At 39.9% G+C, this 144,179-nt stretch overlaps 5 protein-coding genes across 8 annotated transcripts in view; 3 read left to right on the plus strand and 2 right to left on the minus strand.

Annotated features, from left to right (window-relative positions):
* Positions 1–39,344: 39,344 nt before the first annotated feature.
* fbln1 (fibulin 1) lies at positions 39,345–69,197 on the minus strand. Of its 2 annotated transcripts, XM_083917411.1 has the most exons (17): positions 68,992–69,197; positions 65,411–65,519; positions 63,568–63,697; positions 60,913–61,072; positions 60,225–60,287; positions 60,041–60,127; positions 59,743–59,880; positions 59,495–59,632; positions 58,153–58,296; positions 57,929–58,054; positions 57,628–57,753; positions 56,963–57,082; positions 56,526–56,657; positions 56,296–56,419; positions 51,271–51,416; positions 49,857–49,997; positions 39,345–39,960 (listed from the first exon to the last, which is right to left on the minus strand). In XM_083917411.1, exons 1-17 carry the CDS (start codon positions 69,044–69,046, stop codon positions 39,821–39,823), a joined length of 2,079 nt encoding a protein of 692 aa, XP_083773537.1. In that variant the 5' UTR covers positions 69,047–69,197; the 3' UTR covers positions 39,345–39,820. The 2 variants fall into 2 exon arrangements, with proteins under 2 accessions (XP_083773537.1, XP_083773538.1); XM_083917412.1 differs by lacking the exons at positions 39,345–39,960; positions 49,857–49,997; positions 51,271–51,416 and adding an exon at positions 53,615–55,672.
* A 5,243-nt stretch (positions 69,198–74,440) lies between these two features.
* Positions 74,441–87,094, minus strand: LOC310949266 (transcription intermediary factor 1-alpha-like). Its single transcript, XM_083916641.1, has 18 exons — positions 86,740–87,094; positions 86,401–86,519; positions 85,059–85,206; positions 84,430–84,562; positions 84,062–84,178; positions 82,583–82,697; positions 82,225–82,371; positions 81,931–82,045; positions 79,767–80,143; positions 78,633–78,761; positions 78,436–78,541; positions 78,288–78,345; positions 77,999–78,131; positions 77,157–77,497; positions 76,746–76,881; positions 75,797–75,871; positions 75,189–75,338; positions 74,441–75,094 (listed from the first exon to the last, which is right to left on the minus strand). Exons 1-18 carry the CDS (start codon positions 87,008–87,010, stop codon positions 74,861–74,863), a joined length of 2,904 nt encoding a protein of 967 aa, XP_083772767.1. The 5' UTR covers positions 87,011–87,094; the 3' UTR covers positions 74,441–74,860.
* Positions 87,095–88,427: 1,333 nt separating this feature from the next.
* Positions 88,428–92,427, plus strand: LOC310948758 (aldo-keto reductase family 1 member D1-like; the record flags this gene model as incomplete). Its single annotated transcript, XM_083915987.1, has 9 exons — positions 88,428–88,520; positions 88,697–88,864; positions 88,947–89,063; positions 90,034–90,111; positions 90,621–90,743; positions 91,123–91,232; positions 91,652–91,817; positions 92,110–92,192; positions 92,385–92,427. The coding sequence occupies 9 exons, from the start codon at positions 88,428–88,430 to the stop codon at positions 92,425–92,427; spliced, it is 981 nt and encodes a 326-aa protein (XP_083772113.1).
* Positions 92,428–100,311: 7,884 nt separating this feature from the next.
* Positions 100,312–111,045, plus strand: slc6a13 (solute carrier family 6 member 13; the record flags this gene model as incomplete). The annotated part of the gene is made up of 14 exons (XM_083916024.1): positions 100,312–100,510; positions 101,010–101,144; positions 102,233–102,373; positions 104,096–104,177; positions 104,503–104,635; positions 104,937–105,071; positions 107,541–107,644; positions 107,844–107,968; positions 108,201–108,313; positions 108,535–108,672; positions 109,072–109,174; positions 109,822–109,922; positions 110,291–110,461; positions 110,881–111,045. The coding sequence occupies exons 1-14, from the start codon at positions 100,315–100,317 to the stop codon at positions 111,043–111,045; spliced, it is 1,842 nt and encodes a 613-aa protein (XP_083772150.1). The 5' UTR covers positions 100,312–100,314.
* A 3,227-nt stretch (positions 111,046–114,272) lies between these two features.
* Positions 114,273–144,179, plus strand: part of mon2 (MON2 homolog, regulator of endosome-to-Golgi trafficking) — a 38,895-nt gene continuing 8,988 nt past the window's right edge. For 2 of the 3 annotated variants that reach the window (XM_083917265.1, XM_083917267.1), the window contains exons 1-26: positions 114,273–114,740; positions 121,942–122,005; positions 123,066–123,193; positions 126,113–126,244; positions 126,601–126,730; positions 127,091–127,188; positions 127,874–127,999; positions 128,243–128,437; positions 128,849–128,973; positions 129,491–129,630; positions 129,888–130,041; positions 131,366–131,556; positions 132,783–132,864; positions 133,556–133,737; positions 134,507–134,619; positions 135,578–135,682; positions 136,087–136,167; positions 136,263–136,336; positions 136,692–136,782; positions 136,911–137,012; positions 139,081–139,191; positions 141,143–141,318; positions 141,510–141,672; positions 142,208–142,501; positions 142,703–142,901; positions 143,594–144,179. The exon at positions 143,594–144,179 is cut by the window's right edge and continues 46 nt beyond it. In XM_083917265.1, coding sequence (XP_083773391.1) covers positions 114,633–114,740; positions 121,942–122,005; positions 123,066–123,193; positions 126,113–126,244; positions 126,601–126,730; positions 127,091–127,188; positions 127,874–127,999; positions 128,243–128,437; positions 128,849–128,973; positions 129,491–129,630; positions 129,888–130,041; positions 131,366–131,556; positions 132,783–132,864; positions 133,556–133,737; positions 134,507–134,619; positions 135,578–135,682; positions 136,087–136,167; positions 136,263–136,336; positions 136,692–136,782; positions 136,911–137,012; positions 139,081–139,191; positions 141,143–141,318; positions 141,510–141,672; positions 142,208–142,501; positions 142,703–142,901; positions 143,594–144,179 — 3,950 coding nt within the window. In that variant the 5' untranslated portion in view covers positions 114,273–114,632. The remainder of the gene's footprint in view (positions 114,741–121,941; positions 122,006–123,065; positions 123,194–126,112; positions 126,245–126,600; positions 126,731–127,090; positions 127,189–127,873; positions 128,000–128,242; positions 128,438–128,848; positions 128,974–129,490; positions 129,631–129,887; positions 130,042–131,365; positions 131,557–132,782; positions 132,865–133,555; positions 133,738–134,506; positions 134,620–135,577; positions 135,683–136,086; positions 136,168–136,262; positions 136,337–136,691; positions 136,783–136,910; positions 137,013–139,080; positions 139,192–141,142; positions 141,319–141,509; positions 141,673–142,207; positions 142,502–142,702; positions 142,902–143,593) is intronic. The other variant, XM_083917266.1, reaches the window with a different exon arrangement.

A 144,179-nucleotide genomic window follows, 5' to 3' on the forward strand; every position in this document is an offset into this window, starting at 1 on the left:
AATACCTCCATCTTGTCAGCTTAGCTTCAGACATGCAGACCATTTAAGTGGAAGAGTGAGCCAGTATTAAGGAAGGATTATAGAATCTCAGAGGTTAAACATTGCCTGACCCAGTCCTTTTTCCACCAGGAGGTGGACCGATGGGATGTTTTCTTTTTGTGGTGAACAGTATTAATTCCAGAAACCTTTAGATATAAGTATTGATGAATAAATTCCTAATAATGTAGTCAGTCACATTTCATTTATTAAACTTTGTTAATTATACAGTGAATGATGTGGCCAATGCAGATAATATCACTGAAACAATGTTGACTTAAACAATTTAACCTTAGAGCATTAAATTGCACTGTTCTCTAAGTGTTGATTACTGCATTTTTCTTTTGTCAACAAGTGGCTATTTTTTGGCTTAACCAGAAATTGTCTGCAGTTTTACTTAGTGACTTACTCCTACAAATGAAGAGAAAGGTGAAGCTGAAGAAAGATGAAGAGGCACAACATTTAAAACCGCTTTGCTTTCTGTCATACTTTAGTCAATTAGATTATTTTAAATACTGAGAGACAAAGTATGCTCTTGTAGAAAATAAAAATAAAAACGTCAGTGCACATTTAAACTTAATGTAAATAGCATTGTTGGTGTTTGAAAATGATTTTAAAAAAGAATCTCCAGCAAGATTTAAAACACATTTCAAAATAACCAAGTTACTCCCAATAATAACTGTACTATATATCACCCTTAATTCCAACTTTTCTCTTAAACCACAGACCCCCTTCATCTGTCTCTGCGTCAATCAGTCAGACAGCCAGTCAGACAGGCAGGCAGGCAGGCCTGTGCACTGTCTCCCAGCATGCATGGAGCCAAGAACTGGGCCGAGCAGGGGTGAGTCATGCTGCAGAAGCATGCTACTGGATGTAAAACAGAACAGTTGTTTCCTACTGAGTCAAACCCGCAGCTCTAATTAAGTCATTATGCGGTAATTAGCCTGCGTTTTAGCGGATAGGTAGCATAGCAAGAGTGCAGCAGTAGTAGTCTGCTGGAGATACATTGGCTGGTGATTGTTATTTGATCAGGTTATTGATCCAATTCGTGCCGACTTTGACAGGCAGCACACAACTGGCTAATGCTTGTTTTTTCTTAGACTGCCAGGTTAGGTTACAGTTATTCCAGGTCGTTTTTGATTTTTTTGGTACCGCTGTTACCGTTCATTCAAAATTGAAATTACCATACAAACATAGGAAAAAGTTAAATATTCAACCCTCAATCATTTGTTTGAAATTGTTTGAAATGTTTTAAATTAGATAAGCGCATCAGGCTGTGCCCTGTATTCCAGCAATGGCGGGCCTATCAGTAAAATGTTTTTCTTTTAGCCAAAACAAAATAGATGCTGTGTCTCGAATCACGCAGTGTACTGACATTTTTGCACTGTGTGCCCTATGTACAATCAGTACACTCAATTCCCCCAGTAAGTGCTGTCTCAAATCACATACTGCCGCCCCACACTTACTGGAAATGACAATCGTATTTCTTTTTCTGTTTATTTTCCAAAAACTTTTCCAACAATTCCTCTGACTCAGCAAAAAATCCTTGTGATCCTCTTTTCTGCTACATAGACAAAATGGGGGCGATTTAGGGCATTGAATGTGGATCGAAGAACACAAACATGGTTTGGCACTTTTTTGTGTGTTCGACCGGATTGATGCAGTACACTGCATTTTAGCAACTTTTGGCGTGAACGCACTTCCACCCTCAAACTGGCTTTTTTGAGGGTGGATGTGCGTTCACGCGATTTGGAACACAGCAAGAGAAAACTAGTGAGCTGGGCTCAACAAATTTCATGACACCAGACCATATGAGAAGTTATGTGTGCAAAGATTTTGGATGTGACACCATACAAAGGCAACATGCAGCTGCCTCACAGTATTGTAAACTAGTAGTCTTACTGATGTTGAGTGCATCATGTGCAGATATAGGACGTATTCGGGAAACCTTTCCTAGTACCAAGTAAAAGTACTAGTAAAAATACTGAGGCTTAGCTTAAAAGGTTTGTCATGGTTTGCAAGCAAGTGACAAATCTGAAGATGTTTCAGTGTTATGAATGCTTTACACTGAAATGCGTTATTTGATTTTTCAGGTGTCGTTGAAAATAAAATCACCCAGAAATGATCAACAGAAGGTGATGTCTTTGTACTGTATATGATTACTTCCCTGTTTATGCATTAACAGTTTCTACTGACATTGAGTATGTGTGTAGAATCCAATCCCTGTAATTTCAGCATTGTTTTTACCTAATGATCTTCCCTCTCTGCTTTGGGAAATCCCTAATTGCACCATCAGCAGATAAATCCAACACTCAGACGCCTCCATTTGTGATTATTAAGGCTGGCATGCATCAAAGCCTTGGCTGGAAGGAGATGTTCTAAGCTGTCATGAGTTGTCATAAGCTGCTGTGAGGTGCTATGATGTGGTGTTATGATGAGCCATGACCTCAAGGGTCATTTGTCACCAACCTTAATGCAGTAGCTCTGAGTGAGTGTTGATGGTAAAGGGCTTTAGGGCCTGGAACTGAACCAGGGATGGGCCAGCCAAGGAAGCAGCTGCACGCAGCACATGAGGAGCTGATGGCAGGTAGAGCAGGTGCTTTCGAAGGCTTTTATCAAGCCTTAATGACACAGATTATGATTGGCTGGTAAATATAACTTTATGCTCATTAATAATTTCTGAGAAATTTTAATCCTGATGTGGAAACGGGTGCCAAGGGGAAAGGTGACGAAAGCAAGACAAAGAAAGAGCCAGGAAAACTGATGAGTAATTCAACGTGTGCCTGTGATCTTGTGAGATCAAAGGTGAGACTTTTAAAAAGGGGGTTTTATTGTCCTCATGCTACTTAGGAACAGCTTGATATTATTTTGTATAAGTTTGTAATTATCAGTCTGTGTAGTTTTAAAACTTGATGCCTCATTTCCCTTCTATTAGATGATGGAAGAGAATCAAAGTGTTGTTATGTTATTTCTGCGGTGATCAGTTTCCATCTATGAAAAAAAATGAACAAAAAGCATTATCAGAGGTTTTTCAAAAGCCTCAAAATAAACTGTATTATACTTGATCAGTGCATATTTTGATTTTGCAGCCACATTCTAAAAGAATTTCTCTTTTATGTCATACTTTGAATCTAAACTAGAGTGTGTGTAGTGAGGTGTAAAGTGCATATCATATGCACAGGGACTGACCATAAACCTTTATAGAAGAGTACAAAAATATGTGCAACAATGCCATCCCGGCCTCCACACAATCACAGTAATACTCACACACATCACAGAACAACCACAGATTATAGGCCACTTCTTCAGTAATTACTACTGGCCAGCCTTAAGGCATAATCTTGCAATTTCCTGTATGACGTGCACGGCATACAACTCCATATAGGCACCCAGCTCCACATGGATCCCCACATTCTTTCAAAACTTGGAACACATACTTGTGATTCTCCAGATAAGAGATTAGCCATTACCTTAAGTGTGTGTGTGTTTGTTTGTTTCAAAAACAAACACTGTTTATGTGGGTTAATTTCCTCTTGGCCATGACCACCAAGCATCTGCCTTTCTTGTCGGCAGATGTCATACACTTTGATGCATCACCATGGAGCGCCAGTTGAGCCACATGACCTCAGAGTGAGAGATGCACCTACCACCAGGTCTGTTTATCTCTAACACAAACGTGTTACATAGAAGCCTAGACACCAAGATATTTGATTTTTATTGAAAAGTAAAAATTGCAGGTGAGGCAGAGGCAGAAATATCCTTACTTTTGGAACCTAGTATGGTCAAGTGCCCAAAGTGCTGGATTCTTCAAGGTAAACCCTGCTGACATCAATACACATAATTTCTCCATTTCCTCCAGAACCATTATGGATCTGTTTTCACAGGCTGAGTAGTACTCCTCGTGATGTATTTAGGGGAAATTTGGGCCAGCTTACCTGATGCTGAGATAAAGCCTGACATGATATTTTCTTTATCTATTTTGCTTTTTGTTTTTTCCCTATCTCAGATTGATGAGCGGTGTAGTCAGACCATACTCCAGCGCTGACATAGTGCTGTGGAGAAGTTAAATATTAAAACGTCATGCTTACGGATAAAGTTCTGTTAACATTACTTTGTAAATATAAAGATAAAACGGTGAAGAAATGTGTCCCCCAATGCACCCAAACATCATTGTACTTCTATGATTTGTTGTTACATCAAGGGGAATTTATAACACTAAGCCTTTCATTTATACCAGCTACTAACATACACAGTACCACCAGTTTTTGACACCTATAAGGCACTTCACTCTGGAGATAGGTGGTAGGGCTGGGCCAGGCCAATTGAATGCAGGAGAGACACTGTCTAGCTTTGGTGTCAATTAATTTAGGTTAACATATTAACATGGGCAGAAACTAAACCAAAACACTTTAGGGTTGAGGGTTAATTTTCATTGTCTATCACCATCTCAACAAAGCAGTTCCTTGCTATTCTGCAACTTTTTTGCATTTTCATTTCCTCCTTCCTCCTCTCCCTTTTCCCTTCACGAGCCCATAAGACCCGCCTTTTTGACATTTGGCAACCAATCAATAAAACGCAACTACCTGTGGCCGTGACATCTGCAGACGAATTAGTGGCACAGTGCCATTTTTGAAAGTGCAATGAGCAAAAAAAAGCTTTGTCATCTCCACCAAGCACCTGTTTCCAGTACAGAGCCAGTGGTGCGCAGAGAGAAGCTTTGCCAGTTGACTGCTACTGGATGCCAACAGCGGTATGCTCAAGACAAGGTGGAGCAGTACAGAAGGGGAAGAATTTGGTGGATGTAAGAGAAAAGTGGATGAAAGGGATGAACAGTGTCTTTTAACAGAGGGAGCTCCTATTTGGCTGAAGTACACACATGCAATTTTAGTGTCCTTCTTTATGAACTTGAGTGGTTAAGCCTATGGAGTTACATGCACACGCACACAACAAACTTCCATCAAAATCAGCAGAACACCAGCCTACCGTTTCATGTACAAATGAAAGTGCTGCATTTAGTTGTTATGAGCTGGCTACAATGCCATGGTCTGTAACACAAATCATTTGACTTGTTCCACCAATAGCACATTGTCATCCAGAATGAACATATCTGCAAATCACCCAAAGCTGAGGTACCGGCAGTTGCTGAGCCTAAGACAACTGTGCAGTGATTCCAAACTAAAGATTACAAAAAGAAGAGAAGTCTGTACTGGCATGGGGTAAAAGAAGAAGAGATCAGGCAAAAAAGGATGTAAAGGTGGTCAGATGTGGAATGTCATACATGTTCTTCCATGGTGGTGCCGGATGCTGTCACTCCACAGTTGCTGACATTCTGCAGACCCATCCTCCTCTGATTTCTACCCTGCAGTGAAGACGTAATGGAGTGTGTTCTCCTCAATCCTTATCAGCGCACTGAGGTCCTAGGAGAGGTTGAGGTGTGACCTTTGCCTATTCAAAGAAAACAGTGTGCGCTGTATGGGCTATTTAAAAATAGCCCATACAGCGGGTCATGCACTTGCCTGCTTAATGATTTACTTATTTTAACAGTACAATACCAAATAGGCCATGATATGTGGTTCTATTTTATGGACTCTGAAAGGAATGCGAAGCAGTTGTATTATTCTATAAATGAGTTTTAATAGAGGAATTCTCATTTAAAGATGTGTTTGGCTTTTTTATAGGGTGTTTCATAAAACTTGAGACAAAGAAGAGGACAGACTTAATTGATGAATTAATCAGTAAGAACCAAACATCAAACACTTTATTACCATGCACACATATTACTCTTTATTGCATGTTCTTTGTTGTATCAGGGACTTTTAATATGGTGGAATGAATAGTCATAACATTGCCATGTCATCGGGCTATTTTACCCCTAACAAGATCTGCAACAGTGAAATTTGAAACTGAGCATCTATTACTATTATCCTGTCACTGTCATTTATGTCACAGTCGTTCAGTGAGAGAATTTTAAAGCCAGTAATAAAGTGAGGATGGAAAGTCTGTTGCTGGCACACAATAAGAGCTAGACCCACCACTGACACCTAGTGTTAAAGCAAGCAACTTAGAGATCACGGCACAGGCTGCTCACATCAAGTTTATGGTATATTACAGCAACACAAGACAGTGCCTGTCAGTGATACTTCAAAAAACATAGAGATTCATGTAGGTATGAAAAACACAAACAGAGAGGTAGCAGTTCACTGTATATTTGTGTTTCCCACGCTGAATTGTCAAAACAAACAGCAGGGAGGCTCGAACCAAAATAAGAATTAGGGAAGAGGTGAGTGATGCTGATACAATTGAACGTGGCATTGTTCCCAAAACCACACAAAGACAAATACGCATGACATTATATGGCTTACACACATACACAAATATGCACACACACATACTGTACACACACAGTGAGTCTCTTAAAGCCATAGAGCAAAGAGTGATAATTGTGCGTGTAAATTCCAGGAGCCCTCTCTGCAGCTCTGCTGGCTGGTGTTGAGAGCTGTGTCCTACTGGGCCTGCTGGTAATGGTAACCCACATAAAGCCAGCTGTCACTGCTCCGAGCCCCCCATCATACAGTTTCACTGCAACACTATAGTGTTGGCACAATCCTGTATACTGAAATGTGAAGTTCACATTTGGGTTGGTGTGTGGGCTTGAGCTGAAAAAAATACAGTACAGATGAGCACTTATAGAAATGGGAACTAACTAGTGCAAAAGCACATGTAGATGCAAGTTTTCAGTTTTGACTTACATTTTTATGCAAGTGTAAATCAAAGTAAATAAATAAAATAACAATGGAATGAAATGTGCAAGGAGAAGAAACAAGACCCTAAAGAGGTATATTCGTTACCTTCTTCTTTTCCTCCCAACTCAAGGTCCACCTAATACTTCTTTTGCTTTTTGCTTTCAAAAATATAGTTTCAGATAAGTACATTTATTTGCAAACAAAAAGAAAAAAGCAAAGAAAAAAACAATAACATCTTCAAATTTAAATTTAGAGGTTACTCTTTTCACAGATCGCCTGTCTCATTGTACTGTCAGAATATGGTGACAATTTCAGCAATTGAATGAATCACAAATAACATTCTTTACAGGAAGTTGCCAACTTTAGGCTTTAAGGAGTCAGGATGGATCTATAAACAAGATTGTTCTGTCTTTTAACATAAAACTAATCAATATATATAATTAAGGCAACATTATGTACTGATCACAAATCAGCAGCCAAGAACAACTTCACCAGTTATCAATAGCGAGTCTAAGACAATTCTCAGTCCAACAGGGCATGAGACCAAGACAAGTGCAAGACTTCAAAAAAGTGGACTCAAAACCGAAACCTAGTCTGGTCTCAAGTACCACAGCCCTGTGCTTACCTACTTGAGAGGTAACATGCCCTTGGAAAGGCTACCACTGTCCTGAGTGGTACATCTTCCATCTTTGGAGATGCTTACAACTCACTTGTGGACTAACTTGTTTTTTGTTATTCAAAGCAAAACTGTTGCATCACTACATAAAGCACTGCAAAGAGCCAATAAAAGTGGCAGGTGTTGGACGCACGTTCATGCTTTTCAAATGTTTTTATAAGTCTGCCCATGGTGCAATAACAAATTTTGTTTACGGTGCAGATAAGGCGTAAGGGGTTCCCTCAGTTTATGTTTTATACAGTATCTACAGGATATCTTTATTTAATTATTTATTTGTTTATTTAGGGCAGGTCAGTTAGATAAATCATCATCACACATTCTCTTGGTTTACAATTCACATGACCAAAAGAGAAAGCGGGAGAAGCAAAAGCTTATCTAGCTTATCTAGAAGCTATATCCTCCCGAGTTGTGGCTACATCCGCTCGCATCCTGGCCACATACTCACGGATTTCGGAGATGAGTGCATCCCGACCACAGCACGCCGAGCTGTGGCGTTGTCTGCCCTCACACTGAACTGATCAACGACGATCTTTCTCAGTTTCCGGTGTTGCATGAACATTCCCCATCCACAGGCGAGCATTCCAATTATCATGAACGTGAATATGTACACATCCTCAACATCCTCAAGTTTATCAAGTAACCATTGAAACACTTCTGTGAAATCAGTCAAGATTGATTACTGATTACATTTAGAAGGAAAAATATTGTCCCATATAACTGCAGCCGTTGCCTCTTCTACTCAGGGACCATGCTGCCCTCTCATGCCCGACCATGGCTAAGTTTATGCAGTTAAACCCTTCATAAAAACATGAAAAAGGATGAGTTACACTTACTAACGGGTGGTAGGCAGGCAATGAACATCCGTTCATGCATTCATTTATGTCAATATACATCCACAATAATGAGGTGCCATAAAAGGACCAAGTTGACCTCCTACTTCCTTTAGTGATCCTCCCATGAAGTCCTCCATGAGGTCAGTATGACCACCATAACCAAAGAAAGAGGTTTCCCCTCCATTTTCTCCCATGGGAATTATAGCAGCATGTTATCCTTCTTGCTGAATGTTTGTTCTGGTAGGCATGGTGGTGGTGTGATATCTAAGGTGCAATGAGCCAAGACACATTCCTCCCTTCACCTTACGGATAAATGTTAAGCATGTAGGTCATTTGACTGCTGCTGAACCACACCAAGGCCACACCTCTGGGATGCTGTGCATTTCACTTATCTGTTGCCCTGAATACATGAAGAAAATGGTGCGTGACAAACATCAGGCTGAATTCACATCTGCATCTTAAAGCAGGGTGTCTGGGATGCTGAAAGGAAGAGCACAATTTATTGAACACAGCTCATGTCTGGCTGGGCAGATGGCAATCACATAATGCAACTATTTTAGCATCGGAGTGGCAAGCAGGAATCAGCTGGTTTAGTCTGGGAGGTGACTAAGAGGCACAGAGAAGAGGGATTTGAGAGCTCTGTGGCAACCGGTCCGGTCTAACCTGGTCGGTACCAAGCTGTCAGCACAGAGGCAGATGACAAACACATCAGAGGGCAAGGAAGGAGAGGAGGGCGGTGCTGGTGGTAGTGGTGTGGGGAGGGGGCTCTGATTCCTGTTACATCATCTGTGGCTGACAGTGAGGCAGACTTATCTGTCTGTGGCATTTGTCTCGACTAGCAGTGAGTCACACTTTCTGTTTACCCCAACATGAACCCATCCTAGAAGCTCCTCATTCACCATCCAACAGCCTCCATTCACAAGCCGCATGAGGGCCAGTAGCAGGGTGGCTTCCACCCCGCGGGTTCGCATGCGATGCCAGGAATGTGCTGTGCCCACACCTTGCTAAACCATGACACCTTTCCTGTGGTGTAGGAGCTAGTTCCTTTCAAAAAAGCTCTCAGCTGGAACCAGGAGAGTAAATATAGCCCTTCTACTGTAGCCACTCTTTCTCCGGAGCAGACTTAGGTCAAACAGTGTGAAAATACTGTTCTACTGTTTGTTTTTGCCTGCTGAGGCGCCAGATTTGTAGGATTTGCCACACAGGACAATTGTGAATCCAAGGCTGTTTACACAAGCAGAGGACAGTGATGGGAAGGAAGTTTATTACAGTTTTAAATGACAACTTAACAGACTGACAGATCTGAATCAACCTGATGTGGCAAACCCCAGCCACCTGGTTCTCTATGACTGTTAAAATAAACAAAAGTCTAATATCAGGTCTGCTTAGAGAAAATTTACACAAAGTGTTCTCATGTTGGCAGTGAGGGCTGTAATAGAAGCTTCCGCACATTTACTAATGTATTATTACTAGTGCAGGTTGGTGGAGACGTATCACCTGAGATATTTACTGCCAAGGTCCCCCAGTGGTTTTTGGGTAGGATAATGTTCTCAAGTAAAGACAAACCACTTGCCACCATGAAAGTCAATTTGACAGTATATCCGGGGGCTGATGCTGGTAACTACAAATTTAGAGATTAATTTATACTACTGAAAATAAAGCATTGTTATCATTGCTACACATAATAGAAACATTAAGAAACAATTTGACAAAATCTTAACATAAGGTCTAGCTACATATTTACAGTACTAACATGAGGGTGGTGTCGATCATCTCATCTAACTGTTGGCAAAAGAGTAAATGTGTATTTCATGATTAATAATAAAGTTATTGCCAAGGGACAAAAATAGAATTGAATTCATAGAATTGAATACTGAAATAAAGGTAAAATTTAAATATGTATGGACAACATAAATGGGGCCTTTTAAAATGGAAAATTACAGTGCCCAGGCCACACACCTCAGTCCATTGCATCATTATCAGTCTCCCCTCCTTCCTCGCACCGCCTGCTGCGGCTCATGTGACCCCCCCGTGAGCAAGTTCAACATTAACCAATGATGACAACATCCTCAACTGGTCAGGAAGCCCCATCAGTGGGACACAAACTCAGATTAGTGGCTCATCCCCTGTGAAAAGAGCCCCTGGCACTTTGCCCCGACTTCCAAATCTAAACCAGCAGCGCTCTCATGAGAATGACTGTGCTTGGACCACCGCTACTTTTGCCCCCCTCCTCTACCTCTGCCAGACAACTGCCTCATCCACATTCATTCAAAAAATGTTATTTCAATGAATATATCATGAAAAATAATGAGAACAGTATACAATATGATTTATCAGAGCTGGTGTTTGGAAAATTTCCAAGAATACACAACTCTAGTCTTGGTTCACTGGAAGCTCATATTTTGTAACTAAAATATTTGCAACTGTATCCTCTCACCTATCTACAGCTATCTTCTCCTGCATCTAGCTATCTCAGCCAGGAGAGGAGGAGCAGAAGCCTACGTATATCTGTTTCCAAGTCTAAACAAAGGAAACCAAAGTGCACCTAACGAGACAATGATAGAGCCAATCAAGAAAGCCAGGCTTTGCATTTATTATAAGAAGCCTAACAAAGGCCCTGGACTCATGCCGTGGGGATGAGGCCACACTTCCAGTAGAGCAAGACTAATCATGAATGCAAATAGGCACAATGAAAGCAATGAGAGTGTGAGAGGTGCTGCAATGTCCTTTGGTAAACTTCTGGGAAACAGCACTTGGCACGTCTCAGGGGTTCTACTTATCACTCAAAAGAGAGACTGAAACACACTAGCTGCTGAAACAATGATGTATTCCCACCAAGTAGACAGAGAGGGAGAGGGTAAATCTAACCTAGAGAACGAGAGATTATCAGATAAAGTTTGCAAAAAGGCAGTGTAATCATCTCTGCTAATTTGTTCGCTGCAGTTTGGGGCAACCAGATACACTCATTAGCTAAAGAATAACCTTACAAGCAGAGGGTGCTGTAAAGTTGTATACATCTGAAGGAGAGATGTCACTGGTCTTTGACAAAATGTTTTGAAGGGATGAGCGGGCTGTGAGGAAGAAATCTTTATGTGCTATGTGACAGATTTATTGGGATTGATCATGTTTGAGTTGTGTGGTGAAACCTCCAGAGGGGTATCACTAACCCGAGTCTGGCAGTGCAGTTGATATTGCTTCATCTCATGCAATGTTCTGCATTCTGAGTCTGGCATTCATCATTATTACTGGGGATTGTTGTATATGCATATGCAATAGGATATATTGATAATAAAAGCTTTTGTTGCACAAGTCTTACACAGACACAACAAATTCCACAAAGACACAATAAGTAGTATACAGATGCCACTAAGTGAACCGCTCAAATATACAGCTTATCCAGACACAAGGCAGAGTTCACATACACAAACTGACCAAAAATGTATAATTTACATCCATACATAAAACATATTTGCATCAAGTAGAGTATGTTATTATCTTTGATTATGTGATTTAGAAATTTGTTTACGTTGGAAAAGACCAGATACATCTTTAAGTGGCTGTACCGTCCATAGTTGAAACAATAGTTGGAGATTGAGAGAAGTACGCTATGACTCCTGGCACCAGGCTAAACCATTCAGACCGGAGACTATCTGGAACGCGGAAGAGTGTGCCAGTTCACACCGAAACATAAGCAAATACTCAATGAATGAGCCAGCTTCCAGGAAAAGCCAGAGCCCAGTGGAGATAGCTGCTAATCTGAGCATGAAGCAGAAACCCAAACCGAGAGCGACCACAGGGCAGGCCACCCGAGCAAGACGGCCAAATGCATCAGACACCTTTGGGTGATACAAAACCGCGGGACGAGCAAGAAGCCTGGGAGCAACGGCAAAAGCAGAGCAGCTGTAACCCGCCGTTGAAATAACTGACCACACAGAGAACGTCAGTGAAGAACAACCAGACTACCGCTGACTTTAAGGAGTGGTGGAACTCTATACATTACACTTTAAACATGCAATAGAGAATGTAGCTACAATTGATTCACCCCCTGCCATTGTTGAGCATTTTACTGGTTGACATTCAGGCGGCTTTTCTGTATCAAAAGAATTTGCAGTGGTAAAATAGTCATGGAAACAGACTTATTAAAGGTCTTTTTGCCAAATAAGACAGAGCATTCAGAAAGGAAACCACATCGTATTGTGTAAGAATCTTTGGTGCTACAGTTCATCATTAACATTTTGTCACTGGGTAAAATATGAATTGTTGGGGTTAGTTATTGAATGCCAATCGGGGCCCGTAAATGTCACTGAAAATGTGAAGTTCTTTTGACTGCCTTAGGACAATAGCCTTGAACTGCCACCTTATTGAACAGGGAGATACTAACATTATTACAAAAAACCCCAGCCATGTCTCTGTTGTCGCTGTGGGCCTGTCACCATAGACGGATTACAGCATGGGCAAAGTGGGCGTATGCCTAGGGCCCCAGAGCCAATAGAGGCCCTGGGCATTCAGAGGTTTATTTATTTATTTATTTTTCGGTACAATTAAAAAAAAAATTGGGGGAAAAATCTTCTTTTGAAAATGTACTATGATAATAAAATCATTTGAAAGTTTAAGAAATTATAAGATTAAATCAGTAATGTGTGATGACTCAATGAAGTACATACGTCAAACATACAGTGCAATTTTAAAATGGAGAAGCGGGAACTCAGTGGATCAGCTAAAAGAAATCAAAGTAAAGAAAAAGAAGCCAGAGATGCTATATAATACAGCTATATAATATTTGACTTACAAGTAAATTCACAAAGAGGCACAGCTGGAGACCTCTAACAAAGTTAAAGACAAGAGAGACAATGAAAGCAGCAAACCGCATGAAACATGTAACAATGAAACCGAAGTGAAGTGATGTGCGGTCAGGTTGACCGCTTATGGCCGAAATATGTAAAACATCTCATATTTTCTTTTCCTTTTGTGTAATTTATATAAAAACGATTCTCAATTAAAATAGAGACACTTTTAGAAAAATGGTTAGAAGCCTTTATTGTTTGCATTTTGTTATTTACATCACAGACTGATCATTTAATTGTGATAATATTCAAAGTTATTATTATTATTATTATTGTTTCATAAACACACAGCAAGTATAATGGTACTGTGCTCTTTTCTTCGTGCTTTAGCAATATTGTTGTTGTGGCAACAACACAACAGCAGAGGGTCAGCAGCTGGATTTTGCATGCATGTTCAGTAATATTAGTGGGTGTCTGTGGTTTATTACTTTTGCTGAAATTATTACATTTGCTGGCGTCACAGCGCCTTTGCCTGCATGCGCACTGTTTGCATGTGTTGGCAGGGGGCCTTGGTGAGTTTGTGTCCAGGGCCTGTAGTCACGATAATCCGTCTATGCCTGTCACTTTGTGCCAGGCAGCACTTAATTTTTTGCTCTGACCTTTAATCTTGGAGACATGGGAAGAAAAAGAAGAAAGAAGAATCCCAGAAGCAATCATGATGATCTTCTCTACCCACATTGTTCCACACCTGCCAAAGACACTTTCTGGCCTACCACTGCATCACTTGCTCTTTCTATTGCCACTGATCTTACAAGCAGATTTCCCCTCTCAAAATATGTTCTCATGTTCTGAGTCAATTCTGCACCACCTGCTATCCCACTCTGAAAAGTGATTCTCTCACCTCTGATAGAATAGATGTGGTGAACTACTCCTTGCTCCAGAGTTGTCTCAACTGTGTACAAAAACTGCAGCTCATTTTCCCTTTCTTGATCAAAATATTGGAGATATTCAAGTTTAAAGAGTCCATTGTCTGCACTTCAGAGTTTGTGTAAAGAAATAGTGTTTACTATTCATCAGTGCATTAGTCATAGATATTTCACAGAAGGGAAAGTATTTTAATCATGGAAATGTCATAAACCACTGAGCACTATAAAACGGTCATCCTCTCTGAACAAAAACAGATATAGCCCTATTATATGAGGAACACAAGCAAAAGCTGACTTGACTTGAATAAAGAACATTTTTATGTATGAACAATATACACTTAGCAAGGGGTCTTTTACAGATTCTTTTTCCTTTTTTGCATCCCAAGGTTATCTGCGCATACTTTAAACGTTTATGTGTCTACAATGTGGAACATTAAACAATTTTTATAACATAAAAATATACATCCCAGGAGAAATTGTCTTGCATCCTTGCAGGAAATACAGACCAATTACAAGGCGTATGTGGTACAGCTCATGTGAAAATGATATTTTAAACTTGTTGAACTGCCCCCAAAGTATCTCTTATTATTATATTGTAATGTTGCTTACAAATTTCATGAAAAGAAATGGCTTAAACAGACTTCTTTCTATAATCTCCTTTGGAAACCAAATGATTATGGATATTTAGAGGTCCCTCAATGAACTACTCCCAAAGGAAAGTCGGACAATGGTCAGGGATTCCGTTCACAGAGAAACGGACAATTAAAGAGAAAGCCAAAAGATCCTGTCACACTACAGTAATTCATATTGACAGGAAAACAATAACAGTGTGGTTGTTTCACAAACAAGTGGAAAACACGGACGTGGGCTTTCCCCATATTTTTGTTTGTGGAAAAGCCTGTTTGTCGTCAATATGTCACATTCTTCACCATCAGCAGCACAACACACCACATGGCCTTGACCTAATGTTGTGGGTTTCCTCATAGGAGTAGCCAAGCCTATTTCACAAACACACATTTCACACTAGCATGTGTTGAACTAATACGTTACTGTGAGCAATTTTCGTGGAATGTTAACACAGTTGTTGGAAAATGGCATCTATTAAGTATTAGGATTAATTCCTAAAGATGAGTCTTTGAAGCAAACACACTCTCATGCACATACACACAGAAATGCATCCAAAGATACTGCCACCCACCCACAAGGAAGTAAGCACCACATAAGAAAATAATATGGTAAACAGGAAACATGGGCGTAAGAATGCCAAATGCATTCTGCAGTCAGCTCCAGTCTGTCCTCAACACAGCAGCATCTATTTCTGGTAAGGACTGTGAAAACAGCCAGCAGGCTATCGCTGTTGAGGGAAAAAATGAATCTACTCCTTGTTTTGGAGTGAAATAATATTGTATCATATAGTCAAATAAATGACACGTCCAATCAGTGACAGTAGATATGTAAATGTGATGTTTGTGAGCTCAGTTAAAGCCATAAAGGAGGCCAGTTTTCCACTTTATTGTCTGCAGCTGTCTAGTTGAGTCACTGACACTGTAAATTGGCGAGTGGGCAGCGTTTTTTGCGGGCCTGGCACTCCGCCAGCATTTGGTTCCTGTCATTATCTGTGCTTTGTGTCTCAGTGATGGCCACATGCACGTAATGAATAGGCAACTCTTTTCCATTAAAATAATACCCTCATCAAGTGGGCTCCTGTCAGCAAAGTTGCATTGGTGCCCGACCAAGCTCCCTGCTTCAAGACAGCTCATGGAGCGAGGGCCAAAGGCTGGAATTTTATTTGTTTCGCGGGAATCAACTATTTAGCTATTCAAACAGACTGACGCAGAACGGCTTTCCATGAAAGATGATGAGCAGATAGAAAAGGGGGATTTAGGAAATCCTGGCGTAAATTAATCCGGGACAAACCACAGCTTTGGAAAGTATTGCCTTGTTGCAATGGACTACAAAGGGTGAACTACAAAGAGGAGTGGACTTGAAAGAAGAGGTTAGACGGAGAATGAGGAGGGGGTAGGCGGCAACTTGTGAAGTTTGCCAAAGGAAAGATGCATCCTTTTGAGTCTCAGGGAGATTAGACATTTCTTCAATTGACAAAACACCTTATTAACCTCCGCCTGACCCTTAAGGATTGACCTTTGACTTGTGACCCCGTCGCTGCTGCGCCTTACTCCTGTTGGGAGTCATCAGCATGAGTCTTTTCATGGTTGCAGTTGTGCTAAAATGCCAAAAGAAAGGGAGAATGTGAGGATTGTCTGTGTGTATGTGGGACAGAAGATGGAGGGATGCAACGGAGAGAAAAGTTTAATTAGAGACGCGGCACCTTTGGTAATCCACTCTCACCCTATTCATAAGAAGAGGGTGAGAGGGATGTGCAGGGAGAGATGAGAAGTTTTTAACAAGAGGTCAGAGAAACTTTGGCTTAGAACATGGGCCTTTATCAAATCCACTGACAAATCCATAGATAAGTCCATTCCATTGTTTTCAGGAAGTCCGCTCCCACCGATCCCAAATGCAGCAGGCGGATTTAGGAACATTGCAAGAGCACCAAGCCACTGAGCTGGATGGAGTTTGCGTGTGCGTGTGCGTGTGCGTGTGCGTGTGCGTGTGCGTGTGCGTGCGTGTGCGTGCGTGTATGTGTGTGTGTGTGTGTATGTGTGTGTGTGTGTGTGTGTGTGTGTGTGTGTGTGTGTGTGTGTGTGCGTGTGCGTGTGTTTACGACAAACCGTGTGTGCAAGAGTGCATACACATGTGTATGTGTGTCATTGTGTGCATGGGGGGATGGCAGTGAGGAAGGGGTTGTCACGAAGCTCTGACCAAAAAATTCCATTGATCGCTCATGACTTTCTGGCCACCAAAAGCAATGCAGATGGATGGTGGGCTGCTTTCCCACTGTGACCTCTCCATAGATAATATATATTTTGGAAACTGTCATCCCTCATGGTTTTATTTAACCTTTTTTTGATATTTACATGGCCTGCTGAGTTGTTCTCTATACAGAGTCAGTTTGCTCCTGAAAATGTGAAATTCTCCCCCTTGAATAAACACTAAGCTTTCTTCCCTACAGAGTCACTTTACCACAACCAGAGTCACTGGTATTTGATAAAGAGCTATGGTAAAACACTTGTGGACAGCAACATAAGTCAACAGAAGACTATGAATCAAATATTAAATTCCTACATTTTGACAAAAGCCTATTATTTTTTTCCCCCCATCCTCTTCCTCTCCTTTACCTGTTACTTGTCACAATGTGTCTCCAGCACTATGCTTCCTGTGCTATTCAGCCTAGGGAAATGGGGCATTGGAGTGATGACAAGGAGAAAGAATCACTTGCAAGCACTGAATCTGTCTTAGCACACACTCCTGCACCTATTTAAAGTAGGCCTCTTTCAACTCCGAAACTAGGATGGAGGAGAGAAAACACATTAGCAAAATAGGCAGAAAGCCGAGACACAAAAGGCAAATGATTTATTATAGCTTTCAGCAGAAATACCTGCAGAGGAGTGCAGACCCTCAGGTGCTTTTCTGGCAGAGTGCAGAGGAGGATAAGAGAGTCAGTGCTGAGAGATGCACTGGAATGAGGAGCCAGGGTGTCGTTGCCAGTAGGTGGGTAGAGAAGACGTTGGTATCTCTCCTTGCAGGTGGGGATATCAGGGAGAGCTTCAGCAACTGAATGGTAGGAAAGCATTTCTGTATTTCATGTATTGCTCTTGTCTGTTTCCAATGATAAATATTTTAAACAAAAACACAAAAAAAAACTAAAAACTGACATGTTGTAAAATGTACTTGGAAATTTATTTTAATGTTATATATTTATACAATATTTATTGCATTAGTTTAATTTTGAGTGTAGCCATGGCCTTTACCGCTGTTAAAATATTTGATTAACCTTTATCCAGCAGTTAGAAATAAAGTCAGTGACAACTAAGATATAGTAAACAAGATTGATGGACCCACAGCTGAGTATCTGCTGTGTTCATTTTAATACCAAAGAATGTGAATATTCAATGTAAATATGTGGGTTGTAAAACTCAGTAAAGGTAGGGTGTGCACATCTCTGCAAAAATACTCAGGTGCAATACAAATGTAACCCCAGTCCCATGTAGCTAGAAAATATTTACTGACAAATAATTGGGGTGTTGTAGTATAGGGGGACGGGGCCTGAGTTTGTCTGGTGATGGCGCAACCTGTGATAACTTTGATAGTGATATAAACATAGACGGATTATCATGACTACAGGCCCTGGACACAAACTCACCAAGGCCCCCTGCCAACACATGCAAACAGTGCGCATGCACGCAAAGGCGCTGTGACGCCAGCAAATGTAATAATGTCAGCAAAAGTAATAAACCACAGACACCCACTAATAATACTGGCCATGCATGCAAAATCCAGCTGCTGACCATCCGCTCCGTTGTTGTTGCCACAACAACAATATTGCTAAAGCACAAAGAAAAGAGCACAGTACCATTATACTTGCTGTGTGTTTGTTTTATGAAACAATAATAATAATAATAACTTTGAATATTATCACAATTAAATGATCAGTCTGTGATGTAAATAACAAAATGCAAACAATAAAGGCTTCTAACCATTTTTCTAAAAGTGTCTCTATTTTAATTGAGAATCGTTTTTATATAAATTACACAAAAGGAAAAGAAAATATGAGATGTTTTACATATTTCGGCCATAAGCGGTCAACCTGACCGCACATCACTTCGGTTTCATTGTTACATGTTTCATGCGGTTTGCTGCTTTGATTGTCTCTCTTGTCTCTAACTTTGTTAGAGTCTTCGGCTGTGCCTCTTTGTGAATTTACTTGTAAGTCAATTATTATATAGCTGTATTATATCGCCTGGTTGGCACTATGGGCAAAAAAAATCAGGAGTTCCCCCCCGTGAAACAGCGAGCGGAACAGTTCGGTGCTGAAATAATGCGACTCTGTGTAGCAGGGAAAGCCGAGGAAGACTGTCTGCATCCTGAGAACCTTGCGCACTGGTGTGGGCACCTTTAGTGGGGCGAAGGCAACACCAGAAACTGTGATGTGCTATAACAACACCAAGTACGACGAGGACAACCCGCACAAGATGCGAAAGGGGTAGGCTACTCTGTCGAAGGCGGTACAGAAGACGGCCGGCCAGTGGGGGTCTTTTATAACATCCTTCTCGACCTGGCTGGGATAAATGCCCGCATCTTATTAAAGGAGCACCAGCAGCAGGAGAAGCCCGGGGAAAGCCGCCGCGGCAGTCGGCACTAAATGGGCAGCAGCGGAAGCAACCACCACAGCAGCAGCAGCAGACACGGACACGGAGGCAGTGCCGTTCTAAAGAGCTGCAAACGAAACCGAACCTCAGACACTTGAAATGCCTCAAGCCCGTGCATCATTGAGTCATCACATATTACCTATTTAATCTTATAATTTCTAAAACTTTCAGATGATTTTATTATCATAGTACATTTTCAAAACAACATTCATTCCAATATTTTCTTTTTTGAATTGTACCGAAAAAAAAGAAAAAAAAACCTCTGAATGCCCAGGGCGCTTATTGGCTCTGGGGCCCTGGGCACACGCCCACTTTGCCCATGCGGTAATCCGTCTATGGATATAAAATAAGTTGGCAGTGCCTCCAATAACGTTTAAGAAGTGAACACAACATTTGGTACTTCCCCTTTAAAATAAAAGTTCAATTTAAGCTATTTTATATTTATCCAAAAAATATTCCCTTACAACACAGGATTTGGTTGAAACAACAAAAAATATTTATTACAAAGTTACGAATTGGATTTGCAAGTTAGTTAACTAGTTCATTGTTGACCTTTAAGTTTACATTAACAGTAATTAAAACTGATTACACAGATGAACCCTGATGAAGCCATTGCGAGAATGTAAAATCAAAATGACCAGGGAAACTCAAATGTCCACAGCCCACACTCACACACTCACGCAGGGACTTCCTGGTTGATCCAATACGGAAGAGCCAAACACTGCAGTTTTCTGAGTGGCTACTAGGGTAGTTTGCACAACAGAGCAATTTCTCAATGACCCCCATGTTAAATAGGCTTTTACAGCATAATTAAACCTATTTAAGGCCTGGTACAAAAAAACATTCTAGTCTGTATGTTTAGGTCATATTTCCATGACAACAAAACAATTTTTTTTGTACCAGGCTAGTTTTTATTTTATTGGAGGTTAAAGGTTATGAATAATTAAGGGTGTGGCCTCTTGAATGACAGCTAGCCGCTAGCCCTCACTTCTCCTTGGAGGTATATATTAGCCAGGGGACGTATCAATGCCCTTTTTGGTAAGAGGCAATGAGTCGAGTCTCATCTCTAGTCTGTCACATAAGACTACCATTGCATCAAGTAGAGAGAACGGACCAACAGGTATGCTACGTCCATTTTTTATACAGTCTATGGTCAAAGCTTGTGAGCGTGGAGGCGGGAAACGAATGGCCACTTTACTTAATTTTCACTAGCATAAAAAAAAGGCACTTGCAAAGTGTTAATGGTGTACTCACCAGTCCAGCAACAGTCAGGGATGAAGAAGGGAAAAAGGGAAAAATGCAAGGCGCCGTTTCAGCAGCGAGGTGGAGCGCATGGTGGTGAACCACGCTCAAGTACAGCAGATACAGTCTCCCTCGGACGGTCCAGGGCTCTGCCGGTCGTCACTCTCTCCCTCTTCTGGCAAATGCCCAGTCCTGAATCACAGAATTCCTATCAGTAACTACGCTACAGGCGTATTCATGGCGAAAAACCGACAGTATGTCTTAAACAAATTAGCAAATGCTAACTGCAAAGCTGAATTAACCATGTGAAAGTCTATGAACAGGCTAAGCTAAATGCTAGCAGCCATTAGCAATTCAGCTCGTTTTTGACACATTACAACTACACAACATCACAGAGTACATCAAAACACATGAATTTACCTCTGGCAGCTTCTCAGAGTTCTCACACATTGACCACAGGACAACTCTCCGTCAGTCTTAGAAGTTAGGAGTGTTTTACTTTACAATTTAAAGCTATCCAGCTCAGACTCCGATGAAGCAGACTCTGCTGTCGCTAACCTTGCTGCGGCACGTCGGTGACACAGCACCTCCTACCTGAACAAGGTGAGAACAGGATTGGCTCCACAGACATACAAAGATGAGAGAATAAAAAAGGATGCTTCACTTCCCCACGAACAAACGTGGTCTCCTGGCATTTGTGCTGACAATCATCTCTGAATGATTTTTAAAATAACACCACTTTTTCCTCTGACTTTTAACTGCAAATAAAGGGACTGTTTTTTAACATTTTAACACTTCATGAACTGCTATTTATTAACAACATAAACATATTTCAATGAAATTGAGGACCATAGGGCTACAAAGAATTACTGTTACCTGCAGCGTCATGTAATGATGCTTTACTTCCCTTTGGGGACACAAAGTGACATAGATATTTAATAAAAAATTTGGGTTATAAATATGACATTTAGCTCTAATTGTTAATTCTTCTTTTTTCTCTTCTCAATGTGTTGTTTTTTTTTTTTCTCATCTTTGGATTACAAGTCTGAAATAAATGAATAATACAATACAATACATTTAGCTCAGGAATGATATATCAGAAATATGCATTCTGTTCTCATATGAGAATCGGACATTCCTGTCTCCAAATTCTGATTCACCTTGGCCTGGTCTGTCTTTTGTGATCCAAAACAATGTCTGTGGATCAGTTACTGAGTAATTCTTTTCTCTTTTTAAAAGCCACCACTCTTAATTGAACGTATGAACAAGTGATGCTGGCTTAACAGAACACATTCCTTACAATGTGACAGCGCCAATACTGTTGAGCTGCTTGAAATGGGAAATCACTGTGGACACAAACTGCGTTGATCAACAACTCTTAAGTCATTATAGGGTTAGAAATAAACATTTCAACGTATTTTACTACATTCCAAACAACTCTTTTTTTTTTTTTTTACAGTTCTTGAGGCGGACAACTCAGAGGCCACATTCAAACAGTACTTTTCTGATTTCTTGCAAATTGCATTATGTTCCTAAGAATTTCAGCAGCCAGAAATATGCATGCCTTTTCGAAATAGTTCCGTAGACATGTTTTAAGATCTTACTCTTATATTACATGTTTTATTTGATTTGATCAATGTCTTGATTCTATCAGAAAAGGGAAAAAACACATGCAAGAGATAAAGATCAAATCAAGGAATTGATAAAAATCAAATAAAACATACAAGATTAAATCAAGAAATTACTATGTGAGATAAAACATTAAGAATGAATAAATATATTGAAACATACAGAACTATTTTGAAAAGGCCTGCGTCTTTGTGGCTGTAACATATTTGCATGCAAAAGCTCAAAACTAACTGAACTAAAACTTGGCTCTACTTGCCCACTGATTGGTTGGTGCTTCTGGGTTACACTCAAATACTCAGGTGCTGAGGCTTCTTATGCTTCTCAAGCTAATGATGATGCAGTGAGTCCTGTTGTCAAAGTGTTTTTTGCATTTCTACTTCTGATAAAAGTAAACTAGCTAGCTGAGAGAGAACACGTTCAGAGTCTTTAAATCTCTTTCAAAACTACGTATGCATATCAATTGTTTTCTCCCAGAGCTTCTGCCTTCTCATTCTAAAATGCCTAGACAACGTCCATTTTGTTGCCTTAACCTTAGCTAGTTTAACCTAACCTAACCTGTTTGAATTAACAACATTACCTATGTGTTTTCTGTATTTAAAACAGCGACTGTAGTGGAAAATCACAGTTTGTCGTGCAGTGCTACCCAGGCCCTGTTTAGACGAAGACAATCTAGAAAGAAACGCAAAAGTGGCGTTGCATTCTAACTTTTTATTGCGCGTTTAGATGAGCATCTTTCACCACCCAGAGCTTGTGTATGCGTAGAAACTTCCTTCTACTTCACTCCCTAATAGTGGGGAAGCAGGGTGCCATACAGTGTGACAGGAATCTGCAGCATGGTCTGCAGCCTCCCACCCAGGCAACTTGAATGTCTGACTGATGGAAATAGTCCGACATGTTTGTTGTTTACCTGTACAATGCAAATGTATGTTATGTAAACACGTACACAATGTGAGCCAGCTTGAGCAGATCAGACCACACTTTTGCGTTTTTACCCCTTTACATGAAAACACAACAGTGGAGCGTTTCACTTTTTTGCGTTTTAAGCCCCAAAAATGCAGTCGTCGTCTAAACAAAAGGCACATCTGATAAAATATTTTGTCGTTTTTTAACCCGCTAGTGTTGTCATGTAAACAGGGCCCTGGTCCAATGACAAGTGACACAAAGGCGTCCTGACAAAGCGTCCGTATGTGATGAGTTGGGACGGGAAATGGGTTGTAATTCCACAACTATCACTCACTCAATGCAACCCTGTTTGTTTGTGTAAAGTCAAGGAACACTGGCGCCACTATTCTGTTTGAATCAATTGGCAATTCCATCTTTGCACATTGCTCTGTGGGACAGCTCTTGGATTCTGAGTAAACTGTAAAACAACATCAAACAGTTTTTATAAACCTCTTGCATTCAGACATGTGTCACGGCTGTAAGCTAACTACACAAGGCAGTCCAATGATGGCTGTGTAGACAGATTAACTTTTTTGGAGCCAGCAGAAAACTAGAGGAAACATTCAGGAGATTCGCCTGTTAAAGCTAACATGAGTCAAAGATTAGCTGAGTCGCAAGTTGTAGTTGACATTAGCTCGCTAATATGCCTATCTAGAGACAAGCGCCAGTGTGATAATTATTGACCTATCATAATTCCACTCATTGCAACTTGTTTGTTTGTGTCAAGTCAAGGAACACTAAGGAACACTGGCGCCACTATTCTGTTTCAATCAACTGACAATTCCATGTTTCCACATTGCTCTGTGGGACGGCTCTTGGATTCTGAGTAAAGCATATAAGAACTTTGAAAAGGGTTTTTCGAGATGTCACAGCTGTAAGCCAACTAGGCCTACACCAGGCAGTCCAGTGATGGGCATGAAAACAGCTTAACTTTTTTTGGAGCCAGCCAAAATCTAGAGGAAACATTTCAAATTATATTACACATTGTTCAATGTGGCCTATAAATCTACCCAATGGTGAGTAAGATTTTCCGAGTTCTTCAGTGCCATACATCTGCAGTTCCCTAGTGGCCAGAGATCCTTGCTGGTACTAGATTGCTTCTGCTTGTTTGTGGACATGGGTGAAGACCATATATTGTATAAAATATCACCCATAGCTTTCTGAAAAAGCCAAAATGGAGCTCAGTGTGGGGGGCTCCAGCCATCACTGCCTATGCATAACGTAAGCCTTAATAAAATTATTTCTAATTAAAAAAAAAAATCTCTTGTTCTGTTTCGGTTCAGGTAACTATCTGGCTGGTTTTTGCATTGTGATATAACTCTGATCATGTTGCTGTCACAGTATCAACCACGTCATGAAATGCATTTTTGCTTCTTTTTAAGTGTTAAAATGAATCTAAAATCTGTATATTTGGTGGAAGTAAGACAAGCGTAGTATTAGTTTTTTAATCTTCAGGACTGTCACTTTTTATACTTGATGTTTCACAAAGAAAGCCCTGTGAAACTGGTAAACAAAAGCCCCAGTGCACTGTGGAATCACCATGACTTATTCAACAAACCTGGGTTTTTGTTTGGCTTTTGCCATACTGTCACACATGCCAAGTTACTCATGTGTGACGTCTGGAATTGTGTCTGTGTATTTTCTCAATGTAAACCCTAAACAGGGAAGGTTCAAACACTCCTAGGATGAAAATAAACATGACTTTATTTGCCTGCAATGTGCTGTTCTCTCGTGTAGTAAACAAGCCTCGGGATCTCCCCTCCTATTGTGTAATGCTCATTCATAGGATCCCATCCACTCTAAGTATTCCTTTTTCACACACGTCCTGCTTTAGTTCTAAAAACGTCATTGGCAACTTGAAGGGAAAGCAAATATTGAACTAAAACTTCAAAATAATTTTCCACCTAGGACCACACACACATACACACACGCTCACCAACACATGCATGCATGCGTGCTAAGTGCAAGACTCGCCTCTCTCTCTCTCTCTCTCTCTCTCTCTCTCTCTCTCTCTCTCTCTCTCTCTCTCTCACACACACACACACACACACACACACTCACACCTACACAGTTCTGCTTCCCTTCAAAGCCACATCCTGAATCTCCTTGCTCAGGGGAGAAGATTTACACTGTGGTTGTCCTTCAGGTACACCATAAGAGTTCTCCATTAAAGCCTCTATGCGAACAAACCCCAGATTTTTTTAATTCTTACAGTAAAAATGGATACAGCGGAGAGAAAGGAAAGATGGAAGATGTGCTTTTATGAAATCTTACTAGTAGCTTCACAGAAATTTCAAACGTGCATCTACAGTGCAATGACTAATTTATTTTAGTCAAGAAATAAACATACTGTAATAAACACATGGGAAAAGAAAGGGAACAAAAATGACTCACATCATCAGATTAGCCTATATAGTGTTTTTACACACTTTGTATTCTTTGGCTGGGTCCACTGGGGTCTTAGGTGGAGGTTATAGGGTTGCTTGTAGAGGGCAGCCAAGGCCAGGGCACTGGAGGGGGGGTAAATCCAAGCTCCGAACATGATCCAGGTTAACTAAACTCTTTTGGCCTCTATCATTATGGTTTGAGTCAGCTGTGTAAGCAAAATTTATGAGGTGAAAATGATGGTCCATAACCTTAGTTGGTACCAATGTTTAATGAATTGCTTGTAATGTGTACAGTTTGCAGACAATCTCTAAACCCTATCATCCGCCCGTAGTACTCAGTTTGATTGTGGTTATATCATTTTAAACTTGACGTTTGCAAAAATCTGAACAGCAGCTTTACTGCATCCAGACGAGACGCAAACACACAACAAACTGCAAGTCAAAGCATTCAACTATCACTCAATTTTGCCAGCAGCAACATACACTCAAAGTGATAGGGGGATAGAAAAGGAGAGTAGACAACTGTTGATGCTTTGACCTGAGGTTTGTAGTACATAAGTAAATGCCTGCATGTAGGGTAAGGCTTGACCTACACCAAACATCAAACACCATCCTCTGTGTTATTACACAATATAGAGTAGGTATGGGTCTTTTAAATAGGATGTGCACGTTACATTACCTCGTAAATACAAATTATTGGAGAATGCCTTCATGGAAAAAAATAACACTGGATTTGGGGGGCAGCTCTTTGAACGCAGCACTGTCCATATTTGCAATTCCAAGCTGGTCATTATATTCAATTCATGCCAATGCTGATACAGTTTTACCAATCATTCTGTGACAGCCTATGCAGATGATTGGCTGGCAGTAAACACCACCCACCCATCAAAAAGGCCACCAATCTACGATAAACGATGCTTCAGCTTCCTGTGGCCAGCATAGTGTCAGCTAACACATCATCAGCATTCCTGAAGTCTTGCCCAGTGCAAAGGTCTATTTACAGTGCCATAATAAGACAATTGTTCAAATGGGTTGTACAAAATCTGAAATGAAACATGAGAAGAATGGAATCCAGTCTGATATGCTTGGTTTCAGAGAGGAAGGAATTGCCTGTCTCGCCTTGTTTACCATACTCAGGCAAAATAAATCAGAATTCTGACAAATGTACATTTCTTTCCAATCTACGAGCATATAATGTTTTTGTGTGGTTTCTTGTCATAGGGCACTCTGTCAGATGCAATTATGTACAGCAGACCTTCTTCTCAGAAATAAACAATTCACAATAGAGGTAGCAATACACTCAGGGTTAAATTGTTGCCCTCCGGGCTGCATTGAATGTTGTTTACTTTTCATTAAAACGAATGTCTATACAGCATGTTACAAAAATATGTCTGAGATTTGGCAATTTCACTGACCTTGGATATAACACATGGCCTGACCAATGAGATGCCAACATGTCAGTGTTTCATGCTCAATATCAAAAGCCATGAGTAGATGATTGCATACAGTAAGAACACACACACAAAAAATCCTTTGCAGTGCTTTTCAGTTTTGATGAAAAAACTCCCCATGGCGGTGTTTTGCAGTTCAGTCATGGACTCTTTACTGTAGATTCTTTAATACAGGTCTTAATAAAACAAGACAAGATTAGACTCGCCAGTGCTCTCAAAACATAAACATTTACTATGAAAGCAGCAGACAACAAGGCTTCCAGATGTCATCTTTCTACAAAGCAGAGTTCCAAGGTACTCGATCCAACAGCACATGGCTGGACAAGGCAGAGACAAAAAAGTGTTTTAGTCTGTGGCATTTCTGTCAAGCAGGAGATAAAATCAGTACATTGTCTGATGGAGAGGTATGCATGGCTTTCCTGGAACAGAAAAATGGATATTCCAATGAAAATGTTGGCTAAAATAAAAACCTGCTGCCCATATACCTCTGCTGCTCAAGAACAAAAGGGAAAAGAGGTAACCATGAAAACAGGTATTTGTTACAAGTTGGTAAACCTAAAATGAGCCCTGCAAATCTACATAATCTCCAAATCTCCAAATCTGCACCTTCATGTTTCTACAGAAGCCCAGAAGAGACTAACCAGCAACACACTCGCTCTAGAGTGGGCCTTTTGTATTTTTATGTTACCTGAAGGCCACCTTTCTATACACGCTTGAATAGGTAGGGTAGATTGTAGGGGTATTCAGTTGGTAGCCATCCACAACCTTGTCGCTATTTGCCACTAAATTCTACACACTGCGCCGTTATAGACAGACTTGAGAGAGAATTTTAAAATGTGCTGCCATTCGAGGTCTGATTCCTGTCATGACATATAACATAACACATTTACACTCACATGATTATAAAATCAATAACTTAAACCTGTTCCACTACTAGCTGTTGATGGCAACATTAAAACACCTCCACTCTGCCATGTGGTATACTGTGAGGCATTCAGAGTTAGCAGTGGTTTAAATCTAAGTTCCATGTATTTTCTTGCAAATTCTTCCATAGTATTACCCTGAAATACTTGTGTGCAAATGTCATTCTACTTCCCTATACTGCCTGCCATTACTCAACATCTTTCCATGAGGTTGAATGATTATGGATAGTTTTACAATAGGTAATGCTAAGCCAACCAACATGTCACGTCATTTACAAAACACGATTATGTGCCAAGCAAAAACCATGTTATTGTCTATTTGTGGTCAAAGCGTCGGCTTCCCACGAAACAAGGCTCCAGGGGCCAAATGTTGCTGGATTTGTGGCCAAGGCCACACTGTAGTTTGGCCATTGCATGTGTCATAGATCTGCCCCTTCCCCTGATGGTGGAACAGCGTGTCCAGAGCCGGACTGAAAGGAAAAGCTTCCTGAGGTCAGGGGAGTATAATGCACTAGCTGGCTTTCAAATAAAACTGGTTTGTTTTTCTTTAAAGGAACTTGAGGTTTTGGGGTTTCAGTCCATCACCCCCACACCACCTCCACTCCTCTCTATTTGTTACAATGGAAGCCTTATGATTTGAACACAAGGTGGTGATTGGCAGAGAACTCGTTTCATCGTGACTGGAGCTCTGGTTTGGCCCACCTAAATGTCAGCTGTGTATAGTGCCGTTGTTGGAAAGGCTTTTGACATTAAGAATATCACACAGAATAAACAACACATTGTACATTAGACTGTTAGCAATATCATTTGCAAAGACAACATATTTACGAACAGCCCGTGCAAACATTTATTTGCAGGGTCACGGGTGTGTGGGGTGGGAAGGGGGACATTTTATATTACACAAAAATGGTTCATTTTTGAGACAAAAACACACCTCTCAACATCAATTGAGACAAAATGAGACAGACACGTAAATGGCAGTGTCCATAAACAGTATTGGGAAAAAAAGAAAGAAATTTGAGTCATCTCATTTTATAAGGTCATCCATTAGTAGACGTCTGTTTTATTTTTCTAAGCTATATTAAAGTCAGTGGCTCGCAAAGGAAGAAGTTACAGGGAAGAAGCTGTAAGTTGTTCTCAATTCCCATCAAGAGATTGCGCAAGAGTAAATGCACTCTGTTAACCTGGAGATAGCACACATCCAAAATAGTTAAAGCTCTTTGGGTGTAATAATCAACAATGGTCAGTAATGGCCGGTGGTTTGGAGAGATCTGCTCCTTGTTACACAGCTTTTCCTGTCCACACACATACTGTATAATAAAGACTTCCTTAACAGATTGGAAACCACTCCACTCTCACCAGCACTCTTGACTTCCTATTTCTCCCTCTACCTCCTTTCTCATTCTTGCTTTCTCTCATTTTTGCTTTCTCTCAGCCTTTCTTATTCTCTTTCTCTATCTCGGTCTTTTATTCTACATACTGACCTTCCCAGGCTGGCCTGGGTCTTTATATTTCAGGCTTTGAGGCTACATCTGAAACAAAAGCAAAATTATGGGTCTGGTTTGGCTGGAGGAGAGCGCTGTGACCCCGGCATGTGGTTTTCTTAGGCCAGACCAGAAAGAGGTGAGGTGGGGAGAAGAATTTGTGTGAATCTAGCTGTGTATTTGAAGAAACCCCTAACCACAGCTAATTTGAATGTGTCATTAGCAGGAGGGGGGTGATCTAAACTTGGGCTGGCCAGTGATGGAGTAAAAAATCCACATACTACTAAAGACAACTTGTTTTTCCTTTTTTGTTGAAAGACTTTTTTTTTTGGGGGGGGGGGGGGGGGGCATATATGGGGCCACAGCCTTAGAGTAAGCACACTAGTTATCACCTCGTAAATCTTCTGACCTCCTCATCACTTGTCCATGTCGTAAAGCTGTTGTATCTTGAATCCTCTATGACTTCTGTCATTTATTGTTCTGTGTCATCACCATGCAGTGCGAAAGAATGGGTTGATATTATTCAAATCTTGAATGGTATTAATGTCATACAGACACATATCGTGTCCTTATTCAATCGAAGAATACACATTTTAAAAAGAGGATAATTGCAGGTGTGGCAAACACCTTGGTCATACAAGTCTATACACCAAAGTGCGTGGCATAGTGAGGTGTAGAAATGAAACAGATATAAATGGGGAATGGTATATTTTGAGATCTTATACAGATGGATCACCCTAAAGTAAAACAATCAGTGAAGAAAGCTCACAGTTTCTTCCTGTGTCTCTTAGAGTTTCCTACAGTGGGCCTGCATCGTACTGTGTGGTCTTGAACCCTATTTAGACCTAGTGGGTGACCACTGTACAATTAAGTATGCCATGTTTCACAGCAGCAGCAGAAAGTGGAATTCCTGTCAATGGAGCAGACCTTCTCATGTTTACTGCTCACATATTCTTCTTACCATCCATGGCACTGCACCCAACCTGGCTTATGGTTGATTGTATCATGCAGTATGAATAACACAATTATAAAACCCCATAAGACACTCTGTGTTTATGTAACTGCATACCCTCTAAGGGAAGGACTTGCTACATGTAAGGATGAAAGTTGATGCCCCAGATGGCAATTTCAGAGCTAACAGAGATGTATGTTTCTTGGCTTAAATATGTTTGACACAGCTAATTTAGGGATGAGACAGTTTCATATCAGAGGAATAAATAGGTCAGCATCTCAGATGTTCCTGATATAATAGTCTAGTCAATTGTATGCATGTAATATACATAAATGTCACACACTATCTGACACATTATTTACATTGAAATCAACAAAAATGTCAACATTCAGTATCATTATTCTTCCTTAGCTGTTAGTTATGCCAAGAAACAGCTTAATAATGTCAGAATACCTGTTGAAATGTACATAAGGTAGCTCAAAAGTATTACATGTATGTTTTGCTCCAAAAAAACACAGTGATATATCGGACCATCCAGGGAGAATTTCACCAGGCCTTCACCATAGCAGAGTCCTGAAGTATTGTGGGTTTTTTCCACAATACTTCATACTTTTTTTAATTCACTGGTAGATGACAGCTAAGGTAATCAAAATCATGTCTTTAAGGGATGGGTATGGGGGAAAAAAACAATGGAGAGATCTCACACTATGGTTTTAATCCTCTGAGCCAAACGGTGCCATGGCTCATTCATATTGGTGACAGAGTTGAAGCACTGAAGTGTATTGGAAGGTCTTATACCTTGACTGTCTTGAGAAAACCCAGAAAAAAGCCAGAGCTCTGGAATCACATGTTAAAATCATTACAGTTTAAGACCCATTACCACTGCAACCATGCCCTAACGACAAATCTATACTGTTGCCCACTAAGTGAGGTTGCTGGGAGGCGACAGACCTTTGCATGATCTACTATTGTTTCATCAATGTAGCCTAATTGCACATTCTTGAGATTAGACTGCAGAAGCCTCCATGGCTGGGGCCAACCAAATGAGATGACTTCTCAGAATCCACATTGTGTTCAAACTGTGCTTTCTTGCTCTCCTCTTAAATTACCATATACCACACACAGTTAATTTCAAAACACAGCCGGAATCCATAAATTGTAGAAACCATTGACTGATTGGCAATGACCTCTTTTTCAAATAAAGAGCTCTGTTAAATCTACCTACTTTTGCTCAAGTGGTCATTTGAAAGTGGGAACCTTGGCAGTCTGATGAGGTCACAATATATTTTGCAGCTGATTCCTTTCTTGAAACACATGCTCTTTAGTCCTTGACCCAATATCGTCAAGAAATCTAAATCTCAAATTTATTCCCATGAGTTTAAAACTTATTCTCAGCCTTTCCTCATAACAAATGGATGGCTTCCTGGCAGGTCCATCTGTTGGACAGTAATGACCCAATGGGTGACTGGTGGTCACAGTCGGTACAACCCCTCTTCCCACACTTGGTGTCTAGGCAAGTGGGCACTGGCCAGAACGTGCTCTGGGTAAAGGGCTGTGTGTGGTCCGTGGAGCTCCCACGACAGTCCAGTCTTGTCCAAAAGAAAGTCAATGCCAAATCCACAATGTACGTAAAAACTTAATAACATTCCCACAAATTCAGGAAATCATATTTTGAAGATTATGCAAAATGACATCTACTCTTCTTGAATATATACTGTATTCTGATAGTATTTTCATTGGATTGTACATGTGTCAGTGTCTCCATCAAGTTATAATTTTATTTGTGGACATTTTTTGTGCTACCACAATACAATCATAAACTATTTTAACAATTAGGAAAACAAATGTATCTTAATCCCTAATAGATTCACATTCTAATTTAACTCGAAAAATATTTACTTTCACATTATGATGATTATTAACTCAGTAATTATGATGATAACACAGAACAACGGAGAAGGCTATTATGATGACATTTTCTGGGCTGAATTACTTGTCCCCCTCATGTCTCAGACGAAATGGCAAAGGCTTCTTCTTCATCTTGTGCGTTCCCCAGTAAACAGCGGGTCTGCTCTTAATTGTGGCAGGGAGAACATCGGTAAGACTCATTCTATTTTTCATTTCATCCCACAGACACACCAGAAAACAGCTAGTAGTTTCTGCAAGCTACATTTTCCACGGGAGACAGCCACAAGCTCAAAAAGCAAAGCACAATGTCATCAGCCAGGAATCCAAGAAATACCAGAAGGTCTGAGTTTTATTACAAAAATCATCTGTGAGCACAAACAAATGTGAAGCACAAACATCCCTTTTAATTGAGAAGGCAGATGGTCGCATCACGGGGCGGGACAGCAGTGAGAAACGGCTTCGGAAAACAAAGCATCCGCAGCGACCACGACCCTCCATTTCTGCCGCTCCAACTAGGAGACAGGGTCTGGGGTTGGAACCCACAAGAATGAAACAGAAATCACCATTGTTGCCTCAACGAGACACACAGACAGACCAATTCACAGGAACAAGTTGTATTGGGTTTCCGGGGGAATGTTGTTTATCCACTTCATCATCATTATTGTATGTCTCTTCTGCTGGTTCTTCGATAGCTTTAGAAATGAAGCCACTTCCATCCTGACCTGATATCCCAAATGCATGGAGATACTGGGGGCTGAAGCACAACATTTGCACTGAAAACAGCAAAGACTCTGGACATTTCTTGGTAGACACCATCATTTGAGGAATCCCACTGGCTGATATATGTCAAATAACGTATAAAAATATTTTCTTTTGACTGGGATAATAGTGAAGGATTCTGAGGAAGTAAAGCTCCCCTAAAGATGCCTTTCCTCTCAGACCGATCATAGTAACAAGATCCTCTGTTTAATAGTTTGCTGTAGCAGGGGACTGACTGAGTGGTTTCCATTCCGCTGGGCTGTAACCGATTGTCCCAGTGACCACAACAAAGGGTAAAAAAAAACGGAATGAGGGTGAGGGGATAGAGAATAACTTGGGGCTCATTGGGGCTTGGAGAACCCTGAGATCAATGACTCAATGGCTTCCAGAGTCTCTTCCGGCTTAACTACATTTTAACCATAACCTTATCTGTAGCATCTGCTTTATCCTACCACACAACAAGTCAAGGCCGTGTGATACATAGTTTGTATAACATCATCATACACATAGGATATGGTGTCTAACAACCAGTCTGGTTTCTCTGAACTTTACACTAATAGGTCGGAATTAAGAAGGCTTGATCTATTTAATTCATCCCGACATGAGAGGAAACAGAAAAAGACATCATCACAGCGGTCTACCAACAGTGTAGGCCATATGTCCATTAAGTAGGCATTGCGTTCTGTTTCGTGAAGTAGAGATGTGTGTGTGTGTGTGTGTGTGTGTGTGTGTGTGTGTGTGTGTGTGTGTGTGTGTGTGTGTGTGTGTGTGTGTGTGTGTGTGTGCGCGCGCGTGCGTGTGTGTGTGTGTTCACAAGGGTGACTACTATGTCAACAGACGTATGGTGTACAGTGTCGTTTTGATGAAGTGGCGTTATATGTTCACAGTCCTGCTCTACAGGCATCCATACTGTAGCGGGTAACCATTAACCAAACCTATTTTGTGTGTACGTATGACCTAGTACCAATGCAAGAAACATTTTGATGGATTTCCCCAAGCCTCTGAAGTTGTAAAGGCAGAAAACACCCTGTTGAAAAACAAAATGTGACATATTAATTATCATTGGCAATTGTAAGGTACATGCAGTCACAAAAAGCTCCATGCTGGTGTGCCAGATTCAAAGACCTTCCGCTCATTTATATCACAGATGACCTTTGTCTCATTGCAGTTCCTTGCACGGAACCAAATGGAACGTTGCGCAGGCAGAGATACAATGATGTTATAGGCAAAGCAGGCAAACACATTGTGATTGTCACCAAATTAAAAATGTGCCTTTTGACGTGTTAAGTCCTTTTCCCTATGATGATGCCTCTGAACAATTGGATAATTAATTCTCTGAATCTCTTTTCTTGAAATGTGTGTGTACGCAGACCGAGTGGTTTAGGAACAATGACATACAGATGTTCTCTGGAAGATCGAGCTTTGCCATTACAAACCCATAAATAGTATTTCTATAAAAAAGAAAACGATTTTTTTTTTCTCATCAAGCTCAGGCAAAAACAATTACAGCTTTTACATTGTCCCATAGTGGCTGATTTATTCTTCACTTCCCTTGTCAGACTACGATTGGTACAGACTGAGTATGTTAGCAGTCCCCTTTATGTCTTATTCAAAGCTGTTTCATACATTTGTGTTGTGATTGTAGCAACTCCAAGGCCAGACCTTTTCTTGGATTTTGTAATTAAGGTGTTACCCAATGTATCTCTCGGCTAATAGGGACTCAGCAGTTGACACCTCAGATCAAAACATGCAGTATGTAATGTTTCCCCTTGTGTAAAATTTGCCAAAATCCACTTACAACTCTGTGTGTTTACAGAGCAAATTGTCCTTTCTTCTGATGTGTTCCCTGTCTGGTCAGTGCTCCGAGACACAAAGACATCTGAGAAGGTGCTAGGTGTCCACCGAGGGGTGACAGTTGGATGTGTGTACTCAGCCACAGACAAAACAACCCTTTGGCAGACACAGCAAACTCCCAGCTCGTTTTCACTTACAATGAATGCTCAAACATTTGAGGTCTCAAGGCCGCTTATGTCAGTAAAACCTTTCGTCTGCTGTGAAATCATGGTCATTGTCAGAGTATATAGCTAAAGTCCTCAAGGGTCAAGCCTCACCTCAGTTTTTCAAAGTGCAGACAGCTATGACGTTGGTATGATATGCGACTAAAATTCCCATAAAATCCATTGTACTGGAACTGACATGACAAACATGAAAATGGAAAATCCAATGCATTTACCTCTATGGCTTTAACTTAAAAAAAACAGTTCAGACAAGCTCTTGTATTTTTGTTTTTAGAGAAGCCACTTTTTGAAGTGTTATTGTTATCCCATTACTGGATATTTAAATCTTACAGCTAGTGTCTCATGGAATCCATTTCCTCAATAAACAAAGTGCTTTTTATCCTTCTTAAGAATACCTTTGTTTTAAATGTCACATTAAAGTTGACCAAATATGAAACAAATAAATGTTAAAATCACCCATTTCATTGCAGAAAAGGTCAGTGACTATTTTAGGTGGTCATCACACCACTTTTATATGTGGTTGGGATTGTTTGCCCTCCTTCCCTATGATATGTATCCACTTTAGCTCCATGGACGTCACAGTGTGTTCTGAGTTGCTTGTAACAACAGAGAGACTGCACGCTGAATTTTCATGAGTACAGCCTTGGTGGATATTCCCAAATGTGATTGATCCACTGTGTACTCTGGCAACAGGTTGAGTTCAGTAGTGGTTGTAAATGGTTACGTTTAAAATCTATAAGTTATGGAGGGGCACACTTGTGTGTTTTGTGTTTTCTTTGGGTCAAGGTGGAGCCCCTGTATAATTGGTGGTCTGTCTATCAACCTAAACCTCAAAAGATTTAATTGATTTAAGGGGAGGCAATAATAGGAGTCCCATATCACAAAGACTGTATAGAATTTGTCATGAAATATAGAGTTGTGGAGCCAATCATTTATGATCCTATTTTGGATAAAGGTCCCAGTAGACTTTTTTGTAACATTCACATCAGATCCCCACATTGTTTTTTGTGCAATTCAACACTTTGTCAGGCTTAAATCAGAATATTATAGGCTTTTAATGTTGTACTATTTAGGTCCCGTTGGAATATGTTTATAACTGATGGACATAAATTTCAGTAAATTCAGATTTTATTGCAAAGTCTGTACTGGATAGAAGGCTAGATTCATGAGGGGATTTTTCACTGAACAGTAAAAAAAACATTGGTTGGGTGTTTCTGCCATTGTAATGTAAGGTGGTGACAGTCGTCCAGGGAAATACTTGAAAACTCTCTGGCTGTGCAGTGTTGTGTTGTGTTGTATGTGTCTGCCATCTGTTGGACTTCCATGAAACACCACTTTGCAAATTTCTTTAGAAGCACAGTTAGTGAGCACTTTTTTGACACAGGTGAAAAAAGTGCTTATTAGTGGAGATAGCTAATGGTTTATCCAGATTTATAGCAAGACAAATGGGCCACGTTTGCAATAGACAGGCATCTAGAAAAAAAACTCACATTTAAAAGATGTAAAGTAACCCATTATCTTTGTGAATCTGATATGTACTGCAAAGATGAAAATCTCAGGCAGACAGGAGCAAAACCACAGCACAAGTTGGTAGTGCCCATCTAAATGACACATTTTTGTGTTTATGGTAATGAGGAACAGTGGTTTGTAAAATATAGGAAAAAAGTAAATACCCCCAAATTTATTAAAAGAACTCACTTATATCCTATAACATGTGTTGCGGTGGGAGCCGGGGTAGGACGCCAGGAAAAAGAGGGAGTGGGTGAGTGCAGGAGTCGGCCGAGCACGTGCCTCCTGAGGTCCTCTGGTCTCTGTCTGGGATCAATCCGCCTCACCAACCCCTGGGCTAGACTCCCATCAGCCCCATACCCTGTCTACTCTGGGCCAGACACCACCATGACCACTTGTATTGAGAGGCCTGACCGCCATTGTGCCACAGCAGAGTACACAAACAAACAGACACACACAGGTCTGCTCCGCTGCCATTACGTCGACTCATCAAGCCCACTCGGTTTAGTCATACCATAAGCTTCCAGTGCAAGCAGCTCCCTCTTGGCTTTGGATGGAGAATCTGGCAGAAGATATTTGCTCATTTGTCCCCACACATGTATGTGGTTTGGTAACGCTGCTAGGGACTGCTGCCCCAGCCTTTCTTACTGTCCAGATCCCAAGCCAGCCAGGCCTTTCGTGGGTAATGTCCACCCACACAGTCTGGATATATGGCTTTCTGTTGCTCATATTCAGCTGTTTATGTCCTTATAATCTGTTTTCTGTTGATTTTGGTATGCAGCATGGAAGAGCCAAATACGTAAGCATTGTTTTGTCTTGCAAACTACTCAGAACCAATTTGAATTCTTCAACTAGGATTGCAATTGACAGTCTCTCATATGACACTGATAAAATAGACTACATTATTATAGTATAGATAATGTACTGGTATAGATCTTCTTTTCCATTGCACAAAAAGTGATCGGGAATTCAACTAGTTTTTTCTCCCTTCTTTCTTCTGATTAGCAATTAAAAGATACATGCATGTGTACCTACTCTCCAAACCGAACCGTTTTGAATTTAATTTTTAATCTAAGGTTGGGTTACTCAGTCTTACATTAGCATAAAGTATCATATCAACATCAGCTGAAAGTGTGGTTTATGATTCAGTAGTAAACACACACACACACACACACACACACACACACACACACACAACATTTCTTCACTCTTTTCATGTCGACCACAAGGCTGACCTGCTGGCCTCTATTTCCTCTGAAGAGGATATCCCCCTTCAGTAGAGCCTTAAAATCCATCACGGCAGATGACTTCAGATCCTGATGTATGTGCCTCCTCCACTATTGTCTTTGAAGCGTTGGGGGTCTTTGGCTGGGCCCTGCCACAGTGATGATTATAGTCTCATAGTTAGGCCGTTACTGACGTGCTCAGCTCACCCTTCTGATGCCCCCACCCCCATGTTTGATGGAGAGAGGAGTTCTGGTTCACTGATAAAAATGTAATTAGGAATGTGGTTGCTGGTACTAATGCCCACGGTCTGTAACTACTGCTGCCACCTTGTTCCCCTTCCCAGTTACTCTACAAAAGAGGATTTTCTGAAGTCTTACATCCCCCCTGCTCTCCAGCTCCCAGAATGACAAAAAGACCACAAGTGAAACCCACAGTCAACATGTTTACACACATGCACACAGAGTATCTTGAGTAGAAGCTTATGTACATCCTACAGTAACATTAGGGCATTCTGAGGACAAGCTATCAATAAATGTCTAAATGTCTTGCCTCTCGACAGATATCATTGGGTGCAAAGTAAACTGAATGTTCTAAATGTCACCATGGAAGCAGACGTTCCACAGACCACCATGAACAAAAGTAAACTGGGTAAGATAGTTCTTTTTACATGTCTCTGTTTGTTAGCTAATATTGACATTGTCTGAATTATCAAAATCAAATTTCCTGTCATTGGTTTATGACTTCAGGGTATTCATGATGTTTCCATGACCAAGTGAAATGATATGGAATTACTGATGTGATGGAAACACATTTCACACATTTTAAAAGGATTTCTTCTCATTAGCATATTGGCAAAATAATATTTTAACATATAAATTATCCCCTATATAGCAGACACACAGTAAGCAGTAAATTGCGATCAACACCTATACACTTATACTTGCAGTGTAAATGAGTGATAATATACCTCTGTATGTACATAGACAGATCCAGACTTATTTTGTAAAATAGAGTCATATGCCTACTTTGAGATGGAAAAATTGAACCATTGCGTCACATAAGGGAGAGGGACCAAGCACAGACAAGTACAACAATTATGATGACAGATTCCATTCAGCCAGATGAGGTTTAAAATACTCAATAAGTACTTATACACATTTAATGAACTGCAGCTTTCTAATTTTGGGCTTGCCAAAGGACCATCAACAGGCCACGACAAAGAGAAATAATGGCACAACGAACAAGAACTTAAATTATGGTGTGAGAAGAATTTGTGGAAAACTGGACTGCCATCTTGTTGAGCAAGTACTGTAGCTCTAGCTAACATTAACTACTTCTCTATGGCGAGCTGCTGCCACTAGTGGAAGTAGTCATGAGAACTGATGGTGCCGAACCGATGCATGGTTTTCACATTGTGAAATGAGAATTTTTTCGTAATGAATTACCTTGTTAAATAAAGGTTAAATTAAAAAAGATAAAGATTAAAATTCCAACCTGAAATTCAATGAAAAGCTATCTCTTAACTTCCCCATTTATATAGAGAGAAAGATATTGTCTCTGTTCTCTGTCATTAACTCCCTAAACCCATGAGTGTAACTTCAATACGACATTCAAACACTGCTGAGAAAATACAATAAACAAATACTGTAACTAAAATAGTGTTTATTCCATAGAAAAAAATACATCATCCAATGCAAACAGTAAGAAAGGAAAAAAAGTGAATGTTAAAAAAACAAAGTCTTATAATTTCATGAAAAGAATATTGTTGAATTTAATCATTTTATCCTTTAATGACCTTTCTAAATGCATGCACTTTCAATTGAAAAACCTTCTGGATGTCTCATTTTAACAGCTTTTTAATAACATAAAGTTTCTCCATAGTAAGCTCTATTACGCCAATGCAACGCAGGAGTGCACTTCAGGCTGAGCTTGTCATCAAAACAAAGTGTAGCGTTCTCATCAGAAGCAGCTAGTAGCTTTTCATCTCAGAAACTGTCGAAAGTAATCAAACATAGCATTAAAACATTGACACTGATCTATGCATTGATATACCAAAACCAATGTGTATACAGTGTAGACAATGGATGTCTTAATACATGTGGTGTAATTTGGCATCCCCCCTCAGAACCAGAACTCAGAGACAAAGACATGAACGTTGATTATGTTCTGGCCAGAGTCGCCCTGAGTTGTCAGGTTGCGCATGGATAGTTTCAGTACCGTAGTCAATGGACCAATCAGCGACTTCACCTGGCGAACTACACCTGAAAGAGGTAAAGAAGAACAACAATATCAGTGACAATATGTCCCATAAATCAGCCCAGTTGCCCGAATTAAAGGTTGGCATTGTACACATCAGCAAACCACAGATGCTTTGAATCTCAATGTTTTCCGAACCACTGTTCTCATTCCCTTTGCATCACATACCAATGCTTTGTTGGGACCCCTTGACAGCACTTTTTGTTGCACTGAGTACTGACACTCCACAGTCTTAGTTTGAAACATGGTTAACGTGAGCCTGTGAATGTTCTCATTCGTCCACGTCATCGTTATCCTCAAAGCAATTTCATCAGTTCATGTACGCATCTGACTAGGCTGGGACTGGACCCAGCCTGGTCAGATGCGTACATGAACTGATGAAGCCTCTTGGATGAGAGGTGAAACGTCTTCCTAGACGAACAACCAGTCCAGTTGCTTTTGACTGAAATTGCTTTGCGGATGGCATTTGGTCTAGGCCTATAATATTGACCGGGATCATTTTACATTGAATTCAATTCAATTCAATTCAATTCAATTTTATTTATAGTGCCAAATCATAACAAAAGTTATCTCAGGACACTTTACAAACTAGGTAAAGAGCACACTCTATGACTTATTTATGATAAACATAGACCCAACAATTCCCCCGTAGAGTACGGCGGCAACGAAAACCTTCCCTATTACAGGCAGGAACGTCAGACAGACCCAGCTTTGTGGAGGACGGACATCTGTCTGCACCGGTTGGGGAGGAAGAAAAGGAGAGAGAAAGAGAGAAAAGACAGACAGATGGACAGATGGACAGAGAAAGACAAAGACAGAGACAGACACACTTCCAGTAAGTATAATAATATCTATTGTAATGTGAATATGACTTATATGTTATGGCAGTTAATAAAGCAGAATAGTAGAAACAAGCACAGCTAAGGTTCTAAATTATAATAATAGCAAGAAGCGTCATGCAGGACAACGGCAGCAGGCACCACCACAATCAGCAGAGACCTGCGAGACGACAAAGCACAAACAACTCCGGGGAAGAAGTTGAATTAGTAACATGCATTGATGAGACATGAATGATAAAGAAACAGAGAGGAGAGAAGCTCAGAGTATCTGGAAAAGTATTATCCCCCGGCAGACTAGGCCTATAGCAGCATAATTAAGCAGAACAAAATCAGCTTAAAAATAACAACATTGCTAAGGGCTCGTAAGCCCTAGCTGTAAGCTTTATCAAAAAGGAAAGGTTTGAGTTTACTCTTAAATATGGGGACAGTGTCTGTATTCCGAATAACACTTGGGAGTTGGTTCCACAGGAGAGGAGCTTGGTAGCTGAAGGCTCTGCCTCCCATTCTACTTTTGGAAGTGATTGAAGTCAGTTGAAAACCTGTGTGTCGTAGAGATGCTAAAGAATGCCAAATACTTTTTTATATCAATGTTTCTGTGGTTTGCAGAAACATACAAAGCAAACATTTTTTTAAATTAGACAACAGTATAATTGACTATGGTACAATACATACTCTACTAACCAAAACTGTCTTTGGTTGGTTTCACTGACGATAATATAAATTTGTCAATTTTGTCATTTCTTCTAAAAATGTAATGGTTGATTAACAGCAGCAATGAGCAAAGCTAAAGAAAGTTTGTCTCTGTGCTTGTTCATTCTGATTTACTTTTAATTTCTGTCTCACATGCCTTAGTGGTATCTAGCAAAGCAGATAGTTTTATTTTTAAGTGTGGAGGTTTTAAAATTATGCTGCCACCCCAGTACGGTTAAGGATAATGGAATTTTTTTACATAGTGTTCAGCACATTGAAAAAATACAATTGTTTTTCAACATCAAAGTATCTTTTCAAAAACAATGTCCCAGTCACAGATGCGTTTCACAATTATCAGTCATTCTTCGGTGTCATGCATGTCTTTGTCACGCTTCTTTGGTAGAAAATAGACTCTAACACCAAAATCACTTACTACAACAATGCCACATCTTCAGGTGTGGCATAGTAGTACAGCTTGTACATTTGGATGAGCATTCTAATGAAGTGTAGTGTTAGCAAGCAAAATAAAGTCCAGTGATGTAGGGACTGTTCATGACAACCTGGATTGTATTCCTCCTGCTCCATGGACAACTGAGGCCCTCTATAATGGTAAAATAGATGGGAGAATAAAAACACTGCAACAGAGCATTACTGAATGCCCATGGAATTCATTGGGTGATCTTTTTAAGTGAACATGCGATTACACAGAGAAAAAAATGCCAGTGTTTATACAGGCTGTCAGCAGGCCTTTTCTCTGCAGAGGGCTGGTGACATTTCAGCTCTTGCCTGTTTGAACAGCCATCGCCAGTGCAGTCAGGCAGCACAATCACCATACTGTCCTCCTATCACACCTTCGAACATCCTCTTTCTTTTCTCATTTCTTCACAAGTGAGTCAGTAAAGTGTTTGAGCTTTTAGTATGATGACTCATGGGTTTAACTCAACATGGATAAAAAATTATGACAGTTCACTGTCTCGATCGGTCTGAATTATGAGGCTCCTTTCTGTGGTACTTGAAATAAAGCAGTAAAACCCGTTTGGTCGTTGTTCAGTATGGGGCAGATGATGATCCATTATACGCCAACCACTGCGTCCTTTGAGACACTGGCATTGTATGATGGGAGATCCCACCACCACCCACCACCACCCCCCACCCACTCATTCTCCTCCTTCTCTTCCTCCTCTCTCTTTCCTTCTTGAGGGGCCTGGTGTTTGTGGCACCATCACTGTGGCCCACAAGGGTAAATGAGTCCCATGTGTTTGATGGAGGGGAGCAGTCACAGTCACGCGATACAGCCATGGAGGCATTCCTCAAGGACTCCATCTTTAACTATGTAAAGGGGCAAGCAATAGGAGCTTGAACTGCTGTCTTTCTCTCTCTGTCACTTAATCTTGCTCTGTCGTCCCTCTTGTCCGATCTGTCGGCACACAACAGATTTCAGCAGATTCCAGTGATAAGCATTTGGAGGAGTGTGGAATGGAGCCCAGTTTGACCATGGTTGCCCGCTTGTTTTGGTGTTTTGGGACACTGTTGCGTAGTGACACTAGACAGAGGGGAGTGGGACTGAGATTTTATTGTTTCCAAAGCGTCGGCACCATCAGAAAGAGTTAACCTTTCCTTAAACTTAACAACAGCCGCAACATTGAGAGAATAACTAACATGGATAAAGGGATTTCATTTTGAGTCTGAAAATTATTTTCAGTAAGAATTACAGATGGCAAGTCTGAGTTGACCAATAACAACTCAAAGTGAGTTCAGAAGGTTCATGATTTGTCCATGTACTGAAATCAAACTAAATCGATTCAAAAGCTTCAGTGGTGGGTTGAGCAAGCACACAATGAAGATGAGTAAGAGTTTATGAGCACAAGATGGACCACCGCAAAGACAGATGGTATTCAGTCCACATTAAGGCTTTTTCTTATTTTTTATTGTAGTACGTGTGGCCTATATCTTATGAAAGCTCAACACTCTATAATCAGGGTAAACTGTGGCTAAGTTTTCCACTGAATATCCTAAAAATGATTTAAATCTTACCGCATGAATAACTAATGAAAACTTAACTGAAAATGTATTAAGGACATCTAAATAGTGCAATATGTGGAATGTGTTTGTTTGTCTTGTACATTTATTTGTGGTCTAATTAGCACATGCAGAGGGCACAACTGTGTTCTTAGGAACTGAAATTTTGGTTTAGTTCCCAAAAGTGTCTACAGTTCCTCTGAGCTCATGGTTAGTGATTTGAAACTTAATACAAAACACAGTTCAGTTTTCCTCCTTTCAAATGTTTCAAGGAATGTATGTTAACATGTAAGATGTATCACAGTTACGGTCATGATTAGTGGCGTGTTAAGAACGACCTCAACTGTAGAAACATGTTTTATACAGCTTCTAGCTTTTGTATAGCTTAACGAGAAAAGGGTAACTATGTTATTGCTGTACAATATGGGCCCAATTCTGAACAAAGGAGCTTGATACTAAAGTCAGTGTATGTGACCATGATGACTCCGTGATTCCATAAGCTTCCCATCAAAAGCACAGTGGTATCCTCAATGAGCGGAATGAATCAGCTAACAGCTGGGCCTCAACATACTCACAGTGAACCTGAGGTGAAACCACAACCGCATACTCATCTTTAACATTTCATCCAACCAGACACAAAACAGGTTGACTTTGATTGGCTACCATACCACCTGAGATCCACATAAATAAACATGTGGAGGCTTTCAAACCCCTACAGCTGACAATTTGCCCTGTGACTGGGTTGCAAGGTCATGTAATCTGAGGCCTGAAGCTCTGAAGCAAGAGATCCAGTTGTAGTGCTGGAAAGGTCTGTGGTGTCTTTCCATCTCACTGAGGTATCTGCCACAGGGTGCAAAGGTGACTGTGCTGGCTTGAACAGCCACCATCAAACAAACAGCTGTACAATCTGTCCGCTCTCCAAAACATTCCTCCTCACCATAAAGTAGCCCCTTAAGTAGAAAATAGCCCTAAATAAATGCATGCTAGTAGCAGAGACACTGCCACAAAACAAAGTTAAGCAAATGCCAGGAGGCATTTGTCATCCTTCATGGCCACGAGCGCTGCAATATTGAAGGGTTACATGTAAACAGTACAATTTCGGGGTTTTCTGGTTTCTACAACTCAGCGAGGAAGTGTATGACAAAATCCATAATGAACGGGTTTAACACCAGAGACAAATGAAAAATATGCATTGGCCTCACCACAGTATTGTATAATGACACACTGGTTGTGGCGCTATGCATGCACACTGCAGAGAAACCACTGGAGAATATCCAGGTGGTGTACAAAGTTGCAGTATGCAAAGAGGGTACTGGAGAGCATTCTTCAGCATCGTTATGGCAAGACCTGTGATGTGTTTTGTATCTAACCATGAGGTACAGCTGAGCAATGCTGGCATCAACATAAACACATCAAACGGTGGTTTCTTATTCAATTATTCTATTTTTGCTGGCTGAAACCTTTTCCTCCATAAAGTCCATAAAAGCTAGGCGACTCGCCAAAGAAACTGCTAACTAGCTCCCTTGTTACCCTATTAGCAAAGCAACCAATTTCAGTTTTGATAACCCATCAGCATGGCTAAAATATGATCCATTCAAATTGCAAACCTTACCCACTGTACGATGATTGAGTACACTGCAGGCCTCTTTAGGTGCTTGATCTTGTGTTTACAGCCTGGTCACTGGTCACTGGTACAGAAATGGCCAGTCAGGTCAGGCTGTCCAAACACATCTCTGACCACTCCAAAGAGGGGATGGGAGCCCTGCCCACCCCTGCTCTGAAAGGCCAACATATATGCGGCTTGATATTTTAAGGTCAATTAACAGCGAGTCATACTTACAGATCTCTCAAATGGCCCATGGATCATTGTTGGACAGTATCGCACACTGGGTAGTGACATCATTGAAAAGTAGCCGTAGGGAATAGGTCAGTTCTTTTCTTGGAGTTTCAGTTTTAGCAGTTGTGGGCCAGAGCAGCTGAGATGACATAACACGCACCATTATCTTTACCACAACCTTTGCACTATATTACAAGTGACCTTTCAAAGCTAAGACCCATAACTAAGGAGCAGAAAATAGACTTGACAATGTCGACTAAATGGAAATTATTTCCGATGAAAACCTGCTTTGTTTCCAGTTTAAATCGAGATTGTGTATTGTATTCTCTGTCTATATTATAAATGAAAGTATGCAGCATCTTAATAAGCTGTTTAAGTACTTTGCTATCTATTTTGGTATGTTACCGCACAAGCGCGGATAAAAACAGCATTCATTTTGTGAAAACACCTAGTTACAGCAAAGAGGAATGACGAGTATAAATGAAACAAAGGCATATAAGTTTATCTGAGGAATTATTAAGACAGTTTTATTGCATGTAATATGTATGTTATGTGTAAATACCACTATCTTTTTGACTGTGACATATCGGCAACACTATCTCTTCATCAGTACATTGGCGGTGGAGGACCACCCGAGGCGAGTGTTGTGTGTTTGATTGTGGGGTTGTTGGGCGGAGAAGACCCTGTTTTGATTAGCTGTACTAAGCAGACAAGCAGGGGCAGACAAAAATTCCTCATGGGCTTGGCGCGCTCTAGTGGGCCCACTGCTGCCATGTCATGATTCATCCAATTGACAGCCGCTCAAACGGAGCAAGTTGTCTGCTTATCTCCACTGCTGTCCTCAACTCATCAGCAGCACAGCCACAAGCCAGAGCCACAAGCTCCACTGGCTCTGAAATAGTAATGTCTCACACAGTAGGCTCACATTCCACTAGCCGCTGTGGACGGCTGCACTGACGACCATGACTACCTGCATAGAGACAAACTGTCCACTTCCTCTTCCATTCATCTTACTATTTGCCTCACCGGCTGCCAGTCCTCTGCCAATGGAAATGAAAAAGGTATGTATTCTCTGCACAGGATATAAACCGCAAAGGCATATTTCCACTTCCATTTCAAAAATGAATGGAATTTAGCTGCAACGTCTTAGACTTACAGTTACTTCAGAGGTTGGGTATGATTCATGAAGAGAAGGTACAATACTACATAAATGAGTTATTCAAGCTAAAAGGAATAGACAGCAGTGATTAATGATACAGTAAAATCCTTCCATGACAAATTATAACTTATGAAGAGGAGTCATTTGAACATTCAAGAGATGACTTAACATGTGCTGACTGTTTGATACCACAGTTGGCTACTGATTGTATTGTACATTTGATTCACACACACTGATACTATTCAGCCAGTTGGCTGAGTCATTAAAAGCACAAGTCACATAATTGTATAAATATTGTCTGGAGGTACAGTTATTGATTCACATGTTGTTTTTGATTCACATGTTGTTTTTGTTGTTTTTGTACTTTGCATGGTGCAGAAGAAGAAATTAGATTGATGGGTTGTCACGTATTTTCACCCAAATAAAGATTACAACTTCTACAGTAAGTAACAACTAAATCGAAGCTGAGGGAATCCATGCGTGTTCAGCAAGCCAACCTAAAGCAACACTAGTCTATGACACCCTCAACAGGAGTGGTCAAAGACAATATTGATCCCCACTATGATGTACAGTATGTCAATGGGAGATAATAAACAGGGGAGCCTCTAGCATTTTATCACAGGTGAGAGGCTCAGCCCATGCTTCCAGCAGAGAGCACAGAGTCAGTGTTGTCAAAAGGAGGACCATACACCTGCTGTCTGCTAAAATCAATCATCCCATTAGCAACCCTATTCAAACAACATGTCCCTAATCAAAAGTGCATGACAGCGTTAGCATGAGTAATGCATTCCTCAACTATTTGTGTTTCCAAAAATGTGTATGATGTGTCACAAATGTTGTCTTTGTTGCGAGGATGATATATATCACTTCTGCTGTGTGTCTAGATACCTGCAGGGATTTTGTGTGGTCGCCGCTGTGCTACTGAGGTCGTCATGGGAATCTGTAAGTGTTTGATTAGTTCTGATCATGTTTTACAAGTGCTGAGGGCCTGTTGTGTTTGCACAGATGCGCAAGAGTTGTCTTCCAGATGTGACAGTGCTGGGAACGCCAGTGATGGATGACCATGCAGGAACTAGGAAAGAGTGTGTGTGTGTGTGTGTGTGTGTGTGTGTGTGTGTGTGTGTGTGTGTGTGTGTGTGTGTGTGTGTGTGTGTGCGCGTGCGTGCATGCATGTGTGTGTGTGTGTGTGTGTGCACATATGTCTATACAAACGTGTATTGACGAAAGCATGCCTATGTGTGCAGTCCACTGGTTTTAAAAGAGAGAGTGAGTGAGCTTAACGGAAAAGAGCGTCAAATCTTTCAAGAATCACTTTTTCAAGTTAGCAACAGATTCAGTTTGATTCCTAATTGCCTCTTTTGTCCCTTTCAAAAACATAAGAAGTGGCCAAAATAATGGCCAAAGTTAGTTTGAGTTCACGCACGTTCCTTAGTGGAGCCTCAATGTATGCTACTCTTCACATCCTACCAAGCTGCCATACCACTGTTGGAGACACTAGAGATACTGGAAACTAAGCTTCCTTAAGTGACACGTCAGCGAGCTTCATACAATGGTTACGCAACAGCAGCATCTGTGGGCCAAAGCACCAGCAGCACAACCCACTAAATAAAAGAGGGCCTTCATCACACCGTGGATGCCACACTTCGCAGCAAGCAGTCAGTGACCAAAGGCTCAAGTGTGAAGGGCCTCAATTTGGATATGAGATGGGCAACTGGGGCTAACAAGCACGAGCTGTATCCAATAAGCATCCAACAGTAGAAGTGGCTCCTCACAAACAGGCCTTTCATGTGGTCGTCAGTTAAAGTGCTCTAATGCTCGGCGAGACACAGAGGCCTAGCGTGGGGAAATGGAACAATACATTTAACCACATGAAGCAAAGCACCCAGGATTACTTCTGCACATATTTTCTCTCTCTCTCCCTTTCCACTTTCCTTGAATCACAGTCTCTCACTTTGTCTTTCTCTCTCTGCAGTTTTATTCCCCCTTCCCTTCTCATACTTGCCCTTGCAAAATGAGCACCACTATAAACAGGGAATTTCTCCTTAATCCTCTTTACACACACATACACGCACAAAGACACACATAGTTGATGATATATTACAAAATAAGGCTTATGCAGAATTACTGCACATTCCTACAAAAACAGACTTTTATAAGAGAGAACAATATAATTACAATTGCTTGAACTGTGACTTTTGTAAATGATTGCCTTCATGTCTTTATGTGTGAATTTTGGTACATTTGACACATACACATCTGTTTCTGCATAAGAGAGGAACTCTTGCATTCTTCCACAATCTATCCTGAAACAGTCACACTCTCTCCTCCTCCCTCTCTCCTTTTAGTGCTGTAAAGACAGATGTGCATACTGACGGGCCATCCCTTCATCCATCACTGAGAGAAGAGGAGGGTGCTGTCCTTACACTACCACCCTGCCTGCATCTCAGCGAAAAACTAAAATAAAATCACCTAGACAGTCCCAACAATGCGTCATCGTTGGGCTCACAACACCCTCATCCTTCCACGGCAAAGTCTCAGTTCAACTCTACCACAGGAGTGCAGCAGCTTTGGGTCACCACCAGACTAAAGGATGGGAATGGCTTCTCCCCAAACATGTGTTGTTGTTACACACCACTGGAGATGGTATCTGCTGCTCCTACTTGAACTAGTGCAGAACTCTTTTTGCATGCACAGGTAGTCAACAGGTAGTTATAATGAACTGATTGTTAACTGCAATCACTTGTGCGTGCATGCATGTGAATACACACGTGTAGATTGTGCACTATATTCCTATACATCCAGACCGCCATAACTTATTGTGGAAAGTAATGATCTGGTTGGGATAAGCATAGCCATAGATAAGTGAATTAAATGGTACTTTTGTTTTACCACAAGGCTGTGGAAATTGATGCCAAATATCTGGTGAGACAGAAACAGGCCTTCCTCTGTCTCAAAGAGCCACTCAGAGGACAACTCTCCAAAGACACAGACACCAAGAGCCCCCATGAAGATGATGACAGCTATATGATGCCACAATACTGCAAAGACCATAACAGGCTGTGTCAGATTTACTTATGTCAGGGCCTCCAGACATTCCTTATGGGAAATTTTTGTGCCTTTTGTCCCTTCTAAACTTAATGTGCACATGTGAGTTTGACTTGTAATATATATATATTTATTTCATAGATTTCAAAATGAGAAATTAGTTAAGAAAAACCACACCCTTTGTCGAAAAGAAAATACAATTTCCAGTCACAGAAGCTGTAGGGTTGTAAAGAATGTATGTTAAAGCTGCTATTGTCAAATGTTCATCAAGACTTCACAACACACAAAGCAAAGTAAAATCCCTGTACTCACCCACATACATTCCATTCTCTACCCGCTTGATGATGTCGAAGGCGTTCTCCACGTTGCCCTCCAGAATGTCAAACTTGACGTCGTAAGTGCCTAAGTGATAGGACCCATAAGCCGGCACTGTGGTTCTCAGGAAAACAATCTCTGTTGGAAGATAACAATTAGACACAAAAAGCTTTTGGAGCCTAAACCCTCATAATCACCCTGGGATTGTGCCGTCGATCCAGTGCCAACTCTTGCTTTTCTTTTCTTTTTTTCTTTCCAAGAGAAAGACAATAAAATGGGAGATGGAAAGGTCTGTGTTTATTGTACACTGAGAGGGTCACGAGAAGGTTGAGGCTTTTCAATGCTGTTGTTCAACTGAAGGGCCTTGAGTCCTTTACACCCCAACTCAGAGCTTATGAGAAATGACAAGAGCTTAACTCCCTGTGACGTTGAGCATGAGTGTGTCTGAAACATGCACTGCATGCCAGCCAAATAGATGCTTGTCAGCTGTCACTGTCTGCGAGTGATTACCGTGGTTACTCATATCCAACCAGCATGGCACTTACTCTCTGGTGTGGGCCAGCCAAGCCCAGGCGGCATGGAGAACATCATGGAATAACTAATTTGGAGGTCAGAGGTAGTCATATGGATTCTGACAACTGCAGGGAAATGTATTGGATGAGAGCTAAAAGATTAAGGGAGATAAAATAGAGCTAAAGAAGGGGGGGAAATGCTGAGGATCACATTGACACTAAAAAAAAGCAAAAAACACAACTTATGCTGTCTTCAAATTCGTTACTTCCAAAGATTTTAACATGACTTCCTGTCACAAAATTAAGACTCAAATACGAGCGTTTATGGGTTTGTAAAATGAAGAGAGGGATACACAGAAAAAATCTTAGATGAAGCATTGTGTGAAATCATGAGTTTGCCATTTTGGCATATACACTTATCTGCTTTATTGCAGATAGTTAGATGAGAAGATCAATTAAGAAATTATGAACCTGCAGCCACCAGCTGGTTAGCTTAGTTTAGCATAAAGATTTGAAATAAGGAGAACTAGCTAGCTGTTCAAAAGTGCCTACCAGCATCTGTAAAGCTCATCAATTAACACATGCAAATTGCCGTTTTTACACTTAGATTTTTGTATTTACGACATATTTAGCTCTAGAAGTGAGATAGACCCAACCTGTAGGTGTTTTTTTTTATATTACATTTGGACAGAGCCAGGCGAGCCATTAGGCTCATGGTAAAGCGTATTTCCCAAAATGTCAAACAATTCTTTAAAGACTTGTTTATTCTCCAAGGAGCTTTCTGTTGATGAAACATGAATGCATTTTGTCCCTTTTTACTCTTTTACCGAATGTTTGCATCTCAATTACGACAAAAATTCCATCATTAGTATGGACATAAAAAAGTGAATTGTACTCACCCTCTGGCTTTGTGAACTCTCTGAAGGTAGGCAGGGAGATGAAGGTGTGGGATATTGAGTGCTTGGGGTCCAGAACACAGGCGACATCCTTGGGCTGACAGGATTTTATACAACGAATGGTGTCGGAACGTTCAAGCCTCGCCACTCTAAAGGCAAACAAACATACACATCCGCAAGAAAAGAAAAAGAAAACACAAGCACACACATTGTCTCTGACTGATAATGTCTATAATTCAACCACCATTGGGTCAACTCCAGTAGCCCCAATGCAAATAATATCTGGATTGAGACAGCAGGTACACTGGATAAAGCAGTTAACATAAAAAACAATCAAATTCTATGTGGTTTGAGAGAATAATAAACCAGCAAAGGCAACAGTCATGCCAAAGCCAACCCTTATAGCTTGTAGAGACTGGTGCTGTCATTGGTGCTTTTCTGATGTACGTACTACTTCAAGATGTGTGGTAAATGAATTACTGCACTCACAAAGAATGATCCACAACCTGCTCAGGAAAATATTTGGATTTTCTGAGCATCCCTGGCTTCACATCAGATAATCTCTTGAGGAGGATTTATGGAGAAAGGGAGTGTTCTAAAAGACTCTAAAATGTGAGCAACATGACTAGACAACTCCTCAGCCTCTCCCCGGGGCAGCTCTCATCCTATTATTTAGGGCTTTGTTTATTCCACAGACTAATCAGTGACAGGTCGGAGGGAATGGAGGGCCTCTGCTGGCTCCTAAGGCTAACGCCACCTAAAGTATCGCTATTCACAACCTGTCTGCTACATAAGACTCTGAGAGAGGTTTTTAAGGCACTAACATCCTCATAAATCAAGAGTGTGTCTTTGAAACGATGAGGAACTTGTGATCACGGGGGAGCTATTACAACAAAATAAAAGCCTTGACTTCGACATCCAAAATGTTAAATTTAAGCTGGGTTTTCACAAAGGAGACAAGTCAGTACATGGTTATATTGGGTTATGAAAACAGCTAGGTTGCCATGTATAAGTCTAGTTAATGTGCATGGCAGCCATATAGCCACATTGTGAGTCATGGACCGTGGATCTCTGGCGCTCCTCAGGGGACATATACGCTGCAGCTCAAAGCTCAGGCCCGGCTTGGGTTGCAGGGCTCCTTCCATGGAGAGCGAGGAGAGAAGCCCCTGACAAAAAGTCAAGCCACCACTGGGTAGGGGCTTGTAATTAGCAATTAGCGGGTGTGTCCAAGTTTTGCTTTGGCCCACGCCAAACCCACAAAATGTTCTCCTAGTTTATAATACCACGGCCAAAGCTGCAGAAAGACCAGAGCGGGGCTCAAGAGGACGAGGTGAAAGCTCTGTTGGGGTAGAGAGTAAATTTACGAGAAGATAATGACCCAGGTTGAACTGCCCCCTTACACACAGATGGACGCTTCAAAGCAGGGGCAGCAAGTGGAGCTAATTACACTTCCATGTGTGCATGTTAATGCATGTATAGGTCTGCACTGAAAATACCTATATGCCTGTGAATGTTTATTTGTGCATGTGCGCTTTGTGCTTGAAAACATGCTGTGTTAATGTTAATATGTGTGTGTGTGTGTGTGTGTGTGTGTGTGTGTGTGTGTGTGTGTGTGTGTGTGTGCGTGCGTGCCCCTATGCACAAATGTACGTCTTCTTCATCTCCCCCATGCATCACGTGGCCCAGCCCAGGAGAAAAACCCCAATACTTTCAGACCAGAAAGAAAAACAGACTTTTTGGATGAAAGTCCTCTGGTCAAGCGTAGGGACTTTTATTTTTTTGGTAATTATTATTTATAGTCGGCACATTGATAACGCCCCAACACAAACACTGCAGGGCATCATTCATTCTGTGCGCGGTGATGTTGCTGTACCACAAATTGTTCAGACCACCGGCCAGAGCCCAGAGCCCAGAGCCCCATAACTCAATGTCAAAAGGGAGGAAAAAACCTTATGTGCACCACTATGTTTTTATTTTAAGGATATCCCCACTAGGGACCAAGTGCATCCTTACTGGCTTGACAGCTCAGGACAGGAGGAACCTAGGACATCTGAATTTACAGTTTATTATAAGCCACAGCCCTTGGGCAGCAGCCTCACAGCATGTCAAACTATTTATACTCTCTCCTGCTGGTGCACATTTCCCTCTTTCCCTTTGCCCCTGCATCCCATCGTGTGTCACTTACTCAGCCTTCATTTGGATTATCTGTCTGCTTTGGGGTTTACATCTGCAGTATGCTGTGGAAATCTGTGCATTTCACATTAAGCCTTAGATGTAATGGTAACTAAAGAGATGTGCATGAAAATAACTGCCACAGAAAGACATACTTGCGGTGCAAGGTAAGTGATGTTTGGGAAGTGGGAGTAACAATGCATTAAAAGACCCAGTTTGGCTCATTTTTGACTGGAATTGGGGGCGTGAATGGCCTTATGGACCTAATCAAAAGTGAAATTTGACATATATGCACAAATATATAACTGAAGGGTTTGACTTAGTGTGTTTGTTGGCCGGTTTAAAACCACAGTTCTGATTTGTTCTGGAGTCATCAGGAAACATTATTGACCGATAATAACTAATGACCTTTTAATAAAAATTAAAGTGAGTGTTAGTATGTGTATATTGTATATACTGTAGATTATTGTAGTTATGCACCGTTGACTTTAAATATATGCATTAGAAGAGGTTTGTATCAATGGATTTCCTCTTCACTGAAGCTGCCGGAATAATTGTAATATGAAACTATGTCAGGAAGTCTTCATGCCTCCATCTGTAATTCGGACTCACAGCCCAGCTGCTCCCCCTTTGCTGTATTTGATTAAACCCCACAATGCACCATTATCAAGAACTGTATTTGACTTGAACATGTGTTATTTCTATTTCAATTTTAATAGAAAACTGTTCATCCAACACATAAACCATAAAATACTGCAAAATGTCAGACTTTATCATGCAACCATCATCAAATTTCACTGAGTTATAGGCAGACTTGGGTTGTTACCATTTTACAATTTACCCTGACCTAGAACGCCACCTAGCGGCTATCACAATGCCTTACCTCCAAGTAGATACATTCACTTGGACCTAATTCATACTGCTGAATGATCCATAATTTTATTTTTTTTAAGTTGATTTTGTTAAATACTTTAGTACTAAAATAATGCTTCCCTGATTTTGGGTGTTTTTTTCAAATCCACTCTTAAAAAAGGATGTGTCATCGTTAGCATGAGCTAAGTATTGAACAGTCGAGTCATATTTGTGAAAGCTCCAGAGTCACTGTGTCTATTGGATTGTACTAAATTGATGCATTGAAAATGTGTGTTAAGGAATAGTTTGACATTTTACAAAATTCACTGGAAAATACTCACACTTGATTTCTTGCTGAGAGTTAGAGCCACAATTAGCGGTTTCCAAATATTACGCTGAGCTTAGATAGTCAGCTGCTGGAGGTAGCTCCATATTTAGTGTGCATATATTAGAGTGGGATCTATTTCTAGAATTGTACCACTCACATACATATCAAGTGAAAGGTTTTTAGTTTGTTTTTGTTTTTTTAGTAAAAGTCCACATTGTCAATTTGTATCAGAAAATAGGATAATGCATAAAAGCTGTAGCTATGTGGGTCATAGGGGCCCATAGCGATTTTTTTTTTGCACCAGGGAACCTTTAGGCAGTTAATGAGACCATTAGAAAATACAGTTTGAGGACATTTTACGCAGGCCTGAACCTAATCACATAAATCCTTGAATGAAAGAAACATAAATTACTTTTGGTTATAGAGATGAATACTGGTCTTACAATGATCATGAATTAAAAATCATAATTTATATTGATATTTACTTGGATGTACACAGTGTATTACATGAAGTAGTCACATCCCCATGCTTAGCTATTGACATACTATATAGTTGTCTTGCATGCATTTTGTGTTGAGGAGGATTTGTTTTTCTCGTTTCTCTATGAGACAATGCATGTAAAATGTTTTAAGAGTGTAGTAACTTATGTTTCCCTAAATAACTTCTGTGTTTATTCTAGCAGGGGATTGTAAGGCACTCTGGGCTCCTCCTGGGTAACAAACACCAGCACCTTAGCCAGGTATGTACTGAGCGTGCTGTAGCGACGCAGCCTTAACTCCAGAGAAAGCTCAAAGTCCTGTGGCTTGTTGATGAGCTTTGCCACCGACATCACGCCGCCAGTGGGCACCCGCTCTGTCTTGAAGAAACCTCCCTCGTTGCCAGCGGTGATAACAATCTGGATGTCATCGCCAGCTATGGTGTGGGAGGGGCCCATGCGGAAGATGTTGGTGAAGACAGGGATGTTGATGGGGAAGGTGAGGTAGTAGTAGGTTATTCTCAGGGGCATGGCCAGGCACTCGACAGACTCATTGCAAAGCAAGCGTTCACATCGACTGCAAAGAGAGAAGGGGTGGCAGGGGGGCAGGGCAGGACGAGACAAGACAGAACAAAACAGGCACACAGAGAAGGAGAGAGAGAGAGACCAGGTGTAAATTTAATTTGCCGTGCATGGCATGCAGTAGAAGGAACATCAGTCTCTGCAGCATAATATTTCACAGGCCAGTCATGGTGCCCTCTGCGGGATCATGCAAGAAGTTCTGTTTACTGGTGCCTGCATAGGTCATACACAGCCTCTACTGTAACTGAGCCGTTGAGAAAATATCCATAATGCATTTTATAATTCTAAACAACAGAACATGCTACAGCCAAATATTTTTTGAAGTTATTCCAGCATTGATCATACTGGACATGCAGAACCTTGAATAACATACAGTATGACTAGGAGTTGGTTTAAAAGGCCTGACATCATTTGCTGTTGTACTCAGAGCTCTTGGTAGGATGACCCTTCAGAGTTGACTGTGAGCAACATGGACCTTGCATTGTAAGTGTTTGTATGTGTGTAAGGGTGTTTTTGTCTATTTATTATCATATGTGAACATATGAGCACAGAGGACACATTTTGAAGTTGTGTCTGTGTTCTGTTCAGCAACAATGTGTACAGAATCCAGATACTCACGTCTCTCCAACGCGCCGGTAGTTGTTTGGACAGTCGAAGGACAGGCATCTGAATCCTCCCTGTACATTGAAGCAGCTCTGGTTTACTGTGCATGTGTGTGTTCCTGTCACGCATTCATCAATGTCTGGGAGTGAAAAGAGAAAAAGTGAAAAAATGGGATTTCAAAGGATTCACCAAAATAACTTTTAACAAAATTGACATAGGCTTGCAACCATCATCGGGTAGCTTACCCTGGCAGCCGCGCCCATTGGTTGACAAGGTATAGCCACTGACAGGGCAGGAACAGTGGAAGCTGCCAGGGGTGTTGTGACAGCGATATGAGCAAATATGACCTCCAGTGGGCAGGGCACACTCATCTATATCTAAAAATATAGCAGATAGAAAAAAAAACAGTCAAACCAGAGAGTCAATTTAAGCAACACGTATTTTAATGATTAGTGATTAATCTGTTGCATATGTAATGCAATTTGATAAATAGCATGTGTACACATACAGTAAGATGGCTCTTCATATTAAAAAATAGATTCTAGCTCAAGTACTATAGCAACCAGAACGTACTGAATGCAGATCCAACTTACCTTGGAAAACAGAGAGGAAAAGTTTCATGTATGTTTCAAAATATACAATATATACTACTCTAAGAACCTGTTAAATACTTTCATTTTACCTTCACAAGTCATGCCGTCTATGTCACTGAGCTGGTAGCCACGACGACAGTAGCACTGGTAGGAGCCGTACACGTTTGCACACTCTTGGCTGCATGGATTGCTCTCACACTCGTTCAGATCTACACAGAGAAAAGATGATCACAGACCACTATGAAGTCTGTCCCACTAGTGTACTAACAAGTACACCTTAGTGATCAGAAGAAGAAAGAACATGCACCTGTAGAGAGGCGGATCCAGCCTTTGAAAGAAAGGATACTAATAAGTGCCTAGTGGGTGCTTTATTTTTCAAAGGTGACAACAAATTGTTGGTTTTAATGAAGTTCTGGAACAAGACCACACTTCTCTTTCATCAGTTCAATCACCTGCATCTCACTAACTCATCTAAATCATCTGTTCAGACCTATATAGGCATGTCTAAACCTCAGTTTTCACAACCCTCCCTCTTAAACCCAGTTGTTCTGCTATCTTCAACCCCCGGTAGGGGGCCTCAGTGGCTCAGCGGTTAGCACCATTTCCTCACAGGACGAAGGTCCTGGACTTGAACCCCAGAGGCATAGGGGGATGATGAAGCCGGAAGCTCATGGAGGTGTAGTATAGCCTACAGTGTTCACAACACATACTGTATAAAAAGTTGCAACTCTCCTGATTTAGATATTTGTCTTACCGTCACAATTCCTGCCATCAGTGCCTAGCTTGAAGCCAGTGGTGCAGCTACACTTGTAGGATCCCAGAGTGTTCTCACACTTATGTGCACACAGGCGTCCAGGGTAGTGCCTGCATTCATTAATATCTAAAACACAAAGTCCAAATATGCCTCAGTTAACTGAAAGGATATCAAAATTATCTTATACACGTTTTGAACAGTTGCCTACGAGTAGACAAAAATTATGTATGCTTGTTTACATAAAGATGATTATTATTTTGCTACATGTAAGGACATTAAGTGAGATCGACCAGTTGCTTACCCTCACAAACCCGACTGATGCTGTTGAAGATGTAGCCACTCTCACACTCGCAGCGGTAGGAGCCTATCAGGTTGATACAACCATGACCTGCACAGACCTTTTCAAGGCCCTTACACTCATCAATATCTGCAGAGAGGTATTCAAACAAAAGAGAACACCATGATGTGCACCTCACGTGGGTAAGCAACATGCTTGGTTATCTAGTGAGTTTTTCCGGGCCGTACCAACGCAGCGTGTGCCCTCTTCATTAAGGTGGTATCCTCGACCACAGTTAACAGAGTTCCTCTGGCAGATGTAGGAGCCCATTGTGTTGAGACAGATCTGCCCGCGGTGGCATGGGCCCGTCTGGCTGACACATTCATCAATATCTGACAACACGGACACACAGATGACATTGTTAAATCATGATAAGATTGCTCTGGTCCATCTTTGGTCTAAAGGTGACTCTAGACAAAGGCTATGAAGTAATTACGGTTCTCATGACTTCAGCCAGATCCTAAACATTAATTCACTTACCTGCTCTGTGATTACCTGTCATACTAACTCTCTCTGTCATTGCAGATCAGGCCACTCCCTCCTGCGCTGCAGTAACCCCTTTCCCGCCATTCCCCTCCTCTGACCACCTCCGCCCACGTCCTCACCTGCTCCCAGATTAGCCTTGTCGTATTTACCGGTCCATCTGCACTCTGTCTTTGCCAGACTGTCTACTGTGTTATTCTACTTTTTTCAATTCAATTTAAATTCAATCATGATTACTTAAATTGTATGTATAGTGTTAAACCATGACATAAGTTATCTCAGGACACTATTCATATAGAGCAGGACTAGATACTACCCACACTATTATTTACAGAGGTCCGAGAGAAAAGAAAGATAGAGACAGACCTTACAGACCTTAAACAAAGAGTACATGGTGGCACAATACTCGAAAACTAAGGGAACCACTGACAATCTAAAGCCATACACAACAGGCTACCCAGGGAAGAAAGGCTGTGTTGTCACAGAAGAGAGTTTGAGACTGAATTTCATTTCTTACTTTACCGTGACAAATGTAAAGATTTGTTTTCTTTGAAAAAATTTAATAATATACATCCAGAGTTTCTCCTTCTCTCCAATCCTCAAGAGCTGTCCTATTTGTGTAGGGAGAAAGTTCATTGCGCAGTATTGGCCACAAAGTATGATGAACGTCATGAAAACCTACTAAACCTAAACTAAAAAACATAAATTCTGATAGATTATTTATAGGTAAGTATTACAGTTTGCTGTGTTATTGTTATTCAAGGCCTTTATTATATATTTTTGGATATTATTGTTGATATTTGTACATTGTTTATTTATTGTAAATCATCAATCATCAACCACAATAATAACAATACCAACTATAATAAAAATAATAATAATAACAGAAATATTATAAAATAACTGTAACAGCGGATATAATAGAATAATATAAATATCAGTAGTGACAGCAGTATTAGCAGGATCTGTTCACAGGTTATACAAACAGTATATACATATATATTACAAAATATTTTCCTGCAGTTGGAGTTGTAGTATGGTGCTTACCAATGCAGTTGCCTAGAGCATCCTGGATAAAGCCGGCACCACACTTGACCTTGGGCAGACAACGGAAGGACCCCTGGGTGTTTTGGCACTCAAACTCTGGGCCACAGTTATGGATGAGTGCCTCACATTCATCAATGTCTGAATAAAAAAATCCCAGAAAAATTGCAATTGACAACAATGCCAATACCTAAAGGAGACAATACTCAGAAACACAGTAACAGAGGCAAAGTGAGTGTAGTTTGACTGACCTTTGCAGTTGTTGTTGTCAGTGAGTTCATAGCCAGTCCCACAGCTGACCTCTCTCTGGCAACGGAATGAGCCCTCTGTGTTAATACAACGCTCTCCTCCCCGACAGTTGCTGGCTCCCAGCAAACACTCGTTGATATCTGAAAGTGTTTGAAAGCATAGGTTTTCTTCTTGCGCTCATATTTCTGACAATGACACACAGTTTTGCAGTCTTTGTATTAAAACATTTCTCTGTTCTTTAATTTTTTGGTCACACAAATTTAAACAATTCAAAGTTGAAAATGGGGAAGCTCTAACTACCCTCACAGCTCCTTCCATCTGGCTTCAGTTTATAGCCTTTGATGCATGTACAAGTGTTATTGCCCACACAGTTATGAGCGCATTTTCCTAAAAAAGAAACACAAACATGTTAATGATTGGTCGCTGTTTTTGCAAGATTAAATCAGGTGTGGAAAAGCATGTTTATTGACGTATAATACTTTACCTGTGCACTGATCATTTAATACTGAATTATCTCCATTGTCATCGGTTTCATCCTTCATTGATACTGTATGTGAAAAGAAAAAACATGTTTATATGTGTCACATCTTACACAAGATCATATGAGGGAGACCATCAAAAATGTTAAAAATGCAAAAGTTATTTTCACTATCAGTGAAACTGCTAATAACTGATTATTTGGTCGGTCTATTAAATCTCAGAAAATAGAGAAATGTGCCCATTACAATTTCATTAAGGCCAAGTTGACATTAAAAAACAAAAGTGCATTTCGCACAAAATACAATTTACTATTTGTCTGGACAAATAAAAGCTACAATCCTCACATATGAAAGGTAATAACTAGGAAAATCGTTGGTATTTCTTGCTGGATGTCACATGAATACACTAAATCCCTAAACAATGTTTACCTCCTTTGAAAGTAATGACCTGATACATCCAACAGGGGGCAGTGTGGGCTTATGTTTGACAACAGCAGACCTACACTTAATTATTCTTCTATGTTATGTTCATCTTATATGAGCTAGTCGGTATTGAATGTGTTTGGGCACATGTTTTCACATTATACTGTCTGTTTTTCTATCTCAATGTTAGTTGCCTGCTTTGAAGCAAACACACTTTGCACAAAACTGTAATATTTAGCCTACTTTGTGCCTGACTTTGTTTTCACCCACATTTCATTTGTGATGTGGGCGTGGTCTCATTGTCTGGGGCTCCATCCACACAGCAGGCTCGGGACACCAGGCCACACTGGTAGCCCACCGACAGGTTGTGGTCACAGGGTAGGTGCTGCTCCTGGGCTGCCTTTCCCAGAAGGCAACAGTCGCAACACATCTACACAACGGTAAAATGCAATAGAATAAACTTTTGGTGCATAATGAAGACTTAGCATAGAGAGGAAAAACACTATATCATACAGTAGTATATTATAAGTATCCCCCCACTCAGCTCTAATCCACCAAGGGAAGAGTAACCAAAACTGTAGGGAAGAAAAAGGAGACTGTGGGATGATGTTGGCTGATAAAACACTGGTGATAGATTATCAGGCTTTTACATTGACAAATGAGGAAGAGGAGATTACGACAGATTGCCAAACTCTCAATCAACCAGAAAAAAGGATGGTGATTGAGAAGACATGCCAACCGACTGGCTTCAGATAGACAAATAAAAAGCAGTTAGTCAGTGAGTGAGACTGACAGATTGACAGACAGTGATGAGATGACATCATTCCCTCTGGCTGAAGCATGCTCAATCAATCATTATGGCAGCCTGTTAATGTCAGTCGGGAAGGGGGATGAAAGGTGTAGAGTTTGGGGGATGGGTAGGTTTGTTTCAGTTTGGATAATGAGGGTATATATAGGAGAAATGTAACCATATGTGGTGCAGTGATAGTGAAAGCAGGACTGGATAGATGGCCACAAGTCGGCAATCACAACTCTATAGCAACTAACTTTGGTGCCTAAACTTAACTGACACAGTCAGCTACCTGTTTTGTAGCATTAAATAGAATGCCGTATTTCATAAGATATCATATAAACCTTTTTCACAGTATAATATTATAATAAGATTATAAGATATTATAAGATCTCATCAGAATTGTTGTTCAACTTGTTGGGAAATATATTTATTCTTGACTCTGCGCTCTGAGCTAAAATAGAATAAAGACTAGTTACAGGGGGGAACAGTTAACCTGGCTCTGTCCAAAGGTAACAAAATCTACATACTAGCATCTCTAAAGTTCACTAATTACGATGTTATACCTTGATTGTTTACAGGATGTGGTTTTAAAGGAAAGTTTGAGCTGGACTATTTCTTACAGGGGCTTCATGATGTCTCTGCTGGAATTTTTAAACTTCAGTTTTTGTAAACAAAAGTCCCAAAATGTGTCTGTAAAGTAAAGATTCTGGAAGGCAGATTTTTTTTTTACTTTCAGACAGAACCAGGCTATCTGCCATCCTCTGCCTCAAGTCTCTATTATAAGCTTAGCTAACCATCCATGACACAGCCATGGCAGTGGCATCAATCTTTTTAGATAACTCTGAGCAAGCATTTATTTAATGGTAAAGAATATTCTTTCCATTTTGTCCTACTGTTACAGAAACCGAAGGTTGTATGAGGTCCCTATTCACTGTATTACCTACAGTAGATGGTGGTCGGCATGCCCCCAGTTTGGAGAAGCAAGCAGGAGTACTAGCACAAGAAATGTACTGCTGTGTGTGGGGCCAGCAGCAAAATGTATTTCAACTACCTAAAAAATCCCAGCTAAAAAGAGCAATATCAGCTTAAATATACACTATATCTAGAAAATGTTCAGCGCATTACGTTGCTGTTAGACAGCCCTTTCTGGGAAAGTGAAGCTGTTATTTCTATCTATGCTCTAGTCAAAGCCACCAAAAAATATAATTATACCATAAAGAACGCTGGAGTTTCTGTTCCACCGCTGCCTTGATTAGTTAGTTTGTGTTATTGTGTGACTTTGATTTTTTTTTTTTTTAGGTGGTTAATTATGGTTTTCTGTGTGCCCCCATCCACAACAGTACATTGCTTAGTGTCTATGCTGGTACTTCTTCCTGCTTCTCCAAACTGGGGCTGTGTCAACAGTCGTCTACTCTAGGTATACACCATGGATAAGTACCTTACACAACCCCACTTCAAAAAACCTGAACTATCCCTGTAAGGTGGGGACTGATTTTAATTCCTTGTTTTAAAATGCCATGAAACCTTTTGATACTTATTTCATCAGTTAGAGTAGGTGAAGCCATGTCCTACTCACACATATCTTTTGTCTTATTCACCTAACCTGAGCACAATTAAGTATACAAGCCACCACCTGCACTTGACAGTCATTCAAGCAAAGGCAAGCTGCCAAACTGACAACTATCTCATCCTTTTAAGAAAATGTACCAACTTGCAACCCTCCTTGGTATCTTTTGCCAAGGTGGCGTGTTGATGTGTGGAGAGTGTTGTGAAAAAATAGGGGCACACTGAGGGCTGGGTTAAAGAAATAAAAACATAAAGGCTGAAAAAAGCTTGGACGTGAGCCTACAGAAGATTCTAGAGAGGAGCTGAATTTATAATGTATCTGACTGCAACAAACTTCATTCCACCCTGGAGTGGCATGCCCCATCCTGCTTACAGCGTGCGCACACACACACACACACACACACACACACACACAAATGCACACCAGCGCTCTCATCAATCATCTGCCTCCAAACTGGCTGTCCAGTGATGTGCTGTACATTGACTGGGAAGAGGAAGACTTTTGGTGCACACTTACACAAACATGAATGTATAGTATGAGTGTGCACATACAGGTACAAACACACCTTTGTGGTCTTGGTCTCGCAGGTGTTGGTGAACAAAGAATCGCAGGCTCCTTGGTCTTTGGCCATGTTGATACCAGTGGTGCACATGTTATCCTCAAGCACCGTTACACAGCACTGCTCCTGCACTATCCTGTCAGCAAGTAAAAGCACAAAACACAGGTGGTGCAATTATTTTCTCTATCAATAATCTTCTTGGTGCAGTATAACTCTGCTTGAAAGAATAGCTTCATTCAATTCAGCCTGAGGCCAGCCTGATGAGGATCTCAGAGTTGTCAAACTAAAATGCGTGGATGAGTAGGTGGAGTGGGCGGATTCAGAGGAGGACCTTGAACGTTTATTGTGTTTTCCACCGCTGACATCACCGGACTTCAACTGGGTTGAGCAGCACTCCCTGAGGTCTTTGTTCTGTTGCAACCTAAGTTTAACCAACATTTGAATCTCTTTTTCATGGTGGGATTGTGTTTTTATGAAGAAATGAATCTTACTATACTATCACTTAAACAAACCGCTCCCTTTAGAAACCCATAAGCATGCTGTGTCCTGTCAGTATGGAGAAAAGTTGCCCACTATTTGGGTGACTAACAGTTTGCTTGGGATAAATGACGTTACCAGGGCAGAATCAACCCACCATGTCCTTAGAAATCGTTGATGACATGCTTCTGATTAAAAGTTAAAGTGAGAAATACGTTGTTACTGGAAGTACTCCAGCCAACATTGACCTCTAAGCTCTGTGCAAATGAAGATCATCAAATCTATATCCCTACAGGGATCAATGAAATACTATATACTATATTACTATGATGGCTGCTTATGTCAAAAAGCAATATCACAGCCCCTCACAGGAGACCACTGTTATCAAAATACTAGTTATTTAATGTTTCTGTTTGATCAGATTTCATTGTTTTGTCTACAATTTGACAGCTACAGTAAGAACGGGTAAATGTTTCTGTCTGGTCTGGATAACTGTCTCACTGCAATTTTACAAGACAGAAAGCATAAAACGCCACCCACTCACCTCTCCTCTTCCCACCAGCCTATTTATCATCCCTTACCAGAAATCTCTTTCCAAATAAACTACCTCAAATTCACAACAAGGCACACACCTCCTCTACAGAACCTTTTAAGGGCACTGTTGCAATGTTGTTTTTCGTCTCTTCTTTTCTCCTCTCTCCACTTTTTCTTTCATAGTATTTTTTTCCCTTTGGTGTCTAAAGTAATCATTCAGATTTCCTGTTATTGCCTCTCTCCATCCTCCCTCTATGTCGCATTTCACCTCTAAGGTATTTCCTGGGTTTTGAAACAGCCCCTCTCCTGACCCCCTTCACCCCCTTTTCCACCCTGCTCCCCCACAAACCTCTGCCCTTTTTTTCTCCTCAACACACACTATAATTTAGACAAATTTAGGATCACTTGGGGTGGCTATGGTAAATGTGTTTACCATCAGTGCTCACACAGCAGAGCTCCCTGGCTTATGGGCCCTGAACCTGTGGCAGCACACCCTCTAGGGTTACCAGCAGACCTGTTATTATCCCATCACTATTAGTGTTTCCTGCTCTCACGTGAAGTGAATAATGTGCCTGGAGATTTACGAGAGTAAGGTAAAGCAATCTCAGGAGGGACCCCATACATCCCATACATGGTACAGACCAAATCCCTTGTGGCCAATAATGCAGGAGCTTCTATGGTGCAGATAGAAATTGTAAGATTGTGGCAAAGGGTGCAGCAGTTAATGACTTGTAAGTCTGAATAAGCCCCAGGCAAGTCCCCTAACCAACACTCTTAAACCTCATGGAGTGTAGGTTTGTGATAAATGAGAGCCAACTAACAGATAGGGCCGGCTCACCTGCATGTGGTTGACTCAGAGATGAGAGGGATGGACGCACAGTCTTCATTTTCATTGCCATGCTTCTGGCCATCTTTACAGCAATCCTCTATGGAGATCTGCTCTGCCCCTATAAACATTCAAAACAACACAAGGTGTGTGTGTGTGTGTGTGTGTGTGTGTGTGTGTGTGTGTGTGTGTGTGTGTGTGCGTGCGTGCGTGCGTGCATGCGTGTGTGTGTGTGTGTGTGTGTGTGTGAAAAGGTGGTAAATTTGTGTACAACCCATTCACTGCACACTATCAGAGGGACATTTACATAATGTGGCATTGTCTGGTTTGCCGCAGTGATGGGACCCCCACTGAGATAATCGCTGCAGGAGATAGATCACAGATGGAATCCTGCTGCATCTGCACTGATCACACCTGCCTGCTACACTCACAAAGGGGTTAACACACACCTCAAGACTAGCTTTGTGCCATTTAAGCTGTTCATGACAAAGCAAATATTGAATGGCATAAGCGTTGTTTTATGACAGTAAGTATAATTTTCTTTGACAAACACATTTTCTTTTGGCAAAACTAAAACCGGCTGATTGACACATTTACTGTTGATCAAATCTGGAATTCTAACCCAAACAAAATAGGATATTGCCATTGTCCTCTAAGGCAAGTTTCCTAGCATTCTCTAAAAGATGGAAAAACAAAATTTTAAATCTGTCTGGCAATTTAAATTGCCCATAGGCCATTTTTTTGCCAAAGACAATGAATGATAGATATGTTGTTGCAGACACAAGAGAGGCTTTTTTTTTTTTGCTGGAGCACTACCAACTTCGTGGTGATCTGGCTGTTTATTCATGTGGATTAGAGAGCGTGGAATGCCTCCACTCTGTAAACAATCAAGTACATCCATTCGCCTGTGGTTTGTGTAATCTGCCAAACGTGAAATAGCTTTGGCAGATTGGCTCCTTTATTTTGCCTCCAACTCAAACCAGCATAAGTGCGCCAAATTTTTATTAGCAATAAGTCCCCCAAGATAAATTAAGAGAAAACAAACTCAATGTGAAATAAAATTTTGCTGAGCCATTGTAATAGAATACAAGTTGTTGCTGGTTTGTGACTGCTTGCTCTGAATTATTGGGAATAGTGATTGTGAAATTCACTGAACAAATCCATCTGTTTGAGGCACAACGTCTTACGTGAGCAGTCTGGCAAGAGTCATCCACTTCAGATAATAAGTTAGATTACGTTGGGAGGACAAGTGTCTGGAATAGCCGTCCTCAGTTTTATAGATTTGCTGCATTCTCCCAGAGGGGCAGGAGGAATTTTTAAATAACCAGTAAATCAAAGATGAAGCACAAGCAGGAATAGTCATCATCACAAACAGTTTTCTGCATTAATAAACTTTAACAACACAATGTAAGCATTGCAATAAAACTCAATTCCTCAGAAGAGTGTTCTGTAAACCCAGAACTAAGTAGGGGCAAGATATAACAATGAGTTTATTCAAATCAACATATGTAGGGTTGTGTTTTTTTGGAGGGGGGGTGTTTCTGAAGAAAGCGAGTCATTTTTCCAGTGTAGGTTACAGGAAAATAAAGCATAGGATAAAAACCTTGTGATCATTGCTACTCACAAAGGATGATTAAGCTGGCATAAAGAAGTGAATATGGACTGAGGATTTATTACTAGGCAGCCACATTAGCTGACTCACTACTGACTTCTGGAAGTCTGGCACATCCCAGAGTCCTCTGGCCAATAAACCTTGTAGCAGCTGTATGAAATGAGATGGCATTTTAAAAGCTTTTCACATGGGCCTACCAAGTAGGCCCTCACAAAGTCTCTCTCTCTCTCTGACTCTGAATGTAAAATACGTCTTTCTGTTTACAAAGTAACACTAGGGTGATCCAATGAGACTATAGAAAAACATTTAGCTTACAAAACTATGATAAAAATGGAAATAAATGTACACTGAGTGTCATTTATGACTCATATAAAGGTGTTAATGACGAAAAGTAAAATACTCCTGTATAAAGTATTAGGTATAAATATTTCAAGTGACAGTTGGTCTCATACTGTAACTGCTCGCACTGCTCTGTCCGAGATATTTCTCCCCACAGTAGCGCTCTGCTGATAACTAACTCTAACCCACAAGGCATCACAGAGTCATTCCAACTCCACCACTGTCTGCTGCTCTAGCAAACCTAAATTGAAAGACCAGAAGTGCCTGTGTGGTGCTGTTTTATCAAAAGAGGCAAAGCAGGCACAGCCTTTCCCCGGCCTAGATGCAGTCTGCCATGGTCCTCTGTCTCTGTGATCTATTGTCTGTCTGGAGAGGGCTGATTTCCATCTTGGATGGCGGTGTTGGTTGTGAGGGCCATTCTGTCTTGGCAGAGCAGCACATGGCTTGTCTGCGTCTAGACGCCTCATGTAAACAAGGCTTAATGAGCCCACTGGTGGAGCTCCACCCAGACAGAGTAGTTGGCCGTAGTCAGACATCATAACAGCAGTGTGCATCTCCTTCACAGGCTGCACTCCAGGCTTTTATTTGAAGGTTTCTGTCAATCTTAGGGATATAAAAAGGCTTTTAGTTCGATCTATCTATAGTCTATCTATCTATCATTTATTCAATCTATCTAGCTACTGCTATCTTAAATATCAAAATACTAATGTTATATCCCCAGGTCTTTACATGAACCACATAGGTAGCTTACTTTTGATCATGTAACTGGTCGAGCTGACAGATGAGTGAATTTTACTATGACCCGTGACACAACCCCCTGCAAATAGGGCGTCTTAGAAAAAAGTGGCTCTGCTGACTGTGAAAGTTGCCCCATGTGTGACCAGGGAACCATGAGCATTTGGAAATGAATAAATCACTCCTCTGTCCAGAACACCCTATCCTGCTGAGACACTGGTCGTTCTGACAAAGCAACACAGCATACCAAGGAACTTGGCCTTTGACTTGCAGAGCAGAAATCGGGGCAGAGCGAAATCTTACAACTTGTGTGAAACTGCATTTGAACACTATGTCATATAAAGAAGTTATTTTATCATTTTATATATCAAGTTGAATCTAGGCTACAGCATAAATAAATGTAAAGACAGATCAAGTTGAAATAAAATGAAAGAGTTAAAGACATTTTCAAGTTAGGTAAATATGAAGCATCTACATTTTGTCCCACACAATTCAGTATACAAAGAGTTTATAGCTGCTTGATATCGTTGTAAGTTGGGAGGGAAAACAATTGAAACCGAAAAACCTTCTAAAGTAGTAATTATGATGTTTTGTTACATTTTATACAATGAAATAAATAGGAACCCTGCTCCATTTTAATACAAACCTGTAACACTTTGAAGCTCCGAGCTTTGTGCACTGGGCTTTCATCACAAGTCTCAACTAGTCCTGTGACAAATTCATCACCTCCCTGGGACTCACTCTTTGCCTATCATCACTTTCATTCTTACTGTAAATGATTTCACAAATTCATGTGAAAGGGGTTATCTTGCAATATAGCATTCGCCCACATCAGCATCCTATACAAGTACCATCATTTGTCTCGGTTTGGGTGATCTAACTTGTAATCCTTAGAAAGGTAACTTACCTCGGACAAGGAGAACTCCGAACAGGGAGCACAGCAGCGCTACAAACGGACCCATTGAATGAAAAGAGATTCAACTGGATGGGAGAAGGGAAAAAAAGGTGTACGAGTACGTCGCTGGTTGCTGGTTCTTCTGCAGGATGCGTAAATAAACAGCAGTGCTCCTTTAAAAAAGAAACGGCTGGCTCCGCGGGAAAGACGTGGATGTGATGGAGCTGAGGGAGTCGCAGTTGCAGCGTGACTGGAGGAATGAGCGTCCAATTATGACACTGCGAGGGGCGGGCTGGGCCCACAGACAGCGACGCTTATTGCTAATCAAACCCGGTTTAAAGCCATTAATCGTGTGCTCATTTAAAGTATATTACAATTATATAATTTGGTTTTAGAGATAAGCAAGTTGGTTATCAAATCTACTCATAAGTGAGTGTGTACTACAATACATACTATGTTATGGTGGGACTTTGTCTTTCTTTTTTAAATAAAAGGCATAGCCTATCCTTCTAAAAGGTTTTGCATGATTGACACATTTATGCGTGTTGGATAAGACCTGAGAGACTACCTAGGGAGATGTGGGCTTTTTTATTGCCTACAGGAGAAATTGCAAGTGACTTCAGGCTACTGTGCTGTAAGGTATGCATGCACACATGGAAATTGTCTTCCCATCAATGGCAAAGTAGACTTTTTCTGTCTGTGACTAATGATTGTACTGATTACTCAACATCTGGAGCGAGTTCTGGGGTATTTAAAAAATATATATCTTGTGGCTTTGTCCAGACTGTAAGCCTTGAAATATTTTGGATATCTCAGTTAGAGGAAATAGGTTGGAATAAAAAATAATTATTGTTACTGACATTGCCTGCAAATGACTACTGTTGCCTTTAAGTTTGCTGCACCTTGAAAGATGATATATTAAATTGGAAACGTCTATGTGCTGTTGCCTACTCTTATATTTAAATCCCTTTGTTACTGCACAGTGTTATTTAATGTCCCTACTGAGCCTATCTTTTCTCTTACATTACTAAAGTTCACAGCAGTACCAAAGAAAATGAGGCATTTTCCTTCAAAGTTAATGAATTAAAGCTTTCGTAACAGTGCCACAAATGTGGGCATGCCATCAGCCAAAGTGATCATGAAATGTGGGAGCTGGGTATAAACAAGCCACACACAAGTGTGCATGCACATACACACACGAGTCTACCGGAATTGGCATGGAGCGGAGAAATAATTGCTAGACTGCATTATACACATTTTGTACCAACTAAAGCCCTCTGCAAATTCAATCAGTCTACTGACTCTGGGCATGGTGACAGAGAGAGGTTAAATGATCTTCTAATCAGAGCCACATGTCTCCACCACCAGTCTAGCCAATCTAGAAACATCACCAGTGACTTGGTATCAGTACACCACAGGCATACAGGAAAAACCACAAGTATATGGCAGTTAAAATGGGTAAGTGTACTGCTCAAGTGTAGTGTGTGACAAGTCGTGTCTCAATCTCTGTACTCTTCTGTCCAACAGTCTACGTTTTCTGTTGGTAACTGTACTCAGTTAACAATATTAGTATAAAACCCCATTTTAATAGACCAAACCAGTGTTTTGAATGCTTTGGATGCATAGTATACAATATGGGGTATCGGAGTGGGTACTTAAGTTTACATTTTATTTTATTTATCTTCCTTATTTAGACAATACAACTGCCTTTCTCAATATTGGTATCCAGGTTTTTTTCCCAATAAAACCCAATTGAAAAACATCCAATGATGGTATAATAATGAGATTGCAGAAAACTTGCTCAAAGAGGTTATCATAGGAGGTAATCCATCAAAGTGAACGTCTGTTTTTAATTTTTGTCTTTTACTTTACAGTAGCATGGACAAGCATAGAGTATTTTTTTATTCAATCTTCACTTGCATTGCCATACTACTAACAGTAACCATGACAACAGCAAAAGCAGACCCAATGTTTAATCTAATGGATTAGCAGGTTGAAGTTAATAAAATGAATGAAAACCAGTGTCTGAAGGAAGGAAAAACACTATACACAAATCAAACACACCACAGCATACCTTGAAAAGTTATGTCAAGTATTGTAGTAAATTGAGTAAAACTTGAAAAAAACACATTTATGTTCCTGGAAACACATTTAAACTATGAAATATGACCTCTAGGTTAAAAGTAGACTGTTGCTATAGCAGCAAAAACATGGTTCCTGCGGACATTTATCAGTCAAAGTATGTGGCAACCCGCCTCTGTGATGTTACAGTTATTACAACAAAGAGCACCCTTTTACTGCTGTCTTTAATCTTATCTTTGCCTCAGTGTAATGTAGAACTTAGATAATAGACCTTTAGAGGCCCTATAAGAAGGATGCTCAAAATGGGAGCCAGACCAGGGCAACTTCTCATGCCTGCTGGCCTTCCAGAAACTACCAGACCTCCACTCCACGTGCAATCTACATTTGGGCTTTAACAAAAAACAGCAGTGTGAGCTGGCTGACCTTCTAGCTCATAGGTGGAGGAAATTGGAGTGGCCGAGGTCGCATTCAAACGGTGTTAATCTTGTTGTTGGGGGTGCAGTACAGTTCCTTTGAAGCTCAACAAAGCATGTCTTGCCACATCTGTGTCAATCAGCAGAGGGTCACTAACACAGCTAGGCAGTCAGAGGCATGCCCTGTGGGGTCCAAAGAATTTGTTCACAGCTGTAAGAAACTTGTTAAAGAAGAAAGTTGCTTTGCTTAACTGTAAAGTTTAAGTTGTAATAGGGGAATTAATGCATTTCTCTCTTTCAAGTAGGACATTAATAGACTCCAATAACATGCATTTAAAGTGAAGTGAGTGGGTGGGTGAAGGAGGTTCATGGCATTAATCATTACCCAGAATCATTACTCAGACATAAGCTATCATATTTTATTATACCCTGTAAACACCTGCGAGTTGCCCTGCATGCATGTCGATTTATGGATAACTCTTCTGACTCTTGGATATTAAAAGAAAGTGTTTCACAATCGTGTGTATGTGGAAGAAACTGAACTAAAACTATCTTAGAAAAAAAATTGTCTCATAACATTTGCAAAGTGCTTAACCCTTCACAATAACACCTGAAACCTTTTTAAAAAATAAACATTAATAAATAAAATGGCATCCAACGTTTACCTTTACAACATTAGATATGTAGTCCTTCACTATAAAAGCATGACAAATTAGTCCAGGCAGAAATGTGTAATGATAAATGATAAATGTAATGATGTGTGACAATATGCAACGTAACTTTCTATGAAAAATATGTTTGTTTGTTTTTTACATTTGCTGAACTAGTATCCTGACACCACTATGTGACACTATGTGTGTAAAAAAGTCATGTACTTCTGCTTCCAGTTGCTGTCCCCTGGGAGCTCCTAATGGCATCTGCTAAGTTCCACCAACCAACCTAAAACAAGATTCTGTGAAAACATGCATAAAGTGAAGAGACTTTATACGACAAGAGCAGTCATTGACACTCTTTCAGATTCCTCTGCTCTGATTGGTTATTTTAGGTTGGTCGCAGTAGAATCTATCAGATGCCGTTTGGAGCCCTCAGGGAGCAGCAGGAGTTTTTTTTCACAGAAACTCTGTATCATATTGCTGAGATATAACCCCATTTCCCAAAAAGTTTGGAATAATATAAATAAAAAGTGTAATGATTTGCCAATCATGGAAACTCCATATTTAATTGAATATGCCTTTTTCAATTTGATGCCGGCAAGAGGTTTCAAAAAAGTTGGGATCGGGTCATGTTTATGACTCTGCTGAATCACCTCTTCTTTTAACAACACTGACAAGTGTTTGGGGACTGAGGAGACCAATTGCTGTCATTTTGAAAGTGGAATGTTTTCGCAGTCTTCCAGCTGCTCTACAGTTGGGGAGTCTAATTTGTTATATTTTATGTTTCATACTGCACCAAACAGTAGTCGTGCAAGCGGGCCAGTTTAGCATCCTGACTCTTTTACCACAAAGCTATGCTGTTGTAATATGTGCAGAATACAGTTTGTCTTACTGAAAGAAGCAAGGCACTCTGAAAAAGACAGCATATGTTGTTCCAAAACCTGTATATATGGTTCAGGGTTAATGGTGCCTTAACAAACTAATGCACCCTCATACAATCACAGATGTTGTCCTTTGAGCGGTGTGCTGAAAACAAGACAGATGGTTCCTCTTGTCTTTAGCCCGGAGGATGCCGCGTCCCTGATTTATAAAAAAAGAATTTAAAATTTTGACTTGTCGGACCACAGGTCAGTTTTCCACTTGGCCTCAGTCCTTCTTAAATGAGCTTGGGCCCAGAGAAGGCGGCAGTGTTTCTTGATCTGGGTTATACAGTTTCCTCTTTGCATTGTAGAATTTCAACTTGCATTTTTGAATACAGCAACAGACTGTGTTCTCAGATGGTTCTTGGAAGTGTTCCTGAGCCCATGTCATGATGTCCTTTACAGAATCATGTCTGTTTTTAATGCAGTGCTTTTCAGGGCCCAAAGATAACAATACAATCAAATTTTGTTTTTCCGAGAGTACTGAGATTTCTTCAGGTTATCTGAATTTATTTTATATATCATTTATTAGGGGTGTAACAATACATAAATCTGGATCTATGTATTGATTCAATTATCAACGATCCAGTATCATCGATGCAAAGTGTAATATCAATACATTTTTACTTTTTTTTGGGATTCCCCTTTAATTTATAATTTTTTATCAGAAATAGCTTATTTTTAATTTAAATGTCTTTAAGAGATCAGTAATAGACTTGTCAAATTATATTTTGTTGCTTTTGTGAGTTGATATCAGTGTATCTGATCGTGTTAAATGGGCATATGATATATCATCACAGGCCCTTGAATTAAATATATATCGCATTATGATAAAACTTGCAAATTACACCTCTATTATGTACTGTAGACAGTAAAATCCCCAAATTGTTTGCATATTATGTTGAGAACCATTAAAAAACTGTTGCACAATTTGCAAGCGCAGTCTTACAGAGTGGTAAACTCACCCATCTCCAGGTGTTTTCTTTTAGTATTTCACAACTTTTCCAGTCTTTTGCTGCCACTGTCCCCAAAACAATGAAATGTATCAGTTTCAACCTTTGTTGTTGTCTTTGCACTATTTTCAGTTTAATATGGGGTTTCAATGTTTTGCAAATCATAACATTCTGTTTCTACTTACATTTTACACAATGTCCCAACATTTTTGTAAACAGGGTTGTAGTGACAGTTTCAGCAAATATGAAAAAACAATATATTTTCATTGAAAGATTTAAACACTTCTGAGTTTTATCAAACAGCCTTGACTCCTTTGATGTATTGATGCCTTGAGGGGCCACATAACACATTCTTTCCCACATAACATGGTCTACACAAACATCAAAGCTGGTGATTATCATCCTTCTTCTGATCACTTCTATATTTACACATGGCGAGCTAAACAGGAAAAACACACCAGACCTGAACACACCAGCTCAGTGTTGAGGAATGTATCAACTGTGAGAGCAATGGGAATAACTTGAATTGATGACTTAACCAAAAGATTGCTTACCATAATAGCCGGTCAGCTTTACCCTGTAAACACCTAAATGTACTGCATGCGTGTACTTTTTGCATGAATGCCAGTCAGAATCGTTTGTCAGAGATAGATGCCAAATCTTGAGATTCAGAGTAAATGCCACAGCTGTAATGCAGTTTAGCTCAGAAAATAGGTAATTTGTTGCCCTGTATCATAGTTGTTTGCTTGCAATACAATTTAATCATTAATATCCAAAAAAAATTTTGGTAACCTGAAGGTGATTGTGTATCATAAAAAGGTTGTAATAAAGTGTAAAACCCCACATATCAGCTGGTGTTTTCATACTACTCCCTCTTCTCCACTGGGACAGCTTGGTGTATCTTGGGAGTCAGAGTATGTACACTTTGCATGCTGGGATATACTGTAAAGAGATGAGTGTGGAGAGTAAGGAGGGGTGGTAGGGATCATCTCCAGTTTGATTTCTGGAAAGGTCTGGTCAGGGAAGATGATCCTCAGGTGCTCTTCAAACAGCTCTTTAAGCTTCCTGCCTGCCATGGTGATCTCTGCGTCAGCCTGTCGAGCAAGCAGAAGCAAGGATGAGGAAATTTTTTTTTTTACCAAATGTCAAGAACTGAATAAAAAAGGCTTTTTGCAAACAATGCTTTACCTCACTTAGGAATGCACAGCTCCCAAAGATGAGCCTGATGTCTGATACAAACTCTGCAGGGCTTTGGTAGCACTGCTTGGCCTCCAGTCGTTTTTTCACAGCAGAAAGATTCATTGGTCCCTTTATAGTCAGCCTGTTATTAGCACATACCTACAGTATTTAGAAAGGGATGGATAATAAAACAATAAAACCTCATGGGAATATGTTAAAGTGAAACCATGATGAAATCTCATATATAAAAAGTCAGCATTGTGCAGAGGTTAAGGATTTTTACCCCATTTTGTTTCATGAAGGTTTATAATAAACAGAGGTATTTCAAGCCAAAAATGTGTGGTTAAGTGCTGCACACATAAAGTATATAGTGTTGTACAGTATGTAGTGTAACGCAGTTCATAGTCTATATTATATCCACTCTGTGAAACAATGAACAATACAAACTCTGTCAGCAAGACAAGTCCTTGTATATTTATATTACCTGACCTAATGTTGCTCTACTTTTCTGATAAATACTGCATATTACACATCATTAAAATTACAGTTACAGTAACTCAATGTGACATTAATCCTGTGAACCTTTCGATCGCAGTCAGCCAAGCTTCCAGACTCACCGAGGGAGATACAGGCCCTTTAAAGTATGAACTCAGCTCGCTGCAAAACAAGTGCAGCAGCAGCAGCTCACACTTCTGCAGCAGTAAAAAATAAGACAATTGACTTATTACAACAACAACAACAACTGGTAACCAAATACAGTGCTCCAATTTATGGTATTTTGGTTTTAATTTATTTCACAACAGTATGCAAATCACCCTGGTAAAACACTGCATTAAGCAATATATTTCTTTTCTTATCACACCGCTGTATTAAAATAAATACATTTAGCACAAAGTCAGCTAATCTATTTTTTTAAATAATACTATTAAAAATAATATAGTTGCTGTGAAAATATTGTAATTGAAGTGCAACTCTACCCAGAATCTATTTGAGTACTCACCCCCTTTGGATTTGAAAAGGGGCTGTGATAAGTTTACAGTTTTGTTCATGGAGCATGCTAGCTGTGGAAAGCTCTATTTCAGTGGTTTACAATGGTTTACAACAGTAACCATGCTTTCACAGTGAGAAAGAAAAAGTGTTATTATGAGAAAGTTATTCATAGAAGCTTCTAAAATCACTGCTTTGCTGCTGATCCATGTGCTGCTTCTTGTACTCTGGAGCACTCACCTGCTCCTGGTCAGGAGAACTGGATGTCATGTGCCTGTTGTTCAAATTCATACTAATAAATAAGGAAGATGTGAGCTAGGATTCTGAATGATTCTGTCCAATGAAGGAGGGTGCTGTAACAACAAACTACCATATGCACCTAGTAAGGTTAGGACAGGGACACAATTTGATTTAGCCACATTTTGGGAAGCTATAACTGTGTTTACCATGGATGAAACTACAACTTTCTAAACGTACAGAAGTGTTTTCAAAATATTATTATTATTATTACTAATACTATAATTCTACAATCTTTATTGTAACCAAATAACTGTCCTTATTAAAAGAAAGAGTACTGACTTGTTTGTCCGCAGGGGGAAATCCTCCTTCAGAATCTGGCTCCTTCCTCACTGTTTTGGCTTCAGGTTTGCTTTCACAGTCATACTTCAACTCAGGCACTAACGGGTCACGGCAGAAAGAGCAAAACCATTCCCCACTGAAAAAGAGACAGCCCAGATACACCAATACAAAAGCCAGTAAGAAGGAGCATACGTTAACAAGTGCATCATGCTGTTGACAGATGAAAACCTCACATCGAAATGCAAAAACAACTTGTCAAAAACTGCTGAAGGGTGTTCATTTCACAGAGGACCATAATTTATTGATTCTAATATAAACATAAAGAAACAAACAAACATAAGTTACGGGGATTTGATCTGAGACCATAAATTGAAAATTTGAAAATTAAAATGTCCCCCTGTCAGAGCTTGCCTGGGAGATCTGACGAGAGCTGGAACATGGCATGAAAGGTGAAAAACCTTGGGACAATTATCGCAGCACAGCAGCTCTCCCCCGGTTTGACACGCAGCACACAAGCCTTCGTTAGGGTCTTCAAGTGGAGCTTGTTGCTGCGCTGCCTGCTGTTCTCCTTCCAGTGAACGGATGCGATTTGGAGCATTAGTCTTACTTTGGTCCCATGGAGGCCGTGAAGGGCTATGGGGTTTGTTGTCCGAGCTTTGATGAGTCTGGGCTTTGTTCCACTCAAATTGGGCACTGATTTGGGGCTGGTCACCTGTGCTGTCAGGAAGGCTGGCTCTTTTGTTGGCTCGTACCTACAACCCACAAACAGAGAGAAGAAACAGCTCTGGGAATATTGGAACCAATATGTGATATATGGACTCAGTTTTGATCTACAGTAATTGGCATAGTTGCGTCCACACAAAGTTTTTCGGTCCAATAAAGGATCATTACTGACATTTCAGGCTCCCTCGTCTTTGGTTTTACCTCCAAATAGAGGTTTAGAAAATCTAGCTGTTGGCCATCGCTATTGTTTCTTTGTCCACCTGACTTCTCTTTAGCAATAGACTCTTTGTTTCCATGTCTCACCAATGACTGGGGTGAGTATAGTGTTCTCATGAGTGATGGCCCAAACTCCAAAAATATGTCCCAAGTTGTAATTAAAGCACAAATTTTCATACTCTGTGTCAGTCCATAGCATTAAAAATATGCAGTCTTGCTACAGTATCACACTCTGGATAAAAGCATCTCCCAAAATTCTAATGTACTGTTTGAAATGTTCATTGGACTGTAATTATAATCTATTGTCCCCTTACGTAGCTACAGTCATCATCTGGCTCATCTTTGATGACAATGATGGGCCCTGGTGACAATCTTCGTCTTTTCTTGTAAGCTGAGCCCACTGCTCCACTTGCCTGGTGTGTTTCTGGAGGTTTCCAGGTAACAGACCTTGGGAGCAAAGCATGAATCAAATAGAATAATAAGAGTGACCAATGGCACAAAGAAACTAGGGTCATATCAAGGCAGTACTGTTGAGCACTACTCAACATTCAGAGCAACAGAAACTGTGCTTTTCAGTGTGTGTGCATGCAGCTGTCTCCTTACCCTGATTTCTCCTCCTGGGACACAGCAGCGTACCCTAGTGAATTCTGCTGTCCTTGCACTTCACAAAAATAGAAATCTGTTTTCCTTTATCACAATTATAAAACATAAAGTGTACAAACACAAAATTACACTGATGGCATAGACATACCATTTCTGTGTAGCAAAGGAGGCGGCAGGCTCTGGGGGTAGTTTGATTTCAGCATATATATCGGACCACCTGAATCATTACTGCGATTCACATATGAAGGTTCCATCTAAACACAGTATTTCATGTTGTTTAGTACATTGTAAATCTAATCTATATAAATACAGTTTACACTAATGGATGGAGTCACTTGCCATATGTTGCGATTGAGGTGAACTAACTCCACCATTGATGGGCAGTGGTGTTATACTGGTGTACAGAGGTGAAGAGGAAAATACATCCATAGGTTTGGGTTGGTAACTGGAGCTGCTTCCCATCCCCCTAAGTGGCTACAATTGAAGGGAAAAACAGAAAGATGGATAGAAATGCTGCAATCATTTTCATCCTACATTCCTGTCAGTGTCTGTAAGCATGTGATGATGAAGGTGGTGTTGCTGGCTGAACTGTGGGTCGACACCCCCTGGCAACAACCAGAACAGAGAGAATAAAACACTCAGAAGGCTTCCAGGCGAATCTGTCTAAGACTTATTTTATGTCTTTTTAGCTTAAATAATAATAAAGTTTAGTTCAAATACACTTAAAGAACCCTATCAAATTATATATTTTTACTTTAAAGGCCATGGAAACCAATTTTCTCAGTCAGCTTGATACTATGAGCAACAGTGTCCTACATTAACACATTTTCTGTCAATCTGTCAAAGTTCACTGTTTCACTTGCTCATAAAGTCATGTTATTAAGACATAGTAAATATTTGAAAACAACTGTACTGTATACTTCAACTATATACTTTCCAAAATCCTTAAACCTTAAATACTCAGCAGTATCATTAAGTATACATGATTTACAGTAAAACATGTAAAAACACTGGTATATTTCTTTACTCTGCAAAGCATTTGAGAGTTCATTGTGCAGCTATAACAGCTTGTACACATCAGTATGACACAACTTACTTATGCAGTTCACACGCCAGTGTTGTCCTGTGAAAGAGCCTATACTTCAGAGCTGGAATCAAAATACCCTGTGACCTAGACTAAACAACTTGGATGACAAGATATTATCAACACTTTCTTTTGGAATCTTGGGTCCATCCTCTGTCACATGTTGGCTGCTGTTACAGTGAAGATTTAGCTGTTTTATTTTATGATTTTGAGACATAAGCTCGTCCAAGACTAAAATCCATCTTGACAAGGAAAGACATAAATTGCCCAGGATGTGAAGGCTGTCAGCTCTATCAAGGACAGTGCCATCCACTGTCAGTGCATGTTAGGAGGGCTTGTCAGTCAAACGGACACGAGTGACACATGCACACTCACACACAGAAACACACACTAACCTGGGGCATAAATCCAGGGCTCGGCAAACTGCTAGTTGGGCTGACGTGGTTGGAGGAAGGCACCATAAACCTGCGGCCTGATTGGGGAAACATATTATGGCAGGGAGAGCCTCTTTGCAGGGGCCCCGGGACAGTTTGCTGTAGTCGGACACTCTGGTACCATGTCCAGGGTGGAGGAGGTGGTTGTGCCTGCCAGTTGGTCTGTGGGTTTAGTTTGTCCACCTGCATCTGGAGCTGAGCCAGAGTATTATGGGGTGCTCCCAGGGCAAAGCTGTAGGGTGAGTCTAAAGGGCCCTGGCCAGATTGGGAGAGCTGATGAGGGATACCCTGAAAACCACCCAGCTGGTGGCCTGGTACACTCTCCACCACTAAAGAGCCTGAGGGAACATACACACAGATACAGGATGAGCATAACAAGTAGGAATGAAAAATACATAATACAGACAAAACTTCTGCAGAGAACTGGGGGAGGACAAAATTTGGCAGAGATGCGGTAGAAAACTTTGGGAGTTACAGCATTAAGGGGGAAACATGTCAAGGGATGCAACTATGAGTGTATATGGATGAGTATGCAGTATGTACTTAATGTAATTAGTAAAAATATTGAATCATTGAGTTTTTGAAGTGAAACAGGAGACCCGAGGAACAGATGATCATGACAAGGTGCATGTGACTGATGGAACCAGCACTAGCTTTATGCATTTTCAGCAAGGTTTGCAATATTAACCATATTCGCCATATTAGTCTGCCACTATCTTTGTTGTCATATTTGTTTAATATTAAGCTCATCTATAGTTACCTTGGAATCAGATCAGTGGACGTGAGTCGACACAAGTCACTTTTTTGATGATCTGAAACTTGATTTGACAGGAAAAAATTACTTGAGACGAGTGCTGTGTGATAATTTATCCTCTTTCTGTGGAATCATATTGTGATATACAATGAGATATCGTGATACACAATTGCATCATCTAAATTGATAACAAGCTTAATATTTATATTTTGCACTAAAGTAATTAATATAATGAGAAAATACCAGAATTACTAGAGAACATGCTATATCATGATGTACATCATTATCGAGATATGAAATTACCTATTTCAGGATAAAAGATTTAGGCCATATCGCCCAGTTGAGACTTGACTTGGTCTTGGAATATAATGACATATGACTTGACTTGAGAAATGATGACTCAAATGACTTGTCTCTGTTCATTTTATGGTGTAATATTAAATAGAATATAGGGCTGTGCAATGTGACAATATGTGTCGTATGAGAATGTAATGTCTATCATTTCCTATTTTGCTCTATTGTTTATCTTGCTGTGTCATAAACCATGCACTTTACAGGCTGAGGGGTGTGGGAAGATTAAGTGAGCCAAAGTCACTCTGAGCGTTATTAGCACAGCCATACATAGTGTTTCTCTCTTCATTTAATCGCCAGAAAACAATTGTAACACACACAGAGGCTATTCTATACACACGCACATGTCATGAAAGTGAAACTACAGTTCTAAATAAACGGTCTACAACGCTATTGTCTATACAAACAAAACACATTTAGATTATAACAACTAATACTTTTAATATGACGTTCACAGTGCAATTAAAAATAATAAATAGTCCAAGAATGTACTGGGAAAATGTATTTTGATAGTCTACATAAAGCAAAACTTGTTTGTTTGTTTTTTTTTTACAGAAAACATGCTTTACCGTGATATATCGTATATATCGTTATCGGGATATGAAATGATTGATATCGTAATATGAGATTTTGGTCATAACGCCAAGCCCCAATACAAATGTTCATCCTTGCCAATGTTGACATTACAAGGATTATTGTTTCCCCTACATGTATCCAGCAGTGGAAGTGTGCTGCTCAAGGAAATACATTTTCTTTTTTTAAACGAGAGGAGCTTGGTCTCCGTCCGTGTCCTAACAGCATGAAAAAAAATGTGCCTGGAAAACAGGTATATGTCCTGTGCACTGCAGACTTCTAAAGCAGTATTCAACAAAAAAACACTATATTCTTCAAATTAGCCAGTCAGTCACTACAGTAACATTTGGGTGAGGCTCAAAGCTATCAAAAACTACTACGTCAGGAAAATGACAAATAAAACATTAGGATTAGCTTCTATAACAGAGATAATTGTTCATTTCTTACCCAGATCAACATTTGAGGCCCAGTAAGAGGATCGACTCTGGAAGCGTACAGTGCTCTGTGGTATAAACGAGGTGCTACATTTTGCCCGCAGGAGGTTTCCAATCTGAAACAGAATCTGCAACAGAAAGGATGGTATTAATCATTTTTAGAGGATTCTTGTGTGTTACAAAAGGCATATGTTCCCACATCATCCCGTCCAAGATACGCCATGCTCCTAATCGCCTTTGAGAGCTGAGCTGACTTTCATGTTGAGACTGTGATGAGATAGTGGATAAATGATCAGACAAGCCTTACCAAACGTTTACAGTACAAGAGGGCCGTGCTCCCATTCCTGGCTGTGGCCCATTTGGTGAATTTGATGACATGATCCAGGTGTCTGGACAGATAGCCGATGTCCTCCTGTTGTTTTTGCAGGACACTCTCATGATCCTTTGTTACAGCCTGGAAAATATGAATAAGGGAACATCTGCAGTGTTCAAACAGCTTGAGGCTATGCTCTCTGGGCCTGGGGGTAAGACAGTCAGCTGGGTTTGCATGCAAGTAACGCTCCTCTGGAAACAACTCTACAGCAAACTACAGGTCGACAGCGTGCGACTAATACATAAATTTTGTTTTGTTATTGTTGTAATATATTCAAGAGCTTTTGTCATACCTCAAGTTGATTAACTAGCATCTTGCCCTTTTTGTTAATCTCAAGAATCAAACTGCAGATGGATTTCTTTATTTCATCGTGAACAGTCGTACGGTCCTGATCAACCTGAAAAAGTCTGAAAAGCACACATTACAACTATCAATAAGTATTCACAGTGACAAATGATATGTAGAATCAAGCAGAAGTACCAAATTAGAGACCCAAAATAGACCATTTTTGTCTAGGTTTTAGGGAGAGACAGGGGATGTTCAGATGGCGATAGCAGGTCAACAGTATATGCCTCAGCACGGTCACGTTCTTCTACACACAAATCTATAAAAAATTTAATAAATTGTGTGTGTATGTTTGGGCACCTATTTAAATGTTTAAAGTTTAGTGTATAATACATGCAGCAATTTTTGGGTTGATATTATTTGTTACGTGTACACAGATTTGGTGGTAAATTTAAAAAAGAATACTAGCTGTGGCTCCAAAATACCTCATAAAGACACCCATACCTTGAAGTACACCACTGAAAAATCCATGCAGTGATTTGGTATCAAAAACATTAGGAGATTTCTGCAAGCATTGCATTTTTCTACAATTGGATGACGTGCCATCCATCCTCTGAATGCACTAGATCTCTAGCTTGTGGTTGTAAAGTTTCATGCAGCTGTGATTATCCAACAGGTCAAGTTTCAAAAAATGGTATCACTACAGTGAAATGGCTACTATGACGACACACATAAATACAATTGGTATCACTGAATCCACAAGGTTCTCACTTTTCCAGTCGTACACAATTTATGCAGTTCCAAGACTGGAGGCCCAATATGCAGAAATATTTCAATACATTTGAACTGGTTTTAGAAAAAAAAAACACAGAAATAGGCGAAAATAATACAAACATACTGCATAAGCAAAACTGCATGGTGGAAATATCAATGTAAAGGGTGGACTCTCGAATATCAAAAGAACCCATTTTTATTCAGATATCTTGAGGTGAACCACTTGAACCACATTGAAAATTACCACGCCATGAGTTTGTCAACAAATATAAATAAAGAGTTTTTGAAAAAGAAAATAGCCATGTGAGTTTGCCCCCCCCCCCCCCCCCCACACACACACAAAAATTAAGCCTAACTTTGAAGCGTTACTTACTCAACAAGCCAGCACGGCATGGTTGGTACCAATGGATGCCTTAGATCACCATGATACCAATATTTTCATTCGAGCTTGAAAATGGCTTTCCTAGAGCCTCTTAAAGACAGTACCGCCAATAATATAAAGACACATTTTTGAGACATCTCATCGTTTCTGGTATGTATGTATGTATGCATACTTTTCGCCACAGCTGTTGTTCTTGTTCTGTTCATGAGATTTAGAGGTCATGTGGAAGAGCAAAATGTCTATATTCTAAACAGTTCTGAGTGTCTTCAACTTTTGTATACACTTTTTGTATTTGACATATGTAATCGCGTGGTGTGAGGAAATACATACCCATTGTTTATGGAGTTTGATACCTCCTCAATCAGTCTCTGTTTCTCCTGCAGCTGATGGGTCATGCTCTCTATGTGCTGTTTGTGGTTTTTATAAGCATCTTCAAGGAACTGGTAACTGCTCCAAAAAAAACATTACGTCAGCGGATGCAGAATAAAAAAGTAAAGCTCTCAACAGGGTCATACAGATGAATGGATATACAACAGCACTCCTAAAACTAACAGGAGTTGAGTGACGCTCCTGCAGAGTCCACAATAACAATACGGTTGAAATATGGTTGTAATGTAAAACAAACTGAAAATGTACACACAGTTGTAACCTTTCTATGTCATAACTGTATAATGTTATATTGTAAATTGTGAGTGTACTTGTGGTCCTTGTGCTTTACTAGTTGGCAGTCACGACATGTTAGCAGGTCACAGGTCTCACAAAACAGCTTCAGTGGCTCTTGTTTGTGGACATCACAGAACATCGGCCTCTGAGCCGACACACCATGGACCTCTGAAAAGAATAGAAGGTTCATCATTTAGCTCTTCATTCTGGGTAACTCGCATGGAATATATGGTCTAACATTTGACACCCTTGATAATAAGCCTTTGGTCTTTGCTTCTTTTCGAACAAACGGGGTTTAATTTAATTTGAATCTTGCCGCATTTGTTCAACAATGTGTTACATTATTTAACTGAGTGAGAAAATTGCTTCAAAACTGGGTTAAATCAGTGATTTATGTGTAAAAATGTATAGTTATCATTTATTGTTTAATCATTAAAATACTCAATGTTTAAATTTGACCGTAAACTTAAAGTTTATTTTAAACAATATTGGTAGTAGTCAAGAGTGTGACTGCAAAACTTGATTTGGATGCATTAACTCCTTAAACCTAATCTAAACTAAACCCAGAGCATCGTATGACATTTGGTGCACTGATCCCATAATAGCTCTTTATCATGGAATGCATTTCACAGAAAGAAAAAAACGAGATGAGGACCCTGGTTACCTTTTGATAATTCTGCCCTCTGTCTGATGGTGTGATCTTTGGTAAATTTGACTCTTTGGTGGGCCTCCACACATGTGCCACAGAGGTACTCAACACAGTCCACACAGAACCTGGCAGCTTCAGTGTTGTCGTCGCAAGTCATACAGAGCTACAGGTAGGTGAGAAAAGAATCAGAGGCTGATACATTTTAGGAAGCAAGATGTTAGACCGATGCAAGGCCTAATTTGATCAAGCAAATTCCTTTAGATTCAATCTGTGTAGCCTAATGGAAAATAATATGTCCACACTAAAGCCACTAGATGGCACTGTGCCCTCTCATGTATCCCAACATTGAGAAGCACTGCAGAGAAAATAACACAAGACAAAACGTGAGGTAGAAAGCTTTTCCATCTGAATGATACAACTGTTGTTTGGAGGACGTTTGCTCTTTTAAAAGGGGGTAAATATGTTAGTAAAATGTTATTTTTTACAAAACATTTGAAGAATGTACACTTGATGATTTTATAAAAGTACAAAATATTTATTAATATTTATTTAGTCCAATGTTTACAAATTTCATCCACAAGTGCTGAGTAATTCAGGAGGACTGCATGGTTTATATTTTCTTAAAGTACTGTTAGACACTTGAGCAGACTACTTCCAGTTTACCGCTGGCTAATTTGAACAGGGATCAAAAAATGTAATCCTGTGACTCTTCTAGACATTTGAAATGTTATCAGACCGAATGAATCAAATTCTGATATTAACATCACTAAGTCACTAAGTGGGGGTTGTGATGCCCAAAAAAAAAAGAATCCAGAGTTTTACAGACGTCTCTTTAGCTATTTAAGTCAATGGGGAAAACTCTTTTTGGGCCTAATGGCATCACCTGACGACAGAGAAGTTGCAATTCCACCGTTTGGGCACTATGTCAGATTTCCTCCTTGGAAACTGATTGGTAAAGGGCAGCTACTTTCAAAACTCACCTGGTAGGTAATTGGATGAACCATCTGTCTATCAAACTCTCACTGAAGTCAACCAAGAGAATAGAACAATGAAGAAAATGCTCACGTTCTGATAAAACTATTGCAGCATATAAGCTTACTGCTGAGCCACCATTGTTGTTTTGAGTTGTTCATCTCCCCCTCCCCAACTGCCAGTAGCTCCTCACAGGACGCTGATTGGCCGGATGACTTAACGCATTAGTTGGAGCCTGATTATTTTCGCGTGTCATGTAAAGGCAATTCTCGTGTGATCATCATTATCGCGAGAAGCCATCTGCTGTCCAAGTTAAACACAACCAGTAGACCCTGCAAACTAGTTACAAGACTGCGCCCATATGTCAATGCATGTTGTCACTAACCTGTACTTTCCTCTCCACTGTGCTGCTGGGAGCCTCAACTGAGTCCTTGACAAAGACGTTTTCCATCACATCTACCTCCATGCACTCCTGCCTGCACACCGGACAGCGGATCACATTCACTGGAACGAAACAGAAGCACACATGTTGGTCTAAATCAGTAAAATTGGAAATGTAAAATGTGTTCTTTTTGATTCAATAAGTGGCACATGACGTCGGATATTTATAGTCAAAAGACAGTGCGTGAGTGTAAAAACTGAACACTGAATCTTCGTCGCATGCGGGGAAGACGATACCCTTTAATCGATCCATGATCAGTGTTTGTAAACAAAGGGGACTCACGTGGTTGGGTCGCGCTGTCAACCTGGGAGTTTGGCGGCTCTGCCATGGCCAAAGTCCTCGAGGGGGAAGGCAAACATTTCTTGCAAAAAGAGTGCAGACACGGCAGAAGTCTGGGCTCTCGACTATGAAAGTTTAGACGGCAAACGGGGCAAGTGTCCAGGTCATTTTGTCCGGTTGCATCGTTCTTATGCTCTTGCACTTGCTTGCTCTCTGCTTCGTTCTCAACGACGACGGCATCCCCCGTCTCCTGTGTGTGGGTGCGCCCATCCATTTGCTGCACTTCAGTGCTTCTCCTCTCTGTGTATACGAGATGTTCGTAGCCACACAGGCTTAAGAGTGTTTTTTCCTCATACACTTCGCGTGTTCCCTCTCAGTCAGTTCTTCCCTTTTTAAAACACGTTGATACGTTGACTATTCTGCAAACAACACGTTACCTTTCTCGTAAAATGACAATGTAAACCTGTGGCACGAAAGACAACGTACAGAACCTCCGCGTGCGTCGTGTCGCAGATGTTGTGAGATGAGGTGATGTTCAAATTGCACCGCACGCGCTCGTTGCGGCACGAGAGGGGTGGGGTCAAACAGTGCACGTTCAAAAGAGGGGGGGGGGGGGGGGGGGCTGAGTGATGGAGGATAAACCCCAACGGTCACAGGCAGGTGTTTGTCTGATGTTTGCTGCTACCTTTTTTTTATTTTTATTAAAGCAATACCATTATAGCAGTTAATAAGACAAGCAGTTCAGCGTTACACTTCAGAGATCTAGATTTTTTTAAAAAAGCCCAAGAAGGTGACTATCATTTTAAAAACCCATTCATACTTTATATTAATACTCAACACAGCTGATTGTGATCTCCAAATTTTTCCACCCGCCTCCCACTGATCCAGCTCATACTTCTTCAACTGCTTCTTCTGCACCAGTGCACCATATGCCAAATTGTGTATTAATGATGTGCATTATTCATCTTCTAAAATCTATTATTACAAATTAAACCCGTTCTCTTTTTTCCAACTAATCCTTCTACTTAACCTTGCTCTTTCACGTTCAAGCCAACAATCCAGGGCAGCTTTTTTTAACAAACCTTAAACTATTTCACATCTTTTATAGATCTATTGTGTTACATTTGGCACTTCATCTGTCTGAAAAAAAACTGAACGTGTAGTTAAGCCTTTGTGCTCCGAAAATAATCCGTATAAAAATGTTTTGATTCATTGCTTTCCTAAAATGAATTAGGCCTTATATCAGTTCTATACCTAAAGGTGGGTAAACTCTATTACTGCAAAAAATCATCTTAAATTACATTAGGGTAGACATTTATTGGCATTGTAATGGCTTATCACAACACAAAACAATGGCTGTTTATTTAATATGTAATGCAATAATTCACACTTATCACTCTGATGTAAAAAAAACAAACATTTGGCCATTTGTTAAATTGGTTTGGTAATGCTTTCAATTCTGCATTTGAACTGCTATAATGGAGGGCTTCATATTTTATTTTCCTGGGGGAATTTGACTTCATTATTTCTCTCATGTGAGAAAAACAATGTGTAAAACCTTTCAGTCAGCACAATGTGCTACAAGTCCATCATCATAGGGGTTCAGGGTTCAACGTCCAAGGTCTTTCATAAATACATTACCTAGTAGGCAGGCTACAAGGCACTTTAGTCTATCTGTTATTTTTACACACATGGATTTGACAGCAAAAAGCCACAGTGTCCCTCTTAGTGACGGGAACCATATTCCACTACTGGGATTGGGCACCTATGGGAACCCTCAAACGGTGAGAAGAATATCATCTGTGTGTTTCTAGATATGTATGTGAACTAGGTTTGTTAATGATTGCTTTACCAGAATGATTCTCTGTAATGTTTTGCCAGTGTTGAACAACAGGAATGCATCTTAACACAGTCTACACCAATCGAATACTATCTCCGTTTTCTGTGGATATATGAATAGACTCCCAAAGGCACAGCACTTGAGTGTGTCAAGCTGGCCATAGATGTGGGTTACAGGCACTTTGATGGCGCATTGGTGTATTTCAATGAGCATGAAGTGGGTCGAGCCATTAGAGAAAAGATTGCTGATGGAACCGTTAAAAGAAAGGACATCTTTTACTGCGGAAAGGTAATACGTTCTCTATGTCAGGTGTATCTTTTTTCTTTTTTTAATCGATTGTTTTAATTAGTTCTGTGTGTCTCTTCCCTAGCTCTGGAATACATTTCATCCACCAGAGTTGGTTAGACCGGCCTTGGAGAGAACACTGAGAGCCTTGCAAATGGACTATGTGGATCTCTACATCGTTGAACTTCCTATGGCCTTCAAGGTTTCTAGTAAACAATTACATTGCAACCATTTAGTGTCTGAACATTGCCCTTAGATACATCACACTCAGGGGCGGATTAATGCACAGGCTGGCCCAGGCTGCAGCCTAGGGGCCCCAGGATTGGTCAGAATATTTAAAAAAACAAATGAAACGTCACTTATTGTTACTCAACAGTATAGCGGCAAAATGTCAGAAAAGAAATGTGATAGCGGAGCACAAAAAAAGAAAAGCATGACTGAAAGAACAGCCGGGCCAAGATCTGCTTAAGAAAATTTCTAAATTGACAGGATTTTTAAAGGTTGCCGACTTTTCTTCTGTTCTAGCAGGTTTTTTTTTATATGATAAAGCATGATTAATAATATTGGGGGCCCAAACAGACAGTAGCTTAGGGGCCCGTAACCGACTTTATCCGCCACTGATCACACTGTTTAGTTCAGATAATGCACTTAGTGATTCAACATTAGAATTAGAAAGTATGGCAACTAAAACCTCTCAGTTTCTTTTCCCCTAATAATATGCAATAGAAAAGATACCAAGACAGTTTTATTTTTATTAAACTATTAAATTATTTTCATACATAAAAGAGCTGCATAAAGTGTGAAACGTGAAGGGACAATTCACCCTAAAATCAAAAATACATATTTTTCCTTTTACACTGTAGCGATACTTATCAATCTAGATAGTTTTGGTGAGAGTTAAGTTTCTAAGATATCAACCGTCTGCCTTCTCTTAAAAGTAATGGAACTAGATGGCACTCAGCTTGAGGTGCCTAATGCACTGAAAAAATACATTTTAAAATATCAACAGCAATGTATTTTTAACATAAATCAGGATCCATTTACTCAAGACAATCCACAGACCTGGCTTTGAGCATTAAGGGACTATTTTCATCATACATACATAAAGAAATACAACATTAAATTATAATGTTAATAAAGTGTTAATATATTTGATGATGCTTGAATTTTAGCCTGGAGATCAGTTCTATCCAAAAGACCAGGATGGAAAATACATCTACCATCACACAGACCTTTGTGCAACATGGGAGGTGAGTTATAAACTCAAATGTGCATGTGTTTATGTTGGTGAGGATGGATAAAATATTAACAAACATTTTTCAATACTACGGAAATATACATCAACACTAACAGTACCTGGAGCCTGAAAAAAATGACAATAGAGTTAAATCTGTGTCACCATTTGGACTTAGCTTCATAACAGTAAAATCCATGTCATGGTCTTGTATTGGATCACATGAGATTTAAGTAAGTATAAGTATACAATAAGTTGTATGTATGTATAAGTAATTACATTAAACAAGGTGAAAAAATACCAGCACTGGTAATGAATCAAGAAAAAACACTTTGGCATGTATCATACTTCATATTTGAAAGTTGATTCCAGAACATTCTCAGGTGCAGCATCAGAAACTATCAAGGGCAGTGACGTAAACAGCCAAGCTCTGTTCAAAGATTCGTTTTTTCTCCACTCTCTCATTAAGTCTGTAAAGATAATCAGTCATTCTGTAAGAACATGTCAATTGTTTCCCTTCAACAGGCTTTAGAGGCTTGCAAAGATGCAGGGCTGGTTAAATCTCTGGGAGTCTCCAACTTCAACCGCAGACAGTTGGAGCTGCTACTGAACAAACCGGGCATCAAACACAAACCGGTATCCAACCAGGTGACCCACCCTGTCCCTTCAGAATCCCTTTGAGATCGGAGATGCACAGTAGTATATTTTACAGGGCTATATTTTTCTTTGTTTAATGCTTACATTCCCACATTATAACAAGTTTCAGTGTAATTTGGGTTGCTCATAATGGATGATTTATACTCAATAGATTTAGATGAAACTCCTTGTCACAAAATAGTCAAAGACTATTTGAAAAGACATCTTTAGTTAGCTTCAATGGTATTAAAAGCAGTGGATCTTTCCTCTTTAATCCCAGTTTGAATTTGACTAGTAAGAGCAGAGGTTTGGGCAACTTTAATGGTTTATTTTTTTATTTTTTTTTGTTTTTTACTTTTTAATGTTTTTTTTTCCTCTTTCTTACCTTAAGGTTGAATGCCATCCTTATTTCACACAACCCAAGCTTCTGGAGTACTGTCGTCAGAATGACATTGTGATAGTTGGCTACTGTCCAATTGGCTCCTCCAGAGATGCATCCTGGTATGTTTTAAGAGATATGTACTTTTCAATGACAGCTGGCATTTTGTCATTTGTTGTTCCTTCTGGTGTTGTATTTATAGAAGGGTGAAAAAAAACTCAGAAAGAAAGAAAATTTTTTTGGACATCACAAAACACTAAATACGTAATCTATGTGGCATGTGAGCAGGAGAAACTCAATGTGATCCATTAGGCTTTAAGGTGAGATATTAATGTTCAATAACAAAACTGCAAAACGGCATAGTGGACAGACAAAGTCGTCAATGAATCTAATCTAGATCATTATCATTTACACTGCAACATTTTATATTATTATAAAATTATTTTATATTATGAATTATATTTACCAAACTACATGCTACACAACCTTCTAAAAGTCTCTGTCATGGCATCACTTGTTTTTTCTTCTGTCCCTGGTTTAGGGTGAATGTGAAATGTCCTCCTTTGCTGGAGGATGAGCTGCTTTTGTCCATTGGGAAGAAGTACAAAAAAAGTACTGCCCAGGTGGCTCTGCGCTTTAATGTCCAAAGAGGAGTGGTTGTGATCCCCAAGAGCTTCAGCCCTGAGAGGATCAAACACAACTTCCAGGTAGGTTTACAAAATGTTTTTCACTACTCTATGGTGTGTGTGTGTGTGTGTGTGTGTGTGTGTGTGTGTGTGTGTGTGTGTGTGTGTGTGTGTGTGTGTGTGTGTGTGTGTGTCTGTGTGTGTGTGTGTGTGTGTGTGTGTGTGTGTGTGTGTGTGTGTGTGTGTGTATACTGTAGATGGGAATGCATTTGGAAAAAAGACAAGTTATGGTGCCAAAATTCCTATTTGTATACAGTAGCCTATTCCTAAATACATTTCCATCATTTCAGTGCAAACAAATATTTTGTTCCAGATTTTTGATTTTTCTCTCACTGAGGAGGAAATAAAGGCCATTGAAGCACTGAACAAAAATATTCGCTTTGTGGAGCTGCTGATGTAAGTCTAAGCTTTGATATGAAAATATATTATCAAAAAGTTTAAGCCAATAGTGTACTTGTAGGTTGTACTGTAGATTAAAGACTGCATTGTGTTGTGTTGTTTCTAATGCAAAAACAGTTTTCTAAAAGACTAACAAGTCCTCATCGTCACAATCAGAAATGATAACACTTTTTTAATGGTTCACTACAGGTGGAGTGACCATCCGGAGTACCCATTTCATGATGAATATTAATGTTTTGGCTGACTCTTTATTATACCAATAAAGTTTGAACACATGTACATTTTCATAATGAACACTAGAGGGCTCTAGCTCACAGTAAATTAAAAGCACAGCTAAATGAATGCTTTTGAGGATAACATGCAGCTCAGACATGTGATGACAAAGTTGTTGGGTTGCATATGAGTTTCATGTGAGACTCATGGCTTTTGTATTATTTATAGACAAACACTTACCACTGGTTTGAAATGAACTGATGCAACAACTGCTATAAATAAAGTTTGGTGTGTAAGACCTTTGGAATTGAATGTGGAAAATAAAGTACATGCATGCAGATAGTTTGCTGAAATATCCACCCAGGTTTATTTTTACAATATTTTTCAGATACATCATCTATTAGTGGTTGCTTTGAAGATTAGGGTAACTTAAAAACAACCAAAGTTGACCAAAGTTATGAACCTTGTTCAAGGTGAGGCTAAATAAATCAGCTGCCTTAGAGCAAACAACACAGATATAGAACAGATAGTGATGTAAGTCCAAGAGCCAAAAATATAAAAATGGACTTTTGTTTTTATGGGAATGCAAATGTTTCAGTTGTGAATAATAAAGAATATAATAATTCAAATGAATGTTTTGTTTGGAGATGAGGTTAAATAACTGTGACTGCTGTAATTGGAGAAGTGTCTGAGTAAACATGTTGTCTCACTGTCCAATCCTTTAAAAGTATCTTGCTGACTGACATCTTTGTTGTATCATGCCAGAGGACTGGGTGTCATTTATTCTATATTCCTCTCAGAAATGTATCCCTCATGTTAGAATTATAAATACTGTAGCTCTGAAAATGAAGGACTGACAAAGGAATCTGACAATGACAAACAAAAAGTCTCTCACGGACCCATTTTGGGTTTTCTTGGATACACTGCAGTAAAAGAAGGCACTTTTTTTTTTTAACTGATATTATAACCAAATAAATATATTTGGTTGTTTGAAATAGTTATTCACCTTTTTTATTGCTTTTTTTACATTGTGCATATAGCCAGATTCTTGACCCTAAAAAGACTTCAACATATCATCATTACCAAAAGTGCATTAGTTAAACTACGCATGTAATAAATAATGACATTCTCATACATGTGATCATATAGAAAAAATACAATATATGCATCACTTTTCAATTCAATTCAATTCAATTTATTTCAAATAACTTTATTTATCCCCACAGGGCAATTCAGTTTGAAGCCTCAGTCACTTTTCGGTTATTAAACAAGTGCTGCATGTGTATGTTGGGTATATGTGCATGTGTGAATGTTCCCTAATTCATGGCAGTATATATTATGTATAGTTCTATGGTCGTGTCAGTGTGCATGCCTGCACATAGTCTTTATGATTGTATTATATGTATGTTTATCTATATGCATCTGTTCCTCTCTCTCCATGTACATTTCCATGTGTAAGTGCATAAACAGAGATCAGAAATCAGTAGAGTGCAGCATTGGTTTTGTTTCAGCCATTTGTTTCACCTTTTCATCAAATAACATTGACAAACAACAACAGTGGATATTGATTTTAACCTTATGAAGTGTTTGTTGTTGTTGTTATTGTTGTTATAGCCTTGCAGTAACACTTTTAGACGATTATACATATCAGAAAATATTTAATTGAAAACAGTAAAGCAAAATCCAATAGCAGATGTCAAATCTCTGCTGGTATTCATGTTTAAAAGTATGACATGGAGGAGATAACAGCCAAAAACAACCCATCAGACTTTGGTTAACAGCTCTCTCTGTCTTGTTTGGTCAGCTAGGGTATATGAGCTTTATCAGGACCAAATCTGTCGTCAGAGTGTTGACACACTGTGTAATCTGTGTGTGCACACCTCTTACCTACTTTAACGATGATGTCTGTCCAAAAACAGAAGTTTTCCACCACAATATGAAATGGGGGATTTTACAAAAGTGGGTATGTTATTATTAGTGACTCCTATGTGATGTACGAAACTTTGTTTACCCCTTACTTGACAGGCCCCTCATGAAAAAGGTTTGAGTTAATATTTTATATGCCACAGTTGATGATTTGATATCTAAGAAACATAAATGTGGGGGAAAGAGTGGGGGTGTATAAATCTGTTCACCTGTCCATCCAATTGCTGTATCAAAGTTTGTTTTACAAACAATGCAGTCCAATTAAAATATCTAATGCAGTATTCTTCCACTGGCCTCAAAAGGCCAATGTCATTTAATACAATCTGGGCTAATATTAATCATTAACAAGCCCCCACAAAACCTGCACTACTGCTGCTGACTAAATGTTAACTTTGCATACCAGGAGACTTTAAACCAGATGATTTTACACATTTAATTTAACCAGGACATTTGTGTTTGATTTGTAGAGACAGGGTGGACCCTTCAGAGAAAGCATCTGGCCAGTGACCCGTGGCTGTACAGCCATAGAACAGCAGAATTAATGAAAAAATACAGTTTATTAATGAGCCCCTTCTTTTGCTTTGTCTTCTTCTGTCTTATTATTTGCCCCATGGACATTTGGAAGCATGACAATGGCTCTGGATACTACTACTACAAACAATTTGAAAGGAAGGAACAATTGCACAGAAAGACTCTTCAGACCACTGAATAATAACAGCTGAAGAGATTTTCTTTTCATCTGCTTTGTACGTATTATCTAGAATAGCTGTATTTTTTAATCAGAGCATAACCCGTTTTCCTGTTTACTCAAGTCATTTGGGATTGTGTATAGGCACATCACATCCAATGTCCCATACTTATCTTAAAGGAAATAAAGTTATTTGCTTTCTTGCCAAGAGTTAGATAAGATGATTGATATGAGAGCGCTATCTATCTTACAGCATTGTGTATGTGGCATGAACATTACTCATGTTGAAACTTGCAGAGAGACTTGAAATTTAAAAGTTAGTGTAGGTGAGAACATGGGACTAAAATGAAAGTTTCAAAGACTTTTGAATTGTGTTTTATAGTTATTTTTGAACTGATAAAACAGATTGGTTGTTCATACAATAAAAGTCTAAACTAAAGCAAAACTAAAGTCAAGCAGACAGCTTCACTTTTATAGAAAGCTGTGTCTTGAATTATAATTTGATTAAGGGTGGTGGGTGGGGGAGTTTTCCCAAAAAAAGACCTCAAGATTTCAGACAGGAAAAGGAGAAACACATCAACCCCCATCCCCACCTCCATAAAGACCCTCTGGATTGTGACCTCCTAACAAATGACTTGAACCGAGCCACTCTGGACCCCTGTGGTGGGAAAATCTTCTGAATGGGCTGCTGGGTCTGTGGGGGGAATAAAGACTCTTTTCTGGGGCGTGAATTAAGAATGTGTCTGGAGCAGGGGCTTCATGAAGCAAGAGAGATATTTTGAAATATTGAAGCTTCTTATCGTCAATATTGTGCACACATAATTTTAAATTCAAGGGATTTGCGGATGATGCATTTTTTGTATCTTTAATCTTTTTCAAAACAACATCAGAAATATTTGAGATAATTTCTCATATCCATAAACATATGTGCATGCCTGTGATAAATACACCTAAATACAAGTGTGACCAGCCTCTGCCCTGTACTCGCTGGTTGCTCACTGGACAGAACGGCCCTGGGAGAATGTGTGTGTCAAAAGGTTACGTAATCAGCCCACCATGCTGAGACAGCACAGACCTCTAGTGTGCTGTGGGGAGTGAGTGAGTGTGTGTGTGTGTGTGTGTGTGTGTGTGTGTGTGTGTGTGTGTGTGTGTGTGTGTGTGTGTGTGTGTGTGTGTGTGTGTGTGTGTGTGTGTGTGTGTGTGTGTGTGTGTTTGTGTGTGGGGTGTCTGAATAGAATTGGATAAAGGGAGGGGGGTCTTTGGAGAGGGGCAGCTCAGAGGGAAAATCTCACTGCGGGCTGCACCAAAGTTTTCTTTTCCTCGCATCTCCGCCCCTTCATGAATGTTATATAGTGAAACCTGAAACGGCAGCAGGCCAGTATTTCGTGGCCCACTCTCTTCTTGAAACTGTCATTGACCAACACTATGAAAGGTGAGTGCCTTTGATTATTGATCATGTGATTATTTTTCCCAATCAGAGCTGAATAAAATAAATGATTGCTATCTAGGACATATAATGGCCATAGACATTTTATCTTATTTTTTGACAATATAGCCTATATTTTTTGCTGCCATATTTAGTGTCTTTAAGTTATAAAGTAGCACGGTTTTGTACCTGCAGTATTAAAACTTTACTAACATGCTCCAGTGCAAAGACTGCATGTCCGTGTAAACAAAATTTGGCTTTTATAATTCAGTTGCTGTATTCAGCAAATTGTTATGCAGCACACTTAATTCCATTGTGATAATCCTTCTGTTCCATGCTGTAATCAGAAAGCACATCAAATGGGACTAATACAAAACTAGTGTTTCTCATATGGACTATAATTCATCCTCAGTCATAAATAACTTAATTTGTTTGTTGTTTTGCCTTTTTTTCTGACAGAGATAAATGATCTATCAGAGAAAATGGCTTCTACACAGTTTTTTAACATGGGAAAAGTGGATATTGATGTGGATCAAAAGGATGTGTTCATAGTACATGAAAAGCTTGATGTTTGAGATGTGACACATTATTATTATGAAATCAAAGCAGATTATTGAACAAAGGTTCATAGATCAAACTAATAAGAAAAACACTCCCTTTTTATCCATGACTTATGTTATTGCTTTTTTCTTTTTTTTTGCACTAACCAGATTTATCACTTCTAACTAGCATAGACATATGTGAATTAGTATTCAACATCACATGCTGCAACTATAACTCTTTATGGTAATGGCACCCGCCCCACACTCCACTTTTCTCAGTCACTCACACCAGCTTAATAGTGGTAAACATGTAAAATTCCAGTTTCTATCAGTTATATACAAATGTCAGTACAATAATCATGGACAATCAACAACTACTTGTATGTGAAAGGGATCACGCATAATGTTGAACCCACAGAGCATCTTCATCTGACTCTGTGGTTCCCTGCAGCTCCACAGAGTGTTGGAGCATCTTTCAGCTTGTTCTTTTGGTTTTGAGGCCACAGATTTCAACCAAAGGCTGCAGTGAAGCATTGTTTTTCAGACTGGCATTGAAGCAGCACTCCATCGACTTTACACTTGAAGTCGACTACTTAGTCTATGAAAACGATTGCATGATGTCTTCAGTGGCTTTGGAGGGAACATTACTAAGGTTATATATTAAGGGTCTAATGAAATATGGTTTTGATTTGCATTTTGGGAAATGTAGGATGCAGTGTTTTGGAGCTTTCCCCATACTAGAGACTAAAAATCAGGATATCTTGGCTCCTGCTGCTTTCATCTTGACAAGAATTTTTAAAATTGGTCTCCCTATACACCCCCTACATTATGAAAGTGTAATGCTAAATAGCTAGATTACACCTTTAAGTTACCTTTAGAAGAATGTACCAAATGTCCTGCATACATTAGTTTAACAAAAACAAAACTGTGTGTAGCCCAACACCTTAAAGCTATTCTCCACAGATCTGACACATCAAAGTCTGCTACATTTATACCAGCCCTACCCTATCCAATATCTGACCAAACTGTTGCATTGTGGATAATGCAGGTATCAGGTTGTGACTAGGAAGAATCATGCCTAGAATAAAATAAATATAAAAAAGACTATATTGCTGGTTTTGCATTAATTTTTATGCTTTTTTAAAACAAAATCTGTCCATTGTGCGTCCAACAATGTAACAGAAGATGCTAAATCCATGGAGTACTGTTTTAAGTACTATGGTTATAAGGACAAAACAGAGCACACAATGTCCAGTAAGTCAACCACACATTAATTCAGACATTCAATAGGTCAGCCTGTCAGCCACTTGCTCAGTCACTCCACAGCTTTTCAGAGAGAGGTAAAGTTGGCACTGCTTCCTGGGATAAAGCTCCACTGTGCCTCGATGAGGTCATTCTCAATCTTGGCATATTTTCTGACACTGTAGCTCTTTCTGATGTTCTATAAGCATGTATGTATTAAACTATTTCAGCTTGACTATGCTACTATAAATAATGCTGATTTAGTCTAACCTATTGAAACTATTGCGTTTGAAGTGATATATGTGTGTGTTAAGCTTCCCAGCATCCACAAAGAAACTGAAAAAGTGAGGTAAATGGTGATCTGGCTGCAAGTCCAGTGAGATTCTCATGTGCCAGCACAGAGCAGTGGGGCTCCTCGGCTTTTGTTGCATCAAGCCTTCATTCCCACCAAGTACCTTCTGAATACAAGGGACTCTATTTTTACCTCAGGCCACAATTTGGCTCCAGTGCTAGAGATTTTGGCTCTCAAAAAAGGTTCCAACCTCCAACCCATGCACACAGCATATACAGACTCACACTTACGATCTACATCTGCCCTTTTGCCAGAAGGACCCCATTCCTAAAAGTGGCTCCACAGCTTCTGGCTTAAAATGGGATTTCAGTATCTAGTGTTGTTTTCAGAACTCAACTCAAAAAACAGACACCTTCATTTGTACTTTGAGGCCAGGTCACAGAACATGTAACATGTTTTGTTTGTGTGGATGTGTAAAAGATGGAGAAAGGGAAAATGATTTAGTGTCCACGTGTATTCTTGTAACTGAATTAGTAAGAGCATTTCTCCTGCAGACTGATGACCAATTTGTTTGAATTTGGGTTGCAAAAGCAATGACGATGATGTGCTTGAGAGAGAGGGAGAAGGCTAACAGAAGGACTGGTGAGAGGCATGTTAATGCAACCTGACAGGAGTGAGCACAGTCAGTGAGTTGTCTGTTTCCTCCACAGAGAGAAATTCTTTCAGCAGCACTGGCCCCTAAACAGGGTCTGGCTGAGGGCTTGAATAACTTCTAATATGCCAACATCAAGCCACTACTATCCTCATCTAACACAGGAAAAGTAGTGACATAAATTATAACTCATGTCAACAAAAACAGGTATAATTGGAACATCACATGCACATTGGGAATGCATCTTGAGAACTAGCCAAGGTCCTGAAATTGCTCCCTTCAGGTCCTAAGTACACTTAATCCTTGAACAGATCTCATTTACACTTATCAACCTGATCCGGTCAAATTACAGCCAAACTATAAAGTCAGTTAAGGAATATTGGTTGAAATTCAAAGATGTTGCTTTGTACCCGGAGCCAGTAAGGTGATTTAAGTACTTGAGTAATATGTTCATCTATGAGAGTATGCATGAAAACTAGCTGCCGCATACGGAATTATCTGGAGCACTCTTAATAGATATCTTTTTTGGCCAGCTGAGTATACTGTGCTATGGTTACTATAGCATATGCTTGTTTATGGTTTTGAAATAACTTTTCTAAAACCATAAACAACTGTCATAGAAATGTGTTTCATGATCCATTTCTCTGGCAGATAATTCAATATTTTAATATATTGATTGTCAATATAGTCAATATTGTCAGTTTAATCATATTGTAATGTTGTGGTCATATCATATTATTCTTTAACAAAATGTGTCAAGACTTATGCTTTGGAGCCATTTGTATTATAAACACACCCTTAGCTATTCAAGTTCTTGTTTTTCCACATATGAAGTTTTGATTGATATCATGCAACATGATTAATTTGATTCTTGTTGGTGTTATTTTGCTTACATTTGCCACATATATCTATCCAGATGACAGCATCACTTATGAAATTTGTTTTCTTTGCTATTCAGATAAAGAGGAGACAACTTAGGAGGACTATGAGATTGTTTCTTTAATTCATTGTCAAAGTAATTGCCATTGCAAAACAAAGCATTCAGATGTGCCTTTCACAAAATGAAGATTAAAACGTTTTTTTCTTTATAATTTTTGTTTTTTCTCTTCCACTCTAACCCTTTGGTGGCACAGGGGACATGGAGAACATGTCCAAGGTGGAGCCCTCCAATGGGCACAGCAGGCCCCTGGACATTGTGCCCAGTACAGAGGAGAAAATGACGGAGAGGGGTCAGTGGGGCAACAAGATTGAGTTTGTTCTCTCTGTGGCCGGAGAAATTATTGGCCTCGGGAATGTCTGGCGTTTCCCCTACCTTTGTTATAAGAACGGAGGAGGTGAGTGCTGGAATTATTTATCCTTGGCTTGGTCAAAACAAAGGTTTTTAAAATTTTTATTCCTCCACAGAAACACAAAACTTCTAGAAATTGCATCGCTGCTTTTTCAATGATTTTGAATTAGTTTAGGAGATACTACAGGATACTACGTGGGCTAATATGTAAGGAGCTCCATTGATCAATGCGGGTCATGGTTCACTGAGAATGGGAAAAGAGCCAGACACATTTGGCAGCCAGTTAGTTAATGTTTGATACATGAGAGTTCACTGACAAACAATAAAATGTTGGATCTTTAATTTCCCCAAGGAAGTAGTTTGTTCTTTTAGCAACTATAGTCTACCAACATAATATTTACATAACTTTGTATCATGAAATTTGCTTATACCAGTAGAATTAAATTCAAACAATGTGCACCAGCCTCTAGTACTCTAAATCTCTTGGTAGCATATTGAAGGTCTCTGAATGAACTGTTCTTTTAATCTTTGTTTTGCTCATACAGGTGCCTTCTTCATCCCATACCTTATCTTCCTTTTCGCTTGTGGGATTCCAGTCTTCTTCCTGGAGACATCTCTCGGTCAGTACACCAGTGAGGGAGGTGTCACCTGCTGGAGGAAAATCTGCCCATTGTTTGAAGGTAATCTCTCTTGCAAAATATAATTGAATGGATGTTTAATGATGTTAAAAACACTTTACAGCAACAAGAGTGGAACTCTTCAGCCCAGAAGTTTTAGGGTCATGCACTCCCAACATCTGTTTAATTTAGACTTGTATAACATAATTGAGATGATTCCTGTGCTTTGTGAGAGTTTATCTTTGGGGAACCATCCATCATTTTGAATGTAAATAAGGATTTAATGATCACAGTATGCATGTTGTTGTAAAAAAATGAGTTGCTTGTGTACTACATGGGACTTCCACATGTATACAATGTGCTTATGAGCATGTGTCCTTTTCAGTGTACGTGCATTTGTGATAGCGTGACTTTGTGTGTGTCTGTGTGCACATATGTGTCAAGACTTAGACTTAGACTTAGACTTAGACTTAGACTTTTCTTTATTGATCCCTTCGGGATGACTCCTGCAAGGAAATTGAATTTCCAGCAGCTTACCAAAACACAAGAGAGGTATTAAAAAATATACAGTATAAGATACCCAATAAACTCTTAGCTGAATAAATCAAGAAAGTATAAAAAAAAACAATAAACTCAAATATATATGAAGTGGGTGTCAAACAACCAATGCCATGCAGACATACAACTAAGTCTGTAATCAGCCATAATCATAACCCACATAGGATCAAGTGAGGCATACAATCATGTGTTGGAACAAGTATTTTTGGATGCTATTCTCAGACTACTACTGTCGAATACAACACTGCAACAATGCACTCACTGCAACTCCAGGTGTTCTCATTTGATGGTGTCCAATCTGCTTTTGAGGCGATAGTGTGAGCAGAAATGAACTGCAAGAAAAGTTCCTCAATACAAGATTTAGAGCTATATTAAAGCATACCTATGTGGAAATAAAAATATAGCCTTATGTCACATAAACAGATATACTTAGCCTTGTGTTGACATTGTCAAGCCATAGGCAAATGCATAGTTTGTCTTTGGTCACACATCCACGTCCCCATCTTTTTAAACATGCTTCATTGTCAAAAATGTATAATAAATAATGGCAGCATTTTACTGTTCACTCATAAACTTGATGTTTTCTTTTCCAGGAGTGGGTTATGCCACCCAGGTGATTGTTGCACTGCTTAACATCTACTACATTGTGGTGTTAGCCTGGGCCATCTTCTTTCTGTCCAACTCCTTCACCTGGGATCTGCCCTGGGCCTCCTGCAACAACACCTGGAACACAGGTGAACCACAGGACCCTATGCCAAAAACAAATAATGTGCTTCTGCTAGACATATACTGTGTGTAATAATAAATCAGGTGTAGCTAGGTCTCCATGTAAGCAATCTTATGGTGGTTTAAAAAAGGGTGAAGTTTTATAAACATTTTAGCCACACATGGATGGCAATGGCGGAATGTTGGTCCAACACATTGACTAAAATATCCCAACAACTATTTGATGGCTTGCCATGTAATCTTCATGGTCCACAGAGTATTAATCCTGTTGACTTTGGGGATTCCCTGTCTTTTCCACATCATCATGAACTTTTGGATTTCTAGGGAAATGTCTTGACAGCTATTGAATGGGTTGTTGAGACAGTTGACTCCCCCTTGGGATGAATTATAATAACTTCAGGGTCGCCTGACATTACCCCTTTTTGACCAAGCCAGGCTTAGTTCTAGTGCTGGTGCTGGTTCACTGTTGGTTCAACTTAGGAACCTTCTCAGAACCTGTTTTCCACAGGCTAGAGAGCCACGATATTACGTCAGTGTATACGTCTGAGGTTTCCCCAGAAATGCTAACGTCCACTTCAAGCACATCATCAACAACAACAACAACAACAACAACAACAGAGGACTACAACACTTTTGAACTGCTCGTCTTTAATACAATGGGTGATTCTTGTTTGAGAAGAAAGGTAATTATCTAATATGTTTTCATTCTTATTAACACTGAATTTAAGATGTTAATTTTAGCTAGCCTTACCTAGCACTGACTACCTGCAATTAATCACATTGCAGTTAAAATTAATGATCCATTTATGTCTTTACGATTCATGTCTTTACAGGCAACTACAGAATCAAATGACTGCAGCTGGAGCTGTGTTCAATGGAAACTGCCATTATACCAGACATGTTCACATTTATGTTTGCTTTTCAAGTTGTTAATAGTTCTTTGATTTTTTGAAAGGAACTGTGTATAATTTTTGTGCATAACTGTGAATAAACATTTTTTGAAAACTTAATTTAAACTGTGTTTCTCTGTTGATAAATACTAAAGAAGACGTGTCTCTTTAGAAAAGTTGTTTATTTTGACAAAGGAACGACAATAAAATACACAAATTCTAAAATCATAACATTTTTTTAAAGCATGCAAGAAGTAGTGCCGGTTCTAGACCAGCAAAGAGTTGGTGCTGCTTTGGAACCAGTTTTCCTGATAGAGAGCTGGATCTTTGGCTGTCGAAACAGGAAGAACTGGTTCAAGATTGGGCACTGGCTCTCAACCGGCCCTCAAAATGTCTTGGTCGAAAAGGGGTAATTGGGACTCGTATCACTATCATCAGGTCAGAAATGTAATTTGACTTATCAAATACCAAATAAAAAACAATTCCATTTACATTCAATTAACTTCAGCTTGCTAAATAGTACTTAACACTCCAAACTAAGAGGGTAAAAATTATACGCACTAAATATCAGCATGTTACCACAGAATCTCTTACATGGCTATAGACTTTTATTGTTGCTTATTTTAAAACCATTTAAAATACCATTATTTTTCCTGGTGTTCCCCTTCAACAGTTCATTCATGTATAGTTTCATCTTAAGGGAGTGAATGTTCTTGCACTATTTCACTCCTCCGCCTCAGTCAGCCGTTGCATTGCTTCACTTGCCTGTGTGTAACTTGGAAACCCTGGAGAAAGCTTGGATTTCTTCTGAATGTCTTTCTGTCTTTCCTTTCATTCAAGATTCCTGTATGGCATTTGAGAAGGGGAATAGCTCCATCAATCACCATGAGAACACCACCTCTCCTGTCATTGAGTTCTGGGAGTAAGTCCCTTTTTGTTTGACCATGTCCTTAAATGCCTTATATGCCTTATATGTCCTTATAGGTGCTAATAAGTTTACCAAATATTTACTTTAAGTAATTTAATCTTATATTCCATCCGGTCTAAAAACTGTATGATTGTTTTGTAGTTCTGCTAACAGGCCTTTTGAATTGTTCATAGACGCTTCTCTTCATTGTGTGTGTGTGTGTGTGTGTGTGTGTGTGTGTGTGTGTGTGTGTGTGTGTGTGTGTGTGTGTGTGTGTGTGTGTGTGTGTGTGTGTGTGTGTGTGTGTGTGTGCATGCGTGTGTGTGTGTGATTGCCTTAGGCGAAGAGTGCTGAGAATTTCCTCAGGCATTCATCATATTGGCTCCCTGAATGGGGACCTGGTCATCTGTCTGGCCATTGCGTGGGTCATCTGCTACTTCTGCATCTGGAAGGGAGTCAAGTCTACTGGAAAGGTGAAACGTCCCCTTTATTCTATATTCAATATACAGTAGGAATAAGAGAGTATAAGTATATAGTAGTCTGCAGCTTTAAGGAAGTGTTGCATTGTTTACAGTAGCAGAAGGAATAAATAATACACAACCACAATGAATGCTGCACAAAGATGATGAATGCAGCACAAAGATTGGCACCTTCTGAACCTCAAACCTCATCAACGGAAAATCCAGAACACCAACATTTCACATTTTAGCCATTTCACATTGGAGTCTTGTAGACACACATGTTTTATTAAGAAGTACTGCTATTTCCCTGCAGGTGGTTTACTTCACAGCCACCTTCCCTTATGCTATGCTGGTGGTCCTGCTGATCAGAGGGGTCACCCTTCCAGGAGCTTCCAGGGGAATCCATTTCTACCTCTACCCCGACCTGGGACGGCTGTCTGACCCACAGGTGGGCTGGAAATGCTTGTGCTTTCAGACATACATTCACATTCCCAAAAACAACTCTTACACATGCAGATTCAACTGAAAAAGACTATGATCTCATGTCCAGCTGCATTTTAATGCTTTCCGTAATGCATTGATGTCTTATTATTAAAACTGGGGCAAAATGCTGCCTTGGGAAGTTGCTATAAACTGGAATATTCACTATTGGTTGTGTACAAGGTTGGCAGTTTAAGCATGAAAAGATTTGTTTTGACAACATATTCCACAGCATTTAAACTGGAATTAATTTGCTTGAAGATTTTGTTTTGTCTGTTGTCTGAATGTGAAGCTACACTTAATAAAGTATAGTGCCATCCAGAAATACCAGCATGTTTCTAATTTGCTGAACTTTGGCTGAGGTGTGATTAGGGATAGAAAGAACCAGGATGCAACTTTACAGTTTTGCCCTCTCATGTCATTTTGGCTTTTTGCAGCAAAAACACTCTAAAACCCAACTGTAAACTACCTGCTCAGCACCAAACAGCAGACAGACACACATAGTGACTAGCTGGTAAGCGTAGTTGAGCATTTAGCAGCTCAAGGGCCAGATACTTTTCTCTGCAGTTATTGGAGACCATAAACACAGCTGGAAGGATAGTGAATATTGGACTTGCATGGCAACAGTTTGCCTCCAGGTTTGCCATGACCATTTAAATGGTAATAATTAGATCATTTTTTTGTTTATAGTGTGTTTCTGCTGCCTCCTAGTGGCCCAGAAAATCCCTTTTTGCAGATTTAAGGAGAGATGATGTGAATGCTGTTTCCGGTGTCAAATACATTTTGCATCCATACATCCACTCCAATAAGGTCACGTTCCTTTTACTTTAGACATTACATTTTAGGAAACAATGTTGCCACCAACTTGTCTCGAAGGGACAGTGTCATTTACTGTAGTCATGTGTCCAACAGAATGTCAAGGACTTATTCACCGCTAAAAGAAAGAGAGAGGATAAGGAATGGTGGTGGTAACAGAGACTTTATAATTTCTTCTTTCCTTGTTGTTAGGTTGCAACCAGTGTGAAAATCTAAGAGTCCCTTTGATGGGGATGAATACAAGCCCTGTGAGTGCAGGCTAAGACAAGCTAGGCTGGTGGAGTTGGTGCTTTGGGAATACCTACTTTTGTGTAATATTGTGTCCATAGCTTTTGTTTTTGGTTGGACCTCCAGTTAATCAGATCTTCAGTGCTGGCTGCCTGCTATCTAAAACATGCCCCAGTGCCCTGGGAGTACTTTACCAGAATTGCAAGCATAAAGACAGACCTCATTTGAATTTTGAAGTGTGAGTGAGTGTTCAAAGAGAGGGTGGAAAAGTACTGCACTTTATTCCTGGGAGAGACAGGGATGGATAAATAAGCTTTGCTGGGTGGGTGATGTCAGGATTGAGGGGTTGAGAGGATGAGTTTTAGGTCGAGGAGCTGCAGTATTTGATAGATGCATTGAGTGTTAGATTTTGGTTTTAAAAAGAGAAGAGATGGTGAAAGCATAGGGTGCATAGGAGGCTGTGTGAGGAGAGCAGTCCCTGAATCTTGATCAAGTAGGAATCATTTAGTGTTTAATCATGTTCATTTGATATTGCTAATGAAATGCTCCTCCTCAATACAAACTCTGGTAAGATTCTTAAGAATTTCAACATCAGTGTTATTTTAACAAACAGCAGACATGGTCATTTCTTATGTGTATGTGCACACAGCAGAGTGAACCAAGCATTCTGAGAATGTTAACAATACATCATTTTTATTAGTATTAATTAGCTAATTAACTATTTACTATTACTTCTACTACACTATATTTCAGAAATGAATATTGTACTTGTTACTCCACTACATTTGTCTAAAACTTTAATTAGTCTGCTGATTGCATTTTTTCATACCCCTCCCGTCCAGTGGAAACCATATGTTGAACGTTTTTGATAAACCGAAGTGATTTAGTGTTTTTAATTAATTTCTGAGCAGCAGTAGTTAAGATTAGCATGGCTTTTAATATATACACAGCAAAATTAATGCAGCATTAATATTTACATTTTTACATTTTACTCAACAAAGACTACATACTTTTACTTGAGGTTTCGAACACAGGACTTTTACTTGTAGTAGTATTATCACAGTGTGGTATTTGTACTTCTTACTTACAGGATCTGAATAATTCTTCCACCTCTGCAGTCAGCATATACAGTACTCAGCAGAATCTTTTTCAAAGGGACACCTCAAAGTCAACTTAACCAAAGACTGAAACAGACAACCCCAAAGGAGTTTGAACGCTGTGTAAAACATATATAAAAGCAGAAAACAGCATCAGATTTGGTTTCTATTTCCATTTTACGTAGCGTCTGAACACTTTTCGAAACAGGGTTGTTAATATCATTTTAGTTTAGGTAGTCTGTGTTTGAATTATTATTAATTTAATGTAGTGCCTCTTGTTTCTATTCTGTCCTCAGGTATGGATGGATGCTGGAACCCAGATCTTCTTCTCCTATGCTATCTGCCTGGGTTGCCTTACCGCACTGGGAAGCTACAACAAATACAAAAACAACTGCTACAAGTAAGGAATGAAATAGCGTTGTAAGTGAGTGACGGTACAATTGAACCTGTTTTTCAACCTTACTTCATAGTCGTTGACTGTCGTTGAAGTTTTTATCTTTATATAAAGGGAATCAAATCTCTAATTCGTTGGGTACCATCAACACATTCACACAGGCAGTTCCTAATCAATACATGCCCCCTCTTTGTGCTTTTTCTAGGGATTGCCTGTCCCTCTGTTTCCTGAACAGTGGCACCAGTTTTATTGCAGGTTTTGCCATTTTTTCCATCCTGGGCTTCATGTCCTACGAGCAGAACGTGCCCATCTCAGAAGTGGCTGAATCTGGTTGGTTTTTCTTTTACTGTTTATAGAATAGCTTTCGCTAAACAATCCTCATTGACAGAGACATGTTCCTCTACTGATTTACTTTGGTTTAATTATTTTTGAAAGACTTAGGATGAGTCATAGCAGATGTATGCAAAGCCCTTACTTGAATTGATGGATTTCCTTAAGCCCCTCCATTCATTCTTGCTCACTTGAGCAGGATGAGGAAAATTACATTTAAATTCTGTCTCAGGTCCAGGTTTGGCCTTCATAGCCTATCCCCGTGCTGTGTCTATGATGCCCTTCTCTCCTCTATGGGCCTGCTGCTTCTTCATAATGATTGTCTTTCTGGGGCTGGACAGTCAAGTGAGATCAACATCTGCACCTCACACATACACACAACAGAGATAATATAATAACAGAGAAAGAGCAATTTAAGTATTAGAGTTACAAACATAATTCTTGAAAAATACCATGCATTATTTGTCAAGCAGATATACACAGATATGCCTAATTTTTCTTTGCTTGGTAGTTGTTTTTTTGAGAGGTCACTCACATACATACATATATACTTCTTTCTTGACCAGTTTGTGTGTGTGGAGAGCCTGGTGACAGCCATGGTGGACATGTATCCCTCTACCTTCCGGCGTAAAAACCGCAGGGAGCTCTTCATCCTGGCAGTGGCTGTGGTGTCCTTCCTCATGGGGCTCATCATGCTGACAGAGGTTGGTCTCAAAATAAACAACAAGAATAAGCATGTAATCTGTCCAAAGGAGAGTAACTACAAACCTACCCTTTCTACCAAACCAATTTTATTTCAAACCAGATTTCAGAATTACCATTCAGAAACTTATTTTTCTTCATAAAATTGGAAAATGCTATTAGAATATTAACAGGATAATAAATGGCGGCTTGTTGAAGGCCTTTTGTGTTTCACGCCTCAGTGAAGACTTTCTTGTCATTGGGATTTTAAACATAGCAAACCCATTTTAAAATGAAACTGCCAGTTACAGCTTCTTGTTAACAGCCTTCAGTCCAAATAAGCAGCAGTTCATAACATGAAGAGTTATTTGACAGCTTGGAGCTTTTCTTTTGCTAGTTTTAACCCATGTCTGTCTCTACAGGGCGGCATGTACGTCTTCCAGCTCTTTGACTACTACGCAGCCAGTGGGATGTGCCTGCTCTTTGTGGCTATTTTTGAGACTGTTTGCATTGCTTGGATTTATGGTGAGTATATTAGGCAGGCTATTTAGGAATGCATAAAAGGGGGTATTTAAAAGACAAAAGCTTGATTTCCAGGCTCTATTCATCCTGCTTCACACTGCCCTCTACATTCAGCCAATCACTAAGGTTTCTTTGGCTCACACATTCAAACCAAAAAGTGTTTTGAGCCTTATTCAAGTCAGTTGGTTTATTTTATGAATAAAGTGTTAAGTGCTATTTGGTATCTTTTTCTTAGTATCTTTATTATTATTTACTTATTTATTACTGCATTTATACAGATCTCCTTTTTAAGGCCTGATTATGTCTCATGTTGTATTTTATGTGTGATGTCTCTATGTCTGAAAGCTACTTCCCCAGGGGATCAAAAACGTTTTTATCTATCCATCTATCTATCTATCTATCTATCTATCTATCTATCTATCTATCTATCTATCTATCTATCTATCTACCTATCTATCTATCTATCTATCTATCTATCTAAAGTAGCCTACTGTATTAAAGTCATTTCTGTCAATCATGGATATTATGAATGTGTTTCTATTTAGATTTCTGTTGTTTAAACAGAGGGAGTCTCGACAATTGTTAATTGTTGTGTAATTGTTTGATGTTGATGTCTTTACTACGTTTCCCTCATCTCTCCCTGATTACAGGTGTCGACCGTTTCTATGACAACATAGAGGACATGATTGGCTATCGCCCCAGCCCTGTTATCAAATACTGCTGGCTTTTCTTCACCCCTGCAACATGCTTTGTGGGTCTCACATTTGTTTTCAATATGCACGCTTTCACACTAGACTCCTGCTGGCCGACAGTGGAAATACATTTTTCAATTTGCATACTACCAAAAATGGTCACGTAAAACCTTGTTTTATCTATATCCTAAAAAATGAGATTGGGATTAAAGTTCAGGATCAACTCGATTTAAAGTATTTACTACTTCAAATATCAGATATGTCACATTGTCAACAATTCACACAGAACCATGAAAACTCTCTCTCTCTCTCTCTCTCTCTCTCTCTCTCTCTCTCTCTCTCTCTCTCTCTCTCTCTCTCTCTCTCTCTCTCTCTCTCTCTCTCTCTCTCTCTCTCTCTCTCTCTCTCTCTCTCTCTCTATTATCAGGCAACTTTTGCTTTCGCCTTGATCAAGTACTCACCTCTGAAGTACAACAATGAATATGTCTACCCATGGTGGGGCAATGGGATAGGCTGGATGCTGGCCCTGTCCTCCATGCTGTGTATCCCTGTATGGGTAGCAGTGAAACTGTACTACACCCCCGGAACAATGAGAGAGGTATGTTTTGCCTAAAAACCAAGCAGAGACCAAAACAGACCATAGTTTTTATTGGACTTACATTTGTTAGGTGGACTTGTGTTTTGATTGTTTTTCTTTTTAAATGAATGCTAAATATGACATTTATCCTTTTATCCTTGTGGTCTAATGTTTAAAGTATTTTATCAAATAACCACAGTGTCCCATTTCAGTTGTGAACTGTTGTTGCATGTCACATCCTACTTTTCTTCCTGTTTTTCTTCTGCCATACTGCATTACTGATCTTTAATAATCTCGGATAACAGTCTTAGTTAGATAAAATGCATTCATGCTATGTTTATCAGATTTTGTTTGAACATTAGTAGTCACAAATTACTCAAACACTATATCACTGACATATAAACAAAATTTCTTCCATTTTATACATTTTCCATTCCCAGCGCCTTGTTTTCTTGACCACTCCTTCCACTGAGTTGCCGAAGACAAAGAAGGAACAGGAGAGGTTACTGGCTATCTTCGCAGCAGACGGCGACAGCCTCCATCAGAAATCACCTCCCACTAAGGATGGCTACTTCCCTGTTGATGAAAAAGAGTCTCATTGCTAGAGACTTGAGGGCTGGAATCAGAGCCCTGTTGGGGTCAAGTCAAAGGTCACTCCTCAGCTTTGACACATTGTCTGGCCCACCTCCCAACTTTCTCTGCAATACCTCACCAGACAAGGTGGCGAAACAGGCACAGCGTAGACTGTAAGAGTCACCTGACCTGTAACTGCTGATCTGCTGCTGGAGCTTTCTCCTTTGTACATTGCCTTGAGTATGATGGCATCAATATTCTCACTTCAAGAGTCACATCACTTAGTTACCATATCATTTGCCAGTGGCAGAGTCACATGTAAAAAATGTGGCCATTGTTACACAGTGGCTAAGAACTTACATTTGATCGTGTCTGCTTTCTAAGGAAGCTTTTTTTTCTGTTATGGACAATGTTCAGTTAGTTTGACATGACATTACAGTTACTTTATTAATTTTAACAGCCATCTGCTGCAGATGGAGAACAGGAGGTGTCTAATAAATAAAATCTGTTTGTGCTGAAAAGCACTTCTGTACTGTATACGGAGTAAAAGCATGTTCCACCCATCCAACCATGCTGACAGCTCTGTTTTTGCTGTTTAGTAAGGAGATATTATCTCAGGATGAAACATTTTCTAATTAAAAAAAAAAATTCATACAGAAGCATACTAATAACCAGTGCTTGAGAACGCAAGGATTGGAATTTAAATATATATTTAGATGAACTGACCAGAACTCAACTAAATTAAATACTGATGTTTTTTTCCCCAGATTAATGTTATAATGTTCATTTATTCCGTATGTTTTTACTTCTTTTGCTGAATATTACAGAGTTGCCTGAATATGGTACACGGTTTTTGTCAGTCTTCTGATTATTGACATTTTAATTTAGTCGTTTTTCAAAAAAGTTTTAATGCATTGAAGTGCCTGAAGGAGAGTTGTGCCATTTAGATAAATACTGTAGGAGGGTTTCATTCCAAAACGAACATCTCTCTTGTTATCTCGCACTGTTTAATACTGAATTTGAGCATGTGTTTCTTTAGATGTTGGGAAGAATATAAGATCATTGACTGCTGATAGGGAATGCTTTTAACTTTTGTATGCTAAAATTATTTTTTATGACTGAATAAACACACTTTCATTTGAAACAAAACAGTATCTTGAAATATATGTTTAAAATCTATTTGACATACCGTTCATTATTCGATACAGGGATGATATTAGTTTAATTTATAGGTCAACTTTGTAGCAATACACTCCTCATTGGAATACAACATATATTATCTTTGGGCAGTTTTGGTTTAATTAACACTTAATTGTTTACTATTTCTTAAAGCCTTAATTCCCTACAAAATATGTATTTGAACATAGAGCAAGTGTTAGCCATTGCCAAGTTAGAGTAATGTATGTTCCATACACCATTTTGACATTAAAGGAATGTCGGAACATAAAACAGTTTAAACTGAGGTATAAGGATGTGATCTTTACAAGGTACAGGGATGAAGTTACTCAGGACCACTAAGTGGTATAATGGGCATAAGGGTGTGATGGGGTGTACTGTAAAGTATGGGGGTGGATATTTTTTCTCTATATCTTTCTGTGTGTATCTGAATCACGTATTCATTTTTTGGTAAACACATGTACAGCTATATTTATGTTACTTTATTGTGCGTTGAGGATACCATATGCAAATATATGTATATATATATATATATTTTTTTTTTTTTTTGCTAAGCACTCAGCAAAGCGTTTTCTATTTTATTTTTTTATATAAGAGATCTGTTGCGCTAGGAAGCTCATTTCTATTTTTGTCGTAAGTTATAAAGGAGGATAAGGGGTGGGAGTTTATAAGTTTAACTTCTTCTCACTCCTTTTCGAATAATTATTTCATGATGAATGCGATTACTGTTGTAGATATGTATGTGCATATATGTGTATGTACACACATGTGTGTATTATTATTATTTGGATAAATATTCGAAATAAATGCAACAAAACAAAAAACAAAACAAAACATATTATCAGAGATCATGGTAAATAAATATATGATATGTATAAAATATGTATACATAATGTATACTATACAATATACAGTGTAGTATGTGTTCAGGTTCATTCAATAGCATACTATTTAATATATTATAGTGGTTCGTGTCAATAATGCATACTATTAAAAACTCAAATAAATATAACAACAATGTAATAGGTATGACATAACCTATATTTATATATCTCTATGTTAACACTTAGTTCATAAAATGCCACCTATTATGCTGTTTTAATAGATTTCCCATGCAGTTTCACAGCAGTCGACATGATTGTGTGAATCCTATAGATGTAATCATTGAAGGTCCATCATGCTAGTGACAAATAAACCTAAAGAATATGTCGCTTCAATTTCAGTTTCAATGCTTCTTATACATTAGGTACTTGTTTATGTAAAAGTAATCTTTTTCAAAGCTTCATCTGAGGGGAGGCCCACAGTTTTAGACTTTTTTGACCCCTGACCAATAAAACTGCCAACTAAATGCATGTTGAGAAATTGGAGCATTTAATCTCCAAGTATTGATTAAAAGTTATATGTAATTAATACATATTGAGATAACCACTTACAACAACTGTAGCCTCCTTAAACCATCAAATGTAACCGTAGGCCTACTCATTATGCAGAATAATGGCCCTAGTGTTATAATATTACATCATTTATTATTTAATTAATATGATTATGCGTAAACATGTAAGCAGAATTTTCAGGCTGTACCTGGTTGAGTTGTAAGCTCAACTGTTTTGTATAGGTGTTGAGCTGTCTTAGTCATATATTTTGGATGCAAAATCCTAATCTGCACCAAAACTACTAACTACAGCTGTCGGATAAATGTAGTGGATGAAGACACACAATATTTTCCTCTGAAATGTAAGAGGAGGCCTAAAAGTATGAAGAAGCAGAACTAAAGTAGACGTACACCTGCATCAAACGGATATGTAAGGTTCCTGTGTAGGTTACATGCCACCACTGTACAATTGAAATAATTGTTGTTCAGCTGTGGCTAAAAGTGCAACGTCTTTTCTCGCCTTTAGACGGCGCAAGTCAACATGTAACTGTGCAGAAGTGCCCAGACCAGACATGCTCTTGTCGTTGTCTGTCTGTATCCAGCTTCTTCCAGCAGGGGTCGCTGCAGTCATCCCTCTGAGGCGGTCACTGTTTACGGAAGTCCAAGTGACGTGTCACTGTCCACCGAAGCATTGTGGGAAGAAAAGTGGAGCCGACGGCCGCTGATGGCAGACGGCTCAAATTTGACAAATATCTTCGACTAATGAGCGGCGTTAAGAAACAGAAATAAAGGGGATAACTGATGCTACTTAAAGACGCTAATGTCAACGGACTTTGAGGAAGAGGAACATATGCCGGTGTCATCGCTGCTCTCCTGCGCACGGGCGCTCACAGCAGAGAAGTGGGATACTGTGTCAATGGACCGCGGCGTTTTTATTTTATTTTCCAGGGGAGCCGAATAAAGTGGGATTACATCCTTCGGCCGTGGATGGGTGGGGGCGACTGCGCTCCCGCATTTCTTATCGTTTGAATTTTTTTTTCTTGAGATATCTGTCGAAGACGCCGTCAAAAGATGTCGACCAGCAGTCCCGAAGCGGTGAAGAAATTGCTGGAGAACATGCAGACGGACCTGCGCTCTCTGTCCATGGAGTGCAAGAAGAAATTCCCCCCCGTCAAAGAGGTTAGCCGGGCTAGTTAGCTTCACTGAGTCGTTACCCTGGTGTTCAGCAGCGGGTCTCATTTGTGATTTCCCATTCGTGATAATATAGGTTTTACACATTTGTTTGTTTGAGCCCATTTCCCCCACTAAACTGCGGGCCTCTGACGTGACTCTGTTGTGGGATGTGGACGCTGAGTTGTCCACATACTGCACGGGTAAATTAAAAAGTTGTCAGTTGCTGGGGCCTTCCTGCCAACAAGGCGTTCAATTAAAGGGATATACAAGTGTTTAAATGGTTTGTGTCATAACCTTTGGTTGACATGAGTAGTATGAAGCACTCGTATGGTGAATGATGTGTGTCTGCCCCTTTGAAGTTATAGTTCACACATTCAGTTTCATTCCTACTGCTCAGCCATTGAAACATACAGAATATATCCACCTTATATGATCTTTTGTAGTGTCAATGCTCCAGATTACACACACACACACACACACACACACACACACACACACACACACACACACACACACACACACATACACACACAGGCCTATATCTCCTCATGTGCACATTAAGATCTGTGAATGATCCTAAATAACCATGACATTGTCTCTTGACATATCTTGCTCTCTTTTTTTCCAATGCTTTGAGCACCTCAAACTCGTTTTTAATAAAACTTGCTGTGCAAAAATCTTTAGTGGATATCTCAGGACCCCCACAACTGAAACCAATACAGTCAAGTACAATACTTGGCTGGATGATACCACAGGATATATTCGCGATATTCTATGAGAACCATCTGCTATGTAGGGCATTCATTATTGGACAAACATATGCTTTATTCATTTAAATGTATTCTTTTTTTTTATTTTTTTAACATTTTTCATAGAATACCTCTTTTTGGCCTGACTAGCTCTATTTGGGATCTCACATTGCAAGTTGGTTTCACACCCAGTTTGCAATTATTGACATAGCCAAGAGCAGTTTCAAATAAATGTTTTTATTTTTATATTCCTTGGAATAACTCACTGTTTGCAGTTGCTGACTGGCTTCGTTGTGTAGCAGTGCTGCTGACATCATGGTTTAGTTTAAGAACAGAATAGTACAAGGAGGTGCAATGTTAGGGCCTTTTACTGTGTATTGTGATTCACACAAGAGAACAGTAAACCCAGCTTTTATGACTGCATATTACTCCAAACAATACAACTCTCTTTATTATGTGATCGACTTTCAGTAGTTCACTGGCCTGGGTCAGAGTTCGTTTACATCTGGGTTGTATTGTATTTTTTTTAACTATAATGTGATAGCTAAAAGAGAAATACAGAATTAAGAGGCTGGTGACATAGACTATTGGTTAAAGACAACCTCAATTCGCTCTATAGTTTGATTGCCCTGCATGTCCTTACCGTGTGGACAATGTTGATTGTTAAATGCTATTCTATCATTTACTTGTCACTCAAATGACTACAAAGCAACCAGTGCTTTCTTGTCTTATGTGATTTAACTGACACCATCTCAGTCAGATCCTCTTTACCTTAATTCCCTGTAATTCCAAGGTATGTCAAGCTCACTGTTTGCCTGCATATGTAACACTGGTCATGCAGGTCATTAGATGAAATGCTGCACTGGCTGTGGGATTTTCGATGCCGTGGAAAAATCTGTTCTTATGTGTTTCTGTCACTGCATACAGTGTTAAACTGGTCTCAACTCATGAAGCATCTCTGTCAATATTGATTTATCACCACCAATGTTTCCTGGTCCTTATCAACATCTTTCCCTCAGGGATCACAGCAGTGCAGGGAGACACTTTGATGTTCCCTACAACCTGAGCTCACTCGCACCCTGGTTGATAGTGTTGTGAGTGAAACAACCTTTTCCAATTTGAGGTGTGATTGATATATTTGCTGGGATGTTATTTTGCTACAAACAAGCTGAGTATGGTTGGCTGTTGTTGTGAGTTCAAATTATTTGTGATGTCAATGAAATTATGTCATATTAGTTTTTATTAACCAGATCAACCCATTTTAGTTATTTTCATTGTTCGTAAATTATCAAAATGTAATATTATGTCCCAATTGCAAAAGAAGAATGAGGAAGCCCTCTCCTCATTTGCCATCTGCATTCCAGTTCCTCCCCCATTTCCCAATCTATCTCCCACAGAGACATTGCACCACATTCAGTGGTTCTCAGGGTTAAGGGGAGCCAAGAAGAGTCCCATTGATTTTTCTGCATCATAGCATCACACTCAAAACCTCTCTTCCATTGAGTTGCAGTCAGTGAAACCACCAAGGCATTTGCTGTTTGTTTTGTTCTGATTGCTTTTGCCTAGGTGAAAAAAAAAACACATCAAGCAGCAAGCCCTTCGCTATCTCTGCGGATGTGTCAGGCACTGTCAAGTGCATGTTGCTCGTAGTGAAATGTGACTGCTTGTCTTAGGAAAACCTGCAGAAATAATGAAAGCATTATTGGCAGCCTTTGTCTGGCTAGCTTAGCTCACATATCATTGGCTAGACAGGTCATGTAGGCTGTAAAGAGACAAAGTAACAAGCACCATGGAATGAGGATTTGGTTGACTGACACTACTGCACTGAAACTTTGAATGAATGCCTTTTCACAGTATGCTACGTCAGTTACAAAAAACTGCTGAGTGTGTAGACTTCAGCATGTTTCTGAGGATGTCAGTAAGTCTGAGATGAGCTTAACTAATGTTGCTTTTCAAAGAAATGAGCTTGCACTCAGACGTGGGTCAGTTCCGCTTTGAGGATCTTCACACAAAAAAGGCATTGGAGAAGAACTCCTAGAACTGAGCACTTTCTGATTCGGTTCTGACATTGTTTGTACAGCAGAGACCAGTGTTTAATGTCCCTTTCTACTGGATGTTGAGATTTTGTCAACAAACAACACAAAATCAACTTTGTTTGTCCAGGACTGTATATGTACCAGTTCCTCTGCAGTTACAGTATTTTTGCTTAATTGTTTGCATCTATTTCTAATATAGAATTCTAAAATATTGAAATGGAAAATAGTGAACTGTATTGGGAGATTTGATAACAAGTAGATAGTCATTTGTAAGTGATGCGGGCCGTTTCCATCCATCCATCTTCAACCGCTTGTCCCTAACGGGGTTGATGGGGGGCTGGAGCCGAGCCCAGCTGACATCGGGCATGAGGCGGGGTACCCCCTGGACAGGATGCCAGTCTATTGCAGGGCACATAGAGACAAAGAAAGACAGACAACCATTCACACTCACTTTCACACCTACGGGCTATTTAGAGTCATCAATGAACCTAACACATGCATGTCTTTGGACTGTGGGAGGAAGCCGGACAACCCGGAGAAAACCCACGCAGACACGGGGAGAACATGCAAACTCCACACAGAAGGGCCCCAGCCCAGTCTCAAACCAGGAACCCTCTTTCTGTGAGGTGACCGTGCTAACCACCACACCACTGTTCCACCTGCAGGCTGTATCATTTAAACATACTCAATTTTGAAGCCAGTATGGACTCTGATTTTAGTACCAAATACCAAGACAATACATTTTCAGTACCTCGGTTCGACTATTTTTTTTTTTCTACAAAACCCCTTTTCCAGTTTAATCAAATATGCCAAACTTCTCAAAATTTTGTATCATTGTTTATTGTTGTCATGACACAAGTAGCCCTACAATAACTCCTCACAGATAAATATTTATAACATTTATATCTAGGTTGAGAAATACCAATCTAACCATAAGTAAGCAGACCTAGATCAACTATATATGCTTTTAACAGCCAATGCTACAGACACATTTTGGTTGCTGCTAAAAAAAAAAGTTGAGGTTTGATACCCAACCTTAGTAAACACACTGCAATCCACCTTGAAGATACATTTTTAGCAACTACAGTAACCATGCAGCCTTGACATCATGACAGTGGCTAAAAGGCATCAGTTATGTTGCTGTTAAATGCTAACAAACTAATAATCATTCTATCTGGGTAAATTGAACTATCCAGCACAGCAGTGCTGTAGACACCAGACTACCTTTGCATATAGACAAAAAACTAGGTGAACAGATCAAGTTCTAGCTTTTCAGAAAGACTGAAGTAATGTAATAAAGTAATCTTCAAACAATGTCACCGTTTTCATTCAACCTTAGACTGCATCAAGAAGTAGGCCAGTATTAAAAAGACTTTCATTGCAAAGTTTTTTTTTTTAGCATGCAGGAATGTATTGTCATTAGTTTCCAGATGGAGCACATGGGTCCACTCGAGGCTGAACAAAGCAAAACCCACACAAACTGCTTCTAATTAGTGTATTGGCTCTACTTGGCAGACTCAGATTCTACAGTAGTGGGAAAAAAAACATCTTTTTGAGTTGTGCAATGGACAAATGAGATTATTCAGGATTATTTTTCAAGATACAATTTTGTCTCTCATCATCATCTTCAGCCTTATGTTAAATTACCTCACTAAGCCACTATTTTCATTCAACAACATCCAGAGGACCAAATATTTGAATTGATACAGTCAATAATTCCTGAATTTTATCATCCCATTCATATGGTTTTTACTTACTTTGGCAAAGACTTTTTTATCCAGTCAGTAAGTACAAAGAAGGCTCTCATCAGAAGTATTTGAAGGGGACTTGAAATACTGTTTAAAACTTTCACCATCTTTCTCGCTGCCCTTGGGCCACAGGCTGCAGCTTTTCTTGGGATCTCATTTTAGCGGACTAGATTGATCGCTGTAGGACAGTGTGCAGTTATGTTGGGGTATAAAGGCATTGATCACAGGTGATGAATACATCTGGAAACCTAAATATATTTAATTTATGGAGATATGAAAATGACAAAAGCCGAAAAGTTGGAGATGTTGGCAAAATAACAGCAAATGTTTATCAATCTTCCATGATAAATTACTTTAACAAGGAATTGATCATAAAAATGGTTATTGTTATTAGTAATTTTCAGTCAATGTCTTTGGTCTAAATTCAAATGACCATTGCAAAGCAAGATAAAAAATTCCCTGGGCTTTTATTATAAAGCTAGAAATATGGTTAAACCTCACCACTACCCACGACTTTGCAGTTGCAGGGCACTTGTCTTTTCAGTTGTCCTTCACAGATACAGTATAATATAGTCTCAGCCTCTGGGAATATCAAGATTAGCTACAGCATGGTTGTAATTTTTGGGGAATGAAAAAAAGCTCTTTTGTGTTCTCATCATTGCCCTGTAAAGACCTCTGGCTCTGTTTGAGGAATAAAGGGAGAAGAGGGAGACTAGCGTTTTCTTTGGAGATTAACTTTTTAAGGAGCTGTATGGTAACAGGCCCGCTCAGTCTGTATTAACGGCAAAACCCTTGGTAACCAACTGTTCAGCAAGTTTTGAATTGTTCACTATCACAGTGGCCCAACCGTAGACATAGAATAAGAGTAGAACGGGCATTGAACTGTTTTTCCTGTCATTTAATGAATATAACCACAACGGTCGCTGTCTTTGGATGGCAACGGTACACATAAAAATGTCCGCCGCTCTGACCATCCTGCTATGTCGATTTTAATAGAGAATGTCTGTTCTACTCTTGTTGACCTTGTGGCTGGTCAAATGACGTGTTAAAACGATATATTCATGTTGTCGGCCAAATAAAAAGTCAAGGGCAGTTGCTTTATCTCTCCGTCTGGTGTCTATAGTAGTATGACTTGCTTTTAATCAGAATATGCTTGATTATCATACACAGGGAATGTGTTAGTAGAATGTTTTTCTGCAACTTTAACCATGTTAGAAATAAAAGGATCACTTAGTGGTCACATAGATAAGATGTCTTATTTTCAAAATATGGGCTCACTGTATTTCTGTGGTTGCAGAGGTTATGGGATGGTGAGGCTCCAGTGATTTGTAACGCAAGCATGCTGGGGATGTAGCCAGATCATGCAGGGGCTGTATGAAAAATGCATCAAGGTAATGTAGGCCCACTGGCTGTTTGTTCAGTTGAGGGGGTTTCTGTCATCACTGACATCAGTGATATGCCAGATGTGATTAAAAGCTGTGATATTCAAGTTTTCTCCAGAATAAATTGATTAAATGCAATATTTTCCTTTTTCGCAAGGAAATCGTACCAACAACAGTGATCAAATGTGTGAAACTAACTAACAGAAAAGTTAAATGTATGGCAGGATAGAATGCCTTTGTTTGTCATGCGCACCATTCTGCTATATGTGGGCTATGTAGCTGCAACTAACAATTATTTTTATCTCGATTCATCTGTTGATATATTTTCTTGAATAATCAATTAGTTGTTTGGTCTAAAAAAATGTCAGAAAATGGTGAAAATAGTGGATCAGTGTTTCCCTAAGCCCAAGATGACATCCTCCTTCGTCTTGTTCTGTCCACAACTCAAAGATATTCAGTTTACTGTCAGAGAGGAGTAAAGAGATCAGAAAATATTCACATTTGAGAATCTGAATTCAGAGAATTCAGACATTTATTCTTAAAAACCTGATTAATCCTTTATCCAAATAGTTGGCGATTCATTAAAAAGCTAACAACTAATCGGTAATCGACTACTAGTTGCAGCCCTAGAGGGCTTTGCAGATGCTGGTTACCTTGCAGCATCAGTCTGCATCAGTCTGCCAAAGGAAAAATGCTCATTGAAATGAGATAAATAATGGTAGTTTTGGTCTGCAGTGCAGCTGTCGTCTTAAGGTACACATTTGCACTCTTGTATTCTGTAGGGGATTTGCAGTGTCATGGTGTTTTCTTTTCCTTATGACAAAAAATGTCAGAGAATGAGACGATTTAGTAAAGGAAGAGTAAAATTGAGAACAGGTAGCAGCGGTGAGAGGGAGGAGTCATGAATGGTAAAAATACAGTACTGGGAAGTGGATGGGCAGAGGCACAGACATAGACTGACTCACAGTTAGTCTGTCTCCATGTTATCCTCCTTCCTTTTCTCTCTCTTGACAACCCCCCCCTTACTATTTAACCCCTGTCAGACAGCTCACTGGGGAAATCTGTTTCTACTAGCACATCCGTCTCAAGTTGAAGCCCATTTGTAACGATTTACCAGCCCTCCTTCTGTTTTTCTTTAGCTAGGCCTTCCTGTTTCTCCCCTGTGACCATCATTACAAGATGTTGTTTCTACTACCAGTAGCACTTTGGTGCTGCGCTATCAGCACCTTTTGAAACATGTTAAATGTCAAATGTTATCCTCAATGTATGCTCTCTTTTCTTTTACCTCCTAGGCCGCAGAGTCTGGCATTGTGAAGATTAAGACCATTGCAGCCAGGAATACAGACATACTGGCAGGTGAGAAAGTGAGAAGGGTGGTGGTTAACCACAACTGAGATATCTATTTACCCCTTTGTCAGAGTGAGCAATTCACTCTGATTTTAAAATGATGCATTTTCCCACAAAATATTGTATCTTGGTGAGTTTTTTTAAATATTAGTATTATCTTGCTTTGTCTGTTTTTTCACAGTTAAACCTACAAGCAACAATATCCATGTTTTTATATTGCCAAATAAATTGCTAAGATTGATTCTATTTAAATAGTACATTTGCATGTTCTGAACTCACTACAAAGCACTTACAAATGTGGCTGACTGGTCTCTTGAACAATAGAATAGGATTTTTTCCTATGCTGTCTTGATCACCAACATCCAGCTTTTAGTAACATTTGCAGAGTTGAGACGTGATCGACATTTTCCGAGTTCAACTGTTGACTGTCTCACTCCAACAGCCCCCTCTGCACACTGTAAACTGCACAGCAACTCATTGCAGAAGAGCTCATTCATCTTTGTCTACAGAATGGATGTGTTAGTTGTCACAGCAGCGTAATGAGGTGTTACAAAAAGACTGAATGGTGAGACCTGTTGTGCAGGTGTAAATTATGGAAGAGAAGAAGCTAAATGCAACGATAGACAATGATACAGGTAGTTAGAAGAAAAGCACACATTGTTATATATAACCATTTTTAATTCATAATATAACCCAGTCCAAATATGTCATCAAGCTTTGATATTTAAAAGAAATGATACATTTTAATCAACTTTGAATTAATAATTGAGAACTGTTGAGCTTCTCCAGAAAGTTATTTAAGAGTGTCTCCGGTATGTTATTCTGTAGTTTTGACTATTTAATCTGTGCATTGCTGCAATACCTCTACTCCTCTGATACTGATCTTGATTTTAATACAGCAAGGGGTTCATAGAATACATTAACACGACTTAATTTGGATTTATACATAAGCATTCTGAGAGATGTTTAATGTTTGATACCCCCCCCCCCCTATTTGAAGCAACATTTATAGTACAGTGAAAAATAATTTACAGTGACATTTAGTTTTATCTCTGTCCTTTCCCTGCAGCTCTGAAGGAGAACAGTTCAGAGGTTGTGCAGCCTTTTCTGATGGGCTGTGGCACCAAAGAGCCAAAGATCACCCAGCTGTGTCTGGCTGCAATCCAGAGACTCATGTCCCATGAGGTGGTATCTGAGGTGAGAACCATGAGCTAGCCCGACGTTTGAAATGCTGGCATATACTATACATACAGTACACTAAGGCTGCATGCACACAAACTCAGGTTGATCCTGAAAATTGTAGCAGGCTTGTCAGGCAGTGGGACTGTCACTCATGGCCTGTTTGTGTTACGCACTGTTCTCTTCTTTAACTCCCTAATGTAGCACACATTGACATTATATTCAACTTAGGCTATTGTTTTCCGTCAGAACATTGTTCTGATCTGGACAGTTCCGACTGCACCTGAAGCCAGCTTCATGTCACTAGAGGGACTGAGTGACTGTGCTGGAAACAATCAGCTATAACACAAACTCCGAGGCAGTTTAAGTGCTTGTGTTTAGTTTGCCTAGTTTTGTTCAGAGTTGCGATATGGGCACGCAAAAATAGAGATAAGCAAATAAACTTTAACACAGGGCAATATGACAAAAATATATATCATTCAAGTTAATAAAATGCAGTAGTGTAATTGGAAATATAAAACCCATACAGCCCTTTTTGGAACCATGTTATTCCTAATTGATATTAGTCCAGTAAAATATAGTAAAATATCTGTGTAGCTGGTCAAATGCCTTCTTTATTTCAGCTCTGAATCATGGCATAAAAGTAGCACATCAAACAGTAAAAACACCTAGCTGATGTTTAGTGTTGCCATATTTTACACAAATCTCTCAGGCATCATTTCCTTCATTTTGTATTTGGTAAGGTTGTAAAATCAATAAGAGCCCACTGCTCCCGTCTGGATCCATCACCTTGTTTCACTCTACTTCCTAGAATGACACCTTTTATATATTCATTTATTTCTTATTCTGTTTCATGCCAAATATGGCCCTTCCGCATGGGAATACAAGACACCACTATCTAACATACATCTTCTAGGATCATATTATTATTATCATGTCACACAGGGCTTGCCAATTCGCTAAACACCGAATTAATGCATAAACGGTCTCCTCACAGGCTTACAATTTAAGTTCACCTTCCATCTTAGGCATATCCGCAGGGTAATTCATTCAGATCAATACAGGAATCAATGCAACTCATCAATACCCAATCAGACAATGTAAATATTAGAGTAGATCATCTAAATACACACACACACACACACACACACACACACACACACACACACACACACACACACACACACACACACACACACACACACACACACACACACACACACACACACACACACACACACTAGGGTGTTTTGGTGGAATTTTGATCAACTGTTTAACCTTTCTTTCCTCTTTTCAGTCAATATTTTGCACAGTTTGGGTACAAATAATAATCAAAAATGTTCTAAATGTATTTTACTGTCAACTTATTGTTTCAAAACTAAGCCACGTCAATTCAAACTGTTGCATATTTTCACACCTTAAAGGGTACTTACTGTCATAAACACAATTTTACTGTGGTCTCCTTGATTGTGTGAGGCAGGTTTTCTCAGCTAGTCTGAAGTTTTGGGAGTTTCTCTTGGTCTTTAAAAGAGCATTTTTTTTGTTTCTTTTTTATCCAACTCTGCCTTTCACATAGACGGTAGGACATTATAGCCCTGCAGCAAAAAGGCTGCGTGAAAGGGGCTTAAGACACAGTCTTCACATATAATACCAAACACACATTTTCTGATCCATTGAACACTGTAACTTCTATCTTTTTCTTTGGCCGCAGCCTTGAGAGCGACCCTGAACTGCAGGGTTTAAAAGCTACTTGAGGGCCTCACAAGACAAAAGTCTGCTACCTCAGTATTGATTCTTACAGTGTCACTGGAGGCAACTTAGTCAGATACTTTGTTATATAGAGAGATTGTGGTGATAGTTAATGTAATTTCTTTCCTTGGTGAAGGAAAGGGGATCTGTTAAAATGTCTTGGAAGAAAATGTTATAATAAGAAAAAACAGTTACTGAATTGCTTCTTATCTGGCCCAGGAGCAAAACTGTCAACATTACCAAATCTGGGCATCAACCTCTGCAATGAGAAAACTGCTAATGATAATTGTGTGCTCCTGAACTGGACCACATACGATGGGTCACCCCTGAACCAATTGTATCTTTGCGAGTTTGGGAACAGAGATTTAGCATAAACTCTCAGAACGTAAACATTTTTTAATTCTGAATTATCTTGAATGTACCTGTGGATTTAGAGCTGAAACGAATAGTATCAGACAGAAAATAGTAAGACAACAAATTAATCATGAATCATATCAAGTCATTAATCATGCGAAAATACCAAACATTTGCTGGTTCCAGCCTCTCAAATGTGAAGAATTGCTCATTTACGTACTTTGTTTTATATCATTGCACATTCTATGTCCTTTATTTTTGTTTTGGACTTTTCGACAGAATAAGGCAATTTTGTGGTATTTTATAGCTTAAAAGGTTGATTTATAAATCTAAGAAATAATAGACATTTTAATTGGTGAGCATAAAACTCATGAATTGGAAATTGAATGTTTCTTCTTTTTATCTTGATTTTTTTATCTTGATTTTATTTTTTGAAGGAATAAGTCCTGTGATTCTAGCTCAGAGGGATTGAGTTATAACTAGATGTATTTTGGACAGCTTGACCCAAGAAAGGACACGCAGTGTCACTTTTTGTGAGCATCAAGTGACATAATGTTAACTGTCAGCTAGCTTTGGTGTTATTGAACTCTTTGATGTTGTGACCCCTAAACAGGCAGCACCAGCTGGTCGCATGAGTGTCTGTTTTTATGCATGTCTTTGATTCAAGGTTGTGTAACCTCAGGCGGAGCTCTTACTTGACTTTTTTAGGAATTGTGATACTGCCTCTTGAGTTGATCTCCAAGTACTTGTGCATGCATGCTGGTGGATGATCAGTAATATGCTAAGATTTGATAAAGATCAATGTAAACAATGTTAGTTGTTTGTATGTGACAGGCAGCTGCAGGGAATATCATCAACATGTTGTGGCAGCTGATGGAAAATGGTTTGGAGGAGCTGAAACTTTTACAGACGGTCCTGGTCCTGCTAACCACCAACACAGTCGTACACGATGAAGTACTTTCCAAGGTACAAGAACAAAACTTCTGTATCACGCATATATCATGTAACCTGTCTACCATACATTTGTAATCTTTGACTATAATGTTTTATACTCATAAATAGAGATGTTTGTGGTATTCTTCCGCCAGTTTAGGCAGCATCATAACACAGTGCAAAATTATATGGGCTCGTTCTGTTCAAACTACTTTTTTGTTAAAAGTCACAGGATATCAACTTTTTCTACTGTATCAAGTTACAATCCTTGTTACCTGAGACGGCTGAAAACACAGAATATGCTTGTATTTTACCCTTCCTGAAGATGGTATACAATATACACATATGCACAAAGGCCACATAATGAATTTAAGTGTTTCCCTGCCCAGGCCATCGTGCTGTGTTTCCGTCTTCACTTCACCAAGGACAACATCACCAACAACACAGCGGCTGCAACCGTCAGACAGGTGGTCACTGTGGTCTTTGAGAGGATGGTGGCTGAGGATGAGCGTTTCAAAGGTCAGGAAAATGGGAAGTGCATATAGTGATGGAAACATTGACGGGATGCAATATTTTTACAGAAAAATGTGATGTCTTATGAAAGATTTACAGAAAATTTAAGCCTCAGTTCATGATCATCGTGCGCTGAGGGAGAGGTATGTCTACGTAGAGAGTACGGATTAGTATACAGGTTATATACGTATATGATTCATGGGAAGTTGAGCTCAAAGCTTATTTATCAGAGATTGAATTTTAATATTAATGAATCAGTAACATCTCCACTCTGAACTCACACTTACCCTGTTGATTTACTTCTTTTACTGTTGTACTGCCAATTAATTGCTTAAATGCCTTAAATTTAATTTGTATACCCCCCAGGCATTGTTGAGCATCCTCCCCCTGTCCAGGGAAACACCAACAGGCGGTCTGTTAGTACGCTCAGGCCGAGTGCTAAAGATGCATACATGCTGTTCCAGGTATGTCCACCAGAGGGCGGCAGCCTTCTACACAGCCCTCTTCCAAAGATGAAACTTTAAGACCAAGTTGGTTTTGAAACATGCTCATGATCTCATAATGTGTAGACGTGAGACAAGAAATCAAAGTCCTGCACATAACTGGAAATTGATGACCTCATAACAACAAGATTCAAAGTGGGCTTTAGTCGTTGCTGTCATCTTTGCCATGAGATGACATTTGCAATCAGAATAGAAATTATTTTCTTTGCAAACTCCAGCTATACAAACAACATATTTAACAGCAATTATATATTATATTATCCTGATAACATATATTTGGAAAAGCAGAAATATATATATATTTTATGCATAAAATATATTAAATTTACAATAGTAATATATAAAGATTAAAAGCACTGTAATAATGTGCAAAGTACTTTAAAAATGTGCAAAGAACAGATTGTCCATATCAAAGACAGGGGGTGACAGCCCTTTTTGTAGATAGCCTCAGCGTTTATAGTCCAGTTCAACTTGTTATTAAAGTACAAGAAGAAGTAATTAAATGTCCCCCATCAACCACGACGCACTAGTGTGTGATCATGTTCATGCTTTCAGCAAAACTCAGTGACGGCACTGTTTCAACCACATTGATGTGTTTAGGACATAACACACTATTGTTTAAATGCTGTTGTGTGCTTCCCTGCAGGACTTGTGCCAGCTTGTGAATGCTGATGCCCCCTACTGGCTGGTGGGGATGACAGAGATGACCCGTACATTTGGCCTGGAGCTGCTGGAGTCTGTTCTTAATGATTTTCCCGGGGTGTTCCTACAGGTACATGCAACTTTACACATTATGTACAGTATTGGGACACTTATTAAAAAGATCATTTAATTTATTCCTTTTCTTTTTCTTTGTGATTTATGTTTCATGAGATATTTCTGTTATTTTGTCCACCTCCTGTGTTTTATTATCTTTACATCTGAGATTATACAGCTCAGTGAAACCAGTTCTCTTTACCTGTAGTATGTTTTGATCTGATCCCAACATCCCTCTCTGTCTTGATGTCCTACCCAGCACCAAGAGTTCAGCTTCCTGCTGAAAGAACGGGTGTGCCCCCTCGTCATCAAACTCTTCTCCCCCAACATCAAGTTCCGGCAGGGAAGCAGCAGCGCCGCCTCACCAGCACCTGTGGAGAAACCTTACTTCCCCATCTGCATGAGGCTACTACGTGTGGTCTCCGTCCTCATCAAGCACTTCTACACCTTACTGGTAAGGGGCCAGTCTGCAGTGATAGTCGACTGGCCAGAAATGTTGCCTGATGGCTACTTTACGAGTAAGTGGTTTTCTCCAAACGCAGAGCTGATACTCTTGATTGATCTGGTCTGATTAGCATTGGATTAGCGTAGTAGTAGTTTTATCTTAGTTCTGCCCCAGGCGATTTAATGAGCTTAGCTGCAACTAAGTAATTAAGCATAGCAGCTGTTTATTTTAGTGATATTCTATCAATCCTTAAAATGGAAATTTGGCTTTTGCCAGTCTGTCAAGAAGCATGGTAGGGCACAGATGCTTAATCGGAGCCTGAAGGGATTTAAGGACTTTTCCAGAGGCCAGCTTCCAGTTACAGGACAAAGCTGACCAAAAGTCTGTCCTAATCGGGATTGGGGTGTGTTTGTTAAACAGGTGACTGAGTGTGAGATCTTCTTGTCTCTGCTGGTGAAGTTTCTGGATGGGGAGAAGCCACAGTGGCTGAGAGCAGTGGCTGTGGAATCAGTCCATCGGCTGTGTGTGCAGCCACATTTATTACGGTAAGCAATATTAAGTGCTACAAAACAAAACACACATTTTAATTAATGAGTCTCAGAACTTTACTAGGATTTTTTTTCCTGTCTGGCTTAAATTCTATCTCATGTTACACAGTAACAGAGTAAAACAAAAGACTAGTATTTTTGTGCCTCACACTGCTTGAGTGTAGGTTATCATTTCCTAATGACTAAATACCTTCTAAAAGACTTATAGTGTGAATGCTGTCAACAGGATACTGAGTTATTGAAATAGTATGAATGAATTTTAACCGTAATATCCCCATGATTCTAGGAAAAGCAATGGTGGTCAATTAATTGATCCATCTGTTGATCTCTGTCATGGTTCACGGATTCATAGGTAGAGGATGATATGATATGAGATGTTTGCATGCTAACGGCTACCATGTACTGCTGAGGCTGACAAAGAGCAGCTGAACCAGATGGATGTTTAGCTGATTCTTGCTGTTTCTTTCTTACTGACCTCTCATTACAAAATCCTGCAATTCTTGTCCTTTTTCAGTTCGTTCTGCCAGTCCTACGACATGAAGCAGCACTCCACTAAGGTATTCAGAGACATTGTCAACGCCCTAGGCTCCTTCATCCAGTCCCTCTTCATCGTCCCCAGTGCGGGCAACACTGCGGCCATTATGGCACCTGCTGGTCAGTTCACTGTTTTTTTTTTTAGAGCAACCAAATCCTCAGTTTGAGGTCTATGAGGATGGTACAGCTAATCAGTGCATTATGTGTATGTACTGCTAACAGTAATACAATTATGATTCCTTATGATTACCATAGAAAAGTCAATAGATTTTCCTTTTCTTGTGTCCATTAAGTTCTTTAGATGTTTCATATATGGGAATGTCATGGATATTTGGGAGCAGAAATTTGTCTTCTTATCTTACTTGTTTTCCTTCCAGGTGGCTCAGGTTCAGGGACCCAGGGCACAGCACAGGGCGGCCCAGGGACAGGAGGGGTCAGTGGCAACCTGACAACCCAGGCTGCTTTTGAATACAGAGGAACCTGGATCCCCCTTATGACTGTTAGTGTCCAGGGCAGCGCCAAGGCCACCTAGTAAGTACTGTTACTGCACAGACTTAAATAGTTCCCCTTTGTCACTCATTTTATCTATTTTCTTTCATGTGTACGCACATTTAAGTCCTAAACCACACACACACACAAACACACACACACACACACACACACACACACACACACACACACACACACACACACACACACACACACACACACACACACACACACACACACACACAGAACAAGTGAATAGTTGTAGGGATCTCCTGCCAAGTGGCATAATATAAGCTTTTAGTATCCCTACAAAGTCAGCTGTATCCTGCAAGCAGTGATAAATGGGTTAGCATTAAACAACAGAGGAGCATAATAGGGCAGAGATCAAAGGCTTATCCCTGCTTGAGGTGTGAATACTATGTCATTTGTTTTTACATTGAAGGCAAGGTTTGTAATACAGAGAGTTACATTAGCCAGAGGCCTTCCTGTCACAAAGAGAGGTGTTGTGTAAATGTTCCTTTCCCATGGTAATGAAATCAATTTGTTGCAATTGGGGTTCTTGCTGGTGGTGTTGGAAGCTGACTTTCCTTAGTATGTAGGAGAGTTTGATGCTTTTAGGGCGCACTCACACTGTCCATCCGTACCGTGCCCATGCACATTTCACAGCTAAAGTCTAGTTCGTTTGACCAGTGTGTCGCCTAGTGTATGCCTGCCGACCACGGCCCGTTTAGGAGAGGTGGGCTTTTGTAAAGCAGGTTTTCACATGTACAAGCACCAGCGTGCGCACGTGTACGAGCACGAGGCCTACAGGGATTCTGATCATTTTATCTGCGCCTGTTCGGACATAGTAAAATGGACAGGCCGTGCGCGGACATTTAAAACAATGGCTCACAATGAGTCCAAAAAAAACACAAAGCCAAAAACGTTACCATGTTTTCTGCACTGCTTTCCATTATGTGGCCAAAATACTGAGCGCTTTTGTGACCAAAGTGACGCATCGCGATGACTTCAATCAATGCATGTGACGTGTTACGGCGTGATGACGTATAGGCAGGCAAAAAGCATTCGCGCCGAGACCCCAGCGGTGTGAGTACAAACGGGCCTGGGCGGCGAGGGAGGGGGGGACAAGTACCCTAAAGCATGGGGCACGGTACAGATGGACAGTGTGAGTGCGCCCCGAGTGTCTTAAATAAGGAGTGCTGATTAAAAGAGGGATGTCATGATGGGACTCTTAACTAGACACACGAAAACAGTTAAATTTACTGGATGGACTTTTATTCATGGGCACAATTCAGTTCACACTAGAACACATATACAAACACTTTAGCCTCCATCTTATTTGCTCTGTCCCTTTCATTCTCTCTAGTCTAGAGATGCTGGACAAGGTGGAGCCCCCCTCCATCCCAGAGGGCTATGCCATGTCTGTGGCATTCAGTGCCCTACTGGACCTGGTGCGGGGCATCACCTCTATGATTGAAAGAGAATTGGCCATGGAGGAGGAGGCAGCTGCTGAGTTCAGGGAGATTCATCCCGATCAGCAGTGGCAGCCACAACCTGGTAAGCTACATCTTAAGGGGGAAATACCAGAGCATGTGTTGCAACCTGTCCCTATATGTTTACAGTATATGGTTGTATCCCAATCTCCACACTCACAGAATCACAGACTTTGATGAACTTTCACGTTAAACCTGCGAGGGCTGAGGGCTGTCCCTCTGTCAAGACATTTTAAAGCCTCTATGAACACTTTCTGTATGTCTGCATTTCTGCAGACTTTGGCTGAGTGAATTACCCACAATTCATAGCGTCGTGACATTTAAACACAGTGTTACGGGGAAGCAGGTAACATTGAGGAGGGGTTGGGATAGGTGTTCAGCCTGGATTATTAAAATAGAAAGAAACACAAAATTATCATTTAGGATTTAACAAAGAAACAGTAAATTGATTATTTGATCCCTCCACTCTGTAAAGAGCCTAAATCTTCCTTGGCTGTAAAAAGTCCCAAACCCACAATTGTACATAATATGTTTTGGCATCAAGTAGGAGTGTGATGAGATGTCGTCCCACGAGATCTTGAGATACTAAAACGTGACGATATTTCTCGTTGAGGTGAAAAGTTGTGTTGCAATATCAATATGTAAGTGAATAAACGGCAACAGAGTGACAGATAAGACACTGTAAGAAGATAGTGCCCCTTAACACAAACACGTAACACGTGTCTTCTTTAACATTAGGCTACAAGTTATAGGTTCAGTGTCCGCACCTGGCGATCCCTACTCCTCCATAAGGGACGAGTTAGGAAGACAGTTTGGCCTCCTCGCTGTCAGCAGCTCCCAAGCCGATTGACAGTGGCTCAATAACCTGCCTTCACCAGCTGACTGACAGAAAAAGGGCAGGGGGATACTCTACCAGTATGGGTAACGTAGGCTACTCCGCGGCTAACACTATAGAAAGAGACCTGCAGCACCACCCACCACAGCTCTCTGCTAAAATCAACTGTGCCTGTAAAGAAAATACTGAAAGTTAAAAATAGTGTTAAAACTCGTTCTCATGAACTCAATATCATGTATTGTCTTGTCACACCCCTGACATCGAGGTAACCATAGGTAGGCTATAAGGATTCTGGGTGGAAGCACTTATATGAAGCCTTGTGGCCAGTATAGTATATCTTTTCAAATAAGACATAAAAATGTCATGTTTTTGTTTCTTTTCCCAAGTGATACTGACAAAACTGAAGTAAAATAATTCCTCAATAAACTCATGAATGCTTTGTGTTTTTGTCTCAGGAGCCCACCTGGTGTGGGAGGAGATGGTCAGTGCCTGCTGGTGTGGTCTACTGGCCGCTCTGTCTCTGCTACTAGACGCCAGGTGAATTGCCTCTCTACCTTTTTGACAAACTGCTCTTTTGCTGTCAAAAGCTATGTTGGATGTCCACATTTGGGTGATCAAGCAGGAGCGAATGAATTGAAAACAAACAGTTTGCATGTGGTCAAATTTATCTCCTGTTGTAGTGTTTGAAAATATCAATAGAATACAGGACTTAAACTTGGACATCAACTGATGTGATCTGACTATGCAGTTTGGGGGATTTTTTTTTTACGTGCAACTTTCATGTGAAGGACTGTTCAGGCTCTCAGGAGTTGAAATATTTCAACTTGAGTGATCAAACTTGCATGAGTAAAGCAAGCATGAAGCAAATTTATGAGCCCTCTGTGAACACATTAGTGTCCCGTGTCCACATAACTATTAATGCATTTTAGAAAAACACTCAGATTAAGATAGATAGAACCTAAGTCTTAATACATCACACACCTGTGTATTTCATAAAAATATAAATATTATTATTTATCTTATTTTTAGATAATAATATTTTTTTGATACAAAAAATAATCATTGGAATCAGTCTTGATGGAATCGTTGTAGACATCCCCACTTAAATAATTAACACAATTCATGCTAACACATGACACAATAGTGTTAGTTAATTACCACAGACAGACTACACTCTTCACTTTGTCTGTTTTTCTTTTTTTTTCTCCCTCTTGTTCCATCACCTTAGCACCGATGAAACAGCCACAGAGAACATCCTTAAGGCAGAACTGACCATGTCCTCGCTGTGTGGTCGCCTTGGCCTGGTGACGCCCCGTGACGCCTTCATCACAGCCATCTGCAAGGCTTCTTTGCCGCCACACTATGCCCTGACTGTTCTGAGCAGCAATGCCGCCAACCTCTCTAGCAAAGGTACAGCTCTTCAGTTCAGAATGGCACTTAAAACTACAAAGAATACACAGTGTAAGCAGCACCTCAGGTGTCCTCTTGCCTCTTTTATATTGTACAAGAAGTCGTCCATATAGTTAATTGCCTGCACACACATACACAACTACTTGAAATACCTGGATAATACTGCAAACCCTTTGGGGCTGACTTTAGAATGCATGGTTGTATTTCTACTTTAATACTTGCATCACAAAATCCAATACATAACTGTACCACAAACATCTAGAAGTCCCTCTTTCCTACCCTGTACCATCCTCTGGTCATGTGTGTTCATGTTAAACTAATGAGCATATCTCATCTCCCATAAGGTTATACGTGCATGCTGCTAAACTGAGCTTAACATGTAAAATGTTGGCACTCTGCCTGTCCCTATTGCCCTTCTATTATTGCATTTATCCATAACTTTTCACTGTGGTGTCTAATTAGAAACACGAAGGAAAATGTGTCTGGGGAATGTAGACATAAACACACACACAGCTGCTCTCAAACCAACCACTCAGACGTTTGTTATTTGCATATTAGCTTGTAGAGATAAAGCCTGCAAATTGGGTCTCAACCCGCGATGGATGCCTTGGAGTTAATTAAGGAAGCTTTTCTTGCATGTCGTAAGCTTGTTACAAAACCTGCTTGTGTGTATTACTGACTCTTGTTGAAAAAAACTGTGTGTGCGTGTGTGTGTGCGTGTGTGTGCGTGTGTGTGCGTGTGTGCATGCGGGGCATGTGTTCTCCACAGCCTACTCAATCCAGGGCCAGAGTGTGCAGATTATCAGCCCCTCCAGTGAATCTCATCAGCAGGTGGTGGCTGTGGGGCAGCCACTCACCTCCCAGCCCCAGGGCACTGTGGTGGTAAGGACACACGCAGTTATGAAGAGGCTATGGTTACATTTACATTTTAGCAATTTCATTCACGTAGCTTGTTTTTCCAAAAACATAGCTCACAAACACTTTATAATCAAGACAAATACAGTATAAACAACAATTTTACAGCAGCAAAACTGGTAGGATGACAATGAATTCTCTAAAAGAGAGCAGTAGTCCAAAGCAGGACGGAGCCCAGTTAACTCAAGACCAGTCCAAATCTTTGGCTGTGGTTGAATGGTCAAAAAAAGTACCACTTATGTCTTTCCCTAACCACTTTTCCTTGACCTCAATGGAAAAAGTCATGAGGTCAAGGAAATATGTGGAGGAGAATTTCTAACCATTTAGGAAAAGATAACCGCAGTGTGCAGCGCATACGACTGCACTTACATTTGGCTCCATAATTATGCGTTGGCGACTATTATTGATGTTGATCTGCCATGGTGAAACTACAATGTTCCAAAGGGGGACTACAAAAAGTGCATCTGGATACTTCGCCCTGTGCATTCTTACCATATTGTTTCATGCAGGCTCTATAAATGTGGACAAGCCACTGGAAAATATGACTATCGTTTTATTTTCCATCTTATTTTGCTTTACATGTGTTCATGTGAAGCACTCCGTGCATGTAATTTCCTTATCATAAAGCACTGAGCTGTAGTTTATTTAATTTATAAAAAGGTGGTACACAAATAAATTTTAGGGTAATTACATTTCAAGATACATGTACCGTAACCTTGACCAATTCTTGTCCTTTCCATGGTTGTATGGCAGTGGCCGTTGTATTTTATGGTACTAATAGCTTATCATTTTAGTAAGAAATCAAGTTTGAGGTTTTCTACCATTTGACTCGGTTTTGCTCTGGAGAAGTGTAAATTGTATCAGCTAAATCCCTTATGACGTGTATTAAAATGTACTATAATAGAACTGTCTGTCCTTCTGTCAGCTAACTGCCAAGAACATACAGTGCATGCGGACCCTGTTGAACCTGGCCCACTGCCATGGGGCCGTGCTGGGCACCTCCTGGCAGCTGGTACTGGCTACACTACAGGTACTGCTACCACCTGGTACTACTCGTTTACACGTAATCACACACATATGCACACATTCTTTCCTAATTAAACCCTTCAAAATAGGCAGTTCACATTCTCTCTCTTAGTTGTATTTCAAATGTCACATTGTCAACATCAATTCATACAGAACCATGAAATAAAAATCATTATTTGTTAATGTTACGGAAACAAAGTCAATTTAAATTTTAGATTTAATAATTCTTAAATCATTTAATAGTAATAATAAGTAATGAGTAATAATACATTTACATGTCTTTTTATGACAAAACATTTTCTACCTGTATGCCAGTGTATATTTCATGATACATGATCATGTCAGTTGATGAAGATGTAGTTTCTCCTCTTTTCAAGTCTCCTTCAGCTTCTTACTTTATTCTCCCAGCACTTAGTGTGGATCCTCGGGCTTAAGCCTGGGGTGGGCGGTGCCTTGAAGCCTGGCCGAGCTGTGGAGGGACCCAGTACAGTGAGTTTTGTAGTGTGCATTGTGCTATATGTTTCTCCACCTCATTCAAGACAAGCTAACTGGCTGCGGTTGTATTATGTCCTTAACCTCAACAGGTGCTGACCACAGCCGTGATGACAGACCTGCCAGTCATCTCTAACATCCTGTCGAGACTATTTGAGAGCTCTCAGTAAGGACCAGTCCTTCATCGTTATAAAAACTCCCATTACTTATCCCTGAACTAATAACAATATCGGCATAAACAAATTCAATAAACCTTTGTTGTTTGTGGAGGAGTTTTAGACATACAGTAATTAATGATCAAATATCCCATTGAGGCTTTCTACTACAGTTTGGAAGAGTAGAGAAATTATGGGATTGACCAGAAGAATAACATGTATTCACTTTCTGTGTGGATATATATATATATATATATATATATATATACACCAGGAACTCTCTCGCTGTGAGGCTATAGTGCTAACCACCATACCACCGTGCCGCCTATATATAATATGCAATGTGTGTTTATTTATATTAACTAGATACCTGGATGATGTGTCTCTGCACCACCTGATCAACGCTCTGTGCTCCCTTTCCCTTGAAGCCATGGAAATGGCTTATGGAAACAACAAGGTAAAGCTTTTCCGTATTACAGTACGAGGTGTCAAATGTAGACCTCAACACACCATGTTTTTGCCGTAACAGAAACATTTTTTATCAAAACTGTATATATAGTTTCTATTCTTTTTTCTTGATTTCAGGAGCCATCTCTGTTTGCTGTGGCCAAGCTGCTAGAGACTGGCCTTGTAAACATGGATCGAATAGAGATTCTTTGGAGACCCCTAACTGGCCACTTATTGGAGGTAACATCTATTTACAGCTATATCCCACAAGGTGCCGCAACATTTCATTCAAACTCTGTGAAAGATGAAAGATGCCATTTCATGGATGTGGTACAATTTTGTCAGCCAGACTACAGTATTATCCTTGCAGTCATTTAGGAAGTGTCATTTATTTTACTGGTTACACTTCGATCAGACTTTGATTTCAGCGGGTACAATAAGCGCACAAGCTATTTGACCTGTTACGCATTTCTCTCTAGCTCCAGTTTGTCTAAATTTTCTAATTGTGTAAAACAGTAGTTGTCACTTTTTCCAATGCTGATGATCTCATCAAAAATGTTCTTGAAAATTCTGATACAAAAATCTATTATCATAATGATACGGAAAGCTAGAACCTGAAACATTGTCATAAATGCCCCCTTAAACCCTTTTGGTTATTTTATCCGGTACCAAGGCTTTAATGATTACATGTTTTACATTGAGCACACATGTGGTGTGGTTTAGTCATGAAGGAGAAAAAAAAGTTGAGCAAGATGAAGAAGGGTTGAAAGTTAGTTTTACAGTTACAGAAAGTTAGTTTTACAGATATATATATATATATATATAAGCAGAGTGAGGGACTTTAACGTCCATTAGGTTGTAATGTATGCTAGATTCTTCTCTTCCCTCTGTTCTTACAAACTTTCAAAGCCATAACATGTACAGCTGTTAAATATTGTATGGAATTTAGATGGTTCTTATAGCATTATTATAAGCAGAATGGTCCCCATATTTGAGTATACCTTATGTATACCCCATGCATACTTTCCTTGATAATAGAAAGATACATGAGCACAAAATTCTTGAAAATTGCCTTTTTGATCTGTTTGATCTAAAGTTGCATAATTCTGCTTTTTTAATTGTGCACACATACATTAGAGCCTTAGCCATGGCATATATACCAGTTTCTAACATTGATGGGTTTGAAGCACTTTGGATCAACTGTGTTGTTTGAAATGTGTTATGTACTATAGATAAAGTTGAAGTTTAGTTTGTACTGCACTCATTGTAGTAATTTGTACTCATGTCCTCATATCCATGAAATGATTCTTATTTTATATGTGTGTATTGAGGTGTGTGTTTAGAGGTTTCCTTCACATTTTCTTTGTCTATCTCCCTTCTCTTTTTGCGCTCCTGTCTGTTTTGCAGAAGGTAAGTTCAGATTCCCTCTTCTATAATCACTGCCTTTTCCATCTCCTTTCTTTATTCCCAATCTGTTCTCACTCCCGCTCATTCTGGCATCATTATGTTATGTTGGAGTTGAGAGGTCGCTGTGTCAAAATGTGTCCACAGTGCATTTGCTCCGCTACCAGTGTTTGATCTTGCATTCTTGCGCGTCATTTGCAATGTGAAGTTCTGATTTGTCACAGAAGCGGAATCTAAAGCTGCAGCTGCAAAATCTACTCTATGCTTAGATAAAATGCTGCTTATTTACCTTTGCAGGCTTGTTCAAATTCAGTGCTTTTATATTTCAAAGGAAATATGACAGTGACATCACCTTTTTATTATGTCTTTATTTACAGATGTACAGTACGATAAAGATTAAAAGATGACGCATTAATGATCATGCACGGCTATGGAAGCCAAATTTTTAAATGGATACACATGGGCCATCTGGGTTCTGAAGAGCTACAGCTACAGTATCTACTGAGCAGTTTCTCTTTAAGTTTTCTCCTCATAGAATTCTAAAGTCTCAAAATTTGTTTGACCAACGTCCCTATTGACCAAAGATGATTTAATTTGGATCACGGATTAATTCAAATTCTTAAAAGCAGAAGACAGGTTTGTATCACACTTGTGTACTTTTCTCTGCTGAGCCTGGCCTCTTCATGTGTGTCTATTGTATCCTATGATTATACTGTCTGTCACAGCATATTTTGTGATCACAGGGAGTCCCAGCCTTTATCACACAGACAGTGGTTCATTTCACCCACTTGTTTTTACACCCACCCGCTGTGAACACTGCTGGGTAACAATGTTTTGAACAGTCTCTGCACCAGATCTGTCGTCGTGCGCATGTGTCCGCATTTGTGTGTGATGTGTCCCGCAGGTCTGCCAGCACCCAAACTCCAGGATGAGAGAATGGGGGGCCGAGGCGTTGACGGCGCTTATCAAGGCTGGCCTCTCTTACAAACATGACCCTCCACTGGCCCAAAATCAGGTAGTGTTTGCGTTCACCCCCCCCCCCCCCCCCCACACACACACACACACACACACACACACACAAAAAAAAAAATGTACCTGTTTAAAACCAGGTAAAGCACAAAGTAAGCAAAACACTTTCACTGTCACCTCTGTCAGCTCTTGGTCCTTCTCTATCATATGAACATTGTAGTGAGTACTTGGTTAGATGGATGTATTGTTTGGTTTCGAATATTGTTTGTTTGTAACGCTGACATTTGAGAAATCTCCTCCACCGTTGCAGTGTATGTCATGATAGATAAGAGTCTGTGCCAAATGCTTAAAATGTGGAAAACTGAAATGTCACAGTTATTTTCTCTACGACCTTCACCTTAGTGAGACAGATAAAGCTAATGGCACAGAGCTTATCTGAAAGAGGGCAGAAGAACTGTGTGGAGGTTAATAGATTCCCCACAGAGCCCAGGTGATTCAAAGGATGGCTGCCCTGTAGAAATGCACAATACAATCACTTCTTGCAGTGTGGGCAAGCTTTTACGATTGAACGTTACCGTGTTAAATAATGTAATTTTAAGTACAGTAACTGCATCCAACCATGTTACATACAATATAACCATATTGTCACAGAGAAAGTAACTGTGACAGTATGGTTATATTGAAACTAAATAAAGAAAAGGGCATGCAGCCATGGAGAAACCACTCATGTGAGTACATAAAATTTAACAAATAAGAAAAATCTGCTTTTAGCGATACATTTTAGAAACAATATAGAGGAAGTTCAGAGTGTCTGCTGTCCTAATAAGGAGCTTGTTTTACCACTGTCAGTCAGGACCCCCCCAGTACAAAAAGACATTATTTTAATTTCCAAACTGCTTTCCTCTGGTATTTAAATCCATGCATAGTTGTTCAGAAAAAAAGACCATAATGCCCCTAATGGCTACTTTTTATTTAAAGAAATTAAGTCTGCTACACTTTCAGTTTCAACAGCCTTAAAAGTGATTCCTAAGCATCTGCATTAATTATGTTTCCCCAAGCATTTATTCAGGTATTTCCTTTATTTGTACTAGAAATGTAGAGAACTAGGGCTTTGCAAATAATCCATTGTTATGACTTGCATTTAAACTGTCAGCAGAAATGCAAAATGATCTGCCCTGACCTTTAAAATCACTTAAGGTATTGTTCAATGTAAGGTCATTATGGCAATAAACCCCAAGGGTCGAAAAAGTAATCTGTACTGGCAATACATTGTATAAATACAGTTTAAATTGATTTGATTTTTTCAAATTACGTCTTTTATAAACTGTTTACACCCCGCCCCCTTCTGACTGGATATAATAAAGGCGTTTAAATGTGCAGTCGGCAAGATTTTTTTTTTTATCATATTCATTGAAACCGACACTATGCTTTGATAGAACAACATCAATCAACCGGTTTTAGAAGAAGAAAAAAACGCGCACCTAGAGCTAGTTGTTTGTTTTGCAAAAATCCACCGTGCGTGTATCAGCATGTCCACTAAGTGCAGGGCTGTGTGAGAGCTGACTGTCAGGCACAGTTCATGCACAGGCCACAGATCCCCCCTCTTCCCTCACGCATGTTAAAATATCACATGCACACGCCTCAAGCTAGACATACGCTAAATGACGTTAGCAATTGCTGTCTATGAGTAAGTTACCCAGCATACATCCGGTTAGCATGTACTCCATGCCGTTTAACGATGAGAGAAGAGATGTGCGCGTTCACAGGAATCTGGTGATCCGATGAGCACTCAATGGGAGGGAGCGGAGGAGCTAGGTGGTAGTGGGGGAGGGGCGTGAGAGTTGTAAACATTCAAAATTTAAAAAATGTTGAATGTATTAATTGTATACAGTATATGTACTATGCACTGTTGTAATAGCATGAAGGGCAAAGTAAGAATTGAATCTTTGTCTTATCAGTTAACAAATCAGTTACTATGTCCCTCTTTTCACACTAAGCGTCTGCAGCTTCTGTTGCTGAACCCCCTGAAGGAGTTGTCCAACGTGCTGCATGCAGACATCCGTCAGAAACAGCTGGAGAGTGTCCTGCAGATCCTCCAGAGCCAGGGAGACAGCCTGGGGCCCGGCTGGCCCCTCGTCTTGGGTGTCATAGGAGCCATCCGCAATGATCAAGGGTATGAGCACAAGGGAAAAGGAGAAGGAGATAGACAGGGCCTTACTAACACTGAAATGGTTTTGTATCATTCTAAATGCAAATATTTAATCAGTTAGAATCATCCTAAATTTCTGCGTTTCGATTATACTGAAAGTAACTCAGGACACTGTAGTCAGCCTGAACCGTGCCCTGTGCCTTGTTTCCCTTCAGCGAGTCATTGATCCGAACAGCCTTCCAGTGCCTGCAGTTGGTGGTGACAGACTTCCTGCCCACCATGCCTTGCACGTGCCTCCAGATCGTAGTGGATGTAGCTGGCAGCTTCGGCCTGCAAAACCAGGAGCTCAACATCAGCCTCACCTCCATTGGCTTACTGGTGAGAAACTTCTCATGTGGTCTGTATTTTTTTAGCGTTATGCTCAGACACTGATTCCTGCAGGGGGTTCATTCTACTGCAAAGATGATCTTAAAACCATGATGGTGTGAATGTGAGTAACTGAAAGGTTGAAGCGGGGCTATGGTAGCAGAGAATATTATAGTATACATTTTTTAAAAGTTAAATCACTAGATGCAGTATTGAAATAAAACTTGTTTGTGAGCGAGTGATAAGTCAGACACTTTTCTTTTCCAATATTTTTAAAGTTGAAACATGATTGATTAGGCAATTACAATATCACATAATTCCTTGTTTTGTGTTATTTTATCTAATTCAATAGAACTAAAACACTCAGACATGCAAAACTCAATATTGATCTGTGGTTTGCAGGATTTTTTCTCTTTGAGTGTGGCAGTTCCTGAGAGATTACTTTATGGTAATGGGGTATGGCAAAACCACCAGAAGCATATTTACCAACCTTCCTCTCCAATTTGCGTCCACATTCTCTACCCCCCACTTCCCCTTTTACCCACAGTGGAACATTTCGGACTACTTTTTCCAAAGGGGTGAAGCTATCATACAGGAGTTGGAGAGGGAGGAGGAAGCTCTACAGAAGCAGGCGAAGGAGAAAGGAGAGACCCTGAACAGGCCATTCCACCCCGCTCCTCCCTTCGACTGCCTGTGGCTGTGCCTGTACGCCAAGCTAGGCGAGCTGTGTGTCGACCCGCGACCCGCTGTGCGTAAAAGCGCTGGGCAGACGTTGTTCTCCACCATCACCGCCCACGGGACACTGCTGCAGCAGCCAACATGGCATATTGTGGTCTGGAAGGTAACATGCAATAATTTGTAATTGTTATTTGGTTTAGTTATACTGGAGGAGGATGTCATTCATATAATTTATAGAGAATACAGTTGATTTAAACTTTTCTTTCCTTAGATTTATACTTTATCTTTGTTTTTTAAATGAGACCTAAATAGGCCGTCTTTAGAGATCTTTCTCCTGGTTGAACCATCTTGGTGTCACCACTAGGTACTGTTCCACTTGCTAGACTGCGTGAGGACATCGTCCACTACAGCAGACAAGGAGAAGATTGAGTCTGGCGGCGGGAACATCCTCATCCACCACTCACGCGACACAGCTGAAAAACAGTGGGCGGAGACGTGGGTGCTGACATTAGCTGGGGTGGCGCGCATTTTCAACACGAGGCGGTACCTCCTCCAGCAGTTAGGTGAGTCAGGCATAATGTGCTCACTTACTTAACCACTGTATCTGACGCTGTTGTACATAAAGTAGACTATGGAGTACTGCTACAGTTTGCCACAGAATTGTAAACAATCAAAATCACATATTGAAATGTAAGCGCAGCAATAGTTCAGAAATGGCCCGTCTGTTTTTACTGCATTATACCACTCATTAAGTCATGTTAAGCCCCATGCAGACAGGATTAACATTCCAGGGAGATATGGATGATAAAACATGAGCTTCTCATTAACTGCACTCTTCCCTCTGAACATTTTAGCCAGTGCCAAATTACAAGAGGTGACTTATATACAACACATTCCCAGCTGACTACACATTAAATCACTCAGAGAAATGCTGCTCTTCCTATATACCAGCCAGAGAAAATGAATACCTGTTGCTGGCCATATACCATCACAATATGGGTCTCCCAATATAGCCTGAAAATAAGCTCATATTCATATTGATAAAATGTATTAACAGGAAAGTGTTTTCGACTTACACACATGCAGTTTTTGCCATAGTTCTTTGTATGTGGCCTCTCTCAACTTGTGTTATTTGCCTCACGTTGGTTTGAAACCTCATTTATCAAAGTGCTTATTGTCACACTTAATTTACAGCTGACGCATGCCGCTAATTGGCAGTTTCACACTCTCCCATCGTTGTGCTGTGTATCCACAGGTGATTTCTTCGAGGCCTGGGAGGTGCTGCTTAACCACATTCAGTCAGCTGCTCTTAGCAAAAACAATGAGGTCTCCCTCGCTGCCCTCAAGAGCTTTCAGGAGATCCTACAGATTGTTACACCTGTTAAAGACTCAGATGCACTTGCCGCTATGGGCGTTCCCCCGGTGCTCATTGACCCCCTCTCAGCGTCCGGTCCTGGCAGACCTTTGGTGCGTTCCGATTCACTAGTTGAGCGGCTGACACGGTACAACGGCGCTGAGATGCAGACCCCTCCCCCAGGGGAGGAGTCAGCCTTAGAAGACTCTGCGTTATGGTGGTCAGCGTGGAACACGTGGTATCGAACAGGAACAGATAGCACAAGACCACCCAGTGGCCCGACAGATAAGTTCTCCTTCATCCCCAGCCAGCCTTTCCTCACAGCATTGATCCAGATTTTCCCTGCACTTTACCAGCATATAAAAGCCAACTTCAGTATGGAGGATCTGAAGAAGCTGGGGGTCATCCTCCATGGGGCCGTGTCCGTGCCTATCAGCAGCGATGCCTCACCGTTCATCCTCCCCTCCTACACTGAGGCGGTGCTCAC

The sequence above is a fragment of the Echiichthys vipera genome (assembly GCF_963691815.1).
Source record: "Echiichthys vipera genome assembly, chromosome: 7".
Classification (NCBI taxonomy): domain Eukaryota; kingdom Metazoa; phylum Chordata; class Actinopteri; order Perciformes; family Trachinidae; genus Echiichthys; species Echiichthys vipera.

Excerpts from the sequence above, each read along its gene's own strand:
- fbln1 (XM_083917411.1), bottom strand. The coding sequence starts at position 69,046 with ATGGGTCCGTTTGTAGCGCTGCTGTGCTCCCTGTTCGGAGTTCTCCTT. Across the intron at positions 60,128-60,224 it reads ATTAAATGATCAGTGCACAG|GAAAATGCGCTCATAACTGT; the intron begins GTAAAGTATTAT and ends TTTCTTTTTTAG. Across the intron at positions 57,083-57,627 it reads TGATGGCAGGAATTGTGACG|ATCTGAACGAGTGTGAGAGC; the intron begins GTAAGACAAATA and ends TTCTCTGTGTAG.
- LOC310949266 (XM_083916641.1), bottom strand. The coding sequence starts at position 87,010 with ATGGATGGGCGCACCCACACACAGGAGACGGGGGATGCCGTCGTCGTT. Across the intron at positions 84,563-85,058 it reads GAGGGCAGAATTATCAAAAG|AGGTCCATGGTGTGTCGGCT; the intron begins GTAACCAGGGTC and ends TATTCTTTTCAG. Across the intron at positions 84,179-84,429 it reads GTAAAGCACAAGGACCACAA|TTACCAGTTCCTTGAAGATG; the intron begins GTACACTCACAA and ends TTTTTGGAGCAG.